Raw genomic sequence first — 124,252 nt, 5'->3', positions numbered from 1 at the left:
ATAATTGTTAGTTAATATAAGGCTTACAAATCAGAAAATGTCTATCAAGTGTATGGAATAAGCAGTTGAGACAAGCCAGCAGAGCTGTGATAGTGATGGGAAAGAAAAAACAAATATGCACAAAAGACAAAAAAAAAAAAATCAGAAGAGACTGCTACATAAGACAGTAAAAAAAATTCTGTGTTTTTTTTTCCTCATCTTGACACAAATTTTCTTTGTTGCCATGGCAATCATTTTAGTCTTTCTAGGCCTCCATTTGCCCTCTGTAACATGCAGATATTATGCATATGTTTCATTGATTCATTTCCAAACCACTTTTATGTCTGGGGATGAATGATGTCACATAACTCCAGCTTCCTGTTAATTAGTTGTGTTATTAGCTGTAACTGTTCTTTGACAGGTATTTCATCAGTCTTCCAATTTCCTTTTATAGCTGTATAAACTTAAACCATTGTAAATCTAAATAAATTTAATCTAACCAGAAAAAAACTTATGAAAACTGGTATCATTTCATTCCTTCAAAAAGTCAAATCCAGTTTTTTTTTTTTTTTATGAACTATTTTGGAGCTTCACATAGAGTTCACATCCAAATGTCTACATTTATCTAAGATGGAGCCGTATCACTGAGATCAAGATATCTGACTTCCAGAAGTTGGAAAAATTAGAGCTGGAAATCACCGGCTTGTATCACTGCTTCTCTCTTTATTAACAGAGGATGCTTTCGTGTTTCCTCTGTGTGATCTGAGTAGTTTTCAGACTCATCTCAATATTGGCTTCTTCAGCAAAGTGCTGGGTGGCCTAGAACTGGTCTAACAGCCACCTTATATTTTAAAATCCCAATAACAGATTGCTTATTTGGATGTTCCTGTTTATAGACCCTTCTTTTCTTGTGCTTAACCTTAACAGCTTCTGCAATTCCTACTGCTTTGCCTGCTGAGTGTTGGGTTTTTCTTAACCACAAATATGCTTGGTATTGCTGACTCCTCAATTTTTGGCAAGGCAAGTTTCAGCTGACTGACCTTCCAAAGTGAACCTTTGCTCCTCTTGTCAAGGAGTTGGTAAAACAGATTTTAGCCTTTTTGCTCATTGAAGAGGATACTGCAGTTCTGCTTTCACTCACTCCTCAACATGCTTTCAAGTTCCACTGAAGAGCAGGCAAGGTGCCTGAGTAGTAGTAGAACTGGGTTGAACTGAGGACTGATCTGATTTTTTTTTTCTTTTTTCCCCTTCATTATTTCACATATAGAGAGACATATCTGCTTCTCAGCCGTGCTTTCATCTCAGGGAACATTCATCTAAGTATTGACTTTCAGAAGGAATCTACATAATAATGGAAGATTCAAGTCTATGCAGATTACTTCACCAAGACTGATCTACAAGGCAGTGCTGTTGATCATGCACCCTTAGTATTCAGGAGGCTCCTTCTCCAGATACTCAGCTCTCGGAGGAAGGTCTGAAAAGAGCCAAGAAGCAGTACTTTTTTAGATGTTTCAAAGTTGTCAAGAGCCCCAGAAGAATAGACCAAGCCTTACACAAGGTGTTCCTTAACTGACTGCAGAGATACAACAGGAACACAGCTAATAACAAAATGTTTTCTTTCCTTGGAGACAAACAATAGGCAGGCAGATTTTCCAACAGATGTTAAAACTGAAATGGAGTGTTGATGGGAATAAACAGACTTTTGGCAAAAATGGAAATTATAAACAGGCTTCAGTGTTATGACTAACACTGTGGGATTTATTTACCAGGCATGTAACACCGTGCCAACCTCATGAAGTTCAACCAGACCAAGTGCAAGGTCCTGCACCTGGGTCATGTGTCGTGGTTTTGTTTAGTAGAGGGGGGCCTAAGGTGGTAGCTTCTGTAGGAAACTGCTAGAAGTCGCTCCCCTTTGTTCAGTGGACTCGGCCGGGCCTAGGGCAGACCTGCTGCTGGCCAAGGCTGAGCCGATTGGTAGCAGAATGTCCCGTGATAATGCCTCTGCGATAACGTATTTAAGAAGGGGAAAACAGGAAAAAAAAAAAAGAGAGAAGAGAAGATGTGAAGAAGCTGAGCGGGGGCAGAGGTGCAGAGGGGGAGGCGCAGGCCTCATGGGCCTTGCAGGCCTCACCCTCTGGCCTCTCGCCAGGCAGCCAACTGGGCCCGACTCAGCCCAGCCCAGCTACAAGAAGTGGAGAGGAGATGAGAAGTGAATAAGATGTAAAAAAGATCCTGAGAGACATCTACCAGCCTGTTGTGAGGAACGGCTGCAGATGCCAAGGTCAGTTCAGAAGGAGGGGGAGGAGTAATGCGGCTCCTGGCCAAGATTCCCCTGCAGCCTGTGGTGACGACCATGGTGGAGCAGGTTGTCCCCCTGCAGCCCATGGAGGTCCACGGAGGAGCAGAGATCCACTTGGAGCCCGTGAAGGACCCTGTACTGGGGGAGGTGGAGGCCTGAAGGAGGCTGTGGCCCGTGGAGGGCCCGCTGGGACAGCTGTTCTAGAGGGACTGCACCCGTGGAAGAGATGACCCACGCCGGAGCAGTTCCACGAAGGACTGTGGCCCGTGGGAGGGACCCCACGCTGGAGCAGGGGAGGAATGTGAGGAGTTCTTCCCACGACCATGAAGCAGCGGCGTAAAACAACGTATAATGAACTGACTGCAACCCCCATTCCCTCTTCCCCTCTGTGCCGCTCGGGGGGGGGAGGTAGTAGAGATAATGTTAAGCCCGGGAAGAGGGAGGGGTGGATGGAGGTTATCTTGTTCTCTGTCTCATTATCCTGCTGTTTGTAGCAATAAATGAATAGTTTTCCCCAAGAGGAGTCTGTTTTGCCCGTGACGGTAACTTTAAGGATTTCTCCCTGTCCTTATCTCAAACCTCGAGCCGTTTTCCTTATATTTTCTCTCCCTGTTCTCTCGGAGGGTGGGGGGAGTGAGAGACAGACTGCGTAGTCTGGTCCTGATCGGGGCTGAACTATGACAGTCATGGCAATCCCAGGCACAAATCCAGGCTCAGCAGAAAATGGATTGAGAGCAGCCCTGAGGAGAAGGACTTGGGAGTGCTGGTGGATGAGAAGCTTAACATGAGCAGGCAATGCTGGATGAGAATCTGAGCAACCTGATCTAGTCAGGGATGTCCCTGCTCTTTGCAGGGGGGTTGGACTAGATGACCTTTGAAGGTCCCTTCCAACCCTAACCATTCTATGGTTCTATATAACAGAGTGAAGGCTGTATTTTGCCTTGTTAGAATTTTCACTGGTGTTAGTAAGAATAGGCATCATTGCCATCACCGACACCTTAAACTTCTGCCCCTCTAGAGCTGCTGACCACGTCTTTGAAAGAATACTGAAGAGCAGTGATTAAAGATAAGGATTAAATCATGATTACTGCATATGCAGAATGCAACAAATCATTAGGCAGAATTCTGTCAGGAAGAAGGTGTGCTTGAAAAGAATGAAAAACGCTTGCACTAGTGATTTTACTAGTGATCAGTGCACCTCCTCCTTCACTGTAAGCAAAATAAAATTAAATTTACTAATGATGCAAAAGACTACAGCTGTTGGTGATGGGATATGTTGTTTTGATCAATGCTTCCTTTCGTTTCAGTTAAAATCTTGAATGTGGCTGTTTAAAAGCAATTCTCCTGTAATTAATTTTGTAGTACTTCAAGTACTTCAGGTTCCTTTTTCCAAAGGATTAGCTGACAACTAATGTGTAGTAATGATGGCTCTTGGGTCTTAAAAATTAGCTACTAAAGTGAGTCGGATAAGAGATCAATTAGCACAAAGTGATTTCTGACAAACACTTGTCAGTGAGCTTATGATTATGTCTTAGCAGAGGGTAGTTTGCAAGGCCGGAACTATCTGAAGTGTGCTGCTTCAGCGAATGGAATGGTGATAGGCAGCCAGTTCATTTTGGGCAATATAACCCGGAATAAAGTATGCACAGGCACATTGGACCTTTCTAGTTGCTTTTCTGTTGTTGACTTGGTTGTCTCTGCTCTGCAATCTGCTTAGCAATTTGTGCATAATCACAATAACTGTACTATGTACTACATAAATATGTATATATGATAATGATGCAACACATAACATATGCAAATGATAAAGTCAACTCTTTTTCTAATGGAGTTCTTATAATATTTCGCAATTTAAAAAATATGTTGGAGACTTTTCAGGAAAAAGTGTTTCAGAAAAAAAATACAGGTTCTCTACGTAATACAGCAAATACCGGAGTACATTCTAAGGTCCATAGTTTACAAAACAATAGAATATGTGACCCAGTGATCCCTAACGACTGCAGTCTGTTAATCTCAATAAAATTTGTATTAATCTTACTTTTTGTAGGTAGAATGGCATATATATTTACATTCATAGCTGTACACATTCCAGATCCCCCCAAAATGTTAGAAACAAATGACTGGGGTGAAAGTTATTGTTTTGTTTGGTTACCATAGTTTGTTGGGGTGAGATTGCTTGGGGTTTTTTTTAAGTAAGAAGAACATAATGTGGAGCTTTTGGGAGATCAAAGCCATTCATAAGTTGGATCAAATTCAGTTACAGAACAGCTTGTATCAAAAAAGGAGCTTTTTTTTTTCTAAAATACCAAGACATATTTTGGTTATTTAGTGAAATGTCTTAATTCAAATATGACAATGAAAAATATGCATTTCAACCTGTATATACTGTCTTTAAATTATACTCAATAAATAAAATAATCATTAAGTAGTGTAAAATAAAATATTATTTTTCTTTTGAATAAACTCTTTAGTTTTATCCCAACTAGTTTTCCCTCTGGTGGCCTTTTAAGTAGCTGCAAATCTTACCCTTCAAAAACAGGGCCTCCTTTATTTAGAAAATAAAAATGATACGTTCAAAAGTATTTGAAGCCACTGTATTTCTTTCCTTTGTATACATCAGCACTCTGGAATAGTGTCTATAATGTAGAAAAGATTTCCACTGAAATGGAAAATATATCTTGTCCAGCTAAAAAAAAAATTTAAAAATCTAAGTTTGCAATATTGCTTGTATGCTCTTTTTTTAGATATGCCTCTTTTGTTTGTAGCGAAGCAGAATGGTGTGCTGATGAGAATCCCTTGCTATGTCTGTACAGTCAGGCTTCTTCACAAAATAACTAAAGATTGTCCTTAAATTAAGACTACAGCTAATGAACTGTCCCCATTGCTAGCTTTCCTCCTAGCTTTCTGACACAGGGAAAAGTCATAGAAAATACCCATAATTGCAGGCAGACATGTATAAGTAAAAATCCCTAATGTGAAGAATAGTCAACTATTTCAAAGGTGTGCAAAGCCAGTAATTTTGCAAGTTCCCCTCAGATTTAACCCACAGTCCCACTGTACTGTGTAGCTGGATTTCCCTCGGCTCAGTCCACTTCACAACCTTACCAACCGTGTACACCCACTCTCACTATACAACACCACTCCCAGGAAATGCACAAGCCTCTCAAAACCATTTCCACACCCTTGTAAGGCCTAGAAAATCTTATTTGCACAGAGGATCTGGTTTTCCAGACCATCAGCCACTCATGCTCCACTGTCTCAACTAGCAGGGCTATGCTCAGGTAACCCCTTAGCACCATTACAAGAAAACCAAGTATTTTAAAATAGAGCATTAAAAGTTTACTCTTCAAGTTCTGTGTACTTTATGTGACTATTTGCAACTAACAAGAAGGCAGAGACATTGAAATTGAAACAGAGCCTGTTAATTCAAGCATTAAATTGGTTTTTAATGTTAAAATCAATAGCTTTTTCCACACACGTAATAGCCTACGCTGTTCTATGAGGAGCTGGTCCTCTCTTCTGAAAAATATATTGTGGAAGAATTTGGAGCCAGCTCCTGAGCTACAGAATATCACATTACTATTCTAATAGGAAGAGTTATCATTCAGAATGTTTGACTTTGTATTTCTTTTTCTATTATTATTGCACTTCCATTTAGGAACAGAGACTGATCACTAAGAAGAACTTACTCTCCCTGCTCTTTTCACTAGCATAAACCATAATTGCTAGCCTTCAACATCAGCTGCTTTTGCATATTCCTGCAGAAAATACTGCATTTGCTATTTCTCCACTGAGAAGAAAGATACGGAGAACAGCCAGGGTCACACCAATCTAACTCTCCAGCTGCTGGCTAGTGTCCTCAGTGTACCAGCTAGCACGTGCCAGCTGTGCTGCAGCGCCTGAATCACATCACAGCAGCTTACTAGTATGAAAGGAACATTAATAAATAATGACAGCACAGCAGGTTTGATAGAATAGCACTGAAGAAGTCAGTTTGGTTCAAATGCTTGTTATGCCATAAATCGATGTCCCCTCTGACAGTGTCACACACGCTTTGCATCAAGTGTCCAGTTCAGAGTACCTGTTAATAGAGTGAGTCAGGCCCCGTAATTAACTAATTCTTAGAGCTTTAAAGGAGGCACGTATTGAATATTTCTGTGAAGTGACAGAGCCTGCAGCAGACTCACCACAAGAGTCCTCACCCAGAGCTCCACAGCTCTTACCTGCAAAATGAATGGTCAAAAGGACACTCTCAATATCTTCTAATCTTTCAGAAAGTGAAAAGCAAAGCAGGAGTCACTGGGTTTTCTCCCATTCAGTCCCATTTTTGTAGCCAAATCAATATTACACAATATTCTTCTCGCTGAGTAAGGGATCCAATATTCAGCTGTTGTAAGCTACCACATCCCTTTTGACATTACTGAGACAATACTGCCATAAACAAGCTGAGCCCCTCTGTATCTGTCCAGCCTTCTAGGTCAGTATAAGGCCTCCCCTCCTGGTAAGAAACAAACATTTTATGGTCTTTATTATCTCTGTACTAAAAGTACTAAGCCTTTATGCAGCTTACACAGTGGAAAAGTGCAGAGAACACATAAGTATTGCATACCACCATTCAGTACTGTGACTTTCACAAGCTGGGTGATGACTGGGACACTGCTGTGACCTTTTAGTCATGAATTCTGGAGGTATGGCAGAAAAATAAAACACCAAAGTGAGTGACAGCATCCTTGCTGGCTGCTGCTCTAAGCTGTAGGAAGCCTGACAGTACAATTGGACCTTTGAGTTCTTGGCAAAGTTTGTCCAAAAGGAAACAAGTGACAGGACAGAGCTGGAGGTGTCTTTGGCCTGGTGACATCTAGAGACATCAGCAGCAAAGAACAGTTAACAACACAAAATAGTGGCACAAAGTAAATGGTAAATGCTATCACTGTTTTGCATAGTACTTTGAGACACCCAAACAACATTTCCATTGCTTGTTTTAAGATATTTCCCTTACCTTATTGTTGTAGTTTAGCCCCGCCCAGGACCAAGCTACACAGTGTGTCTCTCACTCCCTTGACCCTCTGAGGGAATGGGGAGAGATAACAACAAAGCTTGAGGTTGGAGATAAGGACAGGGAGAGATCCTTAAAGTTACCATTATGGGCAAAACAGACTCGACTTGGGGAAAACTATTCATTTCTTTATTAAAAACAAAGCAGATAATGAGAAAGAGAACAAGATAACTTCCCCCCCCACCCTCCCCCTTCCCAGGCTTAACTTCATTTCAATTATCTCTACCTCCTTACCCTCCGAGTGGCACAGGGGGGAAGAGGGAATAGGGGTCACGGTCAGTCCACCACATGTTGCTTTACGCTGCTGCTTCATCGTCGGGAAAGAACTCCTCACATTCCTCCCCAGCTCCAGCATGGGGTCCCTCCCACGGGCCACAGTCCTTCGTGAAACTGCTCCGGTGTGGGTCTGATGAAGTACAAATTAGATATGAGGAGTGATGGAACTGCCTGGGTCAAAGGGTTGCTGATAGTAGTATGAAGTCCAGCTGGAGGCAGACATGAGTGGTGTACTGCAGGGGTCCATAGTGGAGCTGACACTGTTTAACCTTTTCATTAGTGACCTGGATGATGGGACAGAGTGCACCCTCAGCAAGTTTGCAGATAATACAAAACCAGAAGTGGCTGATAGATGGAAATGCCCATCCCATTATGTGCTTTAAACAAAAATTCTTCTCTTGCTGATACAAAGGCAGCTCCATTTAAACTAATATCAATAAGAGAAAAAAATATTTGTTTTGTTAAAGTTCTATAAAAATAACAATATTAATAATTATTATTAGATAGCTAAAACTCTTAATTATTTTTTTTGTCTCTTTTTCTTTTACTACTTCCTTTCAGTCCCTCCTCCTCTGATATCAGTGTTCTCTGAATAGGATAGATGTCATGCTATTTAAAATAAAGAGTAACTGTGATGGTTTAGCCCGAATCACCACACAGTTTCTCGCTCACCCTCCCCCTCCCCAGGTGCATGGGGGAGAGAATTGGGAAGGAAGGAACTCGTGGGTTGAGATGAAGACAGTTTACTAAAATAAAAATGGAAAACTACAATAATAACAGAATATAAGGATATTAAAAATATACAAAGTGAACAATATGTGTTTTCTCACCACCTGATGTCCCAATGACCAATACAGCCCATCCCGAGCAGCGATCACGGAAACAAAACTGAGCAGCAAGCAAAGGAGCAAAAGGGAGCCAGCAAGGTAGGGGGAACGATGCCAGCAAAACGAGCAGGAAAGATGGATGCCAGGAAGGCAGATACCCAGCCTCGCCTGCCCCCACTTATATACTGAGCATGACATTTATGGCATGGAATACTCTTTTTGGCCAGTTTGGGTCAATTATTCTGTCTGTTTTTCTCCCAGCTTCCTGCATCTGCAAATTAGCGAGACTTGGAAAGCAGGATGGTGTCCTTGGTCTCATTCACAACAACTGGTATCATCCGGGTGTTTATCAACATTCTTCACACATGAAATCCAAAACATACCAGCTACTGAGAGGAAAAATTAACTCCATCCCTGCCAAAACCAGGACAGTAACTTAAAAGCAAAGCTTGTTCCTTAGATAGAAAGCTCAGCCCCATACATTGTAGGACAGTGGTCCCATCTGTTGTTGGAACAAAGCTTTGGGGAGGCAAACAATAAAAATCCAATTAAAGTTGCATTAAAACTCATGCAGTAGAGGGTGGTCTGATTCCCACAGCTCCCAGGCAGTATTGCTGTGGTGCACTCAGAACCTGTTCAAAGAACTGGTGTCACAGGGAAGCGTGGATGTGCTCAGCTGGGTGGGAAGTGGCTGGCAGCATAGTGTTCTCAGTGGCTGAAAAAAATTTCTTTGTGTTCATGATGGTACTGATGAATAAAGGCTGACTGGCTAACAGCATGCTCCTATCTCATCTTTAACCCACTAAATACAGAGCTTCATGCTAGACAGACAAAACTCCCAATCTTGTCTACAAAAACCATATTTTACCAACTTCCCTCTATTTGTATTGAGCATTCTGCAACACTCATAACTGCACCACTAGCATGTGCCTGTCACTGATGTTTTTATTCCCGTATTATCTAACTCAATTCAAAGTAATACAGAGGTTCATATGTTATCAGTGGCAACAGTATGGTAGTCACCAGTACCAAGGTGCCCTGCGTGGCACGCTGTCTTCTGTTTTCCTGCTGAAGTCTGGAGGAGTGAACTTCTTTCAGCAAGCACTGAAATACAGCAGATGACCTGAAAAGCCTTTGCAAGTATGTCATCAGTATACCTCTAACAAATGTGCTCAGTGAGAGATCACACTCTCTCACTGACAGGGCTGCAGACAGACTCCTCTCAAAGACTGCCAAGAAGTGGCACAGCCCTAATTACCCGTATGTGGCTTCATAAAAAGGTGGTGTTGTCCAGAGCTTAACACTGATACCTAGCCAAATCTTTCACCTCTGAGAAGACAAGGCAGAGAGAGGCAGAGCGAGAGAGACAATGCTTTTGTTCAGAGCTCTGTTACTGAGAACAGGAAGAGATTTTCTCTAACTGTATCAAACAAACCTGGTCCAAAATGGAATATCCAGTGTTTACATACATTTGCTTTCCTTATGTGTCATCCATTCTGATCTTCAGCTATTTCCTTGAGTCTGTCAAACATTATTGTGTATGCAACTCTGCATAATACCAACGTACAGCCAGGCTTTTCAAAATCTATATTAGGACAAAAAGAAATCTCCCAAATATTCCACAGGTAAGACTGAAGTAAGATACTATACTCATCACTTGCCAAATGCAAAAACAACTTGTCACAACCCTTTGCCAGAATTGATACATACTTGAGAATGATAAAAACCAGTAGCTCTTAATAAAAGGCCGTGACTGAATCTGGTTATTTTCAATGTTAATCACTCTGCAATGCCACGTACACTGAGCTGCTGTACTGCATGGTATTTTCTTTTGCTCTGCTCGTGATGTTATTCATCTAACCTTTCTGAGGCCCTGGACTTCTCCACAAATAACTTCCAAAGCAAGAATACTCAGTCTTGGCACCAGTTTTTTTCTTCTAAAGCACCTCCCTTCAAAATAGCTAGTTAGTATGGTTACTTGTTGTAAGTGTAACAAGCTTAAGAGTTATTTCAGAGCCATGAACTTTGCAGATAACTGAGAACTTAAAAGTACAAATACCTGCTCAGAAACAGAAACCCATGCCCAAATTATTGCTTTGCATAGTTTGGTTATCTCATTAGTTATAATCAACAGATAACCTCATTATTCAAATTTTTAAAGTCAGTCTAACACATCCTGTATGGTAACTCACTGGCTTCATCTGCAGTGATGTGTCATAACATTTTAAAACCTTATTAACTCACTAGTTAATATCGAGTGAAAATGCACTGCATCAGGTCATGTCTGAGATGTTATTACTATCTAAAACTGACTTAATATATAACTATAAATATATAACTTACCCAATTTCTATCCAATGACCTAAAGTAGCCAACAGCTCCACAGATTACACAGTGAATAATTCAACAACTGTTAGAATATACCACAAGTACTTCAGCACTAATTTATGATACATAGTTAATCACAAGAACACTAAGAAACAGAATTTAATGAAAGACACAATGAATGCAGTGTACTACAGAAGAACACCCAAGAAGTTATACTTCCAATACGGCCCAAGTTCTTTATCCCATATTACTTATATTATCAGTCACAGCAGGAGAAACTTTAAGTTACTACTTAGACTTCACCTTTTACTGTAGTGACAACTGAATCTCCTCTTGTTCATGATGTTCAAATACTATTTTTACATCTAGATATATATATAGAGAGAGATATAGATATATAAAATGCCAGCTGGTACTGTACCTTTGCTGGTAGCCTGTGCAGAAAGCAGCATGCCTGAACACTGCATTTAACACTTACTGCATTTTACAGTTGCCTGGCCACTTTCTATTCAGTTTTTTTACTACCCCATTACATACATAAAGTCCTGAAAAAACAACTGTATGATTTCCAGGTTTATTTGTATCACTTATTGTTGTCCAGCTTTTTTGGAAGTGACTGTGGCTGGGTTTTAGGTGATTGGTCCTGGAGTTCTTGGCACCATTTAGCTGGCAGATATCTTAAATCTTTAGACTTTGGCAATGCAAATTTCGGTCAGTGTTTCTGGCCTGCACTTTCGTTTGTACAAGATACTCCTGGGTAATGGTGCAAAATATTTCATGCAGTGAATCCGTGTCCAGCAGCGTGACTATTCCTGGAGTGAAGCAGCTTAAGATGCCAGACTGGAAGAGGCAACCCCTGCAGGAAGCAGCCATTTACTGAGAAATGAGACGTGGTTTATACTTTAAATAATTTATTATTAATATTAATACGATTATACTTTAAATAATAGATAAATTGTGGTCACATATAAATAAATACTAACAAGTTTTCTCCTCCACATCACTCAATGTGACAAAAAAGAGTAGCCAGGACAGAAATTCAGTAATGTCATACACCATGTCACACACAGCAGCTTCAGCTATGAGATGGAGGGTACGTCTGTGCTGCACATGACACTACATTGCTGAGACACCCAGTGTAGGTTGGTAGTCGGCTACTGGAAGCTGCACAGAAATGAAAGGATGTAACTCTATAGCTGAAGGCCATCACCATACGTAGACGGTTGTCATCATTTAGCCCCACTTGCGACCAAGCTACGCAGTCTCTCTCTCACTCCTGCCACCGTCCGAGGGAATGGGGGAGAGATAATATAAGGGAAAAACAGCTCGAGGCTTGAGATAAGGACAGGGAGAGATCCTTAAAGTTACCGTTATGGGCAAAACAGACTCAACTTGGGGAAAGCTATTCATTTATTGCTAAAAATAAAGCCGTATAATGAGACAGAGAACAAGGTAACTTCCCCCCAGGCCTCCCTCTTCCCGGGCTTAACATTATCTCTACCACCTTCCCCCCGAAGTGGCACAGGGGGGAAGAGGAAATGGGGGTTGCGGTCACTCCATTACACATTGTTTTACGCCGCTGTTTCATCCTCGGGGAAGAACTCCTCACATTCCTCCCCTGCTCCAGCATGGGGTCCCTCCCACGGGCTGCAGTCTTTCATGTCACTGCTCTGGTGTGGGTCATCTCTTCCACGGGGTGCAGTCCCTCCAGAACGGCTGCCCCAGCGGGGCCTCCACGGGGCACAGCCGCCTTCAGGCACCCACCTGCCCCGGCGTGGGGTCCTCCCCGGGCTGCAGGGGGATCTCTGCTCCTCCGTGGACCTCCATGGGCTGCAGGGGGACAACCTGCTCCACCATGGCCATCACCACAGGCTGCAGGGGAATTCTGCCCAGGAGCCGCATTACTGTTCCCCCGCCTTCTGCACTGCCCTTGGCGTCTGCAGCTGTTCCTCTCACCAGAAATCCTTCACAACAGGCTGGCAGATGCCTCTCAGGGTCTCTTCACATCTCATTCACATCTCTTCTCCTCTCCACTCCTTGCAGCCAGTCCGGGCCCAATCGGGCCCAGTCGCCGCCCAGCAGGAGGCCAGAGGGTGAGGGCTGCAAGGCCCACAAGGCTCGCGCCTCCACCTTTCTGCCCCCGCTCAGCTTCTTCACATATTCTCTTCACTCTTTTTTTTTTTTTTTTTTTTTTTTTTTTTTTTTTTTTTTTCTGTTTTCCCCTTCTTAAATACGTTACTGCAGAGGTGTTATCAGGGAACATTCTGCTACCAACTGGCTTGGCCTTGGCCAGCAGAAGCTCCGCCCCAGGCCCGGCCAAGTCCACTGGACAAAGGGGAAACAACTTCCAGCAGTTTCCCACAGAAGCTGCCACCGCAGCCCCCCGTCACTGAACAAAACCAGAACAGTTATTTACCGTAGTGTCACCTCTCAAAAAAAAAAAAAAAAAAAGCATGGTCTTAATCATGACCAGTGCAGGGACAAAAATCTTTGCATATTTTTTCTCAGGTTTGGTCCTCACCAAATTCACTGGTGAAAAGTTCACTAGTAAGACAGAGCAGACAAGGGCAATTGGAAATCGATAGTGGAATACTTAAAAACAGCATATTCTAATTGACAACTGAAGAGAGAAAAATAGAACATTTTAAAGAGAAAATTGTTATACTCTTTTCACCTTGAAATTTAAAAAAAAATTATTCACCCTGTCCATAGATTAAGTAAGGTTCTTGCTGTGTCAGATAAATGCTGCTGAAGCATTGCTGAGCCAATGGAAGAAAACCCAATAATCTCTATGATGAGATGACAAGTTCATCACATAGCTAGAAGTACAGCCAACACAAGAAGGACATGGACCAGTTGGAGAAGGTCCAGAGGAGGGCCACGAAGATGATAAAAGGGCTGGAGCACCTCTCTTATGAGGACAGGCTGAGAGGGTTGGGGCTGTTCAGCCTGGAGAGGAGGAGGCTCCGGGGAGACCTTAGAGCGGTCTTCCAGTACCTCAAGGGGGCCTACAAGAAAGATGGGGCGAGGCTGTTCAGTAGGGCCTGTTGCAATAGGACGAGAGGTAATGGTATTAAAATAGAGGCGGGTAGATTTAGATTAGAAATTAGGAAAAAATTTTTTACGATGCGAGTTATAGAACACTGGAACAGGTTGCCCAGAGAGGTGGTGGAGGCCCCATCCCTGGAAACATTCAAGGCCAGGCTGGATGAGGCTCTGAGCAACCTGATCTAGTCAGGGATGTCCCTGCTCCTTGCAGGGGGGGTTGGACTAGATGACCTTTGAAGGTCCCTTCCAACCCTAACCATTCTATGATTCTATGATTCTATGTATTTCCATTCCACTTCCATTTTATTCACAAAGAATAAAGTAAAAAAAAAAATTATTCACAAATAATAAAAGCTGAAGTCATCATCAAAGGAGAGTAGTAATACTTTCTTCGAGCCACTATAAAAGCTACTTTTCTTATATTGCTGTAAGAAGATTATTATAGAAATAGAGAAAATAAGGCAGATGTCTGAAAAAAATCAATCAAGACATGCATTATCTTCAGTGTGAAATTATCCCTCCAAACCCTGAAGTACTGAAGTTGATACTGAAGTATCAACTCAGCACAGTATGGGTGCATGGCTGATTGTTATTAAACGCCATTATCTCCGTGTAAATCAATGTATACCTGAAGTATTTGTCAAAGAGGGGCTAAACAATCCATTGAACTGGGACCTGAGTATGACTACAGGAAGTCAAGATAGGCTTCCACTCTAAATATTTCAATATGACATCACCTAGATTTTGCAGAGAAACAAGATACAGAAAATGTCATCCTATTACTGAAGGGATATCTGGAGTGGGGGGCGGGGGGGGGAAGTGTATAATGTCAGGAAATTAATTCAGGTGTTTTTTGAACAGAAGTGCAGGAGAGGTCAACCTGAATGTGGAATATTGGAAAAAAATAACTGGGAAAAGAATGGAGAAAATAACTGTGTCACAGTCCTCCTCCACTGTGCCAGGTCAGACATCTTTCCAGAATCTGAAAGAAGTCTTAGCTCTTTCCTTGCTGCTCACGTGTTTGGTTTCTGGAATAGATCTGCCTTCTGTGGTAAAACTGGTTCTCTGAAATAATTGTCACAATGCACTTTAACATACTGTCTAAATCTACTGCCAGCTGAAGAGGAGATTTAGAAGAATAAAGGACTAATCAGAATAATAAAATTATTAAATAATAAAAATCAAGTAGCTTTACAATAGAGCAGTAATTTCTACACAGCCTAGCAGGAACTGTAAAAGTGCTTACTACCCACATATGTGCATGCCAGAGAGGAACAAGAAAGATAAAGAACAAGAAAGATAAAGTCTACGTGTCTGAAGCCTTGAGCAGAAGCCATAAACCCATCGCAAGACTGATAGAGCGGAATAACCAAGGACATCAGGAACCAACAAAGACAAGTCAGCAAGAAACCGCCTTGGCAGCAAGAATAAAGTAGGACAAAGGTCTGAGTTCACGCAGCGAACACACTGATGAAGAGGAGGAAACCCACCACCGATGAAGTAAACGACCCCCAGAGGGACTGCGACTCCTGAGAACAGACACTGGATGGCAGCAAAGACCGGGAAATAACCTGTCCCGTGGGGGTGGAAACGTGTTATAATTTTTTTTTCTAGGAAAACTCATGAATATCATAGAATCATAGAATGGTTAGGGTTGGAAGAGACCTTCAAAGGTCATCTAGTCCAACCCCCCGCAAGGAGCAGGGACATCCCTGACTAGATCAGGTTGCTCAGAGCCTCATCCAGCCTGGCCTTGAACGTTTCCAGGGATGGGGCTTCCACCACCTCTCTGGGCAACCTGTTCCAGTGTTCTATAACTCGCATCGTAAATATGTAACCAAGTCCTGGGAAGTTCTAGGAATATGTATATCCGTGATGCATATATATTGTACCTGTCACTTAACTCCTCACACACGTTTGGAGGAGCGATCCCCCATGTGCCTGGCGCTGTAATAAAGAATACCTGCTTAATAGTTACCTGGACTATTAAATTTCTTTTATTATAGATTTATCGGCTTTACAGTTTTCACAGAGTCACAGAACGATTTCGGTTGGAAGGGACCTTAAAGATCATCCAGTCCAACCCCCCTGCAAGGAGCAGGGACATCTCCAACCAGAGCAGGTTGCTCAGAGCCCCGTCCAACCTGGCCTGGAATGTTTTGGAAAGAAAGTCTCAGAAATAGTGTGTTCCTGCAAGTTTTGTGAAAACGAGTGGCCAGGCAGAGCAGTGAGACCTTCTCAGTGCTCCCACAGAGGAAAAGGTTGAGGCCATGAGCTCGCCCAGAGGCAGAAGATGGCCGCCCAGCACCTCACCACACCACTGGCTCTGCCGGGCCAAACGCGCAGGGAAAAGGGGGCAGAAAGTCTCCTAGACACGGCAGAGAGCAAAGTTTACGAGGGCCTTATGGGCCATAGGAAAGAGCTGCTGCTGTGGTGCGGGTGACGAGCAGGCAGCTGGGGCTACCCCGCCCAGCAACAGCGTAGGAGTGAACCCGGGAAAGCCCGTGAGAGCCGGGGACGTTGGCAGCATTACTTCACGGCGCTGCACGGCAGGGGCTCGGCAGAGAGCCCGCCTGCGAACAGCGGGCACGGGGCTCTCCCGCCCGCAGCCCTGACACCGCCCCGCGAGGCGCAAACTCTGCCCATGCCAGTGCCGGGCGCGCTGCCGGCACCGCCCCCCGCCGGGAGGGGCCGGGCGCGGCGGGGCAGGGGCGGTGCCAAGAGCAGCGCGAGGCGGGAGTCGCCGGCGGGAGCCACGGGGCGGGGCTAGGCGTGGCTGAACCGCTCCGGCAGAGCGTGCGGGGCGGAGGGGCAGCGCGGCGGAGCGTTCGTCACCGCTACCGCCGCGCTGCTGGCAGCGCTCGTGGGGCTGCTGGTGCTGGCCGCGGTGTTGGGCAATGCCCTGGCCGTTCTGGCGTTCGTGGTGGACCGCAGCCTCCGCACGCAGGGCAACTTCTTCTTCCTCATCCTGGCCGTCGCCGACCTGCTGGTGGGTGAGTCGCGGGGAGGGGCAGAGGGTTGCGGTCCGCGGCACGCGTCGCTGCCGAGCTCTGTCCGCAGGAGGCTTCTGCATCCCCCTCTACATCCTCTGCGTGCTGACAGGCGAGTGGAGACTCGGCAGGGGCTTGTGTAAGCTGTGGCTGGTGGCGGACTACCTGGTGTGCACCGCCTCCGTCTTCAGCATCGTCCTGATCAGCTTCGACAGGTTCACCTCTGTCACCAAAGCCATAAGGGCTGGGGTGGGCTGCAGGGGCTCCAAGGCTGCCCTTTCAGACAGGATGGTTTGTAGGGCACCTGGCTCTCAACACCACTGCACCTCACTCAGACACCACAGGAGACAAGGGGTATCTGGGCAGTGCCCCCCAGTCCTCGAAATAGTCCTGGGAGCTTTGGCAGAAAAGACATTTACTTCTCACTTTTACGTTGAAAGAGGTACTCTGTTGTAGAAACAGGCAGTTTGTATATGCTACTGCTCCAGCTAGAAGGACAGAGGGAACAAGGTGTATTTATTTCCTCCCCAGCCACACCTTGAGTAAGCTTAAAGAGTATTACCCAGCAGAAACAGACCATCTCTCAGAACATGGCAGTGCACCTGACAAATGATAGCCCAAGCCAGCCTAGCCTCATCCCAGCTGCAGCAGGAGGCAGAGAATAGATCTTGCCACACATACCAAACTCTGAGGGGGAATTAGATGTATACAGCTGTCTATGGTTCAAAAGTGGCAGAATAGAAATTAACATCTTTCAAAGGATGCAAATGCTGTTTCCATGCAACAGCCACAGAATGGCTGGAGCCTTGCCTCAGCCATGCGGCATGTCAGTTATTGAAAAAGGAGTAGACTACACTTTGCAAATTCAAAAGCTAACTTTGTTTTCATGTAGACCATACTGCCTCGAACTATTTTGGATGGTGCCAAAATAATACATTTTACCTGCTAATAGGTTTCACTCTTCTACACGCACTTCTTGGTTATTCTTCAGCCCCCTGGTTCCACCCACATTTCGTTAAAACGTTAATTTAGCTTCACTGCTCTAAAGAAGCAATGATACTTTTTTAGCAAACAGTACAAAGAAGGGCTGCAAGATCACTTTAATAGTTCATACATAACAGCGTTTTAACAACTTCATTTCTTCCACTTCAAAAAGAACAGATTAATTCTTAAACAGTCAACACTTAGCAATTCCTTTCTTTTCTAGGTTCCGATTTGCTTTCATAAACCACACTCTCATGACTATACACATAGTATAAATATATAGACTGGATGGTTTCAGAAACAGAAACTGGTCATAATAAATGAAAAAAAAAATAGCCACTTCAAAATACTTGAAATTAATCTCCCATATAAAAATCCCTCCCCAAGCAGGAATACAGAAGCTGTCTGTTAGGTTAGGGCAACATAAGAACATATGAACAGGAATATATGAAGTTGTAAGTTATTCTCTCTCTGAATTAAAATGGTAATCTTCCTACAAGACTGCTCCTGAAATAATTAGTAGTTTTGTCAAGGACTGCCAAATCAGACCTGCTTCAGACAAATGTAGGATTCCTCAGCTGCATGGGTATTCTACCAGAACAACATTGGCTCTGGAGATCAAGATCCACAGATTGGGGCAATAAACATTAATCCTATACAGAATTCAAGCTTGAGGACTTCATATTCCAAAACACTGTGTGGCCACTGCAGAGATGTGAGGATTGAATTCTACTTCACTATATTAAATATTAATATTGTGCAGTACAACAGGGAATTAGAAAATTGAGATGATCATCTTGATCTTAAGATTCTACTGATTCTATTGCTGATATGGTTTATTGACTCAGTATTACTGACATCCATACTACTTTTTTTTTTTTTTTTTTTTTTTGCACCTTAGCGTCTCTATTTTCCAAGGGAAATCAGTTACTCTTCCTCTAAAGCACTTTCCAGACCACAGCACTCCATCTATACATCTTAATTACAGATAAAGAGTTCTGCAAGTACTTTGTAAAATAATGAAATTAAGGATATCAAACAGAAGTAAAAGCTATTACCCATTAATTTGTGTGTGTGTGTGATTTTTACATTAAGAAAAAAACGCTCTCTACAAAGCAGAAGAACGAACTTGCATGGGTGTTCTATGAATTCAGATCCTTTTGTGTATTTTATTTACAAATTCTAAATAAGTGAATTTTGAATGGTGATGTTTTTAGACATTCTATAAACTGCTGTCACAGCTAATGCAATTGAATATGTAAGCAGCTGGCAACAACCAATTCTAGAAATAGCAGTGGCTATTTGCTTTGGCAGAGCTGTGGTTTGCTAGCTCTTAAGAGCCAATGCACATTCTCAGAACATATCCAGTCACCTTGATATTGCTTATTGGAATGGATATTTTAGGAACAGCTTTTCTGTGGTACTGGTAAGCTTGGTATAGCTCTCATCCCTAAAGCAATGTCAACCCTCACAGGTGACAGAGGGCCATATTCCAAGATAACCACGTAACTGGTTGAGATACTAGTAATATATGGGACTTAACTTTTCTCTCTCTCAGGTCAGTTACAGGGCTCAGAAAGGGATGAGCAGAAATGCAATATTGAAGATGATCACTGTATGGACTGCTGCTTTTCTTCTCTATGGTCCAGCCATTCTCAGTTGGGAACACATTGCCCAAAAGAGCATCCTCCCTGAAGAAGAATGTCATGCAGAATTCTTCTACAACTTGTATTTCCTAATGATTGCCTCTACTATTGAGTTCTTTACACCTTTCATCACTGTTACATACTTCAACTTAATTATTTACCTCAACATCCAGAAACGCACATCCCTCAGAAATGAAAACCTATCACCTAGTCAAAAGGACTGTGAAAAAAAGTTTCCAGGGGGAAAAAAAGGAACATACTGTATTTTTTGTTAAACCTGCTAATGGACACAAACATAAAAAGAGAGCAAGCAGCCTTACACCCCATAAAAAAGGCTTCAAGGCTCAGCCTACATAAGCTTGACAATCAGTCATTAAATTCAACTGTCAATCAAGACCTTCCACCACTTCAGGTGGAAGTCAAGACCAAACCTCACAGGGATGGTTTCTACAAAACTACAGAAAGCACATGCAACACCACCAGTACAGTGGACATTACCAACACTATGGCAAATAGATTTAGACTTTCCCGGGATAAAAGAGCAGCAAAATCCTTAGCAATTATTGTCAGTGTGTTTGGTTTGTGCTGGGCTCCGTATACACTTCTGATGATCATCAGAGCAGCTTGCCACAGATCCTGTGTGCAGCATTCACTCTATGAGACGTCATTTTGGCTTCTGTAGGTGAATTCAGCCATGAACCCTGTTCTATATCCACTCTGTCACATGAGCTTTAGGAAAACCTTTATAAAACTCCTGTGTCCAGGAAAAGCCAAAATTCAGCCTCATTTTATGTGACAAAAAAAAAGTGTGAAGGCTGACAGTACATCTTGCTTAGTGGGAGCCTAAACTGGCTGATACTCACCTGCAAGTATTAAGTGCAATGTGCACTAGGTAGTTTATGGGATACTGCTAAGGAGGTACAAGTGTAGGTATTTATGAATGTATAGAAATACAGTGACACACGTAGCTGGAGAAACAACAGCAACTGAAAAGAAAGGCAATTTCTCAAAGCTCTTTGGGAAATGATGCAAACAGTTTATTTTCTGGTAATGGTGCACTAGCATTAAAGTGCTGAAAAGGGAATACAACATTCATGACCAATAATTAGAGTTCAGACTTTCTCACTTTTAATAACTAAATATTGCTGGTAAGGGAATTTCATGAAGTGTTAACCTTGGACCTGTTATACTTTATCCCCAAACACACTCCAAGATGCCAAAGGTCTCAGCTGTTAAGGGCAGTATGTTTTTTTCCCCACTTTAGCGGCAAGCCAGACAAGATCATGACCAATGCAAAAAACTAAATACTGGTGGTCCAGGTAAAGCATGGGACAAGAGGCACCAGAACAGTCAGGTGCCAGAGAACTGAGCAAATGTAGAAGGTAAGGAAGCACTGACTGGAGTGGAAAAAGCTATTGAGAAATAAGAGAGCAGAATTTTTAGTAGAACTGAGCTCAGGGACAGGAATATAAAAGGGTTCTGAGCTTTGTGACAGGAGATATGAGAACTGAGAGTCCATACACAGGAAGAGATTCACCATGAGTTTCCCCCCTCAGCTATGACTTCCCTGCCCCCTGCCAGGATCCTGCATGGGCACAGATCTACCCGAGTCAAACCTCTACGCCTTACAGGACCCGTGGGTAACACTCTTCCATCTTCTGCTGTAAGTATAGAGTAAGCATGTCTCATATGTCTATGAGATCTATGACAGACAGATCTTGCTATAGACAGAGACAGGTAAACTTCCCTTGGAGTAATTTTAAAAACTATTCTAATTAGACTTTTACTAGTTCTAGATAGTTCTAAAAGGAAAAAAAAAAATGTTGTTGAACTATCCCTCCATTAAGTCATGAGTGTTAAAAAAGTATTCCTTGAAGTGTTTCGACATTTTCCAAGTCATGCATCATGAGTAGCATGACTCAAAAGTCTGTTAAAATTCACAGTCTTGCTATTGACCACGAGTGTGAAAAAGAATGTAAACAACTATATACTGTTTCTGCCATTCTGCCTCTGGCACAAGAGAAGCTCACACAGCTAGATCCCTAGAGTTTTGACTAGATTTGTCCCACAAGAGGTATCAATTTGAACATCACTAGTGATACAAGTTTGTTTCCACCATCATAAGCATTTTCTACTTAGCTTGGCACACACTTCCCTTTGCTTTAATTAAATGAGTGATAGCTATTATAATATATAATAAGAGTGATGGCTATTGAACAGCCGTAGTTGTCCATTGCCACAACCAAAATGCATGTTAGTATGGTTGATCTTAAAGTTTACAGACAGTATTTTGAAATTATTTACTTTGTAAAATTTCAATAAAAGTAATTAAGAACTGTGGAAGAGTCCTAACTTTGTAGCCTTAACACGTGGCACATGGGAAAAAGCACTAGCCTACAACGTTTGGGTAACTGCAATTGAAATCATAAAAACACTGTTCAAAGACAGTTCCCAAGTTACAAGGACTGATCCTGTAAAACAAACATGGTTAACAAATATTATAAGCTAGGAGGGCATATCCCTACTATATGAATGTATCTACATGAGCATAATCATCATGTTCTGCTATGGATGTTTCGTAACAAAGCAATCACCGTAACAGTTCTCTTAAGAGGAACAGCATCAACAGATACACAGCAACATTAAGATTTTTGAATAGCATTATTTATACCACTAAGCAAGTAAGGCCATTGGATTATCTCCCCATTCCTCCTCCCCTCCAAGCCAGACTCGTACATCAGTAGATCAAGGATTTAGTTGTTGTCTACTCCATAATTCTTGTTCCCAGGATCATATTTGCCTTTTTCAGAAAACAGGTAGCACAAAGTTATTGGACACTCCCACCAAGGTCTCATTCACTATCCAATCAAGTCAGAACAATTTTCACTACAGCAGTCAAGTCAAGGTGTAAGCAAGTTCAGTTAATGTTAGACCATTATATTCAGTTAAGGTAAAACAGACATTTCAAAGTTTTCACCACCTAGCATTAACCTACAGCCTAGACCAGCCTTCACAGGAGTTGCCATTGCCAATTGCTCTACTGCTTCATTTCCTACAGCTTCATCATTTAATTGCCACTTGTCTCTCTAGCACAGACCTAGAATCCAGTAGGATTCTCCACCAGTCTCTCAAGATACATCATAAAAGCATTCTCAAATGTGAACATGCATCATGTCTGCATCATTTGGAAAAATAATGGTTTTGAATGATAAAATTCTACATTAGAAATGCTGGCAGCCTCCCAGCTTGTCCAGGTTAACCATGCCTTGGTTGTTCTGTCCCTACAAAGCAGAAGTTCCTTTGTTATGTCAGAAGGTGCAGTATTATCATTGGGTTCAACAGTGGGCTCTGAAGAGACATGAAGCAACAGGTGTTAATAGCAACTTTATTGTTTCACTGGTGCAAAATCATGATACTGAATAAACTTGTGTAATGCATTTTCCCCTAAATTTACAGTAATGAAGGTTATACATATCTATATAGATTGCAATTTCTGTGTTTTTATACTATTTGGAACAAAATTATCTTGATAAATAGGCCCTGTGCACAGTACTGGCCCTCACTGAATGTCAGAGCCTTAATATGCAAAATATAACTTCTGGTTTTGAACATGGTACTTTAAAACTCTCCAAACATGCATTAATATATTCTAGTTTTTAGGGAAAAATACTACACTTAGTCTTAACTTGCATTAAAAGAAAAGCACAAGCAGAATCTGACAATAATCCCAAAAATCTGATGCCCTGTAAAGATCAGACACAGCTTCAGATAACAGCCACTGCCTGTTTAAAAATCTAGTGCTACAGAAGCAACAGTGAACAGATAGAAGAGAAATCAGAACCGGAAGAGCTCTACCATGTCATATGGATTTCAAGTACGGTTTCAGCCATGCTAACTGATGAAACCTGTAGTTGCTGGTCCAACCTTTCAAATTTGTTAGAGTACTCAACACAAGTGTTTGAAGTGCCAGACTGAACACATCAATGTTAACTTAACTTGACATTTCTGAAAGGCACAACCTATGAAGCTATCTAAAAAAACCCATACGGTATGTAAATGAAAAGAGATAAGTACATGTGTATCTTCCTAAAGAACAAGACCTTCATAAATTGGCCCCTCAGATTCTGGTGATTCCCTCCGCAGACGCAAGTGCTCCAGTGTGTTGTGAAAGTGTTTGTTAATTTGTTCTGTTTCTTCAGTAGACTCAAGGTTTGGGAGATCTTCTCTTATCTTCTGTATAAGCTGATTCAAAACTTGAATTGTCACCTACAGGAGAACATAAACAGAAGTCATCAACAAGACCAGTATGTAAGTGTATAGACATTAGTTTTAACAGAGTTGTCTCTAAACTATTGGTATTTGGACAGTTCTTAGAAATATTGATAAGACTGTAGGCAGACATACTGTTGGAGACTGCATTTTCTTGCTCCTCATAGGACCATCCTGATTTCAGATTTTTGTGGAAGTTATCCTCATCCCAGCAAATGTCAAGAACTTTTAAAATCATTAACCCGACAGCTTTGTAACTTTTACCACAGCATTTTTCTCCAGTTTATTCTAAAAAGCTTTAATCAAATAAAGCACATGATCAGGTTGTCTACGCACTCTAACATAAGTTGTTCTTGTAGAAGTCAGTCAGGATGGTAATATCAGATTTAAAGTTATTCTGAGTGACCAAGTAATTACCTAGGAAAGTACGGCTGCCTATGGTGCTAAGCCCAGTGCTACACAGAACACCACTGTATCCAGGGACTATTTCTACACGTGCCAAGTGCTTTGAATTTCAAAGTTTATTTTCATCTCCACCAGATACAGCATCTCCTATACTAGAACACTACTGTAGCAGAAAGCCACTTCAGTTGCTGGAAAGTCAGCAAATCCCCAAAATCTCTTTAGACGTTGTCTGAGAACTACAGGGTTTTCATTAATGTCTGCTCGTGATGAGATGATGACATCAGATGGGATGTTGATCTCTACTTGACCAAGCAGCTTTTTCAAACTGGGTAAGTTTACTAGTTATCTGCTAAAAGAAAATGTATGAGGTAACTATCTCAGATTTCAGGTGCAGGATTTAAACTGGTACATGAGATATCATATCTATTTCTTAAAATTAAAACTTACAACAACGATTTGTGACACACTCAGCAGTGACCTTGAAGAGCTGTAAGAATTTTCTTTTCCTTATGTACTGTCGTAGTTCAGCCCCGATCAGGACCAGACTACGCAGTCTGTCTCTCACTCCCCCCACCCTCTGAGAGAACGGGGGAGAGATAATATAAGAAAAAGGCTTGCGGTTTGAGATAAGGACAGGGAGTTATCCTTAAAGTTATCAAGAATTGACTACTCTGTTGTTATTACCAGAACTTGAGTCTCTCGGGAAAGACTACAAAGCAAGTTGAAGAGGCATGATTTAGGGTATAAGCATGAATGAAGAGCTTAAATAAATGCTCTTTATAAAAGAAGCAACAGAAAGAATGCATTTCCACTCACCGCCTCATTTTCCTTTTCATAAAAATAGATATATCTATTCAGAATTTCTATGAAAAGTTGCACTTGCAGAGAAGGGTCCATGCACTGATTTGCTATCTTCAGAGCCTTCTTTAGGCACTCCATCACTCTTTTTCCTCCATGAAGCTAGAAGGAAAAAACCAAAAGTTACAACAAATAAAAGAACCTTAGAGAGTTCCAGAATCTTTCCTTCACACATTTCCTGCTGGTCTACCACAGAAACACAAAACTACACAAACTGTGCAGAACAAGCTGTCATTGAAAACTTACCTTTCCTGACTGTGCCCAATTTTAAATTTTGTTAAATCAGGCAGTAACATGAGCAGTTGTTGAAAGCATTCAGTTATGACATCAATCAAGTCAGTTTTGTAATATGTACAGCAAAGCATACTTTGAGAAAGAGATATCAAACACTGCTCTTTATAATTACAACAGCTTATGTGACAAGCCCTAAAGACCACATCTTTTTTTTTTTTTTTAACCTTTAACTTCAACAACTTGTACCTTTAGTTTGGAAGTTTAGTAGTGCATGTGCAAACAGAACTACTATAATAAAAACATGCAAAATACAGACTGTGCTTTGAAAGCCGTTCTTAAACTAGTTGACACTTGTAGTTCAGCCCCACTCAGGACCAAGCTACACAGTCTGTCTCTCACTCCCCCCACCCTCCGAGGGAATGGGAAAGAGATGATACAAGAAAAACAGCTCGAGGTTTGAGATAAGGACAGGGAGAAATCCTTGAAGTTACCATTACGGCCAAAACAGACTCGATGTGGGGAAAACCATTTATTATTAAAACCAAAGTAGGATAATGAGAAAGAGAACAAGATAACCTCCCCCGCCCCTCCCTCTGCCTGGGCTTAACATTATCTCTACCACCTTCCCCCCCGAGCGGCACAGGGGGGAAGAGGGAATGGGGGTCACGGTCAGTCCATCACACGTCGCTTTACGCTGCTGCTTCATGGTTGGGGGAAGAACTCCTCACATTCCTCCCCTGCTCCTTCGTGGGGTCCCTTCCACGGGCTGCAGTTCTTCGTGACGCTGCTCCGGCATGGGTCATCTCTTCCACGGGGTGCAGTCCCTCCAGAACGGCTGCCCCAGTGGGGCCTCCACGGGCCACAGTCTCTTCCAGGCAGGGGGATCTCTGCTCCTCCGTGGCCTCCCCGGGCTGCAGGGGGATCTCTGCTCCTCCATGGGCCTCCCCGGGCTGCAGGGGCACAGCCGGCCTCACCATGGCCATCACCACGGGCTACAGGGGAATTCTGCCCAGGAGCTGCATTACTGCTCCCCCTCCTTCTGCACTGCCCTTGGTGTCTGCAGCCGTTCCTCTCACCAGAAATCCTTCACAACTGGCAGGGAGACGCCTCTCAGGGTCTCTTCACATCTCATTCACATCTCCTCTCCTCTCCAGTCCTTGAAGCTGGGCCGGGCCAACTCAGGCCCAGTTGCCGCCCAGTGGGAGGCCAGAGGGTGAGGGCTGCAAGGCTCACGCCTCCCCCTCTCTGCTCTCGCTCAGCATTTTCACATCTTCTCTCTAATTTTTTTTTTTTTTTTCCCCCATCTTAAATAAATTACCGCAGAGGAGTTATCAGGGAACATTCTGTCACCAACTGGCTCAGCCCTGGCCAGCAGCAGGTCCACCCCAGGCCCAGCCGAGTCCATTGGACAAAGGGGAAACTTCCAGCAGCTTCTTGCAGGAGCTGCCACAGTAGCTCCCCCTCACTAAATCAAACCAGGACAATACTCAAAAGCTTCCATGGTACTACTACCCTTAAATTTGAGTTTTCTCCATTTTTGTATTTATGCAGCTTACACTGCAGTGAGATTTAGAAGTTTCATATATCAGAACACATTCCAACCAAATCTACATCAGTAAGTGATAGATCTTCCTTTAGAAGTAAGTGTCTTCAGAAGAAAGGCGGAACTGTGTTACTGAGACCTATCTCAGTGTGACACTGCTGCTGCTTTATTCTTACCTCCTCTCCATTCTTGTCAGTATTTCGGCCAGACCAAAACAGATGGGCACAAGTGCTCACAGCCCGGCATTGGTCTGGCTTCTTAAGGAGCTTAGAGGCTGCCAGTGCACACTGAGTCCTCAAAGGCTCATGGTTCTCCTCACTGAAGCACTTCATCCTCTCAAAGGTCCCAATTATCAAGGTGATTGCAGCCAGCTGTGCTTTTGAATCACTGATTTCATCTTCATATAGAGAGAAGGCCTAGGCAAGGGAGAAAGCAAGACTCAATCACTGCTTTAGAACACATCAGAAAGACCACAAATCACACCTGCTAATGACATGGCAGGAAAGGGCCTGGTTTTACATTTGTTAAAAGCTTCGGGCAGGAAAAAAAAGAAGATCTTTCATTAAGTGTCAAAATCAATTTAAATCCACAGACAGGAAATAATTAAGAAATATTTATTGCAAGACTTAAGTGGTCATAGTAAACAAATGTGATCGTACATATAATCTGAAGATTGAGTTTTTCTTCATTTGAAGCATCTGTTCAAATACAGAACTTCAGTAGCAGACATAGTCCCTGAAGAGGATTTGGTTCCTTGAAACACACAAAACAGTACAGCAGAAGTTGAGTGGCAGGTCAGCGACCACAGAAAAGGGAAGAAAAGCATTTGCACTGCTGCTACATGGATGAAGAGCCTTGAGAGAACACAAGACTAGAATTCTTGAATGATATCTCTAACAGAAGGTACATAATTGTCATGCTGCTCTCATCTTTAGAATTGTGCTACAAAGGGAAGTGACACAAGACAGTGAGGAAAGATTAGAACAAAGCTTGCAACACAGATAACATTAGAGATGTTGGTTCTTCATCTGATGGGCAGGTTTTCGGAACAAATAAGGCTTAAGACCAAGTTACAGGTTAAAGTGGATTTTCAGAGTAGTTTATAATAGGTTTCAATACAAGGATTCTAATGAGCAGAGCCCAGCATGGCAGTTGTGAACACTGCAAATTTTAGAGAACTTCCAAAGAGTGCTTGTGGCCAGGGCACTACCAGTTAGATAACAGGAGCCGGGAGACAATCTCAGAAGCAGTGAAGGAGCATTTTATGTTGAGAAAGCTACAGTCCTCCAGTGAATCAACTATCTGAGTAGGTGGCAGCATACCACATGTTGTCAGACCGAGTATTCAAATGAGTAGCAATGGAGCTATTCCACAGCACCCTGGGAAGCAAGAATGAAGATGAGGAATTTCTACTAGCATTAGCTGTCAATCATTTCAGATGTTTTAATCACATTGGATGGTTCAGTGTTCAGGAAACCTACTCAAGCCAAATTTAAGGTAGCACAGGACAGTGACTGTAACAGTTGGACACTCACCTGGGACATGAATTCATAGGCCACAGTTTCATGATTCTCAAAGCCAATCTCTCCTGCAGCCAGTGCACCTTGTAGGAAGAGACGGAGAGGCAGCTCTGCCAGTTCTGCTTTGATCAGAGCACTGATGGTCTGATGAGCAAACGAAAAGATCTTCTGGCACTTCTTTTCCCATTTATCATCCTAGAGAAGTCAAACAAGTCAAAGTTTGAACAAGACTAATTGCTATAAGGAAAAGAGAATCTAAATTGTAGTAAGATCTGTTAAGCGCTCCAGCCTGTTATCTTCTGTGTGCTACTGCAGCTACTGATTTACTGAATAGTAGCGAGTGCCCTAGCAGTACTGTGTTGACTTAAGTGGGTCTTCTCAAAGTATTTCTTCCATTTACAAAAAGTTCACACCCATTTTTCTTACCAGCTCATAAAAAAACCTTCCTGAGAATTCTACACTAAATTGCAGTTACCACAGCTATGCTTAGAACATAACAGAGCAAAAGCCTAATTGGCTAAGTGGAGAAAAACTCTATTCAGTCTGGAGCAATCAGAAGTGGAAGAGAATTTTAAAACATTTGTTTGAGGAGTGTTAGAACAAACAGCATTTTAGCTTATTTCCCCACAATAAAGGAAAATGCATATTGAAGCTAACTATCTCAATCAGAAAGCATTAAAGGGCCAAAATGGATCAGTGATTGTTTTAGTGTGCACTTTTGCAACTACTGTATAATTTAACCTACAAAGAAGCACTTGCTACATAGTATAAATATATTTATATATAATATAAATATTATATTTTATATATAAAATATTTTCTATTTATATATATTTATATTTTATATATAAATATGTAAATAGTATAGCTACAGATTTAGAAGTTGATAAATTTCAATATCCAGATTTAAATCAAATCTCTTGCCATTACTTGCAGTGTCCTAGTTCTCTGGTCTCCATGTAAAAAACACATAGTCACCTTCATGAATAAATGCAACTAGCCAATTTCTGCTTCACCATTCTTCAAGTGCTGAGGTAATTTAATATGAATTGATAAAAATCCTCCTTAAATTAGAAAGTATTCACACCTCAAGTAAAAATCTCCCTTGAGAAAAGAAAAAACCACTAGCATTCTGTATCAAGTCTTACCATACTATAGCCACATAAAATGCATTTTTAAGAAATGCATTTTTAAGAAAGCCAATGCATTTTTAAGAAAGCCAAAAAGAAGCAAGTATACAAATGTTACCCAGAGATCAACTTACCACTCTGGAGTTCTCTTTGTAGCGAAAAGCAAGCTGGTATGCAGCAAAAACCAGTGGTGGCAGTGTAAAACGAATCCGTTGGTTCCCACCTGCACCAAAGTGTTTCCGGGCAGTATTTAGGATCTAAAACAAAAAACAGGTAAGCTTAAAGAGTTCTTTTAAGTTACAGTGCAAATAATGCACCTCTTTAATCTGCACTCTAAGGAACAAGAGCATCAGAAAGACATGGTGTTAGCATCAGAGAAATTACAGTACTTGGAGGGGACTACATACAAGTTGCTTTACTCAAATTAAATTCATGTAGTCTCTGTAGCTTAAAATGTGTTATCTGCCCAAACTTTTCCCACAGCTGCTTGAAAAGTGTTAGGCGACACTTGTTGCACTATATTAACTGCAGATACATTTTTTGGATTGCACAGCAACATGGAAGTTGCCTGAGCTTGCATTTAATAATGACATTGGATACGTTCTGTCCTCAACTCCGAGGAAGTTACAAAAAGGACTGTTCTTTACAGTAACCTGTAAGAAAGTAAAAGAAACAAACTAAGTTTCATGAATGTAAGCACTTAACTCAATAAGGCTTCTCATACTCAGAGAAAGACTATAGTGCCACATTCTGGTAGCCACCTGCAACTTTTGCCATTTTTCCCTGGTTTTAATTTTCCATTATGCTCATTAGAGACAGCTCCTTTTGCCTTTCTCAATTGTGAGCACAAGCTGCACACGCAACATAAATGTGATACTTGGCTGCCTATCGCCCTTCTTCTAAACCTGTGGAGAGGGACTAAAGACCTTTATTTGTATTGTTAGCTTCTCCCCTTCCCCTTATTTGGGAATTATTTCTATCTATTGATATAGTTAATAATGTATTCTCATAACCAGAATTCTTGGGAGTAGCAAGAATTCCAGGTATCAGAAAAGAAATTAATCAATCTGTTCCAAGCTAAACATTACATCACATTTGTTGTTTGTAATAACCTGGCTCCCTCTCAACTGGGACAAAAAACTCACACATACCATATTTTACACTAAAACTTCTTTAACAAAATTTCAGAAAATTTCTACTAGAGATCAGAGTTTAAAAGTGGGTGGTTTTTTGGTTTTGTTTGGTTTTGTTTGTTGTGGCTTTTTGTTTTGGGGTTTTTGTTTTTGGTTTTTTTTTTGTTTTGGTTTGTTTTTTTTGTTTAAGTGTCAGAACAAAGATGTCCAGTTACTATGGCCAGGTATTATCTTGCTTTCTGGTCACAGCAGTCCCATTACCACTTTGAAACAAGCACTAGAAGTGAAGCTCAGTATCAACCCTACATACATTTTTAGATTGCATCTAAATTCACGTAAATCACATGAATAAATCAAAATCTGTCATCACTCATAATATTAATTACTTTAGCTTGCAATGCACTAAGGTATTTGAATTTGCATTTTGGATCTCTTCCATACAGAATGCATAATTTCAAGTGAGATACTGTGGAAGAGCTGTGAAAATCCTGTAGTCTTGGATTTTTTTTCTACTACTCCTGCAATATATGAAAATTTGATACAAGCATTTATGATGTTCCTTAAGAAGCTATTAAGCATTTTTACTGAAAGGTGTAAAGTAGCTTACAGAATTCTCTCCAAAAGGTAATTTGACAAGTCCCATGATGGCACCTAAAGGTGGTCAACCTGATTAAAACTAAGCATTGCTAGATGAGAAAGATGACAGCCTGACATTTAGAAGCTTTTTAAAGCCAGCTTCAACATCTCTAGCTATACAAAGTCTTTTGGGGTAAAAATACATCAGCTCCTTAGTGCCAGTATCCCTTTGAGGGAAGCTTTGTTCTGTAGCAAAAAACCCACATAGTTTTCTTGGCTTTTCCCATATGAATATGGTACTTGCTAGTTGTAACCAACCCATATAATTCTTGAAATGAATGAGGACCTAGTTGACCTTCCTGCCCTACTTCAGCAATATTCCCAAATAATGCAGTCAATGAAGTTCTGAATCACAACTGTCTCCAATCCTTGTACAGGCCTTAAAGCTGTGCTTCTCCCTGTTACAGAAGTTGCAGCAAAGCTCTACATTTCAAGCAAGAAATTTTTATACGTTTTAAACCCAAGCTAAATGAATGCTAGTAATGTTATGCATAGCTTCTATTGGGTTATGCTGGTCTATTTTCACTGCTTATACAGTATATTGCTGCAACTTTACAACAGAGTCAGCCCATTGATGGGTCAACTCAAACTGTTCCGAGTAACATAATGCCTAAGTTTCAAGGCCATACTAAATCTGCTATAAAGATAGACCAAGCAGAAAAGAAAAAAACATTTGTAACCACTAAGCAGCACTATACTACATGCTATATGAAGACCATATACTTACACTAATTAAAATCCCTGAGGCTAAACATACTGGCTGTATTTTCTGAGCTCTGTTGTGTATTTTGATACCAAGAGAATGCAAATGGCACAGTGCTCCAAATTTTGCTTGCTGCTTTTTTGATAGACTGTTATCTGAGGTTGTCAGAATGTTAACTAAGAGTTACCACAAACTAATATAACTACATCCAAACTGCCACCTCGTGGGATGAAAATCCATAAATGCATTTAAGTCCTCATCTGTTTTTCTCCAAATAAACATTGCATACTACTATTAAAGGTGTAATACATAATGTTCTCTACTGCCAGAGCAGTGATGTCCCAGCTCCCAGCTGCACTAAATTCTTCTATAGCAAATAATGCAAGAACTGACAGTGCAGAGAGCACAAGCATTCAGAAGCACCAGCCACCATACCAGATACTGTTGGTCAGGGTCATCTGAACGCAAAAGATGAATAAATCTTCCCACAAGACTCTGCTCATCAGCAAAGTCCTCAGGGTCAGGATCTTCAGCAGGCTGATCCGGTTGATCCTGGATCAGCGTGGATACCAAATTCATGATAGCATCTACCTGTTAAAGGCAACATAAGCTCTGTTTAAACTGGAGTAACCTATAAGCGTAAGTTGACAGCAACTGGCAACATCTTTGCAGCCATTCATAGTGCTGACAAAGCACTAGGAAAGTCTATTAGTTGGTAATACTTGCAGGAGCATGAAGACTAGGAAACAAAGCATGCCCTGCATGAAGTCCCTTAGTATGTGTTTTCAAGTCTTCAAACAGTCATTTAAATATCTATAATTTCAAGTTAACTTATGTCATACCTGTTCTTGGGACACAATTTCTGTGTTATAATCCAATACATTGCTAAGCACGTAACAACTCATGCTCTTCCTGGACTCGTAATCAAAGTATTCAAAGAGTGGGTGAAAATGTTTTAGTTTCAGAACTGTCAGGACATTGTTGTAAGTATCAACAGGGATTTTCAAAAGTCTAGTCAGCTCCTTTGAAACAGCACTGCTTGTTGCAATACTAAAAGAAAATACATGCAAAACACACAATTAATCAATAGCTCACACATGTAGATAGATTTAAAGACTGCCTCAACACCATTTCTGATGTGTACCACAACATCAGAGCAACTTGTTGCTAGGGAGAGAGGAAATAAAGTATTAAAACAAGTCATATCCTGCTCTTTAGGATGTACAGTGGAAACTGAACATTTTAAGTTGCTGATAGCAGAAGCAGAGACTGTGGCCGCAAATTAAGCAAGAGAACTCTAGAGTGCTGAAAGGGATGAAGACATGATGACTACAGACAGCTTGGCATACACACTGTGTCGCTGAACAGCTGCACAGTAGGATTTATGCACAGGTGAGAAAGTTCTGGTTACTCAGGAGTTTATCATGATCCTCTACAGCTTGGCCCACAGGCAGTAACCTTACACAGCCAAAGAATGTTGTCTTTGCTATCTTGCCAAATGTGGTGAAATTTAGAAGTCAAGATTTTAGAATATTAATTGCCAGACCAGAAAGAATGCAAGAGACATTTACTTACTGTTCCAGATTAAGTTTATTGAATATTTCCACAGTTGTCTCCAACACCTTATCAACATAGTCAACACGGTCCGGGTAGCATTTCATAGCCAAGTTAATGAGAGAAACTTGCAAAGATACCACATCCTCTGAGGGCATGTCCTGGCGAGACTGAAATTTAAGACAACAGTGAGTTGATTAAAAAAACATGTAACTTAGGAAAAAAAAAAAAAATTCCCCAAAACTGCACGGAAGAATACCCAGCATACCTGTATAACAGTAGCAACCTGCTGTGAAAAGATGTCAAACAGTTTGATATCTGCTGGAATACCAGGCCCATCTTCACGATGTGCAAATAAAGCTAACCTGACAATACATAAAGGAAAGCAGCTTGGTCAGCATAGCTTTTTCACTCCTCAGATACAGGCCAGAAAGACATACTGGCAGAAAAGGCAAGTCCTTTAGGTACATTTGCAAGCTTTATGACAAGCAAAAAGGAAATTAATGGAAGTCCGGAGCCTTAAGAGCAACTGAGCCCGGTAAACATCAGTCCCAGAAAAGAGTGCTGACAGAGATGGAAAGATCAAGAAAGAGTAGGAAGGACATTTCATAACTCATGTTCTACTAGCAGCAAGTGTTCTGTTCTTTCCACCAAAGAAAGAGGGATACAATAGGCTGATGGAAGTGCAAATATTCTGCATCAGTCCAGTGGTACTACTGAAGTTAAATATCCAGTAGTATTCTCTGCAAGACAGTTTCCAGAGGGAAAAAAAAAAAAAAAAAAAAAAAAAAAAAAGAAGAAACATGCTGACTTAACTATGCTACTATGCTTTGTCTCCAAAGACAGACCAACATGTTTGGGACTTACACTGTTTGCAAAGAGCAAAATACAAATTAAATTTGGATTGGAGAAGAATACTTTTTTTTTTTTTAAAAAAAAACACAAAACAAGATATTGCTATCCAGCAAGCACCCAGAAGATATTGTAGAGCTATCTCTATCTGCAACAGGAGAAAGTCATGCCAGCCACCATTTCTGCAGAAATCAAACACAAGATAAGAAGAATCACTAAAGGAAGGCCAGCACCTTACCAAAGCTGCAGCTTAAAAAGCTCAGCATTGCTATCTTTGCTTTCTAATTCTTAAGGGATTATTCTATTCCGAATTAGAGAAAGACCTGCAAAACTATTTAGAAAAGAGGCACCTGATTAAAATTTTAAGTTATTTCTTACAAAGTTTCTAAATTTTGATTTTGAATGAACTTTGGGTCTGAAACAAAGAGGCAAGTAAGAAAAGGTTGAGATGCCAAGAAACTATGAGAAAAAAAGTTAGACATTTAACTACTCTTGTATTTCATTAGGGTAGTAACAAGCAAACTTTCTAAAGCCAGGAACAACCACTGCCTCTTCTCAAAGGGACAAGGCAGCTTTTCTTGGCAACAGCTCAGAGGGTAAGACCAGCATAGAATCATAGAATGGTTTGGGTGGGAAGGGACCTTCAAACGTCATCCAGTCCAACCCCCCTGTAAGAAGCAGGGACATCTCCAACCAGAGCAGGGTGCTCAGAGCCTCATCCAGCCTGGCCTTGAACGTTTCCAGGGATGGGGCATCCACCACCTCTCTGGGCAACCTGGGACAGTGCTCCACCACCCTCAGCGTAAAAAATTTCTTTCTAATATCAAATCTGAATCTACCTCCCTCTATTTTGAAACCATCACCCCTCGTCCTGTCACACCAGGCCCTACTGAACAGCCTCTCCCCATCTTTCTTGTAGGCCCCTTTGGGCACTGGGAGGCCGCTCTAACGTCTCCCCGGAGCCTCCTCTTCTGCAGGCTGAACAGCCCCAACTCTCTCAGCCTGGCCTCACAGGAGAGGTGCTCCAGCCCTCTCATCATCTTCGTGGCTTCCTCTGGACCCTCTCCAACTGGTCCCTGTCCTTCTGATGTTGGGGGCTCCAGAACTGGACACAGTACTGCAGGTGGGGTCTCACCAGGGCAGAGTAGAGGAGCAGAATCCCCTCCCTCGACCTGCTGGCCACGCTCCTCTTGATGCAGCCCAGGAAGCCGTTGGCCTTCTGGGCCGCAAGGGCGCATTGCCTGCTCATGTTGAGCTTCTCGTCCACCATCACTCCCAAGTCCCTCTCCTCAGGGCTGGTCTTGATCCATTCTCCGCCCAGCCTGTATTTGTGCCTGGGATTGCCACAACCCACATACAGGACCTTGCACTTGGCCTGGTTGAACTTCATGGGGTTTGCACGGGCCCACCTCTCCAGCCTGTCAAGGTCCCTCTGGATGGCATCTCTCCCCTCCAGTGTGTCCTGGCTTAATCTGTTTACAAGTTTTAATCAGTCCTAAAAGCAGGTTTCATTCAAAGCTGTAAAAGCAGAGTCCAGAGAGTAGAAGCTATAGAAATAATATTCATCGCATCCTTAATAACAGCTAATAATAGAAAAACACAGAAACAGTGAAGTGATATCAAAAGTTGAAAGCTTTCAAATGCTGTTGTGCACAACACAAACTTAATTTTGAGCCAATTTCCACCCCCTTGGTCACTCACCTGTCAATTAAAGCAATAATTATATTTTTCACATTCACATTTTGGTGCAGCTCAGCACAGGCTCTGAGAAATGGGTTCAGGGTTTGGAGGTGAAATTCATCTGGGAAAACCTGAAGTTTTAGATCAATAGTCATCACGTTATAAACTGAATTAGCCCATTGTTACACAGCAGTAAAATGCAACAGAGTAATTCTAAAGCAGAGAGCCATGTAGTAAATATGGTCTGGCCTACAAATGCTTGGGTTCCCCAAGCTGACCTCAACTGAGTAAATGCATGAAGCGAGAGATACAAGACAGGTGGGTAACTTGAGGGCCCAGCTATCTATTACAATTCATACCGCAAGCACTGCTACTCAAATGCTTACAAGCTTCTGCAACAGAAGGAGCCCAAAACGGATTCATCTCCACACTGCTCATCTGGTAAAAAATATGGGACAACCCAATATGTAAACAGTCCCAGTGACAAAGTTTTCCAGTTCACGAGAAAGACTTGAGAGTAGCCTGAACCTGACTAAAAGTATAGGAGTAAGTGTCCCTGTCTCCCATCACTAGAACTAAATTTAAGCTGCTCACCTGTATGATGCACTCCATGAGGTACTCCTGAGCTAAAGCATCTCTACAGTTTACAACTTGCTCCAATATTCCAGGCAGAACAATCTGGAATAGGAAAAAAGTCTTGCCATGACTTAACAATTACTGTCTAAGTTTGTATTCACATATATGCATTTAATCCAAGCAGAGCAGCATTTCTAACATTTCTCAGCTTATTCTTTACATAAAGGCTTTCTGATAAAATGTCCCAGTGTTCAGCAGTTCCACCATTCAGAGAGGGGGAAGAAAAAAAAAAAAATCTACTGGTCTCAGATATCTGTCCTTTTTGTACATTATACTAAATCAAAGCCTGCAGGTTGTAAGTCAGTGCTACTAGCTTTGCTGGCAGATACCACTACTCAGGGTCTCAGCAGTACCACTCGAAATAGTTCTCAGTGGCTATATGGCAGAACTTACAAGGGAAAGACTTTTAAATAATACATTTGCTTGACTATAATTCCATGCAGTAACAATTCTCTTGAATGTTTTGGGAAGAATAGCTTCATTTAACTTGTAAAGTCTATCACAGAACGTTGTATGTGTACACATCCCTTAAACCAACACATCATTCTATAAGTAAAATAGGAATCAGGAAGGAAAGTTTTAAAATTTCTTGTCAACATTACAGTCTAGCTTATAGGAAAAATGCACAAGTCATGTCCTTAGCCCCACAACACTTTATATAGTTTCATTAGCATTCAGAACTTTTCCTCAGGTGACAGGATTACTGAACTTCTAGCACAGCTGTAACACTTCAAACTGCTCATCTGAAAGTCCAAACTGGTTACATTTGGAAAAAGTAACAGAAGTCAGAAAGGATGGACAGACATCCCACCTGCTTATATCGCTCCACATTAACACCTTCCAACTGACTGAGGCGAACCAGGTTTGTTCCTACTAGGATCCTCAGTTCCTGCCTTTCTCGCTCCCTTTTCTCTCTGTCCCGACTATGGCCCTGGTGTTGCATTCGCACCCAAAGTTTGTTCATCTCAGCAAAGTTCAGCAACACAAAATCCATCGAATCACTGATGTCTCCAGTGGTTTCTTCACTGCAATTGAGAACAGGTTAGGAACAGGAAAAGCTTGTCAGAGGTATTCATCCTTCCATCCACTGGTGAACATTCAACTTTTAAGAAAGTAGGAGGGCGGAGAAGTGTGTGGTAGGATATCTGGGTTCATAAAGCCTACAAGAAAACTGAGGAGGGACTTTTCACAAGGGCAGGTAGTGATAGGACCAGGGGTAATGGCTCTTAACTGGAAGAGGGTAGGTTTAGATTAGACATAAGGAAGAAGATTTTACTGTGAGGGTGCTGAGGCACTGGCCCAGGTTGCCCAGAGAAGCTGTGGATGCCTCGTCCCCGGAAGTGTTTAAGGCCAGGTTGGACACAGCTTTGAGAAACCTGGTCTAGTGGAAGATGTCCCTGCCCAGGGCACGGGGTTGGAACTGGATGGTCTTGAAGGTCCCTTCCAACCCAAACCATTCTATGACAAGAAAGGTTCATATCCTCACTTGTGAGAAACCTTAGGTGTGGAATTCTTAATGGATAAAACACCTGTCAAGTCTATAGAGTTCTAATATATCTACTTCTCTCAAATCTGAAGAAAGTCATACAGAAAATTGAAATACATTATGTTAAAATCAGGCTTGGGTTTGTTTTTTGTTTGTTTGGTTGGGGGTTTTTTTGGGTTTTTTTTTTTTGTTTTTTTTTTTAAAGTTATAGCCCATCTTTCTTACTCTGCTTGCTCGCCTTCATCCGGCAAGATATTCCTCGTACACTGCAGGAGATAGTTTCTAAGAAAGAGGCCTCTAAGAGGATGCTGTACTCCACGGCACATCTCCACCAGGTCTTTCAAAATATCTTTCCTGGACTGTGGAAATGACTTGACATAGACAACACCTACTGTTATCAGGAGATACCTGCAGAAAGGCACAGAATCAAACAATAAATTGTAAAGTAACAATATCACACTTAAAGGCAACAGTTCCTTTCTTCCACCCTGGCAGTATTACCAAAGCACGGATAGCAATATAGCATCATCACGGTCTCATAATTTCAGTCAGCTTTCAACCCATATTCTCCTCTGCTACGGAGCACAGCAAGTCTGAATAGCCACTGGCCCTCATTACAGTGCTTTACACCTTGAATGTGTAAGCGCTTAGCACGCATGAAGTTCTGAATGCTCTCAGCCTGTCTATACTTCCAGCACCTGGGAAGCTGGGAAATAGCTCTGGCACACATAGATAAGTAATTATTATGGTGAAGCAGTTAAGCCTCTTTCACACTGTAGTCTAGCAGGATGTTACGCTCTTCAGAAAGCTCCAAGCCTGTACTCATTCCTTCAGCATCTCTACACTAAGCAAAAGGCGGAAGGAACAGGCAAGATGCAAAGGACTGGTATCTTAAGATTCTATGATTCTAATGCACTTGGACTCCCTTCCAGCTTAAGAGAGAAAACATACGGTGCTCAGAACCTTCATATGTTTAGTTTAGGGGCCTCAATCCTCTCTGCACGCTTCTCTGCCTCATGCATGGATGCACACAGAACCAGAAGTGTTTATCAGGCAGAAGTAGCGTCTACATCAAGCAGGGAGGAAGACAATTCAAATGATTATGCAGAGGGGTAAAGCCATTGTGGTAGTCATCAGCCAAACTCCAGAAACTGTATGAGGATGCAGCCTGGTGTCTCCAAAGCCTCTTCCTGGCATGAGCATACTGTCAGGAATTAAAAACCACAGTACCAAGCAAAATCAGAGTCCTAAGTCTGAATATCTGGAAGATCTACTCCAGCCCAACAGTCACATATCTGAAGATAAGCCTTCCAGTATAATCTCTAGCATATTAACATATAGCCAAAAAAGCATATTCAGAAACACAAGGCTTTTAAGAATTAAGTTACAGACATTTTCAGCTTCCTTCTCATACTTCCTACTCTCCAAAGACAGATGGTTATAAAGCATCTACTGTGCGTGAGGATCTAAAACCTAGATGCTCAGGTACAAGTTCATTAACAGATAAGAGAAAAAGTTAATAAACATGTAGCCACTCTCACCTATTAGAGTGTGGTTCTTGGTTAATCTTCCACTGACCAGCTCTTTACCCAAAAGCCAACTTTATTCCAAGATCGAAGTGCTTCCATCTTGGTCACGTGCAAAACCAAAACATTGGCAGGAGGAACTGACCTTCTGCAGCTGCACTCTTGGACTAAATCTCAGAAGTCTCATAGCAATTGACTCTTAAGATACGCAGAAATACAGTTCCCCATTGCAAACTGTATTCTTGCTATCAAGCAAGAATGCAGAATCAATCATTACCTGAACTCAGAGTCTGACCACTGTTCACCCACCAAACAAACACTAACATATATACACTTACAGTCTCGGAATAATATTTCCAGCATACTGTACTAGCTCATAAAGGTCTGCCACTTTCCTTCCTTTGGCAAATTCATCTGTCAGGTAGACTTCCAAGTAGTGCAGCTCATCAGAAATCGCCATGTCTTTATCTCTTAGTTAAGGATTTTAAGTTAGAATGTCTACAACACATTTACACAGTAATTTGCTCATTCACGCCAAGGAGGAAAGACGCTATACCAAATGCTCAAGTAGGTAGTACTTCTGAAACAATAATCACTATTGGGATATACATGCAAAATTAACCCCAACCCTTCAACTGTCATTTTTAGCATATTAGAAAAGAGAAAAAACCCTCTAAATCAAAACAGTGAGCAAATGAATGTGATAAAACAGAGTATCTAAAGCAAAGGCACACTGTGTGTCACAGAAGAACACAATCCACACATGAAAAAAGTAGTAGTTGAAAATAGTCATGCTATTCCCAAGTTTCATGAAAACGTTCCCCTACCTCAGATACCACAGTATCCACTGACTTACAGTTAGAAGCTAATATAATAACAAAGGGCAAAAAATAAGTTGGTTTTACAGATTTTAGGGTAGCATACTGCAAGCAGAGTTGTTTTACAGAGCTGATATTTTTAATGGAACAAGACTCCTGAAACCTCCCAAAGGAAGACACAAAAGACATTAAAGACCTGTTTTATACCAAAGGGAAAAGATGAACTTACACAGTGAGCAAATAAGTGTATATTCTCCTACAATATATCCAGATAACTAAATACTGAGGAGAAAAGTGCCACTAAATATCTGAGACTGACGAGATGCCATTGCACCAAAAAGAGCAGATGAGCATTTCATTCCAAATTCAGTGTTTCAAGTATTCATTTCCTCTTCAAAGGATACAGAGCTCATAATAGCTCTTTGGAGACAACATTGAAGTCCGCAGTTCACCAAGCATGTTGGAAGCATGTTTCAGAGCATCCATGAGCTTGTTTTTGTCCTTTAGAGGAAGAAAGAGAGAATAGTCTCTAAGAAATAATACTAGCCAACTGCAATACTTTAGAAAGCTACATTTTTAGTTTTTTAAAAAAAAGCATGCACAGATTAAGTAAACATCAGGAAAGTGATAATTCTAATTAAATAAAGTATCTAGCTTGTACTACATTGCCCATCCAAATTCAGTGGAACATTATACCTGAAGGTGGTAAGGTGATGTATCTGAAGACAGAGCTACAGTAATAAATTGTAACACTAATGGTACAAAAAACTAAAAGAAAATTTTGCTTATGCAGAAGTCTCCACCCAAGCAAAAACAGAGTGGATTCCCCAAACCCCAATCTGTTTTTCTGCTCAGGTTTCATGGAAGAAACCTCTAGCAGACAGAGGATATGCACTGCCAGCAGACCCCTGTTGGAATTAGATTCCTCTTCCCCTACTTCTCACCCAAGAACACCACCTTACTAAAAGCCACAGTTTATCAGGCTGCATGTAACTCACATTTATTATGCAGATAATCACCTGGCATCACAGGATGCAGGTCAAATTTCTAATCTACCACCTACGCGTACTTGTTCAACTCATCATAAGAAGCAGCATTAATTTTGGGGGGAGAATGGAAGGAACTGCTAGTGTGAATGACTTAGTATACTGTCACTCAGTCACAGACAGTGAAGAGCTCAGCTGCAGCTACTTAAACATTTCAAAAGCATTCCACAGAGTATAAAACTGTAATAAGTGTTGCCTTTCTTGCTACTGTCATTTGGCTGCAGACAAAGTTAGCTTGGCTAACCATGTGAAAAATATATGGGGATATTTAAGTTTTCACCACAACTTTAAGTAGTTTCTCCAAATAAAAATAGGCTTCTCAAACTGAAGAAAACTACACATGATGACATCATCTGTCTGCACTGGCTACAGTTTCAAGGTAAATATCTCAGCACCACCCTATCCAATGGTGGTCTTCCGGTCACAAAAGAATTCATGAAACAGTCTACAGTCACTACAGGTAATTCATTATTAGCCTTGTGGTCTGTGGCTTATGCAAAAAAAAAAAAAAGACTACAAGGAAAAAACAGTCTATTGAACATAAACGAGAATAGTTTCTCATCATATAGTTCCATATAAAATTAATTTGAATAACCTTCTGATGTCAAATGGCAGGCTCATTCTCAGTTTACGTTTACTTAAATGCAAGCATATAAATTATAAAGGCGAATCTTTATAATTTATCTTGTCACATACCGGAGCAAACTCAGGAAGACACATTCAAAGAATACTCAAGGCTCACTTTGAGTAGCTGCTTCATCTATTTGCAAAGTCTCTCCCAGGAAGATGTAGAAAGGGTTAATTTTCCTCAAAGCACTAGAGATTAGTACTGATTTACTGTTTTACTCCTAGCAGATAAGAAGCTTCATTGCATTTTAAAGTCACATTCTTACCAAGCATCTCTTCATCTGGAAAGACTGCACCTTCACAGCCTGAATGGCTTCATCCAGGAGTTTTTCCTGTTCATCCTGAGGAGACTGCTGTGTTGTCGGCTGGAAAAAAAAAAAAAAAACAACAGAACTCTACTTCTGTGAAGCTGTCTATGACTTGGTCCAAACTGAGTTCCCATCGCTCAGAACAGAGTGCAAGTGACACTGCAGTGTGACCACTCAAGAGTCGTCAAATAGTGCGTGATACGTGAGGGAAAACGTTCCCAAAACGTACTCTGCAAAAATCTGAAGGAAGGGAGGAGGATAGCCTGCGAGCACCAGTGCTACTTGGAGTGCAAAGCCATAGGGTTAGAACAGGGTCAACTTTTCCCTTCTAACATTTAGAGGTTAAGAATCCAGTGCAATGAAAGCTTCAAGAGAATACAAACACATCACTACGCTGAGAGGAAGCATTCATAGAACCATAGAATGGTTTGGGCTGGAAGGGACCTTCACAGCCCATCCAGTCCAACCCCCCTGCAAGGAGCACATCCCTGACTAGATCAGGGTGCTCAGAGCCTCATCCAACCTGGCCTTGAACGTTTCCAGGGATGGGGCATCCACCACCTCTCTCTACAGATCTTCAGAGCAATGCCCAGACCACACACATTACAACTGTACAGATGCGTTCCTGTACTCACAAGTTCTCAGTTAACTGCTATCTGAGCCACACAACTCTATTAAGGACAAGTTTCAGATAAGCAAAGGATAAAGTACAGTTAGTGATTTCTGGAAGGTAGAAGGAACTTGCAGAAGTCAATAGAAAATTGAAGAGAAGCAACAACTCTTCATGTCCCCTACTTGTCCCAGTGACCCTCTTCCTCTTACCTTTCCTCAAAGAGTCACATTCCAGGCCTTCAACTTAAACTTTCAACATCTTTCATCTTTTCAACTTCTTGTAATATTAATTAAATCCATTGCTTAGATCCTCAGATTTCCCCTCAACCCAGCTGTAATAGGCCTTCTCCTACTGCAGCTGCTCCCTGCCCTCTACTAGATTGATTAGTTTTTATGAGCATCTTTAAGTCATCCTCCAAGATGTCCAAATTTATTTAGACCAGAACCCCTAATGCTCTCCCCACCTCCAACCAGCCTTCCTCCTAACACCTTACAAGGGAACACCACCATCCCCCTGTTGTTTAGGTTCAGTCTTTAACATCTCATTAGAGCCTTTCCTAATTTTCCACTTTGTTTTCAGATGGCCTCTATGAAATATTGACAGATATAAAAGCACTGATGTTGTGTCACAATTACATTTTCTCTAGTCTTGACAAATACCATGTACACAGTGATTCGCACAGCAGGTTCTCTGAGTCTGCAGCTTCAGTAATTTCTCAACTATTTATACTTGTTCTCTTCATCCACTGTGTTCAGAAGGTTCCTGGTCTCCTCTTTGAAATTACATGTCAGTAACAAGCTAGCACTTACATCATCTTAATGTTCTTAAAAACAGTATCTTCAGTATCAACTCCTTCCACACACTCCATGCTTGGAGTCCCTGTAAGTATCTTTTGAAGACAGATCAAAATGGAGGTCTTCATTATAACACAGGTTTTCGTTTAACAGCAGCTTAATGGTTACAGGGCATTGCAGCCTTAGCACACTCCTGTTTTCTCTATATTTAATTGGGCTCTCATTCTGCAATTGCAATTTCCATAGTAAGAGTCACAGACACTATCTTCCCACTATCCTTTTCCACATACAGAAAACAGACAGACCTACACAATGCTGTTCTTGCCTTGATCATGCCCAAACAGGCAGTGAATCTCTGCCCTTGAAGGTTTTCAATCATACAGCTAGACAAAATCAAGGCTGATCTGATCAGTGACAATCCTGCTTCAAGCAAGGTTATACGAAATAAAGGCTTCTTACAATCGACACTTACATGACTTCATGTGCCTCAGTAATATTCAAACCATGCACGATAACTAATTAACAAGTCTATTTTGTCAAGTGAAAAAAAAACACCTCTTCCAATTATAGAATCACAGGATGGTTTGGGTTGGAAGGGATCTTCAAAGCCCATCCAGTCCACCCCTCCTGCCAGAAGCAGTGACATCTCCAACCAGATCAGGGTGCTCAGAGCCCAGGCCAACCTGGCCTGGAATGTTTCCAGGGATGGGGCTTCCACCGCCTCTCTGGGCAACCTAGGCCACTGTTCTACCACCCTCAGCATAAAAGAATTCTTCCTTATGTCCAATCTGAATCTACCTCCCTCTGTTTTAAAACCATTACCCCTTGTCCTGTCACAACAGGCCCTGCTGAAGAGTTTCTCCCCATCTTTCCTATCAGCCCCCTTTAGGTACTGGAATTAGAGTAATTAGAGAAACTGCACCTCTTATAGATTACTTTATAATTAATCACATAAAGCACGTTTTCCAAAAAACAACTCAAGCAAAAAGCAGAAGTGGTATCCATGGCTAGATGATCCTATTTCCCAGGCAATTCAATAGCTACAAGCTCTAGAAAAGCCTCCAACTGTGAAGCAAGTATGTTCTGCCAACAGAACTTTGCTGCTAATTGCTAAGCTTTATTTATTCCATGACAGATCAAAGTTTCAAGGAACAGAAAATAACAGTGCTGGGACTAGTGTGCAACAATTAACACCAAAACACCATGTGACAGACTTGGTGAATTACGTCTATACCAGCACGTTTGTCACACCCTACAGTCCTCTGAACCCATATTAGTGCTTCAGAGACAATACATCACTACTGAGCTGAATGCCATTATGCTCTAATATAAAGATACCTGGTGTGGTTGAAATATAGCTAGAACGAGCAGAGTAAGGTTAACACTAACCACAACTTCCTAAGCCCCCTTCTAATGGGCATTAAGCTTACAGAGTTACCATGCCTGCTCTTCCATCCCCAGTTGCTCACGGGATCATGTAGTGCTAGGAGAGCTGTTTAAAGCATCAAATAAGCTAGAAGACTAGCCCAGCTGATTAACAGTTTACCATTCACCTAGCTCACCCTACTACCACATAAAACCTTGCAGGCAGGGGTGTGGAAAGAAGGCCTTTGACAGCAAAACCAAGTTAAAGCATTTATTGAAACACAATATTTCCTACAGCCCCAAATAGCGTTTGGCAGAGTGCACATGCATCAGCTCCCTTACTTTTGAAGTGAAAACCACTTGTTAAAGCATAAGGGACCACTCGTTAAAGCATAAAGCAGAAGGGACCTTAAAGATCATCTTGTTACAATCCCCCTGCCCTGGGCAGGGACATCTTCCACTAGACCAGGTTTCTCAAAGCTGTGTCCAACCTGGCCTTGAACACTTCCAGGGATGAGGCATCCACAGCTTCTCTGGGCAACCTGGGCCAGTGCCTCAGCACCCTCACAGTAAAAGTTTCTTCCTTATGTCTAATCTAAACCTACCCTCTTCCAGTTAAGAGCCATTACCCCTGGTCCTATCACTACCTGCCCTTGTGAAAAGTCCCTCCCCGTCTTCCTTATCAGCCCCCTTTACATATTGAAAGGCCACAATAAGGTCTCCCCGGAGCCTTTTCTTTTCCAAGCTGAACAACCCCAACTCTCACAATAACCTCATCAGAAATATCTCACTGAAGGTATATACTTTCTTATGTACCCTTAACCACCGTCTTTTAAATAACAGTTGCCAAAATAACAGAATATCAGGGCCTTGCTCTGTCAGACCTAGCTTTCCCATTTATAATGAACCACAGTCAGCTTTACAGCAGATTCTGTCTGCATCAACAGGAGACATTGACAGTATTTCCATTTCCACTCTAAATTTGAGCACCAAGGCCCCATGCTGTATTCAACATCAGGACTGTAATAAGTATGCAACTGAATTCACTGACAGAAGGATTTCCATGTTACCACAAGATATTAACTTTTTTCTTATCTTTTCAAGATTAAGAGTAAAATTACACTAATGTCTGTTCTGACTTAAGTCTGAGAAGGTGATTGGTCTAAACAAAGATGTCTTTACTACAAGGGTACTGCACTTCACATCTAAAGAAAAGACAATCTCAGCATTTTACAGTTGCACAGGCAGTGAGATAACCTACCACTGATTGTAACAAGCATACAACCAAAGCAGTCTGAGGTCTTGTTTGTAGCAGCTTTACTTCTACATGAAGAGAAAACATATTAGCAGCAGCCCCACTGAACAAGCTCTGACTCTTTCTCACTTCTCCATTTTCAAAGTCTGAATATTTATCAGCTTACCCTTTTCTTTCTACTTCAGAAAGCAAGCTACTTTCAGCTTCAGAACTGTAGAGTATTTCTGCACATAAGCTGGTTATTATCAAGTGACACACAAGATCACATCTAGATATATATATATATATCCTGATACATATGCTTGAAGTTTGAGGAAATTGTAGCAAAAAGCAACTGAAATAAAGAGAATGTACAGCAAAAGCCTACTAATGACAGTTAGCAGGGCACACACCAAACCAGAAACCAGTTCTTCTGTCAGACACAATGCGGAATAAAGCTGTTTATTTTCTCTATCTTCTACTTCAAATTAGGAACCTAATAACAGAAGACGGTATTTCAAGTGTTATTTAAAGCAAAACAAAAACAAACACACACAACTGCACTGTGGAGTCCTATGCCAATCTACAAACAAGGATCCTGAACATAAGCTTTTGAAGATACTTTGACACCAGAGAAAGACAGCAGTACTCGACAATCAAGGTACAGAATGTCCTGTTGACAAAACAGCACATACAATAAGGTATAAACTCCTGCATGAATGCAAGATAAGCAATTATGCAGCCATTTAGACTGTAGAAATGCTCAAGCCTTATCCCCATTAGATACACTGCAAATGTTGGAAAAAAAAAAAAAAAAAAGAGTTGATGTGAACACAGTTTTCTGCTTTACTTGTTCCCTAACCTTTTTTCCTCTGAAACCACAAGGAAGCAAGTGAGCAGTGGAGAACAGACAGAGAACTGTCTCTTTCAGCTGCACTATCAGTTTCTGTACAAGAGACCACAGCGTTTTTCTAGCTTTGAAGAAAGGATTATCACAGTTACACATGCAAGTAACGGAAGTCACAACACACAGCAGTTGAACTCGGCAGGGGAGCTGGTGTGAGTTCTTTGGTGCGTGGTTTTTTTTCTTTGTTTGCTTCAGGTTTTGGGGATTTTTTTTTTTTTTAATAAAGGCTAATGAAATTTAAGTTGCCTTGGAAAACAAGAATTCGTTAAAATTCCAAACTAGCTTGGAAGAAGTCTACTGCCTAGCTGATCAGAGTGGGCAATGCAAGTTATCCTGCAGGTAACAATTAGAAAAGTGTATTGTCGCACCACTGAATATTGTTCTGGACCATGCCTATGCTCATAGTAGCAACTACTCTCGAACACACAAAATGAATATTACACATGTGTATGATTTACTTATTTGGCAACACTCATTTACACAAAAAGACTTTAGAAGATTCATACTGAGGTTCATATTTGAGACTCATCTGCACTCTGGAGATGGTTATTACTTTGGGTAAATGTGTTGACTAGTTAAGATACTCATTCCACCTAAAAAACTGGTAAATTGCAGTACTCGAAAGAATTACAACAGAACTAAACACAAGCTTGTGGAGCTTATCAAATAGCTTCTACTTTGGCAATATATGGATCTTAAGCTGGATGCAGAGTATAAATAATACAAAATAGAAGGTTTTGCTTCTGCTCCATTCTAAAGTGCATTTTCATCTAATTTCCAAATGATTAAGTACTTTTCTTTAGATAACTGATGTGCTTACAGTCTATTCCACACGTGACTTTTCCTTCTCTTTGCTCACATGCTTGTGTTTAGTACCCCAATGAATGAGATTTACCGAAAAGAGGTTTTTCTGCCTTCTCCTAGTTGGATTTTATTAGGACTACCTACCAACAGCCACCATTGAGATTGGTTGGCCCAGAAGGCCAACCGCATCCTGGGCTGCATCAAGAGGAGCGTGGCCAGCAGGTCGAGGGAGGGGATTCTACCCCTCTACTCTGCCCTGGTGAGACCCCACCTGGAGTACTGTGTCCAGTTCTGGAGCCCCCAACATAGGAAGGACATGGACCAGTTGGAGAGGGTCCAGAGGAGGCCACGAAGATGATCGGAGGGCTGGAGCAGCTCTCCTGTGAGGCCAGACTGAGAGAGCTGGGGCTGTTCAGCCTGGAGAAGAGAAGGCTCTGAGGAGACCTGAGAGTGGCCTGCCGGTACCTCAAGGGGGCTGCAGGAAAGATGGGGACTCTTCAGTAGGGCCTGTTGTGACACGAAGAGGGGTACTGGTTTTAAAATAGAGAGAGGCAGATTCAGATTTGATATAAGGAAGAAATTTTTTACACTGAGGGTGGTAGGGCACTGTCCCAGGTTGCCCAGAGAGGTGGTGGAAGCCCTATCCCTGGAAACATTCCAGGCCAGGTTGGCCTGGGCTCTGAGCAACCTGATCTGGTTGGAGATGTCACTGCTTCTGGCAGGGGGGGTGGACTGGATGGGCTTTGAAGGTCCCTTCCAACCCAAACCATTCTTTGATTCTATGATTTAAAAATGAATGCTGCCCAAGACAGAAGACAGGTCAGCCTCAGAAGCAGATCAGGACAACTGCCAGCCTACAGACGAAGCCTGGGTACACACAATGTATTGCTGTAAAAATCATTGAGCTGCCTGAAATTTAGAAAAAAAAAAAAAAATGCATAAGCATTTTACTCTGCAAGACTGAAGGCGACTCCAGAACTTCTGTCTCACAGCACAGGAGCTCAAAGACGAACCAGAGAGAAGAAAACATTTTTCACATGTTTAAACTGGTACTTACTGCCACAGGAAGCCACAAGACATTAGAAAGAATCAAGCAGCTGGACTTTTTATTCAGGGGATGATCAAGAATAGTCAGAGCTCTCTTAAAAATCAGTATTGTTAAAGGTACTTAAACATTCAGCTTCAAGGTTTAAACTAAGCTCAGCCATATGAAAAGGCAGTGGAGCCTAATTTGACAGAGGGGATTATCTCATGTTTAATACCTATAAGTTTGTTTTTTCTGAATCATCTGATATCAGCTATTCTTAGAAGAGGACATAAGAGCAGACAAGTCTCAGCCCAGTTCTCATGGAAGTGACAAGCAGAGGAAAGTTGTGTTATTCTTGAGTTAATGACTACCAGAAAGTACTTATGTGGGGGACAGAGACTGCTACATATGTAGTTCTATCATTTTTCATTACTCAATTAAGTATTTTCCATTAACCTTTCAAGTAACATTACAGGTTTTGCTGCCACACACACTGCTAGAGAATACAGTATTAAACCGATACCAATATACACACACCTTCAAAAAGAAAGTCTGTCCCAAAAGCCCAAGAACTATGCAATCTTTGCTTTATAAAGCATTAAGTTAGTTTTGATACTGTTAGTATCATTTATACTCCACACTTAGGCTAATTAACATGCCTTGATGGTTACAGTAAGTGCTGCTTACAATTTTATTGAATATTAAGTACCACTGAAGACACAGTAAACAGGTGGACTTTTCAGTTTTACTAGGAAACTTGATTGTCCCGTTATTTTAACTGAAAATTGAAAAGCATTTCTCACTAAGAGCTACCTCCCTGCTGAAGTTTCAGGTTCGCATCTCTAATAAACACTAATATTCATTCCAAAACAGCTCTATTGAGCTGGGTCCACCAACGGCAAACCCACTTCTTCTGCAGGAAGAGAAAGGAGGTTCCCCGGGAAAGTCCGCAACGGCAGTCCCGGGAAATCAGGAACAGCTAGCTGAACTGCAGACTGCAATGTGGGCAGCAAGAGCACACATGCACAGCACTAGGAATGACATAACCTCGGGTTTATGACAGGAGCAAGACGCTAAAATACACTTAAACTCTGACCACAAATGCAGCAGCGGTTCCCTAATAAAACACCTACTTCCCTTGCGCCTCTATAAACCGGGCTGAACCCAGCAAAGCAGCGCTCCCCACAGCGCGAGGCGTTACCGCGGACACAGCGGGCCCAGTTCCCCCCGCAGCCGGGCGTCGGCTTCCAGGCCCGGCTCCAGCCCCAAACCTGGCCAGGCCAGGCCCCGAGCGCAGCCGCTGACGGCGCTCCCGAGCGGTAGCGAGCAGGAGCCCTCGGCCCAGGCCCAGGCCTATCCCGCGGGAACGGGCCGCGGCCGCCACCCAACCCCCCCGGCAGCCGCGTCCCGTGGGGCCCAGCAAAGCCCCCCCCAGCCCACCGCCGCGCCTCACCATGGTCGCGCCGCCGCTGCAGACCGTCCCCACCAGCAACGCCCCCCAGCCCCGCGCACTATCATGTGACTGTGACTGTGACTGTGACTGTAGCTGCGCTGCTCCGCCCCGCCGCCTTCCCATTGGCGCCTTTCGAGGAAGCGGTCCGCTGCAGGCCGATTGGCGCAGAGGGCGGTGATTGGCGACGGGGCCGGCCAGTCCGCTGAGGAGCGGCGCGGGGAGAGCGCGCGGGAGCAGCGGCGGGATGGAGCGCGGGGCAGTGCGGCGCCTCGCGGGCCGGCTGGGCCTCGCCGAGCCCGCCGCCATCAGGTACCGCGGGCAGGCGGCCCCCCCCATCCGGCGGCCCCCCCATCCGGCGGCCCGGCTGCGGTGGAGCCGCGGGAGCTGTGTCTTCCTCTGGGGGCCGTTGTGGCGGGGCGGGAGCGCGTAGCCGCTGGCGGTCGGTGCCGGCCCCTCGCGCTGTGGAGGCGGCTGCGGTTTCTGCACGCCAGTTCCGGCCGGCTGCCCCCGGCTCTTAGGAGCGTTATTCCTGTCCGCAGAAGCGGGTCCAGCCGTGCGGTGGGGGCCCGGCCCGCTCCCTTCCAGCCTCCCGACTGCGCGGTGCCGCCGGAGCGGCCGAGGCTGCTCCCTGGGGGCACTGCCGGCGCCAGGCCTGCCTCCCCTCCTTGCGGGGCCGGCCTGCCGTCGGTTTCCTTTGGTTCTGCACCACGTGAAAAAAGTCGCAGACGCTAAGGTATATGCGGTTAATGAAAGAGCCATTTCAGGCGGTGGAATGCAAAGCTCCTGTCACAAATTATTAGCAAAAGGGCGGTACTATCTTGTGTTAGCTGTCCTGTTCAGCACCTGTCTCCCTAAGCCGCTGCTGGGTCGGGGTGCTGGCCTAGGTAGACCTTGGATCTGTTCCTGTCCTGCCGTTCTTACTGCCCTGTAACTATGCGTTTGCTAACGAGGGCTTTGTATGCTGGGTGTTTTGCAGAAAAGCTGAAGAGTATCTGCGGCTGTCCCAGGTGAAATGTGCAGGATTAATGGCTCAAATGACAGCAACAAGCAGTGCTGTGATATGCCTGGACCTAGCAGCTAGTTTCATGAAACAACCGGTTGACAAAGTAAGATACAGCATATGACTTGGCTGGCTGGTGCATTCTCCATAAGTCCCTTAAAATAACTGTTCTGTGTAGTGTACATTGGGAGGAGGCAAGGGACAGTAGTAACTGACATAACCCTAGACTCAGTGTGCTGCTGAACACAGAGTTAGAACTTTCACTACTTGGAGTTTGAAAGAGGGCAAATTTGAGATCAATGTTGTAATCACTTCCCAAGTTGAGCTTGCTCTGTTATAATTTCAGGTCTTTTAGTAATAAATAAACTACCAGCAAGGATTTTAAATTTAAGACCTTTAAGGTCCTTTTTACTGTGGGAGGGGAGCAGTGGCTCCATGGAATTTCTCTCTATAAACCTCCATCTGCACACCTGACATGTAAGTCTTACAGAGGTGCCAAAATAATGTCTGGTACAAGATGTTTGTGGTTGTCCATTCACAGACAGAGGAGAATTTAATTGGACCTCAGCCCATGAGGAGCAGCATGAGAGTATTGCTTGACAAGGACCTGCTGGAGCAGGTCCAGAGGAGAGCAATGAAAATGACCAGAGGGCTGGAGCACCTCTCCTGTGAGGCCAGGCTGAGAGAGCTGGGGCTGTTCAGCCTGGAGAAGAGGAGGCTCCGGGGAGACATTAGAGCGGCCTCCCAGTGCCTAAAGGGGGCTGCAGGAAAGATGGGGAGAGGCTGTTCAGCAGGGCCTGGTGTGACAGGATGAGGGGTACTGGTTTTAAAATAGAAGGAGGCAGATTCAGACTGGACATAAGGAAGACATTTTTCACGCTGAGGGTGGTGGAGCACTGTCCCAGGTTGCCCAGGGAGGTGGTGGATGCCCCATCCCAGGAAACGTTCAAGGCCAGGTTGGCTGGGGCTCTGAGCAACCTGATCTGGTTGGAGATGTCCCTGCTCCTTGCAGGGGGGTTGGACTGGATGACGTTTGAAGGTCCCTTCCCACCCAAACCATTCTATGATTCTTCAAGTTGCCTAGGTCTTGGTTACCTTTGTTTTTAACCACCTTGACTGCAGTCAAAACTTACATCATTTATTGCACAAATTTGTTTAATATAGGAATTTTATGGTGTTATGTAGTTTCTCCCTAATGCATTTTGGTTGCCTGAATAAGATGTCAGGAAGGAATCTTGCTAATTCTTGGGGTTTGTCTTTGTTTTCTTGAAAGAGCTATTTTGTTAAGCTCTCTGGTTTGAACAAGACGACCTACCAGAGCTCCATTAAGTCTTTGGAGTGTTTGCTAGAGATGAACTCCAGACTGGGAATGCGAGACTTGGCTGTACAATTCTGCTGCACAGAGGCAGTGAGCACAGCTTCAAAAATACTACAGAGGTGAGGAAGCTCTCATGAGCACACTGATAATGAGTAGTAAGATTCTTTGCTTGTTAGATCTGTAAAGAGCTTGATGGTTTGAAGGGCCAGGTATCACCCACTGACTGGAGTGGTGAGGCGAGTTCTTCCCACTGACACTCCAAGCCATTTATCTAGGCCACTTTTTAGAACACATATTAGAAAGACTTAGTCTATGAATCTCAGTAAGTCGTTGTCTGAGTCCCAGTTCTTCAAGTGGGAATAGTATTAAAAATATAGGATTCTCAGTCCATGTATTTGTCCATAGCATCAGACTGTCTTCCATTTAACTGATCATGTCACTGTTTAGAAGTAATGCTTAGTAGAAACAAATCCTCTCTTCTGGAGAAGCAGATCTCTTACGGTGCACAGTACTCTACCTATAAAAAACAATAGGTAAAACACGTCAGTGGAGATTGAACAGATTTAAATAAAATTTTGCACTCTGTAACATCCACTTTAATAAGAGAAATCAATGAAGAGTTCCGTTTTGGAGTGCTGTCACCTTGATGGCACATGTTTAAATGATTTAGAATATTCTGAGTTACAGGTCAGTGAACAAAGGCTGCGTAATCCCTAATTTAAAAAACCTTTAATTAAAAAAGAGGAGGTGGTCCTAATTTCCTTCTTTCCTAGCCTCTTTTGCTCTTATCAGCCAGTAGCAGGTGTTTCTGCTTGACTGGGTTGCAAAGGACCAAGTGATCCAACAGCAGACCTGTTTAACTACTGAGTACCATGTGATAAATTCATTTCAACAGCTTCATTTGAGGCAAATGCACTATACAATTATCTCTTATTGTTCTTTAGGTATGAATCCAGCCTCTCTGAAGCACAGCAAATGGACCTTGATTTCTCAAAACCACTTTTTATAACAGCTGCACTATTCACTGCATGCAGGTGAGTATAGCTTGGGGGATCTTTTATGGGCTTAAATGCCTAGTGAGACACTGAACAGACACAGCGCAAGCAGCTGATTAATTCAGCATGTCTGAATAGTCTGAAGGGTCTTGCTTAGTGCATTCTGCTGCCTTACTCCTGGAACTGGAGACAGCTGTAGCAAACCAGGCCTTTCCTTACAGTGAAGTCTCCAACCTATAGTGCATTTGCCTTCAGGAGAAAGCAGAAATATTATGTCAAATATGCAGAAAAGGATCTTGAGTTACTTATCCTAAAATAAATGAAATCTGTCTTCCCTGCTGTGTAAGTGGATGCTGAGGGGAGTGAAGAACAACTGTGAGTGTTTTGCACTTCACCCTCCTTCCTCTCCACCTCACCAGCGTAACATAATTGCTTGTAAGGTTTTCAGATTTAGCAGATGTCATAGTTTAGCCCCACTTGGGACCAAGCTACACAGTCTCTCTTTCACTCCCTTGACCCTCTGAGGGAATGGAGGAGAGATAATATAACAACAAGGCTTGAGGTTTGAGATAAGGACAGGGAGAGATCATTCAAGTTACCATTACAGGCAAAACAGACTTGACTCAGGGAAAACTATTTATTTATTATTATTAATAAAACCAAAGCAGGATAATGAGACAGAACAAAAACAACTTCTCCACATTCCTCCTTCTTCCCAGGCTTAACTTCATTTCAAATTATCTCTACCTCCTTCCCGCACCTCCCCAGCCGCTACAGGAGGAAGAGGGAACGGAGGTTATGGTCAGTTCATCACATGTCATTTTCTGCCACTCCTTCCTCCTCAGGGGAAGAACTCCTCACATTCCTCCCCTGCTCCAGCGTGGGGTCCCTCCCATGGGCCACAGTCCTCCGTGAAACTGCTCCGGCGTGGGTCATCTCTTCCACGGGGTGCAGTCCCTCCAGAACAGCTGCCCCAGCGGGCCCTCCACGGGCCACAGCCTCCTTCAGGCATCCGCCTGCCCCGGCGTGGGGTCCTCGCCGGGCTGCAGGGGGATCTCTGCTCCTCCGTGGCCTCCCCGGGCTGCAGGGGGATCTCTGCTCCTCCGTGGCCTCCCCGGGCTGCAGGGGCACAGCCGGCCTCACCACGGGCTGCAGGGGAATCCTGGCCAGGAGCCGCATTACTGCTCCCCCTCCTCCTGCACTGCCCTTGGTGTCTGCAGCTGTTCCTCTCACCAGAAATCCTTCACAACAGGCAGGCAGATGCCTCTCAGGGTCTCTTCACATCTCATTCACATCTCTTGTCCTCTCAGCCAGGCTGGGCCAACTCAGGCCCAGTCACTGCCCGGCGGGAGGCCAGAGGGTGAGAGGTGCAAGGCCCACAAGGCTGCACTTCCTCCCTCTCTGCCCCAGCTTCTGCTTCTTCATTTAAAAATTTTTTTTAATTTTTCCCCTTTTTAAATATGTTATCGCAGAGGCGTTATCGGGGACATTCCATCACCAATTGGCTCAGCCCTGGGCAGCAGCGGGTCTGCCCTAGACCTGGCCAAGTCCACTGAACAAAGGGGAAACTTCCAGCAACTTCTTGCAGAAGCTGCCACCACAGCCCCCTCCACTAAACAAAACCAGCCTAGCGGGAAATTTTCTCCCTTGTCAGGATAGATTTGAGCTGGGTACAAAGCAAAAAGTAGCTTTTGGCGAGATACTGCTCAATATGCAAGAATGGCTGCTAGCTTACTTCTGAACACCAAGAAGCAGCCGTTCTGAGGAAGTAAAAACTGTTAGGAGCTGGATCCAGTAGCTCTAGGCCTGCATCAGCTTGGAAGATAGATGTCAGGAGCACCTGACTCAGCCAGCTCTGTGGTGGCTTGCATGCAAATATCTTCCCTGTCAGTATTATGTCTTGGAACAATGAAGTGATTCAGGTGCTGTGTAGTTGCACAGCTCCTGAGAAATGTTCTCTGGGGCACGGGGGTATCCCATTCAGCTTTTTGCAGCAGTGGGATTATGGCCTGGTTCCCTCAAAAATATGAGAAGGACCTTTTCCTAACAGAATTTCCTTATCTAACTTGAACTAACCGTGGGTCTCAATTTCTGTGCTGGATTGACTGACTAGTGTAGGGGTCTGTTTTTTAAAGCAATTTTGTTTCTTGAGTGAGACAGGGATTAGATAGGCCTACCTTCCTCATTTTCACAGGCAGTGTTGATACAGTGTTGTGGTTTTGTCACCTGACCTGAGTGACAGTTACTGGAGTGTTGCTTTGTACAGAGATAACTTAACATTCTGTTGTAGGTGTTTGAAGCTAAAAGTGGACAAAACTAAAATGCTGGCTACATCTGGGGTGAAAAAACCAATATTTGACCGGCTGTGCAATCAGCTGGAGAAGATAAGCCAGCAAATCAGCAGTAAGTTTTTTGGCTTTATCCCTCTAAGACAGTATACCCAGTGCCTGGCCTCACAGTGCCTCATCCTTTTCCACTAATAATTTCATTTTCATCACTTCCAGCTGTTCCCTTTCAGCCAAACCTGCCCATTTATTCTGACATGTTTCCTGCAGCCCAGTTGCCAGTCACAGTAATTGCTTCTGGGGAAGTCACAATAGCTTAGCATGTGGCAAAGCCAAAAATAAATATTTTCCTCTCTTCTCAAATGCTCACTGCTTCTTACATCCTCTGCTGCTGTAATTTATTTCCTGCTTCTCCCATACTACCTGACCTATCTTGAATTCCTCCTTGCTTGCTTTCTGCATCCTGTTAATATAGCAACATGACACACAAATGAACATAAACATCTTGCTACCCCTGTTGCTTTGACTGACTCACTACTGTGTTTTCCTGTGTTAATGGACTGCAGGATGAACAAGTCTAAGCCTTGCTCTTCTAGTAGTAATTCAGCCATTACCTGACACTATCCCTCCACATACAGTGGGCAGACATGAGGAATCTTTCTCGCCCCTTGTTGAATCTGCAGCTCTCTCCACTCCTTTTTGTGTAAGAGGAAGATTGAAATACAACACACATCTCCCTGTCCTTGTATCTCTGCTCCTTCCTACTTATCTCCTTTTTCCTTTCCAAGGCTTTCATTCTTACTCTCCCACTGACAGTAACCCCTGCTTCACCCTGTCTTCATGCTTCATATCATGAAGTTTTCTGGAACATGGTGCCTGAATCCAAACCAAAAGCTGCTGCACTCTTCGCTAGCCATGGACCTTCCCATAGGTCCTTCCCTTTTTCCCATAAAAAAAAAAAAACAAAAAAAAAACCAACCCAAAACCTTACCCCACCACTGAAGGCAGCTGGGAGTTTCTGTATCAGTTCAGGGAAGAATGTACATCTGTATACATGGACAGCCCCCCCCCACATCCCCCCACCTGTTGTGGACATCTATAATAGGAAGTGTGGAAATGACATAGAAGGGGAAGCAATAACTGATAATCCTGCCTGAGTAATCAAGAAGAGGAACAGGGTGTTTTGGGGGTATTAACATGGATCATTGTGGTTACAAATGCAGCCAGCCAGTCCATGCAACCCTTGAAGTGCGCTGGCACCTCTGCATGTACAGCTTGAGCATCAGTCTGGACCAGGGAACTGCTCTGACTGAGAGACAATACTTTTGGAAGGTAGCGGTGCTGTCAAATTGCATGTAGAAGAACACCCTCTGGGGCCCCAGATGCTATTCAGAAGTAAAGCGACTTATTTTTTTTAGAAGAAGATGTTCCACTGGCTGCAGAGACAGCTGAAAGCTTGAACACCAACCTGGAGCACTGTGAGGAGGAAGATGGTAAGTTGTATTTAGCTATGAACTAAAATCAGCTCACCAGAGCAGTCCTGAGCTTTATTGCTGCTTAATGATATTGTATTACAGAATCATAGAATATCTCAAGTTGGAAGAGACCCCATAAGTATTATTGAGTCTAACTCCCTGCCCCTTGCAGAACTACCTAAAACTAAACTGTATGACTAAGAGCATTGTCCAGACGCGCCTTGAACTCTTGACAGTCTTGGCACCATGACCACTTCTCTGGGAAGCCTGTTCCAGTGACCTACCACCCTCTCAGTGAAGAACCTTGCCCTAATGTCCGATCTGAACTTCCCCGATGCAGCTTCATTCCCTTTCCTCGTGCCCTGTATTTTAGTTGTGTAATGCCATAATACTCAGTTCACAGCAGCTTACTCCATTCTGCAAAACACTGGCTAGTGAAAGGACAAAGAGAACCTAGCAGAAGGACAATGGTGTTTATATTGAGTAGTCCTAGTGGAATTAAGGACAACTCTTCCATTCAGACACAAAGGTGAAGAGGTGGCTGTTCCAGCCAGGTGAGGGGGCAGCAAACCCCAGGATTAGATAATACAGTGAGAGACCCTGTGCTTGTGTCCATATATTTGCTCACTGCCATGGTTATTGCCAGTAACATATTGCCCATCATGGCCTGTCATGGATTTCTTCTCTCACAGGATCAGAGGATGATGAGGAGATGCCATGTAAACGGTCAAAGACTGAAACAAAGCAAGACTATGAAGAATGGAAAAAGAAAATTCTGGAAAACGCTGCTAAGGCACAAGAGACAAGTAGGAGTACTGTCTCTGTAGTGCCGCCTAGTAATATCACTGCTCCTTGTTTGTAATTTTAACTCTCGCTTTGCTCTAACAAGAATTCCAGTAGTATATGAGTGATGGCTGCCTGGTAGCTAGCTGATTTTATTGATAAGCTGGTGTTTAAGTATTTAAGAATGTTATTTTTAGTAAGTGACACCAGAATTGAGGCGATTTTACAAGAATCCTGTCTGACTACTCGCCAGGCTGGTACCTGAGCAGCTATGGCATTAGGTGGGAGAATAGCTTCGTTTCTCTTGCTGCAAGATGGGCAATATTCTAATGCTGTGTTAAGTGTAAATAAGTTACATTGTCCTCCTGGCTCAAAGTACTCAGTGAACAATGTGTGTGTGCAGTGCCTTGATAAACTGCAAAACCAGCAGAGCAATTAAAAGATGGAATTTTTTTTTTAATTTTTATTTTTTACTGTTGATGAAATATTGTTTAGTCACTGAATTTGACTTATTTTTATGACCTGGATGTGACTGAAGTCTCTTGTGCCCAAATATTCCAAGAAACAATAAAGATAGTGGAAGGAAAAACTTTGTGTTATGCCGGCAGGTTCTTGGCACTTGTTATTTATAAAACCCTTAGAGCACAAAATAAAAGACATACAGGAGATGTCTGCGCTTTAAGGAGGAAGATATGCAGGGGACAAGGATCTTGGCCGGGTAATAAAGCTGCTTTGCATCTCGCAGTCGTAAACTTAGTGAAGAGGAGAGAGTGCCCTGCCCTGTAGTTCTTAGATGCAACTTCTGTGGTCATACACTTCCATCCCAGCTACTCAAACTACAAATTGTGTTAAGTACTTCATGAAGGAAAAAAATCACAACTTTTAGCAGTACAGAGCTGGTGTAACTATAATAAAACCAATCCAAATCTTCTGCACATTTCTCTTGCATGTTTTCTGCCTGGGATGTGCAGAGAAGTTAACTTTCAAAAACCCTTGTTTCAAATCAACCTAGAAAACCCCAAGTGTCCATATGAAGCAAGGTAAATTATCTCATGTCTGAGCATTTAGATTTGAAACACTGCCCCCATCCAAGCTTCTTAACAGTATTTTAATGGTTTGCCAACTGCCTCCCTGCCATGCATGCTCCCCACTTACCTGGGTAATACTGATGGCATGAGGATTACAACACTTGATATCATTAACTGCTTTAGATACCAGTATATGGGGCCAGTTCTCTGTGTCACACTGCTCCAGTGACTCACAGCGTCACCTGTGGTTCACCGTTTTAGCTCTTTGTAAAGCAAGATGCACAGGACCATGTCCCATAACGCTGCAGAGGTGGATTTCATTGTACTTCAGAAGCACATAGTGGCTGCTGAATCTAAAGGGATTTCTTCCTATTGGGAAATAAATGGTAATCCTGCTGGCCAGACGCGCTTTCTCTTTGTAGAAAGTGGAGAGGAAATATATACAAGACAGTAGAGAGCATCCATGTGTTACACTCTTACAAAAAGCACAAAGCACACGGTAATTGTTATGTTAAAACTTGCTGGCCATTTTCCTTTCACTTCTCCTCCTCCCAGTGCACAAAAAAAGGAAATAACTTGAAGCCAACATTAATTAGCAAGAGCTAAGTTCATTCCAGATGAGAGTTCTGAAATGTAACAGTAACTGTCAGGGAATGGACTCCAAACAAATGCCTGATGTGCAGAGAAAATATTGGATAGTCAACCCACGACAAAACATCTGCTGTTTAAAGTCTGATCTAATACATAACACAGGGCCCCCAGAACGGGAGAGAATCCAAACTTGTACATTAGCATTCTTTTGTCAAGACCTACTCAAATACGCTTTCAGGTTTGATTGGTGGGGACGTTTAAACCAAAACTGAGGAATAGGCTTGTTCTACTTTAATGGAATTTATTATTATTATTCAGAAATATACAGACCAATGAATATAATCACATTTAGTGTGCAGAACTACTGTGGAAGGAAAACATGAGGAAAAGTGGGCCTTCACAGAAGGTGATACATTGTCAAGATTATTTCACTTTATTTTAGTAATTATCCTCTGTCTCAATTCTGGAAATGCTGCAGAAGTCCAGAATTCAGGACCGTGCAAAGTGAGAAGCACTAGAGTAGAAAAGGTAACTAGGGTAAGCCAGTCTTACAAACCTTTTTATTAGCAACCAACGCTTTTGCTAATTCAAGGGATGTGAACGTCCATAAAGTTAAAAGGAGCTTTACAGGGTTTGACTCCTTTGCCAAAGAGCTAGTTTTAGTAGTATTAATTTTTTTCCTAAGAGCCCAACCAGCTCACATTGAGTTTTGCAGAATCTAGAACAGGAATAAAGGAAACCACAGGTTTAATAAATAATGTATACTTTTGGCTGAGAGATAGTAAGTGGCTCCAACTCTTTATATATCAGGAAAAACTTTAAACTTCAAAATAAGTTAGTATTGTTAAGAAAACATTTAATAGTCAAGAACAAAGTGGGTGAAAAAAGGGTGTCAACCTTCTAATTTGGGCTAAAGGCAAAGTCTGGCAATACACTGTTTCCCTGATGCTGAGCAGCAATAAAACCAATTTTGCATATCACACCATACCAACTTCTCAGACTTCATTAAAATTGTCAGAAAGGAGAAAAAAAAAATCCTCAATCTAAAACTTAGAACATTAAGGGCTGCAGTTACAGCCAATGAAACACGCTTACAAATTTTAAATACATAAAAAACAAAAATCTCTTTTTTTCTAGACAACATGAGATCTTTTTGCATAGACCCAACAGTCATTAGGCAATTTTTATTTGCGGCAGTTTCACCTATCATCTTCTGAAAGTTCAGTCAATTCAACTCACCGTAAGAAAAAGCTGGAATGGAGCAACTGACTTCAGTTGCTTCAAACCAGGATTCCTCATATTTCCTAACTATGCAGTGACTATTTTTTAAAGGAGAGAGTAGAATAAAAAAAAAAAACAAACAAACCAAAACCATTGCAACTACTCTGAGTAGTTGCACTGAATCATCATCATGCTTTGGGGTAAATAATTAATCTTTTTGGAAAAATTATAGAAGAAAAGGACATAGCCAATGTCTTTTGTTCTAAGTAACAAACACTTGAGGGAAAAATTGTGCCACTGTTGTGGCAGTGCTCTAAAATTGATGAAATAGATCAATTGTGAAAGTCTCTAGAGATCCCAGTGCTTGGTGTGAGAAACCAGAGCACTGACAAGATGTTTTCTGGTGTAAACACACCAGCAATACTCTGCAGAATCAAAACCTTCAGCAAGAAGCCAGCCCCAATAATGTTTTTCCATTACTATGGAAAACAACTAAGAACATGTTAAAACAAACAAGGTATCTTGTGCTTTTAGAAATTATTTCAGTGCCTCTGCCTTGAGGCCCTTCTGGAACCTTAGCACTAACACGCATAATATTTGAGGATGACAGATGCAAAACCTTATGTTATAAAACAAAGGGGTAGAAATTATTGAAGATACTGGATCCTCCTTCCATGGCTTGATGTCCATCTCAAAGAACAGTAGGTGCTTCATACAAGCTTATGTGAGCTTGACAGACATACTCTGAAATCTCTTCAGCCTGTTAGCAGCAGCCACCACATAAAAATGTTTCTGTGAAGAAAACAACAGTCCAAGTGTGAGTGCAACTAAGGTGGCTGACATGGATTTTCTTCTTGGAAAATGCATTTGCCTCTAGTGACCCACACCTTGTGTGGATTGCTGTGCCAAACAGCTTTGTACTGGGGAATCGCCAATGACTGCAGAACAGACTGCCGGTACTGTGAGCTTCTGTGGCGTTATTACAAATTGTGTAGTGACACGTGTTTAGACATTTTTAAAACACAATTCTGCGACCAAATAGCTGGAGTGCAGGAGTGGAAAAAGTGTAAGCCTCTGGTTTAACTCATTGGAAAGGAATTACAGCATTCCAGATACAAAAGAGAAGGAAATAGTCCTCACTGAGTTTTCCTCGAAGTTCAACAGGCTTATTTGTAACAAGATCACTGTGTTCACCTTTCAGGATTGATTATCTAGAATCCAATAGAGACTCCCATAAAAAATTTTTATCTATCACTTCTTCATAGAAAATTTAGTTCCAAAGGAGAGCATGGGGTTATCAGAAAGGTCCTGAAGAGTTGTCTGGATGGGCTTAAAGCTGATTTTTTTTTTTCTCTCTCCCACACTTCTACTCTCTGCAGTGGGAGGCACAAAACTGCCTTATGTTCTATCCCTACTCCATAGTGACAACAGAACAATGCAACTGTTGTCAGTGGAAGAAATCTCCCCAATATCAAGAGAAAGAACATTTAATATAAGCTAAGTAGCATCTGAAGTCTCTGAACTTGTAAAGAAAAAAAAAAAAGTAAAACTTTGAAACACCAATCAGGAGTAAAAATTGAAACCAAACTTGCTAAAAGTAGAAGCGATATCATTCTGCAGGAGAAAAAACTTAATTTACAACTGAAAATACACTTCCCAAACTCACATTTACAAGAAAGAAGCCTGTGGGCAAAAGTGAGCCAGCATACAAAAAAGGAGGGAATGGGTCTGCCTGTGTTGAGCTTATCTTCCCTCTGGAAGTAGATTTGCCAGACTTTGTCTATTTACCTTCCATTTTCTCTGAGCCATGTAACTCTGCAGCAACAACTGGGACTTCAGACGAAGCTTGGACTTCTTGGCTTTGGCGGGCAGATTGTTTAACCACTCGTGCTTCAGACACTGTGTTGCACTCATCCGGCAGCTGTGGGAGAGGAAATCTGTCACATAAATCCATCTACTGACAGGGTCATTTTCTCAGTGCCCTGTGCTCCTCGATTATTGATAAGGAAACTGCCTTAAATGAACAAACGAGTGAAGATGCTTCCTGAGATGCTCCTCATCCCCGTTCATAGCACCTGAATGACATCCTGCACTGCCCAGTGTCAGTGGTGAGTGCTGGTGGGTCTGCAGTTGGTTGATTGAGCTGTGGTTAAATACTGTATTTTGCCTTTTTAGGGTTTAGGTTTGGGTGTGTTTTGTATGGGTTAATCAGTATTAGTATCATTTTGTTACCTGAATGCAGAACTTTGCTAAGAGAATCAGTGCATACAGAAAAATAATATTTGTAATGTTATTTGTCTGTCCTAAGTGCAGGCTTATTGTGTGCCTCATATTTTAAAAGCACAACAGTCAATTCACCTTAAACTCAGATCAAGCTAAGCATACATTATATCCTGACATTCAGTCATGGGCCCAAATGTGAAGGCCTATCCAAAAAGCTTTGGGAAATATGTGGTAATAGAGGAAATCTTGGGGGAGATGTGTTGAGGGAAAAAAAAAAAGTTTAACTTGCTTTTTTTCGAAACAAAAGCCTATGCCTAACTCCTGAGCTTTGTCTGAGCTGTCACTGAGAAGATGATGAAGATGACTCCTGCCTGCTCATGCCTAATTTCAGTAGTCCGGGGAGGAAGGTACAGGCCTTGCACAAGGCCAGACCTACTGTCCCAGCATGCAAAGGTGCCTTGTCTGTAGGAGAGTGCGGGCTGTCCATGTACCCCGTGAACAAGTGGGCCAACTGATTGTTGCTCTTTGCATCTCGCTGGCAATACTCTTCTCTCGCACATTCACATTCGCATTCACTTCATTCACAGCTTCTAACCGCACTTTGCACAGTGTCCCTCTGAGTCCCTGTTCCCACTGCTCAGAAAATTGGAAGACTCCAAAGCAAAGTTTACAGTGACATAACAAATCATCATCCCAGCCTGAGAAAAAGCCCCTTTGTTGTCCCTGCTGGCAGTATGCTAGAGCTCAGTTTATTCTCAGCTTTCCATATGACTTGTTGCTCAAAATGTAATTAGTATTTGAATGGATTTGTCTGATGTAGGTAATGATCTGCAAGCTGTTAATATTCTAAGCGCTACTTTGAATTCTCCTCCAACACACAATCTGTTTTACTGTATGCATAATTTCCTGTTTTGATTGGTTTTGGTCACTACTCAGCAAAAGAAAAAGTTCTCTGTTTACTTACCCAACCCCATAGCCATCGTCTGACATCAATACCATCCTCATTCTCTCCTGATATTTCCTATGTTCAATCACTTTTTATTTCAGTAGAGCCAAGACTGAGAAGCTACACACAGAGTTAAGTCACAAATGTTCCTTAATATCTACCAAATGCATATAGAGCACTTTATAAGAGAACAATGCACAAAGCAGCAGCTTCCATTTATCCTCCACGGCATTCAATAGACATTTTTGCAATTTGTGCCAGGGCTTGTGAGAATGTAAAGTAACAAAAGAAATAGCTTTTGCTCAGAGAAGGAATACTAAAGACAGATTCTACACAGCAAATCCTTCCAGATTTCCTCTGTTCTCCCTGTATTGATGCTAAGGTGAAAAGCAACTTTCTGCAGTCAAGGTACACAGATGTTTTCCTTTTAAATATGGGCTTCTGAACCACTGAGGAACTGCCCAGCAAGCACAGATACAACATACAAAAATGTAAGGTAGTAAGTTCTCATTGTTGGCTGCAATCCAGACAGTTGGCTAGGAGGAATTTAATGTCATTAGGTGCTACTGTCCTCACGATCAGACAAAGAGGTACCTTTTCTCCTTCACAAGTAATCTGGAAATAAAGTCTTTTGCTTCCTCCGATAGCTGTTCAAATGCTTCTGCATCAAAATCCCAGTTGCAATTGACCACATAATTCATTGTCTCTGCATCAGTTTCTCCCAGGAACGGGGACAGGCCACTAAGCCTTAAAAAAAAAAAAAGAATGGGAGGGAGATGAGTAGTTATTATATGCAAGCTGCATTTTTCATAGAATCATAGAATGGTTTGGATTGGAAGGGACCTTCAAAGGTCATCCAGTCCAACCCCCCTGCAAGGAGCAGGGACATCCCCAACCAGATCAGGTTGCTCAGAGCCCCGGCCAACCTGGCCTGGAATGTTTCCAGGGATGGAGCATCCACCACCTCTCTGGGCAACCTGGGCCAGTGCTCTACAACTCGCATTGTAAAAAATTTTTTCCTAATATCCAATCTGAATCTACCTCTCTCTATTTTAAAACCATTACACCTCGTCCTATTATACCAGCCTCTCCCCATCTTTCTTGTAGCCCCCTTTAGGCACTGGAAGGCCGCTCTAAGGTCTCCCTGGAGTCTCCTCTTCTCCAGGCTGAACAGCCCCAACTCTCTCAGCCTGGCCTCACAGCAGAGCTGCTCCAACCCTCTCATCATCTTCATGGCCTCCTCTGGACCTGCTCCAACTGGTCCATGTCCTTCTGATGTTGGGGGCTCCAGAGCTGGACACAGCGCTGCAGGTGGGGTCTCACCAGGGCAGAGTAGAGGGGGAGAATCCCCTCCCTCGACCTGCTGGCTACGCTTCTCTTGATGCAGCCCAGGATGCGGCTGGCCTTCTGGGCCGCAAGGGCGCGCTGCCGGCTCATGTTGAGCTTCTCATCCACCATCACTCCCAAGTCCCTCTCCTCAGGGCTGCTCTCAATCCATTCCCCGCCCAGCCTCTATTTGTGCCTGGGATTGCCATGACCCACGTGCAGGACCTTGCACTTGGCCTGCTTGAACTTCATGAGGCTGCACGGGCCCACCTCTCCAGCCTGTCAAGGTCCCTCTGATGGCATCCCTCCCCTCCAGCGTGTCAATGGCACCACACAGCTTGGTGTCATCGGCAAACTTGCTGAGGGTGCACTCTATCCCACTGTCCATGTCACCAACAAAGATGTTGAACAGGGCCAGGCCCAACACAGACCCCTGAGGAACGCCACTCGTGACCGGTCTCCACATGGACATTGAGCCGTTGACCACCACTCTCTGAGTGCGGCCATCCAGCCAACTCCCTATCCACCGAGTGGTCCGTCCATCAAACCCATGTCTCTCCAGTTTAGAGAGAAGGATGTTGTGCGGGACAGTGTCAAGTGCCTTGCACAAGTCCAGGTAGATGACATCAGTTGCTCGTCCCTTGTCCACTGATGCTGTAACCCCGTCATAGAAGGCCACCAAATTGGTCAGGCACGATCTGCCCTTGGTGAAGCCATGTTGGCTGTCACCAACCACCTCCTTGCTCTCCATGTGCCTTAGCATGGTTTCCAGGAGAATCTGCTCCATGACCTTGCCAGGCACAGAGCTGAGGCTGACCGGCCTGTAGTTGCCCCAGTCCTCCTCGTTCCCCTTTTTAAAAATGGGGGTTGCGTTCCCTCTCTTCCAGTCATCCAGGACCTCACCAGACCGCCACGATTTCTCAAATACGATAGACAGTGGCTTGGCAACTTCATCCGCCAGTTCCCTCAGGACCGCAGATCTCATCAGGTCCCATGGACTTGTGCACCTTTAAGTTCCTCCGATGATCCCGAACCTGCTCTTCCAGCACAGTGAGTGGTTCTTCATCCTCGCAGTCCCTGCTTGTGCCTTCCACAGCTTGGGTGGCGGGACAAGAGCCCTTATCGGTGAAGACTGAGGCAACAAAGTCATTGAGTACCTCAGCCTTCTCCATGTCCCGGGTAACCAGGACACCAGTTTCCTTCTGGAGGGGGCCTACATTCTCCTTGGACTTTCTTTTGTCCCCTACGTACCTATAGAAACTTTTCTTGCTTTTTTATATCCCTGGCCAGGTTCAATTCTGTCAGGTCTTTATCCTTCCTCACCTGATCCCTAGCCATTCGCATGCCCTCTTTGTAGTCCTCCCAGGCTACCTGTCTCTGCTTCCACCCTCTGTAGGCCTTCCTTTTCACTTTCAATTGGTCCAGGAGCTCCTTGCTCATCCACGGGGGCCTCCTGGCCTTTTTGCCCGACTTGTTCTTCGTTGGGATGCACCTCTGCTGAGCTTGGAGGAGGTGCTCCTTGAATGTGGACCAACTTTCCTGGGCCCCTCTTCCCTCCAGGGCTGCCTCCCATGGCACTTTGCCCATCAGGTCCCTGAAAAGGCCGAAGTCCGCCTTCCTGAAGTCTAGGGCAGAGAGCTTGCCATGTAGTTTCCTCGCTGCCCCGTGGATCTTGAACTCCACCGTGTTGTGGTCGCTGCAGCCAAGGCTGCCCTTCAGTTTCACATCCCCCACCAGCCCCTCCCTGTTGGTGAGCACAAGGTCGAGCATGGCACCCCTCCTTGTCGGCTCCTCTATCGCCTGCAGGAGGAAGTTGTCATCCACGCATTCTAGGAACCTTCTGGACTGCCTGTGCCCTGCCGTGTTGTCTCTCCAACAGATGTCAGGGTGGTTGAAGTCCCCCATGAGGACCAGGGCCCGTGACCGTGAGGCTGCTCCTATCTGGCTATAGAGTGCTTCGTTACAGGTGGCCTGTAACAGACCCCCACCGTAATGTCCCCTGTCCGTCCCCGTCCTCTAATCTTGACCCATAAGCTCTCTGTCAGCTCCTCCTCCATCCCCAGGCGGAGCTCCACACACTCCAGCCGGTTGCTGACGTAGAGAGTGACACTCCCTCCTCGTCTCCCCTTCCTGTCCTGTTTAAAAAGCCTATGCCCCTCCATGCTGATGCTCCAGTCGTAGGAGTCGTCCCACCACGTCTCTGTGATGCCAACAAGGTATCCCTTTTTCCTTCTATGAATGCTCTGGTTTGTAATTGTTTGTTGTTAGCTATGGAAGGGAAAGACTCAGCTATGGGGAGTTCCACTTCTTCATCCCTGCCAGGATAAGCCAACAGTTTGGAGCAATAAAGCATTGTAATGTTAGTATTACTCTAGCAGTTCACTCAGGGAGCACTGTTACTAGATCCCCAAAGAAATTAATTCAGCGGGGATCTAGGTACATACTTCAGTGCTTTCCCAGTTAGGAAAGCTAGGGGGACTCAAGAGCTTTCCAAAATCAAGGCCCGCATCCGTATTTGGCTTGAATTAAAACTGAAATCTGAACAATGGCATACTTGTTTCCGTCAGTCTCGAAGCCCAGATTTATTGCTTGAGTTGTTTATTACTTCATTCAGTTGGGTTTCGGCTAACATACAAATTTAAACCAGAAATGTATCCAGTTCACAGAAAGGATCCATGAAAGATTCTGGGATGCAAAGTCAGCTCATCAGAAGGCAGAGACTTTGGACAGACAAGCCGTCCATGGCCATGATTCAGATATCAGAGAAAAGTTCTAGCCCTGTTTGTGACATGACACTTTTTAGACCCATGGCCTAACACCCAACATTAATTCCTCTGTGCAGGTGCACACAAGTGCAAGCTACTCAAATGATCAGATTGCAAATTTGAAAATCAAATCAAACCTGCTCCTTGCTAAATAAGGTGGTAAGGGAGAAGAACATTTACATCTTTATCAAAAGGATTATTTGTTGTTTAGAGACTTTTAAGCACAGCAAGGTGCCTTTGCACAAAAGGCTGGCTTTTTGAACAGAATGAACCAGGAGTCACAGCCAGATGGGCTCAGTGGCTGCTGCATTCTTGCTCTGCGGGCACCCGCCACTGGAGCACTCCTGCAGAGCCTCTTGGTGCCATCACCACCGCCTCTCCCAGGGTTACTCACAACATATACGTGATGACGCCTACGCTCCACATGTCTGTTGGGAAGGAAACAAAGTCATAGTTCACCACTTCAGGAGCCAAGAACTCTGGAGTTCCAAAATTAACCTTCAGTTTCTCACGAGGTTTGTACCTTTACCGGAAAGAGACAGACATCACTGCTGATGACAGGCTGGGGAACACATCACACATCAGTAAAAATCAAGGCAGAGCGAGCATAGCAGACTCACGCAGGCAATCAGGACAGCATTAAGGTCTTTAAAAAAAATAATAATAAATAGGTGAATTTTGCTGTGCCTTCAGGTGAATACACCAGAAGGAAGCCCAAGGCCAATAAAACCTGCAAAGGCCTCCCTCACAGTGTGACAGCAGGTTTACTCTCTGCCAGGCTTCACAGGCTGCTTTCCAGCAGATGTTGTGCAACATAAAAGAAATAAAGCAGCTTCCATTAAAACAGATTTGGAGAGCATTTGATGCCCCATCCTTGGAAACATTAAAGGCCAGGTTGGATGGGACTCTGAGCAACCTGATCTGGTTGGAGATGTCCCTGCTCCTGGCAGGGGGGGTTGGACTGGATGGGCTTTAAAAGTCCCTTCCACCCAAACCCTTCAGTGATTCTGTGATTTGCTTGGTGGGATGTAGCCAGCTACAGCCCAGGGTAAATAAAGGTCTGTGTCACAGACACAAGCACAATACAACTGCTAAGGTGGGACTCCAAAGAGGATTATTTGGGCTTATTAGCAAGTTAAACAGTGATCCAAATAGGGAGAAAATTATTCTGGTTTATCACTTAAAAGGGAAAGGTTATGAAACTGAACCAGTAATAATTGTCACTGATGGCAGCTGAGGTTACATCAGTGTATGGACAGAATGAACCATTACAGCACGCCTTTTACATTTCTATTTCCTGGAATAACCTGTTTGCAAAATTACTTTAGTAGAAGTTTGCATCTTTTCTCTCCCAATTTAAAAAAAAAAAAAATAAAATCTCAATGTATGTGTTTCTATTTTCATGAAATACTTCTAAAAGAAAAAAGTCCTTGGACTGATAATTACATATACACACATAGGTACATATGCACCATAGGTATATATATATGTACCAGATTTTGGCTTAACAAAAACCACAAAGGGTTTAGAAAAGAAATACAAGAAATGTTGGTGTTTTACTATTATACTAATAGGAGTAATTTCTTTTTATTCCAGGGGAATTCACTCATACTACCACAGCTTGCTTTTTTAACAAACCCATGCGAGCAAAGTAAAAGAATGGATAAAAGTCCGCATTTCTCTGAGGGTTTCCTGTTTTAGTGGGATGGCTCAAACATGTTCGGGTTTGTTGTTTGGTTTTTGGTTTTTTTTTCCCTCTTCAATTAGCTTATCTATGTTAAGAGTTTAGCAGATAGTTGCCACAACTTGAACCTGCACAATAACAGCCAGCAGTCAAGAAGTCTGAGAGCCTTGAAAGTCCCTACAGTAAAAGCTCTACATGGGGAAAATTTTTGAGATAATTAGAACAGCAATATAGCTTTATCCAACAGAAATGTTATTTGGAAAAAGTAATTAGATCATTAATGCACAGAGCAGAAAACTCATGCCTGCAGTAGCATACCACTTAGCTCATTCAACACAGCAGAATTACTTTAGAGCCAACAAAACACATTAAAAAACCCAAGAACCACCAAAAATACGTCAGAGGGTTGTGATTTTGTTTTTTAAAATAAATTTGTAACTGAACCTCTTACCTCCTTGCTAATCCAAAATCAATAATTTTAATCTGGTTTCCCGTGTGATTTACACATAATATGTTTTCAGGCTACAAAAAGAGAAGAGGGTATTTTGAGTTAAACATATGACTGTTTGAGAGAGAGATCTAGCAGAAGAGTATAAAAATCTCAGAGATTTTAACCATAATTTTTAGTATAATACTTTTCCTTCTATTTTTATCATGAGAGAGAAGGATTTGAATGCCATACCGAGTTAGTGAAAGAAGTTCCTACAAAGAAGTTTAACTTCTGTAGGAAGTTTAACTGTTCATGTGTAACAATATTCCTATTATTTCACCACAGATGACAGATTTTGAAACGGAGAGGCCTCCCTGTGGAAAACTGTAGAGTCAGTCCAATGGTTGAGGCTTACCCACCGGATTTACTCATTAAGTCTAAAAGTAACTCTGTAAAAAGTCACAAGAAACATGTCAAATGCATCCTTTGGTTTGCCCATAAAGGCAAAAATCTGTTTGGTTGGGGTTTTTTTCCAATGTGAATATTTTTCAAGGTGGGGACAGGGAAGATAATGGTGTCCAAAATTATTATAACTGCAGAACTATGGACAGGCAAGTCGGGTCTACTATCTGTGTAAGGCGCTATATAAACAAACAGAAAAAGAAAGATCCGTGGTTTTTTTCTGGAAAAGAACAGTTGTTAAGGGGCCACTACAAAACATTGTAATTTTACTGCAGTTCAGTTTCAGGCAGGAAAATGTACTAACAACAGGAAGGAGATTGAATAGGTATTTGAACACTATTACAAGGGGGTAGGGGGGTGCAGGCATTTCTAGCTGTGCTGGTTTTGTTCAGTGAGGGGGGGCTGCGGTGGCAGCTTCTGTAGGAAACTGCTGGAAGTTGTTTCCCCTTTGTTCAGTGGACTTGGCCGGGCCTAGGGCGGACCGGCTGCTGGCCAAGGCCGAGCCAATTGGTAGCAGAATGTTCCCTGATAACACCTCTGCGATAACGTATTTAAGAAGGGGAAAACAGAAAAAAAAAAGATGTGAAGAAGCTGAGCGGGGACAGAGAGGGGGAGGCACGAGCCTTGTGGGCCTGGCGCCTCTCACTCTCTGGCCTCCTACCAGGTGGTGACTAGGCCCGGCCTGGCCCGGCCTGGCTGAGAGAAGTGGAGAGGAGATGAGATGTGAATGAGATGTGGAGAGACCCTGAGAGGCGTCTGCCAGCCTGTTGTGAAGGATTTCTGGTGAGAGAAACAGCTGCAGACACCAAGGGCAGTGCAGAAGGAGGGGGAGCAGTAATGCGGCTCCTGGGCAGAATTCCCCTGCAGCCCGTGGTGATGGCCATGGTAAGGCCGGCTGTGCCCCTGCAGCCCGGGGGGCCCACGGAGGAGCAGAGATCCCCCTGCAGCCCAGGGAGGACCCCACGCCGGAGCAGGTGGAGGCCTGAAGGAGGCTGTGGCCCGTGGAGGCCCCACTGGGGCAGCCGTTCTGGAGGGACTGCACCCCGTGGAAGAGATGACCCACGCCGGAGCAGTTTCACAAAGGACTGTGGCCCGTGGGAGGGACCCCACGCTGGAGCAGGGGAGGAATGCGAGGAGTTCTTCCCCCGAGGAGGAAGCAGCGGCGTAAAACAACGCGTGATGAACTGACCGTGACCCCCATTTCCTCTTCCCCCCTGTGCTGCTCGGGGGGGAGGTAGTATAGATAATATTAAGCCCGGGAAGAGGGAGGGGTGGGAGAGGTTATCTCATTCTCTGTCTCATTATCCTGCTGGTTTTAGCAATAAATGAATAGCTTTCCCCAAGTTGAGTCTGTTTTGCCCGTAACAGTAACTTTAAGGATCTCTCCCGGTCCTTATCTCAAACCTTGAGCCGTTTTCCTTATGTCATCTCTCCCTGTTCTCTCGGAGGGTGGGGGGAGTGAGAGAGAGACTGTGTAGCTTGGTCCCAATCGGAGCTGAGCTAAGACACTAGCCAAAGAGGGGGTTGGCTGTGTTTTTTTTGTTACTGACAAAAGAGCATTGTTTAACTCCACACAGAATGAAAACCTTCTAATGTAAAGAGAGGCAAAAGCCCAGAACCCCATTCACTTCACTGTTCTAAGCCAGCTACCAAATAGACATGGGGGGAGGGGGAGGGGGGCAGAGAATCTCCAGAGCTCTATTCATTGTGGCTATTGAATTAAGTAAGTCTATTCCTTTATGACGTAAGTCCATGAAATGAGAAATTACTCTTGTAATTAGAGACTCTCTGGTGGTCCAAACCATAGCATCACTAAAGAGCAAAGAGTTATGAACTACTGACCTTCAGATCTAAGTGGAGAATGTAATGCTGGTGCAAGTAGTGGACTCCTTCACAAATCTGTCTGGTAAAGAGGATTGCATCCAACTCAGTTAGATTGTAGTTTTCGTCTGTGATCCGGTCAAATAATTCACCACCATCAAGACTAAAATTGTGACATAGAAAATTATTTAAAACCCTAAAGTTCCTCATTAGCTCAACTTATTTGTAAGTTGGGAACTTAGGCTCTCTAATGTAGCAAGGGTCCTAACGACACATCCCATATAAAGCATATCAGTAGTCTCAATGACTTCAAGCAACTTATTTCTGAGTGTGAAACTGTCAATCTAAATTAAAAAATTGAAAAGTTGTTGCTAACATTTGGGGGGGATATATGTCAAACCCAAACCCACATGAACTGGTGATCTGGTGGGGACCTGGAGAACCTACAGAGGATACCAAAGTATGTATCACTCATTCATCTTAATAGATTAGAGAAAAAAAGCCTTCAACCTATAAGATTTACTAAATGAAACTTCTCAAACTGGAAGTTATTTTACATGCGCTGACAATTGAACTTAATTCTGCACAACAATTTAGAGAAAATTATATCAGACATATAGCTCTGACAAGGCTCTGCAAGGTAAAAACTTCAGGTATTAATTTCAATATACACATTTTAAATGTCTTACCATATTTATATTTGATATTTCAGTTTATATTCTTTTTTCCTCCACATAATTGACAACTAGTTCTGTAGTAGAAACTCATTTTCTTAAGTTACAAAATTTTGTAAAGCAATATGCCACTACACAGAAAAGGCAGCAGGTGTACATCTGCTCTTTTGTGAATTCTATATTTGATATAGACCAAAATTCTTACTTACTAGCTTCAAATGGGGAGGCATTTCTATTAATCCTAAAATTGTTCAAAGGAGGCAGACCATGCATATAATTAATCATTTTCTTACCTTCTCCATGTCTTTTCTAATTCTACTTAAAACACCTCATTCCTCCTCTTGTCGAGGTCTCTCACCTTCACTCATTCCCTAGTATGAGATTTTATTTGTCCACAACATTTTTAAGGAATTTGGTATCTAGGGACAATGTTGGGGCCTGTGAGTTAGGCTTAAATGGAAAATGAACCACAGTGAAGTTCTGTTTGTTAACAGTCTTGTAATTTATTTCATACTCTTGAAGATAGCTGCCTTTCTTAACATTTGTTTAAACTGTAATCTTGCCAAAAATACTATTTTTAACTTGAAGAAATTACCTTTAAAACTTTTTTTTTTTTTTTAACTTCTGAAAGTGAAATCAACTCTCTCTTAGGCTGGGAAACCACACCAGTCTTCTTCACACCTCAGAATTATCATTCCCTATTTCCTTTGTGACGTGAGAAAACCTTAACATCTGATAATTCCTGAGCTCATTTAAACTTACTATTCCATGATCAGAGTGATATTATTTTTGGCTTCAAAAGCATCATAAAGCTGGATCAGATTCACATGATTTAATTGGTTCATGACGTTGATTTCATTTTTTACTTCCTCCTGAAAAAATAACAAATTAACAAAAAATGAGCAAAATATGCTCCTTAAATCCCAATATATTCAAATATAATTATTTGTAAAACCCAGTAACAGCCACACCACAGGTCTCACAGGGACAGAAGATTTAATCACAAACATGGGAGATGCCAAACAGCCACATGAAGTCCAAGCTGCTACTTTCTAAGACAGATTTCACGGTATTTCCTACCACCCAACACCACGTGGCCTCTTAGGGGCTGACTGAGGGAAGCAGCGTTAAAGCGCCTGCGGTAAAGCCAGGTTTAGAGTGTGCTCACTTGGGTTCACAAAAACATAGTTACCCTTTCTTTTGCTCCTTTCACTTTTATGATTTTGGCTGCCAGGCTGAGACCGGTGGAGACTTCCGTGCACTTGTGAACTTGCCCAAAACGCCCCCTGTTGATACCAAACAAAAGATGGGAAGCTGGCTCAACACAGCTCACTGCAGAAACTTCTCATACGACTATTCTTATCCGTGATTAAAAATAGTACAGTACAAAGCGAACAGAATCAGGTGGCCAGCCGCATGAACCTCCTCTTTTCCCTGAGCTTACGAAGGATTAGTTTTATCTTTCCAGCCAGTTGTTCAATGCGTACATTAAAATATTATGCCCCCTTCATATTACTACATTTCGCTGTGGTATGATGCCCTGATGGTATTCTTTTTTGACTCTGTAACTGTACCCGCTTGCTGTCCTTCAGTGGTGTGTTTGTGGGTATATTTACAAGGATATTTCTGTCCTGATCTCATAACTTTTTAAGTGACTGCAAGGCCAGTAACTGTAGTCAATCCACAGACTGCGTTTCTCGCGTGTTGTAAATACTCCCCTGTGTCACCCAGATACGTTAATGCCCCTTGGGATGGTTTCTAAACACCATCTTCTCTGCTGTTGCATCACCAAGCTTATACTCATTAAGCCATGTGTGTACTTGGATCAGCCTGTAAACCAAGCCTTCGTGTCAGATAAGTAAGTGTACAAAGGCTGAAGCAGCTGCAGACTTCCTATGAGTGAAAACAAAACATAAGGTCAAAATAATTATAACTTCTCCCTTAGTTTTCTTTACTGTGCAGTTCAGCACGGACAAAAGATTTTGCAAGCTGCCTGCCTGACCTAATGGGCTTTGCTGACTTCAGATACTCTGAATCTGTCTGCCCGAAGGGTTCGGGTTTTTCTCACACCACCAGCTGAGGCCAGGATTGTGACAACAAATGCAAAAACCAGTCATCCAAGATCACAGTCAGGTGTCTGAAAATGGAACTGGGGCAGAAACTAACCATCTATGGGACACCTCCCACACACACCCACCTCACAATCCAACAGAAGGCCAGTACAAGGAACCCAGTGCCTGTGACAGCACCAAAGGTCTCAGGGATGAACCTGCTCACAGCGGCTGTGGTGAGCTCGTCCATGCCTTGCCCACGCACACCTTGGGGCTGTCTGAAGGAAATGGCTCTGGCTCTCCAGCGAACTGCACTTCCCCATGCTTTAGCTACTAACAGCAGCACAGCATTGAGATACTCACCCTCCCAGCACTTCGTGACGACACACTGAGTAACACGTTGTCACCTCGGTTTGCTTGACACTCACTATGCGATGTTCGAAAGGAGCCGGAGGAGAAGGGCTGTCATCTAAAGAGGAGACAGGGCAGTCACTGCGGTGTTTCTGCACACACCACTGCACCCCATTTCACCTCCCTCATGGCAGTGATTTCAATCCACAGGACATGCACATCCCCTTGCTGTGTTTGCTAAGTGTAACAAGATGTCTCGGCTGCCTTCTATGCTCCTGGTATCCACAGCTCCACAAAACCACACTCTTGGGCTGCCCCCACCTTCAGCATCGCCATTCCTCAAGGGATAGAATCATAGAATCACAGGATGGTTTGGGTTGGAAGAGACCTTCAAAGCCCATCCAGTCCAACCCCCCTGCAGGGAGCAGGGACATCTCCAACCACGTCAGGTTGCTCAGAGCCTCAGCCAACCTGGCCTTGAACTTTTCCAGGGATGGGGCATCCACCACCTCTCTGGGCAACCTGTTCCATTGCTCCACCACCCTCAGTGTAAAAATTTTTTTCCTAATATCCAATCTGAATCTACCTGTCTCTATTTTAAAACCATTACCCCTCGTCCTGTCACAACAGGCCCTGCTGAAGAGTTTCTCCCAGTCTTTCCTGTAGGCCCCCTTTAGGCACTGGAAGGATGAACCCAGTTTCTCAGGTGTTGCTGATGCAGGGCCAAAACCAGACATGCGTCCACATGGTTCGTCCTCTGCCACAGCCCATATTTCAGTGGCTGCGGGCCTCTAAGGGGGAAATGCCGAGGCCCAACACACACATCCACCCAAGCCAGCCTCTCGCTGCTGACCAGCTGCTCACACAGACGCTCACACCAGAACTTCAGCATGAAGCGTGCTGCTTTTTTCTTCTACTGGAATTCAGACAAGCACTGAAGTATCTGGATAACATTAAGTATGCAATTCCTTCACTATTTTTAGAGCGGCGTGCAAGTAAAACAATTATTGCATTTGCAGCTAGCTGTAAGAAGGGAGGTGCTAAAAGTACCCAAAATCTTTCTGTGACTTCAAGTGAGGGACTTTTACAGCTAACACCCTTTTACAGGCCCAGAACTGAGAGCAGGATCCCACCTCCTGAATCTCAACCCTGTTTTTTGTAACACCATAAACTCACTGGACACCTTTAGAAGATCAACGTCTTAGTTCATGCATTAACAGAAGAGGTCGCTTGAAAAAAATATCTGGAAGTTTGAAGAAATTACACTTGATCTTCTTTTAATTGTTATATGGCAGCTGGAAGGACCAGCACAAATACACAGGACTGATAAATGACGACAGTTATTAGTAAAAGCAGGAAGTTTCTCCTAGCAGCGAGACTTTTGCAGACGATGTCCAAGTTAAAGCTGCAAACATTGATACTACAACTATTAAGTTTATTTAGTTCTTGAGAAACTAAATCAGTTAACCGTGACACACTTAACAGCCAAGTTTTTCTAGGGTAAAGCTTCCATAAAGCCACTTCTGGTGTGGGGATTGGGGATTCCAAGCAGATATCAGGCTGCAATTTTACATGTGTTCAGCTCCTCTCCAGCCACCACTGAGGACGCCAGATCCAAGCGAGGATGCACGTGTATGTACATTCTCGGACACACACATATCTGCACTGCCAGGAGAGATTGTTCCCTGAAAAGATGCAATCAGCTGCTCACGCTGTAACCAAGAACAGATCCAATGGCAAATAACACAGAGACCACAGTAAGATACTCTTCCTGAAATATCTGCTGCTCTCTGGACTCATAGCTGCCAAAGTATACCTGGTTTGCATACTCCATCTTAAGGAATAAGTGCTTAATGCTAAAGAAAACAGATATTTTTCAAGGTTACTCATACTTCTGGTCACATATATACTTCACCCAATTTTATTTTAAAGGAACTTTTTCCCAAAATGCACTTCAAAAGGAAAATTACTACTAAAAGTATTTGTACAAATGCTAATTCACCTGTTGTTTACATATCAAAAGGGCCCATGGCATTTATGTAAATGCTCCTGAACTGTAAAAGTGGGCTACTGAGCACTGCAACTATTATTGCATATATTGTATATATAACATATAGAGGGCATACGCGCACAGGTAGCGCAAAAATCTCAATGTGAAAGTTTCCAAGAGTAACTTCCAGCAACCTACCGATGATCATTTCATCCTGCGTGGAAAGCTCTTTGCTGGCTTCCAACGCCTTCGTCTTCTCTGGTGCCAGTCCTGTAGGTTGCCAGGCACCACTTCCACTTCCCATTGAAGGTGTGGGCTTGGATTCTCTCCCCTCAGAACTGGTACCTGTTGAGGATTCTTCTGCTTTTGCTGTTTCTTGATGGATTTTCACTTCTACTCCCACATCTTCTGTAGGCTTCTTTGCAGAGGTGTTCTGTGAGGTTACGGGCTTGCACTTTAATTCTGATTTCTCTTCAGCCTTTTTACCTGGTTTGGGCTTGCTCAGTAATGGCTGTTGCTTCCCTGTTTGAGGTGCAAGTTTGTTTTGCTTATTGTCCCCTTTCACTTCTTGATTTGGCTCAGTACTGACATTTTTAGGACTCGGTGGAAGTTTTATTTTGTCAGGCAGCTGTTTGACTCCTTCCACTTCTACTGGTGTGGAGGATGGTGATTCTACCTTGGGACTTTTACCTCTATGATCATTTAAGTTTCCTTCCTTGGTCATTTCAGTTTTTCCTTTCGTTTCAGTTGTACGCGCACCGATGGATACCCTGCAGAGCAAACAGTTGACATTTTATGCAGATGACTAGCCTCGCATTTGTGACTTTGTGGGAGAAGAGAAATCTACAAGCTTCTGAAACTCCAGATTTCTACAGTATTAAAGAAATCTAACTGTATCGATCCTCTTAGCAAATACTCAGAACACCAATGGAAGAGCGTGCTGATGCTTTTTCTGTGTATATGCCTGCCTTCTGCTGAACACAAAGCGTCTCATGCCACAGAGCGCTAATCCCACATTTGAAAGCTTACCCACTTGGTGCGACTGTTACAGTTGGTCTAATGAAACACCTCTTACCTAGGCAGAGAGGGGGTAGCGATTGCCTTCACGAATTACAGGCTGATTATCTCAAATGGCTGACTGCTCATACAGCTCTACACGCCCAAAGGTTTGCATCCATCCCAGTCCTCTTCCAGATGCCTGATTGGCGCACTCAAACATCTGTGTTTGTGTCTTCTGATGGATAGCATTCTTTCCACAGCTTTCCTTTAAAAATGTAACTTTCAAACTCCCTCACTCCATCAATACTATTTTCCTTGTCATTCTAGCTACTGGAAAAATGTAACAACTTTTTTCCTCTTGTGTTGCCTAGAAGGAATATGAGTTAAAGGCAATTCTCTGTGCTCCTAAAATCCATCAAAGACATTTGTGTGATAAGTTTTGAGTTGGCTGTTACTGCTCCAGCTGTCATGAGCACACAAGTCTGATTTCAGTGAGGCTGAATTGAAACTTGTGAAGTTGTAGATTATATACAACAGCAAGTCAAGAAAATTTCTGATGTCTAGGAGAGAATGTACCTCATTTTCACAAAAGTTATCATCTCTTCAGTGGAGGGACTTTATTACAAAAGTTGTTATAAAATAAAATGTTTCTGCTTTTACATAACAAGAGTGCAAATTTTCTCATTTTCAGCACCTTTGATACCCATGTGCTGTGCTACGAATCTGAGCTACACCTCCACTGCGCTCTGGACAAGCCTGAATGTGGCAGGGCTCTCAGGCATTTCTCCAAGCAGGGTAACGCAATGTTCTTTTGATGCGTCTGTGTAGGCTTACAGACTTCATTAAAAGTTGCATTCACTTCAGAGGTGCATTTACCGCCCACACACAAAAGCATAGCAGGTACCCTGTGCAGGAAGGCTGCAGCTTCCCCTGGAGTTTACTCCAGGTTCTGCCTTCCAGTTGTCTGTCAGCCTCCCTCCTCCCCAAATCAAAGCCTTCGGGGCTCAGACCGTCCTGACCAACTAGCTGCTTCAGGGGCTGCTGCCTCTCTCCAGGTTCAACCGCCTGGCATACTGTGATCAAGCAGCACTGGCTTCCAAGTACCCAGCGTTGTTCCTGATCTGAAGAGAGGCCACAGGAGTGACAGCTCCTACTTTCTCCTGCCACATCCTTACACTCAGCCTCTTGGGAGAAAAATATCCCAGTTTGCCAGTCTTCACAATGAATCCTTTCTGTCGTGAAGCCTATGTGCTGACATCAGGATAACATTCATTCATTTTGGTAATTTATTCTTAATTAACTTTTTTTTTTAAAAAACATCCTGTAATCCCTGTAAGACACCCATTGCACAGGAAGATTTACATGTCCACCCTATACTCACAAGTACCACTACAAACTCAAATTTTCAAGTTAAAGTAGACATACACAAAAGTCGTGTCGTGTTCTCGTCTGGGCTTCAGACATTGGTTTGTACATGAGCAATGGGGAAATCCTACACACGAAGTAACACATATGTGTGAGTGTGTTTATCACCCATACATACACACATACACAAAGAGCTGTGGCTACCAAGGAGGCCATTACCTGGTATGTGTCACTTCACACCCTGTGTCAGATAGAGCCCGGGATGCGGAGGGCACAGCTTCCCAGGATGCCGCGCTTGATGATGGAGGTTTGTTTTCATTCTCTCGGAGTTTCTGGTGAACAAGCTGCCTGTGGCACTCGTCTAGGTGTGGGGCTCTGTCCATATCATGTGCTTTAGCAGGAACATTTTGGTTGTCTACACGATCTTGATTTACGAAGGGAAGCCCGTTGTGTTGATTCAAAGCTTTGACACCAGCGTCCTTTTGCTGTTGACAACTCTTAGAGCTGTGTGTTTTGCCAGCACCTTCTGCTGCTTGCTGCTGCGTTGTCCTCTCTTTAACCTGGGGTTTGAAGTCAGCTTTGTGGGCTACAGTACTGGAAGAGTTCACCTTCTCACACACTCCCTTGTTTTCCTCCAGCTTTTTCCCACTTTTTGTCTCTGAATAAAATAAGCCATTAATAAATCATCCTTGACAAAAGTGACAGCAAACCAGAGAGGGAATAAAGCAACCCACCTTTGAAAATAACCATTGCAGTTACATACATCTGAAAAGGTAGCAAGAAACACCCGAAAGGTTTAAAATCCTTACATTAGCAGGCTTGGGTAGTCACTATTAACGCTCATGGCTTAACCAGAGGTTTAACAGCTTTCCAGCAGTGTTACAGATTGAACCTGGATTTCCGTAAAGCAAAGAAAAAAAAAAGCCTGCAAGGCTCAAGCTGGCTACATCTGAGGTGTGCAACCACCCTGCAGGCAAAGGCAAGAGGCAGTTCAGGCACTGCAGACCCACCCAGGATCCTCCTGGACCCGACACACTCTTCACACCATCACAAGGGCAGAGACACCACGCCAGACTGTGCGGACACTGGGGCTGGAGATGGCACCTTTTTCATTCTCCACAGAAGGACAAGAAGGTTCTTCAGCACCTTCTCATGACAATGGTTGTGAACATTAACAGTGGAAAGTCTACAGTAACTTCTTCTAGGACTCAGCACGCACAGGTCACTGGCAACCAAGGTTAGTTCACAACCCTGTGCAGCATTTCAGGCAGAATGGTGACCGGCTGCTTTATTTTTGTCCTAAACAATGAAGCTGAAAAGGAGATCGGCTGTAATTTAAAGGATTCACTGACAATTTGTGAAGATGACAGTATGACGGGGCCTGCTCAGTATCACGCTCGCCCCTGCTGCAACTCCGCCAGCATTAATAACGGATGCAATGGGGCGAGGCCCTGACAGACACATCCTAAATAGGAATCTAGCCCTGGCATGGAAATGAAACCTGCTGATCAAAAAAAAGATATTCCCAATGTCAACATGCCCCTTTTTGGAGGGGAGGAGGGAGGGGTGGTTCAGATAAGTTAAGGGAAAAGAACTTATTAGGTTTGCTATGTGATATTGCCAGCAGCTTCGTGGTATCTTGGAATAAGTACTGCTCACCAAAGCAAAAAAAAAAAACAAAAACAAAAACAAAAACAAAAACAAACAAAACCTGTGCAGACAAGCAAAAGGTGCTGCTTTTAGTTTCTTGATCTTCTCGTGTTTTCTGGGGTTTGATCCAGGGGACAGATCATCTTGTGGAGGCGGCGAGAACAACTGTTTTCCCAGTTCAGGTGGACAAAGTTACCAATTTGAGCAATTCAGGTAGTGGGAAATAGCAGGCTATTGATGTCCAGTTTGCCTGCTGCACACTCTGGAGTCAGAGCTTGCAGCACCCCCACAGCGATACGTACCTTCCAGGGATTTCATGCTTTCAGTTTGGGTTCCTCTGTTACTAAGCACATGCTTAGGTTTTGCACCACTCTCCTCAGGTTTATCTTTGGCCTAAAAATGACAGGGGAACACAAAAACAGCAGTCACAGCCAAGAGTGTTTATTTCCCAGTAGGTTCCTCCAAGCACATAGCTATTCAGGCTCTGTCAAAGGGACACCAACACCTCTGACCTGCTGAATTTTTAGTTACTGCTGTATTTACTCCCCTCTTCCAATCTCTCCCCGCTTTTGTGGGCAGGCATACTTCTTAAAACAAGATGACACAGAATAATAATACATTAGCTTCCTGCTTTCAAAAATTTTGACTGTCAGGGATTTTGCCTCCTGTCGTCTTTACTCATATTGATGAAAAACCATGACATGTGAAACATGAGAGAGATTAGCAAAATAAACGATTGTGTATTTTCGTTGCTTTTTGGCTGGTGTCTGAGAGATAAGCAAGGTCTCTGAAGATATTGCTAAGATAGCACCTGAGCTATGTGATACCAAAACAGGGCCTCTAGCTCGTACGGTAACTCTTGCATGTGCATGTGACATTACACATAGAATCACAGAATCACAGAAAGGTTAGAGTTGGAAGGGACCTTCAATGGTCATCTAGTCCAACCCCCCTGCAAGGAGCAGGGACATCTCCAACCAGATCAGGTTGCGCACAGCCCCGGCCAACCTGGCCTTGAATGTTTCCAGGGATGGAAACAGGGTGGCTTCCACCACCTCTCTGGGCAACCTGTTCCAGTGTTCCACCACCCTCAGTGTAAAAAATTTTTTCCTAATATCCAATCTAAATCTACCGCTCTCTATTTTAAAACCATTACCCCTCGTCCTGTCACAACAGGCCCTGCTGAACAGCCTCTCCCCATCTTTCTTGTAGGCCCCCTTGAGGTACTGGAAGGCCACTATCAGGTCTCCCCAGAGCCTCCTCTTCTCCAGGCTGAACAGCCCCAACTCTCTCAGCCTGGCCTCACAGCAGAGCTGCTCCAGCCCTCCGATCATCTTCGTGGCTTCCTCTGGACCCTCTCCAACTGGTCCATGTCCTTCCTATGTTGGGGGCTCCAGAACTGGACACAGTACTCCAGGTGGGGTCTCAACAGGGCAGAGTAGAGGGGCAGAATCCCCTCCCTCAACCTGCTGGCCACGCTCCTCTTGATGCAGCCCAGGATGCCATTGGCCTTCTGGGCCGCAAGGGTGCATTGCCTGCGCCCTTGTCATCTTTGACATGGTTTAAAAACAGACTTACCGGCTTTTAGAAGCAGATCTTTTTTTTAAGCAAATTTCTTCCTCCAATTAAGAAAGGACAGAGGAGGGGTATTTTGTAACAGCACCACTATGCACTTCAAACAGCAATACATTTGAAACAAAATTAAAAGGAAATAAGTAACATTTAGCAAAAAGCATTACACAAAAATAGGAAAAGTCATAACATATTTCTTGGTTGACATATAGTTAACATCTAGTGATGAGTGGCCTCCTGTCCTTGTTTGTACAGGCAAATAGGCAACATTTAAAATATTTCTGCAGGTAACACCAATTACAAGATTGCTGCAAACCAGCCTCTTCATCTGTTAGTAAAAGCAGTTAAGATATGTTAAGGGAAAAGAATTGCTCCAACCATATAGGTTCCACCACAGAGATCCCCAACCCTCTTCCCAAAACCCCTGAAGAGCAACAGTAGTTAAAAAAATCATTACCATTTTTACTACAGCTCTAAGCAAACCCGCAACAATGACCAGGGGGAACATTATTTTTGCGAAGTCCTACATGCAAAGAAAGCCTTGGATAAGTGACAGGACAAGTGACAGTTTAACGCTGGTGGGTTTTTCTGCGTGTTTGTTTTTTAAATAAGAAGCTAGAGGTTCAGATCTTATGAAGCTCAGTTCATAGTTTTTTACTAATTTGACTCCAATCTCACAAAACTTCTTCCATAAATCTTCCCATGGCATCCCTGGAATGCTGTCATACCATCGACCAGCTTCACTCAGGAATGAGAACAGGAGCTCCCCCTCCCAGCCCCATGCCATGTAACCTTGTGCTAAGCCAGCTCCACGATAAGCCTCTCACTGTTACAAAACAGCAAAGGATGGAAAATGGAAACAAGCTGGTAGCAAATTATTTTTGTGTGCAACTGTGGAGTTCTTTGGACATGTCCATACTGCTATCGCAACACAGGCTGCAAAAACAAGACCAAAGTTAGCACATGGCTCAGCGCAAGCTGATTTGTTTTTAAATTCAGCCGTGCATGGCTCCACATTACCCCAGCTAGGTCACGGACATACGCTACCTCATTAATTCAAGCCTAGTTCAAATATCACTCAGCAGCCTGGATCAAAGTCCACACGTCTTAAGGTCTTACAACTGACCTTACGCTCTAATTTCAGAACCTGTTCATGGCCAGAAACGAAAAAGGAGAACAATGATGGTGATATTGCAAAGCTGGAGTTAGTCACGAAACTCTCTGCTTGGCCAATGCACATTGCCTGTTCTACAAGCGAGGCAGCGGCTAGTGCCTGGGACAGAGACCTCCATCCCGTCCTGGTGCATTAGGTTACCGCTGGCAGTCCTCTCACCTCTCAGTCTCCACCCGCCTATCCATAAAACCAATCCAGGAGCCCTGAGCTCCTTCAGTCTCCCCTTTTGCAAACACTGATGTGCAGGGCATAGTGGCTAGTTGACAGCTAATCCTGATAGCATGCTAGAGGTCCATGTGAAACATTGATACAAGGATATTCTTTGAATGAACCAATCTATTCCAACGCTTGCAGTTTCCCACCCTCCTTCTTCCCCAAGGTAGGATACAAGCCATAGTGAAAACTGAAGACTCCGGTTAGCTAAAACTAATTCCAGATGCCTGTAACTTAAAAAAGGTTAATCAAATCCAAAGCACGCTATCAACTATGTACTGGTCTTGCCTGTTCCTCCCTTGCTGTCCTCAATAATTAAAAAATGCACAGGAATTTATGTCTACGAACTATTTGATTTGACAAGGGGACAATGTCAATGCAGTTGATAAAGCCACAGGTTCATCACAAAGATGTAGCTAAAGACAACTTAGATGTCTACTGACATCTGCTCGGTATGCTCGGTAACATGACCATAAGTCAGCACAGGTTTTAGTAAGTGGCATTGTATTTAGAATTCATGATCAATCAAGAAAACAGAAGCTTCTTCCAACAAAAAACGCTTCCAGTATGTTACTCATACTTTTCACTGGGGCCTCAATTGAGTCACTAGTCTGAATGACTTTGCTGATCTTTGAGCACAGGTAGAAGCTGAATTTTCCTTTACAGTATTAACTTGCTCCTTGTACTTGCTACAGGATTGTCTGGCACGCTCTGGGAACCTCAGGCACAGGACTGCAAGGCGTGTTTTGAGCCTTGGTCTCTGCCCTAAGAGGCTTGCAATTCAAAGGTCACAGCAGTAACCTGTAACAGCAGCACTGGAAGGAAAATCTGAATTACACGTTATGCAATAAATCAGAAGGAGAGCTTAAAGCCCTGCTATATCATAAAGACAAACACGAAGAACAGCAAAACAAACCAACCTCAACCAGGATTTCCAGCAGACTCCCTTTCTTCCAGGGCACAATGCCTTTGAGAATAAAATCCACTACTTTAGAATTTTTTAATACTTCTCCCACAAATGTAACAACTTTATCCAGTGTATCGACCCTTTTCTCTATCTTTGACAGCTTCTCCTTATGCCTCAAGGCATCGAGCTGGGCAGCTTTCATCAGTTTCAACACTTCGGCACAGAGGCTCTGGATATCAGCCTGGTGAGTACTGTCCGACAACTTCAGGCTCTTTTTCATTACACCAGCCTCCTCCGGAGCTGCTCGGGATACTGTCAGCTTGTTAATGCCTTTTTCTGTATCATCAATGCCTTTGTTAACTCGCTGCAGTTTGCCTGTCAGATCTTCTTGGAAATGCAACAGTTTGTCCATCTTTTCATTCAAGATATTCAGTTTTTTGTCCATCATAATTAAATTGTTCACTTTTGTAGGCTGTAACTTGGTCAGGGCATTTCCCTCTGCAAGGTCCAAGCTACCTGCAGACATTCTGTCCAGACAGCAGGATGTCAGGTAGATTAGGCTGGCTTTTCATTAATCATAAATCAGAAAACAAGGGCCTGAAAGTTCATCTTCTTTGGCTATTCCTATCCCAGACAACCTCACTTGTTGGAGCCGCTAGAGCATATAATGAGATAGCTACCACACAAAAGATTTATTTCTGTGTTATCTATTTCTTACTGCATGCTTTCAATGATGGAGGTAATTTGGCACCAGACTATATTTTCTTGGGCTTCCTTGACGTCACAAAACCATTTAAAATTCTTTCTCAAGTGGCTGTTGATAGGCAAGCATCTTAACAATTGCCAGTGCCTGCACAGACCTCCGGAGGGAGAAGGATTGTTTTTACAACCAGTTTTAGTTCTGTGATAAAGAGAAGAACTTGCTGGAGCATTTATCTTCATTAAATAAGAAAAATATAAAAGTAAATTTGATAGCTTGGCTTGGAAGGATTCAGCTGCGTAGCACGGCTGTGGACCACCCAGCACAGACACAGGGTGTGCTCTTTAGGTTGGCCGGCACTTGAATTTAAAAATAGAGTACAATGACAAGGATCTGAAATACCTATCTAGCACCAGCACGTCTTTGTCAACTGAGATGTCTAAAATTAAATCTTTCTCCCAGGCTATAAATGTGAACTGTGTAAAAAAGAAAAAAATCTTCATGAAGGCACAGCAGAACTAGTAAAAAATCTTCTTTAAAGGATTTTTTACTGACTTGCTTTCACTTATGAATGTCTACTACAAAAATGATAGCCAGTCACTAGGGAACAGAAAGGAAGTCACTTTGTACTCGCACAGCCCCCACTGCGACAGTTCTGAATGCTTCAGAAATGTTAATGAAAGTGTCCTCACAAGACAACCCAGGAGAGTCGGTCCTCTTCCGCAGGGGATGTGCTGTGGCACCAAGAGATAAAGCTGTTTGTCCCACACCAGACATGAGACCGTGTCAGATGATTGCAGCTGGCTCTCCCAGGCCCCTTTTCACTGCTCTGCGTGCACAGGGCAGGAGGACAAAGCAGTGAGGGAACCCTGCTGCCGCAGGAGCCCTGGTGCAACAGAACACTGAAACTGCATCAAAGCCATGGGCTGTGCAGTACCGAGCAAGTCCTTCACCTTCAACTCCTTCTTCACTTTTTGGAAGAGGCATATGGGAAGAAAGTGTAATTCTTAAAGTGAGTTTGCTGTATGAGAGAAGATATTCTAGAAGGTAAAATCCTTCCTCTACACACTGCAGAGTAGTAGCGACATGAAAATTACTGTCTCAGGAATATGTTAGCTCCTTGCCGTTTCTGTAAGACAAGGTTTTTTACCTTTACAATAAAAAAAAAATTATTTTGTTATGTCTGCAAAGGCCACCAAATAATTATAGGTGGCCTGGTGGTTCTGTGACATTTAGAGGCCAAGAACTGGCTTTACAAAAGATACCTAAAGCTTTAAGGCTTTGACTCTTCGTCACCCTCGAGGGAGAGTTTGACTACCAACCAATGACTTTAGAAGAAAACTTAGGCTGTGAAAGATTATGGAAGTCGGCATTTCATGCCATGTCACTTCTCCTGATCAAAAAAAATACTTTCAAGTCACTGGTATTTTTCACAGCGGTCTGGGATAGTACGGCATAAGTTTTACGATACTCCATATAATCTTATTTCAATAATCAAGCATACAACGTAGTAAAATATACAGCTCTATCCTGAAAGTATAGGATATTGGCAATAAAGGCTTCACAAATCTACTACTGCATTTAAATAATCAGAGTTTTCAGCTAAATGACTCTAAGTAATTAATTCTTTCAAGCACACAAACATGCTTGATGACAAATAACCAAAACAGTCAACATTTTTACAAAACCAAGAGTACCAGCTGAATGTTAGACTCCTAGGGATAAAAAGAAAAAGGTAGAGTAATTTGATTGTTATATTTAAAGTCAGACAACTTGTAGCAAATATTTCAGCAAGGAAACCCAGCCACAGAAAGCCACCCACAGTTGCATACTCAAAACGTAAGCTGCCACCAGCTATTACAGGCACAGCACGCACGGTCGTGAAACAATGCAAATACAACAGCAGTGCACAACTGGCCTCTGCGTGTGTTTGTGGGCAAGTGAGAGTGTTTTGAAATCTTGAACCTTTTAAATTATTTAGCAATTGAGAGCCAAAAGCATGAATGCTGCCCCATTGTTATTTACTAGCATTATTATTCATAGAATTCTGATTACTTAATCCTCCTCACATCAATGGACTCTAATGGTAAATGCTGTGTAAAACAAAAGAGGGGTCTTGAAAAACAAACAAACAAACAAACAACAACAACAACAAAAAACACCAAAAAGGAAATCTCTGAATTTATATTAGTTTATTTTATTAGTTTACACAAGCAGACTTACCCGACTGCAACTCAAGTGGCACAAACCACCTCTTCCTCCTCCGGATTCATCCCCATGCACCGTGTATTCCAGCCACATGGAACAGATTTCACCACCTCACACCTACTCACACAGTGCACCAAGAGATGTACAAGATAATGCACTATGAAGAATTCTCACTACATGCAGCAAATATTCCTGAGGTTGTCTCAGGTATGTTACTAAGGTCAGCTTTTTTTTTAATTTCCTTCTCCCTTCTCTCCCTTTTTGAACTGCTGGCAAACATACAGAAAGAAAAAATGGCTCCAACAGATCTAAGTGATTGTTTTGTCTTCAGGACGATAACAGGCTCAAATATTGGCAAAAAAAAAAAAATCTTTTATTCCTTTTGCGTTGAATTACAATAGAAGGCAATTTTTGTTCAGAACACTGAGTTGGTGCCCAATGTTTGCATCTGGCTTGAGCAGCCTGAAGAGAGCATTCATCCCATCGACAGTCTCAACCCTTTCAATACTTACCAACCAAGAAGAGAAAAATCCTAAATTGCTGGTCCTTGTATTACAGACCATACTATACCCATACTTGGACATCACAAGAACGTACAGTTATTGTAACAAACGCATAGCCTATTTTTCTGGTTTTGTTCAGTGAGGGGGGGCTGCGGTGGCAGCTTCTGTAGGAAACTGCTGGAAGTTGTTTCCCCTTTGTTCAGTGGACTCGGCCGGGCCTAGGGCGGACCCGCTGCTGGCCAAGGCTGAGCCGATTGGTAGCAGAATGTTCCCTGATAACGCCTCTGCGATAACGTGTTTAAGAAGGGGAACAATAAAAAAAAAAAAAAAAAAAAGGGAAGAGAAGATGTCAAGGAGCTGAGTGGGGACAGAACGGGGGAGGCGCGAGCCTTGTGGGCCTTGCGGCCCTCACTCTCTGGCCTCCTGCCGGGCGGCGACTGGGCCCGACCCGGCCTGGCCCGGCTGAGAGAAGTGGAGAGGAGATGTGAATGAGATGTGAAGAGACCCTGAGAGGCGTCCGCCAGCCTGTTGTGAAGGATTTCTGGTGAGAGGAACAGCTGCAGACACCAAGGGCAATGCAGAAGGAGGGGGAGCAGTAATGCAGCTCCTGGGCAGAATTCCCCTGCAGCCTGTGGTGATGGCCATGGTGAGGCCGGCTGTGCCCCGCAGCCCGGGGAGCCCACGGAGGGGCAGAGATCCCCCTGCAGCCCGGGGAGGCCCATGGAGGAGCAGAGATCCCCCTGCAGCCCGGGGAGGACCCCACGCCGGGACAGGTGGGTGCCTGAAGGTGGCTGTGGCCCATGGAGGGCCCGCTGGGGCAGCCGTTCTGGAGGGAGTGCACCCCGTGGAAGAGATAGAATCATAGAATCATAGAATCACATGGTTGGATGGGACCTATAAGATCATCTAGTCCAACCGTCTTCCCACTACCATTGCTGCCACAGCTACTAAACCATATCCTGTACCTTCTCATCAAGCCGCCTCTTGAACACTGCCAGGCACGGAGACTCCACCACCTCCCTGGGCAGGCCGTTCCAGTGCCTTACCACTCTTTGAGAGAAAAAGTTTTTCCTTAAGTCCAATCTAAACCTCCTCTGGTACAACTTGTGGCCATTTCCTCGGGTCCTGCTTGTTGCCTGGAAGAAGAGGCCAAACCCATGTTCATCACAACCTGCCTTCAGGAAGCTATAGAGTGCAATGAGGTCTCCCCTGAGCCTCCTCTTCTCCAGACTAAACAATCCCAACTCTCTCAGCCGCTCCTCATAAGACTTGTGCTCCAGACCCCTCACCAGCTTTGTTGCCCTTCTCTGGACACGTTCCAGGGCTTCAATGTCTTTCTTGTAGTGAGGGGCCCAAAACTGAACACAATACTCAAGGTGCGGCCTCACCAGTGCCGAATACAGATGACCCATGCCGGAGCAGTTTCATGAAGGACTGTGGCCCATGGGAGGGACCCCATGCTGGAGCAGGGGAGAAATGTGAGGAATTCTTCCCCCGAGGATGAAACAGCTGTGTGAAACAACGCATAATGGACTGACCATGAGCCCCATTCCTCTTGCCCCCTGTGCCGCTCGGGGGGGAAGGTGGTAGAGATAATGTTAAGCCCGGGAAGAGAGAAGGGTGGGGGAGGTTATGTTGTTCCTTGTCTCATTATCTGCTTTATTTTTAGCAATAAATGAATAGTTTTCCCCAAGTTGAGTCTGTTTTGCCCATAACGGTAACTTTAAGGATCTCTCCCTGTTCTTATCTCAAACCTCGAGCCGTTTTCCTTATATCATCTCCCCCTGTTCTCTTGGAGGGTGGGGGGAGTGAGAGGCTGCGTAGTCTGGCCCTGACTGAGGAGGAACTACGATACCTATTAAACTCACTTTTGCTTTGTGAGGAGCTATTGCTGACATTTTGTATTTACGTATTGCAACGTATGTTGCTTCATCTTCAATACCCTCCAAATGACATCGGAAGAGCTTGAGGTGTTGCACGAGCAACGAACAGCAGTGAATCTTGCAGGACCGTGGCAAATTGCAGAGCTGTGCTCGGTCACCTCTTGTTGTCATTTGCAAAAACTGGAGAGCCTCAAGGCTTCATCATAGTCTGGATGTAACTTGGATAAAGCTTCTGATGATAATTGGTCTCCTGTGGATTTCTGCTTGTTTCTTCCAGCTTACAAAAAAATGAGCACTGTGATTTGAAGCATGTAGGTAACTGCCTCCATTCCCTGAAGAGCTGAACTGAAACTTATTTCTAGGATATCTTTAAAATATCTCCAAGGTATCAAGTATCTCAGGAATGTCAGAGAAAAGGAACACAAATGCTGGAAAACCAGAACTGCAAGTGACCTTGAACTGATTATGCCAAAGACATTTCTGTTCTTAAGGGGGAAATGAGAGTTTATTCTTCTTTGGCTTCAACTCCACGTACACTCTTGCGGTTGTGAAAGAGATGTCAGAAAACAAGAGGAAAAATGCCCATTCAGCACAGAGTATCTATGACATGGCAGTTCAATTACGATCCCTCCTTGCTAGGTCTGACCCAAAGAAAGGAAAAAACGACAAAAATAGGACGAAGAGAAGAAAAAAAAAAGAAATAAAAAATAAATCTACAGCATATACTAAAGTGACAGCAGAGGCTTATATCCCAAACAAGAAATGTCACAGAGGTTAAAACCAGCTGCTCAAACAGATCATCTCATTAGATTACTGCATTTCTTTCTTACAACGCAGTAAAACTGGAGATGGCTGAAAATATGTAGGTAAATTAAAAAATAACCTTTTAAAAGGCCAAAACAAAGCCAAAGTTTTATAGGGGGCTTCAGGAGAAGTTTGCAATGGTTGCAATGCAACTGAGTTCTAAGGAGAGTAAGAACTCAATATGGTAAAACATCAGCAGTTTACAAAAAGAAAAAAAAACAAAGAGCAGATAAGCTCAGAACAATCTGGCTACATCTGCTAAACACTGATTAGGCAAAAAACACTAATAAATGTCCCTTACATATTTCGAAACCAGCTATCAACTTTTTCAAGTGACAGTGAAAATCTACTTAATCTACATCTAGTTGCTGCAGCTCGTTAACACACACTTCTTAGTCTTCCCCCCAGCAAATGAAAGGGTAACTGAATTTTTTTTGAGTACCTAAGCTGTATTTCTCATGAACAGCCAGTTTCTTAGACACATGGAAGGTAATAAATCACGTGCACAGAGTAACGGTGCACCAAGAGACAAATTTCCAGGTAAAATGGCAAGCACTGAAATGGGCACTGGCTCTAACTTAGAGGAATAATTTCCAAGGGCAAGATGCACCGTACAGCCTGGGTAAGTTTGTCTAGTCCAACAGCCGGGTTTCCTGCTCAGATCAGACAGAAGACGTGCATCTGCCCTGCCTGGTGGTGTACTACTGGCACTGGCCCACACCTGCTTCAGAAGGCCGAGAACCTGACCTTTAAGACATTGCTAACGTTAGCTGTTGGTTGAAATCCACCTGCACAGTGAAAGAGTCTAAAAGCACTGTCAGTCTCCCCAGGCGACCCTGGCATGATACATTTCAGTATGACTTTGCTCACAAGAGTACTACATCAACTAATTCCTAACAATTGCTATATAAACTCTTTTTTTTTCTTTTTCTATGTATTTAGTGACAGAAGACTGTTAACAAGTTGTGAAACACTTTCTTGCAAGTCCTGACTTCTCCCCTCTGCTGCTACTTTATTCTTTTTCAAAGAACTGTGTCCTAGTATCACACTGGCAGCAGCAGCATGGCCGAGGATAGGCTAACAAATCCGAGATCGCGGGTAGTATTGTAATGCATCTCTGTCAAGCAGCTGACAGCAGAGAGCTGAACAGATCAATTATAACATTTCATTTACATCAAAGCGATGAGATTTCTAGATAGTGCTGTTTACCACTTGCCCACACAGCTTAACAAGAACTTTTAAGTCCTTCCTCCAGGTTACTTTGCCTCCCAGGAGGCCAAGAGAGCACCTGTCGCCAACAACATTCACTCACTTGACCCCAGAGCTTATTCTCACCACAGAACACAGCTGCTTCTGTTACCCACAGAAACTACTTAAAGAAGCCATCTCATCAGATGACACCAAACTGGGCAGGAGTGTTGATCTACTGGAGGGCAGGAAGGCTCTGCAGAGGGATCTGGACAGGCTGGACCAATGGGCCGAGGTGGACTGTGTGAGGTTCAACAAGGCCAAGTGCCAGGTCCTGCGCTTCGGTCACAACAACCCCACGCAATGCTACAGGCTTGGGGAAGAGTGGCTGGAAAGTGACCTCGGGGTGCTGATTGACAGCCGGCTGAACATGAGCCAGCAGTGTGCCCAGGTGGCCAAGAAGGCCAACAGCATTCTGGCTTGCATCAGGAACAGTGTGGCCAGCGGGAGCAGGGAAGTGACTATGCCCCTGTGCTTGGCACTGGTGAGGCCGCACCTCCAATACTGTGTGCAGTTTTGGGCCCCTCAGTACAAGAAAAACATTGAGTTGCTGCAGTGCATCCAGAGAAGGGCAACGAAGCTGGTGAGGGCTCTGGAGCACCAGTCTTATAAGGAGCAGCTGAGGGAACTGGGATTGTTTAGTCTGGAGAAAAGGAGGCTGAGGGGACACCTCATCACTCTCTACAACTGCCTGAAAGGAGGCTGTAGGGAGGTGGGTGTTGGTCTCTTCTTCCAAATAACTTGTGAAAGGACAAGGAAATGGCCTCAAGTTGAGGCAGGGGAGGTTTAAGTTGGATATTAGGAAACGCTTCTTTACTGAAAGAGTGGCCAAGCACTGGAACAGGCTGCCCAGGGAAGCAGTGGAGTCACCATCCCTGGAGGTGTTCAAAGAACGTGTAGATGTGGCACTTCAAGACATGGCTTATTGGACATCGTGGAGTTAGGTTGACAGTTGGACTTGATGATCTTGGAGGTCTCTTCCGACCTTAAGATTCTATGATCAGCCTGCTGATTTTAATGGTCAGCCACAAAAGCTGCCCTTGGATTCAAGCAACCTCTTATTTGCAAGACACTCTCTCAGCACTACCAGGAGCTTGGCAGAGAACCCTACGGCACCTTTTACACCTCTCAAAGGCTCTTCATGTCTACAGCAGTTTGCTCAGGTACGGGCAATAGTAAGTCAGGAGGGATCTAATGTCGTGTAGAAGAGTAGCCTTGGTTGTGTAGTAATGCCAACAGGAATAAAATCAGTAAAAGCAAATTCTTGTCACTGAAGTGATGTGATAAGCCCTCAGTATAAATATATAGGGAATAGATCTGTTGCATAAGAAAGGTTATTTCTAAGCGGTCAACTTTTTGGAAAAAAAACCCCCACACTTACATAATCCAGAGTTCACTCCAAAACACACTGAAACCAGCACAATTGTTCTCGCTGACTTGAAATTTGACTGGCTTCAAATCAAATCCCTACAAAAAGTCTCTGCTTCACCACCGACACGCTTTTGTTTGAGAAGATGAAAAAAATCACCGAAGTGCACTGTGCTTTGTGCTGTCTTCTGTTCCCTTCCTACTTCAGAAGATCTCAGCCTCCCCTCTCCTTCACACTTCCATCTGACAGTTGTCATTGCGGTACAACAAACACCAAGTACTGTGCTCAGTGTTGCTCGCTAATAATGGTCTTTACAGGAACCTAACAATGGGGGGATATTTTTTTTATTTTTTTTTAAGTAAGAATGCTCCTTGGCATTGCTCTTCCCCACTAATAACCGGAACGTCACGTTAAGGAAATTTTAGATTAAGTAAATAGTCATCCATCCTGTAATGAAGTCTGTTACCTGCTATATTCACCTGCTGATTTAGATCTCTCTGACATTTTGCTTTGATGTCATTCACAAACACAGGAATAACTTCCTTAGTTCAGGCTTAGTTTCAACACAAACTCTCCTTTGAAAAGGATTCAGAGCAAGAGAGTTTGGGTACAAAAGCTTGTGGTTTTGCAAACTCTTCTCAGTAACCAAACACTCGGAGAAGCCACTTGCACTCCTTTAGATGAATTGTCTGGCAAAAAACACATAAAATGCTGCATCCATTTCAGATGTACAAAAGAGCTCCGGCTAAATTTATAATCTTTTTCAGCAAGTTGGAAGAAAGATGCACAAAATAAACAAAAGAATGTCATCCACACAAAAGCTTTTCTAAAAGAAAGTTATACCACGTGTCATTGGAATTGCAGAAAGCAGCTAACAAGACACATCAAGCTTTCCAGAGCAAGGAATGAGAAAGCAATTTTTTAAGCTTCTCTCTCTAAAGCAGATAGATTAAGAACAGCTGGATGTTAATTGAAAGCCTTGAGTTAGAGCCCCAGTGGTATGACTAAGCACAGCAACTCATTTTTCTACCTGAAGTTAGTATCTCAGCACAAATATCTATTAAAAACAGAAATCTGGAGGACATTTGGTGCAGCCATTTCCAGTCCCATAACAGTAAATACCCCCTTGTGCTCCTCCACAAGGCTTATATCAGAGCTCAGGATATTTCACTTCTGAATGACCCTGCACCTTAAATCAACAGCTGACAGACTCCAGAGCATTCATTTTAAGCAACCACATAGAAGGTTCTCGGCACTCATAAGCAGCTCCTGAATTCAAGCTACCAAACCATCAATTTTGCAATTCGGCTATTAGATCAGTGACAAACTGGTCTCCAGATGCATTTCAGAGATGGCTGGAGTGTAAACCCAGGTACACCAATTATCAGCAATAGACTAAAAATCAGCACCAAGTCCCGGCACCGCAAAGTAGAATCACTCAGAGGAAAGCAAGCAAATAGCACTGTCGATAAAAGATCCAGGATATAAGCAGTTTGGATTTCACATTAGTTGATATCAGGCATATTCGTCACCAAGGGGCGGCAGGGCAGTGCCAGTCGCAGATCTAGCGACCGTACATCCAGAGCTCCTCAGTGTGCGAAACTAGGAGAGCAGTTAGAACGCTCAGCTGGATGCTGGAAAAGTCTGCAGCGACACTCTGCAGAGAGGCAAGCAAGTCACACCTGGCAAGAGTCTACACGCTGTCCATGAAGAGGGTGGGATACAGAGCTCCCTGAATCTCCTTCAGCCACAAAAGGAAGGACACAGAAATTTTGCAACAGTTTCTCTAAACTGAGTCTAGTGAGGAGTGGATCTTACTAAATTCTGCATTGAGCGTAACCCAGGGAAAAGTGTGCTGAAACAAGCCCAGTGCCTCCCAGCAGCGACCAGCAGCTTTCTGGCTGGCTTATCAAGATGAACTGTGCCTGACGGCCATGGTCAGAACTGCCTCAGAGCAGGATGGGCCACTCAGCCGTCTGAGAAGCTGTGCCGATGTTTTCTGGCCCTATGACTGATAATTCTGTATAAGGGAAAGCCAGAAACAAGAAGGTCAATGAAAAAATTTGCAGCAAGCTGTTTTGTTTTTAGAGCAAAAGGGGTCAAGGAAGATTCAATTCAAGTTGTGCCAGTTCCTAAAGAGGTGCTGAGAATTAACCAGGACCCTGAAGGTGAAGCTCCCTGCACTGGGCTTCTGGGGGACTTCGGCTGAAACTGGGAACAAGGAACTCACTAAGAAAATATCCAGAACAGCGCTACTTACAAAAAAAGGGCATTTCTTTTTAATTCCACCCAGCCCCATACAATACCAGTGAGTGTGCAATGACAGTGCTGGAAGGAATCAGGTCTCTGAAAAAAAAAAGCATTTGGGACAGCACATACCTGAAGTCAGAGGCATGTGTAAATAAGTTGGATGAGCCAGAAAGCACATGCACTGCTCAAGTATGAACACCAAAACGAGGACACAAATGAGACGGTGAAAGGTGAGCCACAAATACAGAAGACAACAGCAAGAGGACCTGCTAGCTCCTACTATCTCAATTCAGCCATGGAAGAAGGTAAAAACAAACCTGGTTTGTAATGTCAGAGACTATATATAGTTTACTACTCTAGTTTCTGGGATGTGAACTGTCTGAAAGGATACTCAAGAGAATATATTTAGACTGCAAACCTGGTGCAAAATTTAAATTGGAGCATATGATATCTTTCTCTTGAGTTCCCACAAAGCCTGGGAAGACAGCCTTAACAACCGGGATGCTCAGAAATTTTCCAACCATGTATTTTTCTTAAAATCCCAATGCTTCAGAATGGCTTACTACTTCCATCGATTACTTTTTTCAGTCTGTCTGCCTTTCTGCTAGCTCTCCGTAGCAGCCTGCATGTAGCCTGCCGAGACTCTTCACCCAAAGACGGTAGTTTAGGCCTCTGAAGCACACAGACTGCCCCAGAGCCCAAGAAGTAGGAGAGGAGCATCAAGATTAGCTCCTGTGGAGGACTAAGTGGCTTCAGATATCTCATTAAGTAGTCATGTCCCAAAATAAGTCAGCAAGTCAGCAGCACCACCAAGGCTAAAAGGATCGATGTAGCTGAATATCAAAGCTGTGCAGCTCATGGGAAGGAAAAGCTTGATAGAAATATGGGCAACCTGGTCTTCAGGTACACATAAGAACACTCCTATCACTGCCTCTCCTAACAAAGAGTCCAATTAATTCTGGAAACACAAAATGCCTCATCTTATTGCTTGAGCATGAACTACACTCTCCACTGTACATCTGAGCAATAACACACATTTCCAAGCAACCTGTAAACATGCTCAGGCCACTGTTTACAGAGCTGCCTAGCATTAGGAGTCCTTCCACAACACCAGGATCAGCTGAGCCAGCCACACACTTGAGTACAAGCAGGCAGATCACCAAGCACCACGCCAGAAAGAGACAACAGTCAGACACACAAACAGCGTTCCACGCTGCAACCGCTGAAAGAACTGCAGGCATGGTCCAAGACACCATTTATCCTTATATGCTTCTCTGCTGGTCATGGCCTCCAAAAGCATTCCCTTTGTAATGTTCCATGAATTGAGTGCTAGCTTTGTGAAAAGAACAAAGAATTATTTTCTAAGAGATAAACACAATTATTTTGGTAAACTGGTCGGAGTGATGTAATCCAACACAAGACATCCAAAACAAAGTTATTTTTGATTCTTAGCTCACTGAGGACTAGGAAAACCAATAAACGAAACTAAATCTAAGATAGCTTTTACCTGTGGACCTTAACGTGTTTTCAGAATAGAAGTATCATTATCACTAGTTTTACAGAAATGGAAATTGAAGCAATGAATATGAAAGAATTACTCAGTCACTCAACAGATCAATTACATAGAAACAAGATATTCTGAATCTCATTATAGCCTTTGTATTATTGCAAAATACTAACTCCAATCTGCACAGAGCCAAGCCACGCAGACAGATAACTGCAGTACTGACTTTTTCCCCCCCCGAGATATGACTAGTCCAAAAAAAAAAACCTCTGTATCATTTGCTTTGATGGTTCTAAAGCCACCTTCTGTAGTCCTTCCTGAAATATCTTTCATTTGCACTCCTCCAGCAACCAGCAAAAGAGAATTTTACATATTTCAGGCCTTTTAATCTCTTTCCTTAACAAAAAGCTGAACATCAACAATTTTAACACATCATTATCTGTTCAGGATGAAGAACAGTTGATTAGTATATTAAAACTGATAGACCAAAATGCTTTTCTGCTATGTTGCCATAAATAGACAATAAATCATGTGGCCACAGGGGTATGAAACGGATCTAGTGTTCTGAGCCATTCTGTTTCTTATGTAATAAATTATAACAAGAAAAAAAATCATATTGTACTTTTGGCTATATTAAATCCACTATATGACATTACATTAGATGAATTTAAGGCTTTGGAACAATATCCTACTTGTTGAAACTAGTAGAAACTTTGTCCTTTTCTTCAGCTGGGCCAGAATTTGGTTTATTACTGTTTATTTAGTTCATTTACTCCATTGGCTCTTTAAAGAACAAAGATGATTACAAATATAAACTCTTTAAGAAAGCCTGTTAGAGTTGCTATTGAACAAAATACATGAGGAAATTCTTTCTTCAAAATTTTGAAAAAGAATGGTCTTTAAAAACGCCACAACAATCTGATCCATTCCAATTTAAAATGCAACTCCTACAACTTTTCTTTTTTTTTTAATTATTTGAACATTATTACATGTACATGTCATTCTTTTTAAGGTTGCTTAAGTCCATTTTTCCACTTCTGTCTGGATGGTAATGGTCTTTTCAGCAAGTTAAAAATTAGGCAAATACAAACAAACCAAAGAAAGCAACAGTAATGTTTCCCTGGACTTCCTGTCACTTTCCCAACGAAACCAAACTCCACAGCCAGCTTTAAAACATCATGTGGTTTGATGAAAAGCTTACAACGGTAGAAAAGCAGATCCCTATTCTCTCTTCCAGCAGCAACATCTCTCTGTATCTCTCCTCTGGTGAGATGTGTGGTCTGTCAATTGGTGGTTAAGCTCTCAGAGATGGACTCTCTCACTTTGTTTCCTCACACCATTGCACGATGGGGTTCTGATCTGACAACTTTTAAGAACTGTCACAGAGCACACGTTTCAAGTGTTGAGTGCCAGGTGTTCAAGTTTTTTACTTTTTTACTAAAGACTTTTTACCACAAGTCCATGCAAATTTGGCTCCTCACTAAATCACCTCAGTGTGAGCTGGCCTGACAGATTCATTGCCTTAAAGCTCTCAGACATATGAGAGCTAAACCAAAAAGCTGCAACAACCAACCTCCACATAATCCAGATGGCAGCCTGGCATCCTATACTACAAAAACACTGCTGAGAATAAAAGTTTTAATATGCCACAGCTCTCATGAAAAACAAATTTATTTACAAAGGCAAAGCCCGCACTCATCATTTCAGAAACGCCTCCTTGAGATCAGCAGGTGTTTTGCAAGCCAGCCGACTGCACAACCGGGCCAAGAATGTCTGACACACAGAGCACTGCAGAAAAGTCACAGAAACTGCACCATCTGGAAAGTTTTTTCTTTCAAACGAGGCTCACAGTATAGCACTAAGGAGTGCCTTACCGTAAATCTCTTTATGTAATCAGAAACACAAAATCCTCCCATGCTCAAACGAAGGGATCTGTGCAGGGATGGCTTCTGGTACAAAGTTCCCATTCTCTTTGGCTTGCTTGCATGGTGCTCATCCAGGTAGCCCTCAGCCTTTTACTGAATAAAGCTGCACGGCCTCCCTGGATCTTGCTAGAATTCCGCTTGTGTGATAAACCAGGCATTTCATCTTATCTAACACTACAGCAGGCATTTCAATCATTTCACCTCCTTAGCAGCAGCACCAAGTTCTGTCCGTATCCCAGCAGCTCACTTCCTGAATTACTGATAACAGATACTGTAAGGCACAGAAACAACAGGCGACTGAAATCTCTTGAGTCATTGAAGAGTTCCTTCTTTGCATTCTTTGTTCCTTACCTTATTTTTACCCAATTTACCTTTGCTTTAGCTGTAACTTAAGGATAGCATGTTTGCTTCAGCCAAGCAGTGACAAGATTGTCATTTATCTGCCCACTGTTCTTTCAGTGACACTGATTACTGCTGCAGGGCATTTGCTTTAATGTGATTATTATACATGTTGGCATTTCCTTTATTTCCAATTTCTTAAGTGATCACATAGGAACAGAGGGAACAAAAGAATGGACAGAAAAGGACAAATATTCATCCTTCATCAGAATTCACACACCTCTTTATGCCTTCAAGCACTGTTTCTACAGTCTGATACTAGGGACACAGACCCATTCACTTCAGTCTGTAAAATACAAAATGGTCAAACAAAAGTACTCATGCAAGTGTATGTTACCATAAAGTCCACGTAGGCATATTTGTGAACCTCTAGATTTAGAATCTTTTAAATTTTTTTCTACCTACACAGTCAGATTAATAAGCAGCCGTAATGCACCCAAATTATGTTCCTCCTCACACATTTGATCCTCAATTAATGAATTCCTTTTTATTTTGCCCTGTGTAAAATACACAGGGCAAAATAATTAATTAAGAATTAATTTTTTTTTAATTTAGTTCTTACCTATAAGGTTGTGTCAGTGGAGTGAAAATGTAAAGATACCAAGATGCTGGATGACCTATGAAGGAAAGCAAATTCTGGAGAAGTAGAAGCAAATCTACTTAAAATTTTCATCTGTGCTGTGCCTTCCTTTCCCACTCTGCCAACAAGCTGAAGTAGAATTAGTTCTGATTGATTAGATCCCTACAAGTGACCTAACATTAACACGAATCACATCAGGCATGGGTACACAAAACGACAGCCACTCGCTACGAACCAGCAGCCTCTAAGCAGAGGGACGAGCGTCTCAGACAGCAGTTCTGGGCCTCACACAGGCCATGTCTTCACCGCTTAAATCAACAGAAGTGTGTTCTACCACAGGATCAGCACACATGCCCTATCCTCTGAAATAACCAAGAAAGCAATGGAGACAAGGCACTGTACCTTTATCATTCCGATCTAAGAGATGTCAGGACCAGGAGCGTGGGTACAGGTCTGGCTGCCCCTCTCACAGTAAAAACAAGTGTTTCATTTCCACCTGGGCTTGTACAGCAAGATAAGCAATGCACTGTTAGAAAACAAAATAAAACCAATGTGAATACAGACAAAACCAGTGAATTAAGTTGAATGAGGAACTCTTGCAAGGCAAAAGCCAGGGAGGAGACAACCGTGCTTGCTGTGCTGCAGCATTTTTTGCTGCCTGGCAGGGAACGTTTTGCAGGCCATTGAACAAACAAGCAAAAAGGCCAGGGGTTGCCTGGGGTACAGGACGATTTGACCACAGCTCATAGAAGACTACAAACCTGTTGGTAGCACTAACATCCCTGTAAACGGACATCGGCAACCGGAGGCTGCCTGAGATGCTGGACTCAGACCTCCAGAGACGGCAGGCCAGCCTCAGCCGCCAGACTCCTGCATGATTTGCAGCTCAGTCTCTGTGCCTTGCTTTCTCTACCTGTAAAACCAAGTTAAACTCTTCCTAGCTCACTAAATATTTTCAGAGCTTTAGAATCTATTTTTACTATTCCTCCTTTAAAAAGGCAAAACCAATCCATAAATCCTAGGTCAAAACTGCCCCCAAAATTTTAAGACACATCAGCCAGGTCCATACAGAGGTACAGGAAAACAGGGGTTTTCCGAGCCCTCTTGCCTGAACAGGGTAAGGCAGCACCACGAGCACTATTCTTGGGGTTTGCACAGGGAACACCACCCAGCCACTCTCAGTGGGCGAGGACACTGTCCACATGGGCATCAAGCTCTTGAACGTGGCCTTAAGTCTTTTTAATTAACATGAACTGATTTTATGAATTAAGGACCCCTATTCCAGATGCTAAGAAAACAACAAATACTACAGCTATTCAAAAGGCATAGTGCTTAATAGATGAGTCAGGAGATCCCTAGATCCAAGGGAGAGAAAAAAAAAGTGTATACATTTGTGAGTTATTCCAATAGCACAAATAATCATGTTGTTACCCCAGATTTAATAAAAAGACACTATTACTTAATGGGCCAGCAGAGGCATGTACAGCATGTAAATGCCATGCCACAGGGGAAAGCTTGCATGACAAAGAGAATCCTTTAGGAAATTTGGCAAGCGCTCTGGAACAAGCAATGCTCAGCCTGCGACCTTCCATTAGCAGATCTAATTACAGAACTGTAGCGTAAAACAACACCTTCCTGCAGTATTTGCATTAATACCAAGAATATAATTATTATAATGAAGAGCTTCACTGACTTTGCTTTTTCTCCATTTTAGCTTCTGAAAAAAAAATAAATTAGGAGCTTTTCTCTCCCCCATTTTCATTTCAGATCTTACAATGTAGATTCTGGACTGTGTTTTCAGAAAAGTATTAAAAGCAACAAATCAGTAGCAACTATAGAACATTCTATCCACAACAAGGAAATAGTCCACTTTTCCTAAAGTTAAATGGATTGCTGTCGCTAGAAAACGGGCAATGGACACAGGACTACGTTTCCCTTAGTATCAGGGAAAAGTCTCGTGGATCTTACATACAAGGAAAAACAGAGTTTGGTGCCTTGCTCTAAAATACTAAGAACTAGAAACAAGGAAAGTGCTCACTCTGAGTATAGGTATTCCAGTACAGGCTTTGTGGGTCACGAGACATGATTTACTTACAGAATTATTGCACAGCTTTTAAAAAAAAAAAGCAAGTAACACCCAAGTGAAATCAAGATCGAGGTTAGTACTTTAGCTTTTAGAGCAGCTCTTCAGATCTGCTCTACTAGACTCCAAAACTCCTCTTTCAAACTGAGAGAGGTGTTTGAACAGCTAGATCAGTGCATTTGGTGTGAAGGCCAAGAAAAGGAAAAAGGTAATGTTAAGTGGTTATCAATTATTACCAGCTTTCCCAGCCAGCTGCTGACAGATACGCCAATTTCTGCACTAACTACAGAGTAAAATGAAGGGGCTCAGCATTTTTTTGAGGTGACCTCTCCCATCTCCCAACATCAGCCTCTGTGAATTAGGAGGAGGTGCATTGCTCCACAAACACATTCTATTTTCATGGAATTTAGAATCTAAATGACATTCCTTATCTGAAACTGTTAACATGGCAGTTAATACACAATATCTTCCTTCCTGAAAATAAATAAGGAGAAGCCCCTTGACACATTTATTTCACACACACTTACAAGTTACTAAATTACTTAAGTACTTTAGAGTATTTTTGTTATTAATAATCAGGAGCAGGGAGCTACTAACACTGATGTCACCCAATTTAACCCATCTATGCCGAAAACATCTGATCAAAGGTTAACAGTTCTCTTCCAAAAGGGATTTCCAAACTTCACCAATAACTTACCCTTTCATTACGCTTCCATCCATGCAACAAGCTAGACCTGAATGCCAGCATACAGGAGTTCCCAGGGAAATGCAGGCAGAATAAGCAGGCAGGGTACTGATACCAGAAATGTTCGACTCCCCTTCTGTATCTGATCAGGACAAGTATTCAAGAGTCTGAAGACTTTGATGCACAAGGCATTTGCTAACAGCACTCAATTCCTGGTTGTCTCTGTGCCAGTATCAGCACATTTCTAGAGCTGCTCCACTCACAATGGATTAGTATTAAAGGCCAGGTCGGAAAGCCTCCCCACCTCATTAATATTCATTTTATATTTTAAATCGCATTTACATAAGGACTCATCCCAAGGCTAGAAGCCTCATAAATTCTATTCCATTTTTAAACCTGCGCTATTCCCTGTCATTGTTTCAGAAGGAAAACACTAGCAGGCACGGTATTTAGGCAGGCTGCTTTTATTTAAAAGAACAGTATCTACAGCCCTGCTTTAACTTCATTAGCCTACAAAGATTTGCCTGCAAAGCACAAACACAAGTACAACCACCAGCAGATTTTCATTCTTTGATTATTCTGCTTTTGTTCCAGCTGCCAAAGCGGGTGGGTATAACACCTGCAGCTGAATAAACTCACAAAAGGCAACTTACCTAGTGAACAATGTGAAAATATCTACAATCACCATAAAAACAAATTAAAGAGACAAAGTGACTCAGTATCTACTTTGTCTCCTGGCAAGCGCGGGTAGATGATTTTGCATTCAAAGCATACCACAGTACGCAGCAAACTCGCCTCTGATAGTCATAAAAAAAGGCCAAAGGAGAACAGGTTCAAGCCTTCTCTGTCAGGATGGGGGCCAATGTTGGGGCAGTCATCTTTTACTTCTATAAAGCACAGAGCCTTCTGACACCCATCAACCCTACCGGCAGCAAACAAGTTTGGGATGCCAAGGCAGACAGCATCTACGCCCTTCTAGTCTCCACTGGTGAAGGAATGAACAGCAAAAGAAAAAAGTGGGATTCATTTTTCTCATTTTAACTTATTCTCCTTTGCAAAGCATTTGTTGTAACACAGATTTACTGTTCAACAGCCAGTTAGTTTTTAACATGGAGAGGTAACCTTTTGCAAAAACCTGAAACCAAAAGAACTTGACATCATTCCTCCACTTGCCCTCAAAAAAGCCTACAGTAATGAGGAGAGCAGATCAAATATGTTTCCCAGAAGACAGGATGAGTAGCCTGTCACTAACATTGGACAACAGATTTTTATCAAGCTCCTACTTTGCACACACACAATTCTGTACTTTTTGTAAAGAATTAACTCATACCCTCTTGCCCCCTGAGGCAACCACAAAGCATAGCTGGTCATTACAATCTCTCATTTCAATGGTCCATAAACTAGAGAAGACATAATTTCTGTGAGTAAGCCCCATAAAGTACACACGCAACACCAAAATTATATGCCCAATGAACACACATGTGGAAATCAGATTTATAGGATCCTTTACGTTTGAGTTTGAAATTCATAGGTAAGTATTTTAGATGTATTTTAACTTTGGCAGTCTGGATTTTTTTTTTTTTTTTCCAACATTGTATCTTACAGAAAGTCTCCACGCCTCTCTCCCAACAGCCTTAACATACTCATCTTTACTTCTCATCATTATAGCTTTCTCCATTCTCTAGCTAAGAAGTCTAGCTTTTCTATTTTCTACCCTCACCACTCCTAGCTTGGTCACTCTGGTCCCTGCCGCCGCCTCCCGTCTGGAGTAAGCCACAACTGCCTGTACTGTATAAGGAAACCACTGCAGCTGTAATACTGGCCAACAATGAGAACTGCATGCCTGAAATCACAGAGATTGAGATTAATGTAATCATCACACAATAACAGCCTGCCAGTGGCCTTTTACATCATTGTGTTTTTGAGCATTACTGCAGTCATAAAGAGCTCAAGCTTTCAAAAACCCCTTCAGACATCACAGCTTGCAGCAAAGAAGTAGTAGTAAATTGACAAACAGCAAACAATCTCAGAATTAATCTAATATAATCTCAACCCACCTGTTAGTCTTACAAAATATCTATATATCATTTTTGTGACTTTCTCAGATTCCCCATGTTCAAATAATTAATTTTCTTGCTTCTCAGGAATGCATTTGAACATATACATTCCAAACAGAATGTGTCCCCTGATCTTCGCTGTTTACTGTATTTTTATTTTTTATCTTTCTGTAGTTGGTAGGAGTAAGGTTCTGTCATTTGGTTTTCAAGTTCTTGTAATATATTAACAATCTAATAAAGATTTTAAAAGACAAAACATTTTGAGACATTTTCCTACATACTATTGCCATCAGTCTCAAAATCAAAATTGCTGAACAACAGAAGTTGTTAAAGTGTGTTTCCTCTTCCAGACTCTGTACTCCTTTAACCTTTTTTTCCTAGAACTACACTTAGATGCGTACACGAGCTGTACATAAACGGCAGCTCCACTGCTGCTCAGTACCTGTGTGCCAGTAGACAGCACTGGGAATGCTGTAAGCAACACCATACAAGTTGCCAAGTTAGTAATTTGGTCAGCAACGAGAAATGTAAGCTAAATATTTTGGACAAGACTCTCAATCTTTTTAACATACACATGAGCAACAATGAAAGAAAAATACATTGGAAAGCAACTAGACTCGTGAGTAATCCTACGTGCTGTGGGACACTTTTTCCCTATGAGGACAGTTAGGCTGTTCTTCAGAATGGAGCTATTAGTATTAATCTAAATTAGGCTTCTTTCTCAATTTCCATTCAGCCCATTATTCACTGCTTTGAGGTAGTATTTTCAAAACACTCATCTATGTAAGTGTTAGAAAGACATTACATAATTTTAATTATTCAGTTAAATAAACAGCTTGTTTTAAAAATACCTTCTAGAAAACCTTTCGTTGGATGTCAAGATCTGGCACTGTAAAAAAAAAAAATAAAATCCTAAGAGTAAATTCTAATGCTCATCTTCAAATCTCAGGATGTATTTGCCTGCTCAGTTTGGGAGGGAATTCTACTTGTACAATTTATTTTTTTTTAAGTTTGTTATTTAGTTTCTTCTTTTTCAATAGAATTAAGAGGTAAAACTACAAGATCAGGCTCTGAATCAGTACTTGGTAAAGACTCAATGTATCTCAATGCCTTGAGTATGTAAAAACTTACTGTATCATTTTTCATTCTTTGGAATTGATGTCTTAAAGAACAGAGAGATTTACTTTTTCAAGATGATGGGAAGTAATCATCCTCCACTGTTTCAAAAAGCTAAAGTAAAAAGCAGCTATACCTTAACCTTCATTCTACACAAGACATCTCTTATGCATGCTATGACAACACTAGATCTAAAGAGTCACTAACTATGCTGTGAATAAACTGTATCCCTTTACTTCAATGTGTCTTTTAATACATCAGCATTATTTTAATTTATTTGCCAAAGATGTAAACATCAATAGACATTACTTTCACATTACAGACTACTGTGCAGCACCAGTAAAATCAGTGTTAGGACTTAGTATCATTTATTCATTTTGCTGAGAAACAGAATTCCTGGTTCATCTCTTGCTCTAGCTAGTTCAACGACCTCAGACAAAACACTTCTTTGCTGTTGTTGAGATTCAGGACCTGGGGCGCAGACCCACCTACGCAGCACACTCCAGCCATGCATCTCACCCTTACCCATGTTCACATGTGCATGTACGCACACAAACACACACACAAACACATTCTGCTCCACAACTTCTCCAAATAAAGCAACTCAGATCTTAAGCTGAAAATGTCTCTATTAGCAAGAGGGCTTTAAACTAGCGTTGCTGGGGGAGGGGGAGCACAGTCCAGCCCACTGCTGTCAGCATGGCGCCAGTGCCAGCACGGAGGGTCCGGAAGCTGAGGAAGGATCACAGGTACGTGCAAATGAACTTAAACTGCGGTCCAAAAGAACCTCTGTCGCTCCAGGCAGCAAGTCAGCTTTGTCGGGGGCCCAGCTGAGGTGTCTCTATACCAACGCACGCAGCATGGGGAATAAACAGGAAGAGCTGGAGATGTGTGCACATGAGCAGGGCTACCACCTTGTCAGCATCATGGAGACGTGGTGGGATGACACATACAACTGGAGTGTCAACATGGAGGCTTTTTAGAAAGGACAGGAAGGGGAAACAAGGAGGGGGTGTCGCTCTCTACATCAGCAACCGGCTGGAGTGCGGACAGACAGGGGACGTTAGGGTGGGGGTCTGTTACAGGCCGCCTGGCCAGGAAGACAGAGCAGACGAAGCGCTCTATAGCCAGACAGAAGCAGCCTCGCGGTCACAGGCCGTGATCCTCATGGGGGGCTTCAACCACCCTGACATCTGTTGGAGAGACAACACGGCAGGGCACAGGCAGTCCAGGAGGTTCCTGGACTGCATGGATGACAACTTCCTCCTGCAGGCGATAGAGGAGCCGACGAGGAGGGGTGCCATGCTCGACCTTGTGCTCACCAACTGGTGGGGGATGTGAAACTGAAGGGCAGCCTTGGCTGCAGTGACCACGACACGGTGGAGTTCAAGATCCACGGGGCAGCGAGGAAACTACATGGCAAGCTCTCTGCCCTAGACTTCAGGAAGGCGGACTTCGGCCTTTTCAGGGACCTGATGGGCAAAGTGCCATGGGAGGCAGCCCTGGAGGGAAGAGGGGCCCAGGAAAGTTGGTCCACATTCAAGGAGCACCTCCTCCAAGCTCAGCAGAGGTGCATCCCAACGAAGAACAAGTCCGGCAAAAAGGCCAGGAGGCCCCCGTGGATGAGCAAGGAGCTCCTGGACCAATTGAAAGTGAAAAGGAAGGCCTACAGAGGGTGGAAGCAGAGACAGGTAGCCTGGGAGGACTACAAAGAGGGCATGCGAATGGCTAGGGATCAGGTGAGGAAGGATAAAGACCTGACAGAATTGAACCTGGCCAGGGATATAAAAAAGCAAGAAAAGTTTCTATAGGTACGTAGGGGACAAAAGAAAGTCCAAGGAGAATGTAGGCCCCCTCCAGAAGGAAACTGGTGTCCTGGTTACCCGGGACATGGAGAAGGCTGAGGTACTCAATGACTTTGTTGCCTCAGTCTTCACCGATAAGGGCTCTTGTCCCGCCACCCAAGCTGTAGAAGTCGCAAACAGGGACTGCGAGAATGAAGAGCCGCCCACTGTACTTGAAGAGCAGCTTCGGGATCATCTGAGGAACTTAAAGTTGCGCAAGTCCATGGGACCTGATGAGATCCATCCGCGGGTCCTGAGGGAACTGGCGGATGAGGTTGCCAAGCCACTTTCCATCGTATTTGAGAAATCGTGGCGGTCTGGTGAGGTCCCCGATGACTGGAAGAGAGGGCACACAACCCCCTCATGACAATTCATAAGCCTGCAACTTGCAGGAGGCTATAGCTGGGTTTGGAGTGCCATCGGATGGAAGGTAGAGGATTACAGGGAAAAACTGAGGGTACTGCAATGAAGTGGCAACCTCAGTTGCATCCTCTTTCCATAAAAATTTTGACCATCAGACAGAGGAAGCTGTTAGAACAAACTTGCTTTGATTTACTACATATGGAGAGCAAGGAGGTGGTTGGTTGTTGGATACCTGGAGAGCCAGGGGCACTTAGTGAACAATCCAGACCGAATGGAATTGTTGTGTTTTTGAGTAGCAGGCCTCAAGGACATCGACAAGACCGCTTGTGAGAAAGTACTGAAGCTGCCTGTAAGAAAAATACTGAAGCCACCTGTGAGAAAATAATGAGGCCGTCTGTGAGAAAGTAATGAAGCTTCCTGTGAGAAAGTAAACGAAGCAACCTTGAGAAGAAGGAAAACAGCTGGCATACGTGACTGGGGGCTGAACGTGATACAGGGTGCAGGTGGAGAGAGCCGTGCGCGTGAACATAGAGACTTAACGAATCATATTTTAGCTAGGAGCGCGTGCATGATATAGTTAACCAATTAGTAGAGAGCTTGCGCATGATACGGAATTAGAAGGGCTATATTAACCGGGATGTATCAACAATAAATTGGCATTTGCTTGATCATATTGGTCGTCAGCAGCGTCCGTTTCTTCCGCGTCAACAGTTGGTGACAGCCAACATGGCTTCACCAAGGGCAGATCGTGCCTGACCAATTTGGTGGCCTTCTATGATGGGGTTACAGCATCGGTGGACAAGGGATGAGCAACTGATGTCATCTACCTGGACTTGTGCAAGGCACTTGACACTGTCCCGCACAACATCCTTCTCTCTAAGCTGGAGAGACATGGGTTTGATGGACGGACCACTCGGTGGATAAGGAGTTGGCTGGATGGCTGCACTCAGAGAGTGGTGGTCAACGGCTCAATATCCAAGTGGAGACCGGTCACGAGTGGCGTTCCTCAGGGGTCTGTGTTGGGCCCGGCCCTGTTCAACATCTCTGTCAGCGACATGGACAGTGGGACAGAGTGCACCCTCAGCAAGTTCGCCGATGACACCAAGCCCTGTGGTGCCATTGACACGCTGGAAGGAAGGGCTGCCATCCAGAGGGACCTTGACAGGCTGGAGAGGTGGGCCCGTGCCAACCTCATGGAGTTCAACCAGGCCAAGTGCAAGGTCCTGCACCTGGGTCATGGCAATCCCAGGCACCAATCCAGGCTGGGCAGAGAATGGATTGAGAGCAGCCCTGAGGAGAAGGACTTGGGAGTGATGGTGGACGAGAAGCTCAGCATGAGCAGGCAATGCGCCCTTGTGGCCCAGAAGGCCAACCGCATCCTGGGCTGCATCAAGAGGAGCGTGGCCAGCAAGTCGAGGGAGGGGATTCTGCCCCTCTACTCTGCCCTGGTGAGACCCCTCCTGGAGTACTGTGTCCAGTTCTGGAGCCCCCAACATAGGAAGGACATGGACCAGTTGGAGAAGGTCCAGAGGAGGGCCACTAAGACGATAAAAGGGCTGCAGCACCTCTCCTGTGAGGCCAGGCGGAGAGAGTTGGGGCTGTTCAGCCTGGAGAAGAGGAGGCTCTGGGGAGACCTGATAGTGGTCTTCCAGTACCTCAAGGGGGCCTACAAGAAAGATGGGGAGAGGCTGTTCAGCAGGGCCTGTTGCAATAGGACGAGGGGTAATGGTTTTAAAATAGAGGGGGGTAGATTTAGATTGGAAATTAGGAAAAAATTTTTTACAATGAGGGTTGTAGAACGCTGGAACAGGTTGCCCAGAGAGGTGGTGGATGCCCCATCCCTGGAAACGTTCAAGGCCAGGCTGGATGAGGCTCTGAGCAACCTGATCTGGTTGGGGATGTCCCTGCTCCTTGCAGGGGGGTTGGACTAGATGACCTTTGAAGGTCCCTTCCAACTCTACCATTCTATGATTCTATGATTCTGTATTTTCAATAAAATATTCAAAAGCTGTTTATTCCAACATAAAACAAAAACCACTGAAACTTGGAGAATTGTCAGAGTATTAATGTTTTACTCCTGGCCTCTGGAACACTCACTGTTCTTAAGAGCATTTTATGGTCTTCAACATTGTCCAGGATGAAAAATAGTATTTATTTCTTAACTGTAATCAGAAAGTTAAAGACTAGTTATGATTGAGAGAAATAAGTGCACAGTAGGAGACCAAAGACAGTAAACTAGCTTTTATAAGACGGAGTTCAGGTTCTATGTACAAAGCTAAGAAGCACCAAGAAAAGTAGCTGGTGGGAGCTGGGGGGTAAGATGAAGGAGAGGTACCTGACTTTTTCCTGGGGGATGCGCTGCGTGACGACACCAAATGATTCATGAGAACCATGTTTTGAGCTTGAAATTAAACAACTTTGGTGAAAGCAGGTTTAGGTTTTCTTCTGGAGAAAAAAAGAAATATGCAGTTTTATTCATTTCCACTGCCTTCTATCTAATCAATTCCTTGGTTTTTACTTAGATTGTATATCCCATTCAATAGCTAGCAGGTACAAGCAGCCTTTTTAAAAGAAAGAGCAGAAAAACCACACTCTAATACTTTAATTTACAGATACTTTCAGTTAACTACGAGTTCACAATACCTACTGAAGTCATGCAGTGTATTTCTGTGGCATCTGATCAACCATAAGGCAGTAAAATTTATCCTCTTCATCTCAACAGAAAAACTGCTTAATCAGATTTAACTTTGGGGCAGTCAGACTTTCTGTACATACTAGTGAGTTTTGAAAGTGACAGCCTAAAGGAGAAGAAAAAAACAAATTATTTTACTACTTTTTAGAGCTGTCTTACCATCACTGCTACCTAAGTGGCAACCTCCAAAAAAGGTAGGCAAACACCTGGGGAAAGCAACATCTTGAAATGCTAGTTAGATTCACTAGAGGATATTTGTAAGGATCTACAGTGAAATAAAAGAATCCTACTACAAAACACTGATGACATCATTAATACTTTGAAGGATAATAACTCACTTGAAAGCACTGGTTAAATTTGTTAATGTTTGCTCTGCTGTATTTTCATAAACAAGAAGTAAGGCGCACAACAGGAAATTTGTAGAGTGAAACAGTTGGTACTGACAGCCCAACACCTGCCACAGGCAGACCTGGTCCTGCAGACCAAGCACCCACTTGGGTGACATCTTCAAGGTCAGTTTTTTGTAAAAGGAATCTACTTCCTCCTCCCCAAGAACATTCCATGATGCAAACACAAGAACTGGAAGTAGAGAGTATCTTGAGAATTGCTTCAAACACACACTCCTAATCCAAACAAAACAAATTGCATAGATGCACCTAGCGATACAAAACGGGACACTAGCTATATCTGTATGTGCTGATGCATGCAGAGGAATCATATTCTGGAGAACAACCACTCAGAAAGACTTAAACTAAACAGTGGTTTAAGACAGTTTCCTGGTTATGCTGTTTAATCACAGGTTATCAGTAGGTTAAAGAACGTAAGTCAAGCACCGTGTCCTGTTATGCAATAAGATATTAAGCATCCTTGATACTACAATCCAGGATACAAGGAAGATATGGTGCTGCTAGCAGCCTGAATGAATCACTGTTTCACTCTAGAAAAAAAAAAAAAAAAACTAGAAAAACTTTTTAAAAATATTTAAAAGCACTAAGGAAAACCAACCTAAAGACCTTGTTTATGACCTGGTATTTTAAGTAAATGTCTCCATTCTAGTCTCCCTCTCCGTAAATCCTGCTGCCCAGATGATAATCTGCAAAGTACTCCCCAATACCTGGCTCCATTTTCAACTTTTTTAATCAATCATAACATTATTAGATTGAAAATAACAGGAAAATTAGAGATTTTTTTGCAAATTTGACCAAAGAAAACTTGCATATATAGGACTTCCAGGGGAGGTGAAGTTTCCTTAACCCATTTTTTATTAAACTGCCACTTGAAAGTTCAGACTTCTTTAGTCTTGACAAATTATTCATCTCTACCAGTTTTCACAGCTCAAGAGCTAACATCCTACAAAACTGAGGAAGCCATCTACTTTCAAGCAGATAGGAGCTTAAAATCTTGCTAATGAATGTTACTAAGTTAGATATGAGTTCGTGATGTTCTAAATAAAAATAATCTTGCAGTGTACTTTCACCAAAAACTGAATACTATGCTCTTCCTAGTAGTGACAGTAAGAATGTCTGAATAGACCGTAATTGTCTTTAGAATAAGCCTGCCATCTAGTAGCAGAATAGAGTAAATACAGAGAAAATTCAAGCCAGAACTTGAACTGTCAATCTGCGTGATGATCTGACATGCTATTACACAGAAATCTAAACACTGGGAGCATAGTTCTTCAGAACACAAAGGGAAAAGTGGCAGAAAGCAGGGCTTACTAGAAGGTGGTTTATAAACAGGCAGTTCTCCAGTAAAATCCTAAACTATTCAGTTCAGAAGATCAAGTCATCTAGTCAGGTAAGTCAACACAAAGGCGGTATAGAGGTGAGCGGTATTTTTGTGGTTGTGATGTATTTGGTCTTCTTTTGAGTGAATTAAAAAAAGGCAGCCTAATTAAATTCTTCTGAAATAAAATTATTCTTCTGTTTGAGGTCTCATGCTACAAAATGCAGTGAAACAAATTAAGTTAGACTGAACCATAAAAATGTGCACTGAACCATACAGACATTCAAGGCCTAAAACCTTATACTGGAACTAAAGAATCAGCAAGAAAAATTGCACAAGCAACTTCCTGAAGTGTTACATATTTATTCTTGCTTCTTGGAAACTATGTTGTTTCCAAGTAAATCAAAGCTGCAGTACATCGAATTTTACTCTCTCATCATTTCGCTGTCACTGGTTTTATTTTAGTTTCCAATACATTTTATAGCTCTGAAGCCCCCAACATCAGAAGGGCATGGAGCTCTTGGAGAGGGTCCAGAGGAGGCCACGAAGATGATAAAAGGGCTGGAGCAGCTCTGCTGTGAGGCCAGGCTGAGAGAGCTGGGGCTGTTCAGCCTGGAGAAGAGGAGGCTCCAGGGAGACCTGATAGTGGTCTTCCAATGCCTAAAGGGGGCTTCAGGAAAGATGGGGAGAGACTGTTCAGCAGGGCCTGGTGTGACAGGACAAGGGGCAATGGTTTTAAAACAGAGACAGGTAGATTCAGACTGGACATCAGGAAGACATTTTTTTTACACCGAGGGTGGTGGAGCGCTGGCCCAGGTTGCCCAGAGAGGCCGTGGATGCCCCATCCCTGGAAACATTCAAGGCCAGGTTGGCCAGGGATGTGAGCAACCTGATCTGGTTGGGGATGTCCCTGCTCCTTGCAAGGGGGGCTGACTAGATGGCCTTTAAAGGTCCTTTCCAACCCAAACTATTCTACGATTCTCTAATCTACAATGACTTGCCACAGCGTTTCATCCATTGATCATCCCTAACAGACAAAAACAGAGCTCTTGAGATGCCATTGTGCTGATGCCTACTTCATACAATGCAGAAACTTTCCAGTTCAGACACTGAACATGTTCCAAGAAATCTGTCTTTGCATACCACAGCCACAGAGTTACAACAGCTTTTGCAAGACGCTGAAGTGTCCTGTCTACAAAGCAAATAATCATAGAATCATAGAATGGTTAGGGTTGGAAGGGACCTTCAAAGGTCACCTAGTCCAACACCCCTGCAAGGAGCAGGGACATGCCCAACCAGATCAGGGTGCTCAGAGCCTCATCCAGCCTGGCCTTGAACGATTCCAGGGATGGGGCATCCACCACCTCTCTGGGCAACCTGTTCCAGTGTTCTATAACTCGCATCGTAAAAAATTTTTTCCTAATATCTAATCTAAATCTACCCCCCTCTATTTTAAAACCATTACCTCTCGTCCTCTTGCAACAGGCCCTACTGAACAGCCTCTCCCCATCTTTCTTGTAGGCCCCCTTGAGGTACTGGAAGACCACTATCAGGTCTCCCCGGAGCCTCCTCTTCTCCAGGCTGAACAGCCCCAACTCTCTCCGCCTGTCCTCATAAGAGAGGTGCTCCAGCCCTCTCATCATCTTCGTGGCCCTCCTCTGGACCTTCTCCAACTGGTCCATGTCCTTCTTGTGTTGGGGGTTCCAGAACTGGACACAGTACTCCAGGTGGGGTCTCAACAGGGCAGAGTAGAGGGGGAGAATCCCCTCCCTCGACCTGCTGGCCACGCTCCTCTTGATGCAGCCCAGGATGCGGTTGGCCTTCTGGGCCACAAGGGCGCATTGCCTGCTCATGCTGAGCTTCTCGTCCACCATCACTCCCAAGTCCTTCTCCTCAGGGCTGCTCTCAATCCATTCTCTGCCCAGCCTGGATTGGTGCCTGGGATTGCCATGACCCACGTGCAGGACCTTGCACTTGGCCTGGTTGAACTTCATGAGGTTGGCACGGGCCCACCTCTCCAGCCTGTCAAGGTCCCTCTGGATGGCATCCCTCCCTTCCAGCGTGTCGACAGCACCACAGAGCTTGGTGTCATCGGCAAAACTTGCTGAGGGTGCACTCTATCCCACCGTCCATGTCGCCGACAGAGATGTTGAACAGGGCCGGGCCCAGCTCGGACCCCTGAGGGACGCCACTCGTGACCGGTCTCCACTTGGATATTGAGCCGTTGACCACCACTCTCTGAGTGCAGCCATCCAGCCAACTCCTTATCCACCGAGTGGTCCGTCCATCAAACCCATGTCTCTCCAGCTTAGAGAGAAGGATGTTGTGCGGGACAGTGTCAAATGCCTTGCACAAGTCCAGGTAGATGATATCTGTTGCTCATCCCTTATCCACCGATGCTGTAATCCCGTCATAGAAGGCCACCAAATTGGTCAGGCAAGATCTGCCCTTGGTGAAGCCATGTTGGCTGTCACCAACCACCTCCTTGCTCTCCATGTGCCTTAGCATGGTTTCCAGGAGAATCTGGTTTGTTCCTGGTTGTTGAGAAAAGAAAATCAGGACTCTAGCTTTGCGAGCTCCACTGGCAAAGAACCACCCTCTCCCTAGAATATTTTCAAGGCCATCTGCTTCCATCACAGCTTTCTCAAAGAAACTGGAAGCCAGCAGAGGAAGAAAAATAGCACGACCACAAGTGAGAAAGAGCTAACAGCAGAGACCCAGGGAAGACAAAGGGAAGAAGTACAGAAATAGAACTCAACTATCGTTTCAAGAGAGTCTCCGCCAATGAAGGAGAAAAAACAGCCTTTCACTTCTGAGAGGCATGCATGCATTTTTCAGTACTTATCAGAGAAGGCACCAATCTAATGTAAAAGTCGTAAGTTAAGTTTTGTCACATCTGACAATAACTTCAGCCCTCTAAAGATAACTTTAATTCCATGTACAGCAGCAGAAGTAAATCAATGTCTGTAGGAACGCAGGTTAGAGTGCTGAACCAACTGTGCTAGTAGTTCCCTTTGTCCCTCCTTAGCACAGTAGGTCTTATTCCAGCAAGAGAAGCAACACAAGCCTTGATCATATCTTAAGTTTTCAAAATTAGAACTTCCTTTTTGTCATTCTGACTTTATTAACTTACCACGCAAACGCATGCTCTATCCTACCACTATCTGTGACAGGCTACAGTTCTGGAAAGCAGAAGTCTACACGATGTAGGGAAGTAGGTCTTGTGTTTGCAATTCCTCATTTACTGGAATAAAGACAAACATAGATTAGTGGTTTAAGTGCATTTCCACACCCAACCCTCTTGTCCAGTGTTAAAATGGACCCAAATTACTCCTTAGAAGTTCAGAAATAAAAAAAAAATCACTTTCCATATTTCCTGCTTTTGCTTTTTTTGATCAGTCCCTTGTGGCTTAACTCAAAACTACCGCAGCTCCTTTCCTTAACCAATAAACAGTCAGTATTTGATAGCCTAGCTGTATTCATAATAATCTCTCTCTCCATCCAGAGATCAGCTCTGTAGCAGAACCTCATTCTCACTAATAAAGCAATGTGATACTGAAAAGCATGAGTGATACTGAAGACATTTAGTTGCATTCCCTTTCTCAGAAAAGAGGGAATGAAAGGTGACAAACAGCTAGTATGTCAGATTTTATGAATGTAATAGCCTCCTGCATCTCCTCCCCCTCGATTTTATAGGGCTTGACTCCCCTCCCCACCATAAGACAAAATCCCCCTATATTTACTAATGTAAGAGTTTTGTCTCAAATTGTACTATATTACTTTATTAAAGACTACTCTGACCTGTTTTGGTAGAAATGGGTTTGGGGAAAACATTCAACATTTTCAGACACTCAGGTATTTCCTTTGGTATTTACTGTCAACAGTCCGACAACAATATTGCTAAGAGTTACACTTTTATAAGACAGACCAAAAAAAAAGCTGATGCGAGTAAAAGGAACTAGGATACCCTCATCTTTTGGAAATACCAGTAAGAAAATGGCAGCTGCACATCTACATCTGACGCCAACTTCTCCCCCTCTCCAACAAATGATGGGACAAGAAAGAGTATGGCAGAAGTACTTACCGTCTGGGCAAGGCAGACACCCAGCAAGCAGTGGTTACAGAACAAGTGCTTAGCACTCAAACTTCAGGAGTCTGACCCCAAAAAGTACACGTGATTTTTAAAAAACAACTCTGTGTAACAGGGAATAATTTTATAGAGATAATTCATAAACAATACAATCCTGTTGTATTTAATTTTGTTCCTATATGAATTATATCGCACCTATTAGAAAAAAGCAAATCTAAAGTCATGCCTAGGATGAATACCAGATTTCTAAGAGAATTAAAACCATACATCCTAAGTATCACAAATGTACTTAATTTCCAGTTAAATAAAATATTGGAATATCAATTTATTAAAAAGTTATGTGAACTGTACATACGTAAATGGAAATATAGCTGAAAAATCTGAAATATATAATTTTAAAAGGAAAATCATTTATTTCTGAAAATATTTAAAATATTGCATTTCTGGCAGCAAATTTAAAAGAAGTGCTCTGGAATGGGTGCAGTCTCTCTGTGCATTTGTCTAGCCTTTGTCTTCAAGGTGTAAAACATATCTGCTTTCTGATTTCTCACAGCACAATTGTGTGAACACTTTCTTTCTGACTTGTAGAGACAGAATTCGATTTCCAAGAACAGCAGCAGAATTTTAACAGGAAATACTACAGTCCTTGTTGGTGCAGATAACACACTTTCCCAGAGTCCACGACACCTTGGAAATACGCTAGCCATTCCGCATATAAATGCATCAGATTGTGCTTACAATCTACAGAATAAGTCTTTGATTGATAATTTTTCTGTTTATTTCCGCCAAGGCCACTGAAAATACGAAGGCCTTTTCATCTGAAAGGTTAGCATACATGTCAACTTCTTTTTCTTGTTTCTCTGTAGAAGAAAAAAAAGTCACTATTAGAAGCTTTTTCCATTATCCAAAGTTAATGCAAGTTACAAAGTAGTTAATGAATTATGTGGAATGGAGTACTGGAATTGAAAAGAAGTTAGACAATCAACTCCTATGCAGGGAGGGATTAAGAGAGAGGAGAAAGGAATGGAGGCACACAAAGGTGCTAGAATAGTCACAGAGTTAGTCATCCAAAATCATGACTGAATATCTGTTCTTTAATGACAAAGAAAGAACGAATCACTAACCATTATATTGATTCCTGACAGAAAAGCATATTCAAGTGTTCCTCCTGTTTTGGGCTTTTTTGGGGTGGGTGGTTTTTTTTTTTGTTTGTTTGATTTTTTTTTTGCTTTTACATAAACACCTCCTATCCTAGAAAACAAAGATATTTCACCATATCCTCAACCAAGAGTTTAATTACAGTGTCCAAGACCAAAGAGCAAATACATGTCAGAAGTCAGTTTCCCAATTTATCCCCATGAACATTTCTAGACTTTCTACACTGCAGATTTTCAACCTTATCCTAGATATTGAACAATGCCAACACCTCAGTGAGCGAGGGAAAGCCTCTGAATTCCCTCTGGAAGTTGGCTTCTTTTGAGGCTACAGATACACACCAGCAAGCCATCAAGAAGTTTCCATACTGCAGCGCTCAGGTACACTAAAGCATATGACAAAATTAATAGAATAGTATTTTCACAAATAACACTTATGCCAGATTGTGACAATTTCTGTCCCAGTTTAGCCAGTCACGGTACCTGATGCAACTCATTAAGGAGAAAAAACAAAAAAAACCAAAACACCAAAAACACCACACAACAAATTCAAGTTCCACAGCAGCCTGGACTAATTTACAATCACAAGACAACGCTCACCTGACAGACCCCTCTGTCGCATTAACACACACACATGGTTTTTCTGACCACAGCATGCTCTGGCAAACTGCTCCACCAAGACACCTAAATTAGCAGTAGGCAAGTGAAAGACAAAGCAGCATTGGAAAATAATGGAAAGCACCATGTGGAGAAAAGATCCCAGTATCTCCTATCTCTGCCTGCTCACATGGTTATTCCTTCAATGCGTCCACATTCATAACAATTTTAGATGTGGCTTCACATCTGATTGTCTGTGTAACAGCTACGGATGTCACTCAGCAGACTACCTTCACTGTGAAGTTAAGTGCTGGTGTTAAACAACTAAGCAGGAGAAACTGAAAAAGCCTTTACCACTGTGTTCTGATTTAATACTGATAGAGACACACAGCAACTAAATCCTCTATTTAAAGATTTCTAGACAACTTAAATCACACATAAGCTCACCTTTCCTTGCAAGTAAAATTGCTTAGTGAGGAGCCTGCACACACAAAGATGCATTGGTTTTTAGTCTGAAAATGAGAAACTTGCCTTAGCAAAGTATAATAAATCAAAGCATATTGATATTTGAAATGTGAATTGTTCTCTGGCTACAGAAGGCAATATTCACTAGTGTATTGAGTTTGAAATGAAGCAGCAAAACTCAGTTTCTCAATTAAGGCCTACCCTGTAGTTTAAGACAAATCAGTTTATGTACTCTCGGTCTCAGTTGCTCCACTTCCTCCCTCCCACCATTTACAAATTAACTATGCTGGGAGTTGTTCTGAGCACAGATACTATGCACACTGGTTATTCCACACTAACCTTTTCTAGTTTCATATCTAAACCCCTCTCTTTATTTCATACCTCCTGATCCAAACAGATCCAACTACCACCTGAATATGTCAGCACTCAGCAAAACTGAAAATACTTATTTTTATTTTTTTCACCCCTCTGGTTACTGTTAACACATTGTAGGCTGCTTAGCTAAAAAACTTTCTCAAGCTTCCCATCTCCCCTGTCCTCTCAAGGTACTGGCTTGTTCTGAGAGACTTCAGCTTTAAAGAACTGAAATCTTGATATCAGGTAGTATCAGGGATTAACACAGGTCTTCAAGTTTTATGCATTCTCAGGACAACTCCACTTCTCATCAGTAACTAGCAAAGTGCTTGCACTTCCGTAACGTTTTATCACATGCTACTCATAGGATGCTGTGGTTTCTACAGACGCTATTAAAACTTTCTGCTTCACAGTACTACCTGAAAGTAGTTTTGACTCACTTCTCTATTATTAGCAAAAGACTGTCTTACAGATTCACAATAACATTTTTGTAAGACATTAAAAATACAAAGTCTTTTGATAGAAAACTAAGAGGCTATTTAGGTAAAAATATTCAGCATGTAGCATGTCTCACATCCCCAGATCTCCTGCAACCCACTAGACCCACAGCCCTTAAAATTGTGATCTATGTATAAATCAAATATGGACCCTCTCCCCTCATAAATTTTGTATGGATTCAAAATCCAAAGTTCTGAGATTCACTATGCAAGATAGTAAATGTGCACATTAGGCAAGCAAATGTATGAGTAATACAATCGGAAATTACTGGAAACGGAAAACTTGAGTCAAGAAGTTTAATTCAGCTTAAGTTTTATCAGGATACTGAAATGTATATATATTTATAAAGATTCACCCTTTGTCAAGTACCAAGTATGCTTTAGTAAGACTCTAGCCCACTCTTACTGAGTCTCATTCAATGGTAACCTCTTGCAGGAGCAGAATAACCAATACCACTTCCTCCAGCATACAAGAGGTTTTTTTTGTTTGTTTTAATATAACCAAACTTGTTACCTAGACAACAAGGTAGCTTGGGAACCTGTCTAGCTGCGTATCACAGTCCCACACAGTAAAATAAAAACCATACCACCACCACAACAAAAAACCCCACAGATTATTATTAAGTCTATATTTTCAAAATACATTGTAGCATTTCTGACAAAGAAATGAAGTGGCAATTTTGACATGCCACACCTGCAGTGAGAAGTTCCTATTTTCCAGGGTCATCGCATGTCCCTGAAACACATGATAAGAATATTCTCTGGGTCCCAACTCTGCCATATCCCCTCAACCTACATCAGCTTCCTCTTTCCTCCCCCTCCACTCCTTCTTACTAAATCTGCCTGAAAAAATAGCTTATTTTAGAAGGCCACTTTGCTTTTCCTATTCTTCTTAATTGCAGTTGAATCCTGCGGCTCTTTGCTCTAACGTGAACCAGTCAGAAAGGATACAAGAGAACTAGTCAAAAGGCACAGACATAACTGGGAACAAGCCCGTCATGTACAAAAAGAGCATGACACAAGCAAGGAAGCAAAGGTACAGATGTCATGGGTGTCTTTAGGAAGAAAATTTTCACAGCTGAGAGGTCTTCAAATAGACAGATTATCTGCTCTTGCATGTTATCGTGATTGAGGTGCTCCTGTCCTCCTGTTTTTCATCTACAAATTAATTAGGTATTGCAGAAGCCTAAGAGGCACCAAATATTTAACAGCTTTGCAAGCAGTGGCCACTTTTCAAGTCTTTTGGGGGAAACGAGAACAGCACAATCTCTAGCGGCAAGTAATATGCATCCAAAATATCCTAGAAATACACAATAGGCAAAGCAATAATATACTTAAAATCTAACACTAAGCTAATGTCTGGGACTCCAGAGCTGACTTTCAACAATACACAGACTGATAAAAGGACTAGCAATGAGTCAGATAAAAATCATCTTAATTGGAGGAAGAAGAATTAAAGTTGCTTAACATGCTTTTACACAAACAACACTATCAAGCAGCAGGTTTGGTAAAGGAAGAATATTTCTAAAATTCCCCACTAATTGCTCCACACATAGCAGTTAGGTCAATTTTATAACCCACTTGAAAAGGTATAAGTCAATGTTAACTTGTTTTATTGTAATTACTTACCAAATGACGGGTTCTCTCCGGAATTTATTTTTATAGCCGTGATAGGCATATACATCAACTTTTTTTGGGTTTTTTTTGTTGATGTTGTTTTGGGTTTTTTTTCAAATCTGCCCAATAATCACCACAGTGGTCCACACACATTACAGTCTGACATAACCAGAAATAAGTCAGAAGTAAGAAAACATTCTAAACCCACTTATTCCTAACCAATAAGGTGTGCTATACTGGTGAGAAGCAAAGATAATTACAAATGGGTGTGAACCCAAGCTCTGCACCAGCCCTGCAGAAAAAGTCAAGGATAAAATAGTAGCAGTAGTCACAGTACCAAGTAAAGGGGATGGCAGGACAGGACAAAATGAAGACAATCTTCTCAAGTGAGATTCAACTTTAAAAAAAAAAATAAACACACCACCAAACACCAAGAAAACAACACACAACACACATTTATACAAAGATGTCACCACATGCATATTTCTAGTTTTCTACCTCAGAGCACTGTCACACTTTGGAGTACGCAGCAAGAGGTTAAAAACATTCAGCCTAGATTTGGATAGGAAAACAGGTTTTCTAAATATCCCTCATGGTTTCAAATTTGTGCTTTTTGGAGACTACAAAAAGATCCATTCTCTTAATGCAAAGAATGGATCTTTTCTTTTGATTGTTTAGATTGCTTTCCTCTTTTTGAGGCAACAGGAAAGATTTACTTTTACAGGGCAACACAACAAGCCTGCACGAATTTTCAAACTAAAGCTGTCTCTGAACTAGACCGGCAGTAAAATGCCTAGAAATGATCGTATAGGTGCTAGACAAAATCTAGCTTGGATCAGTGACAAACAGGGAAGCTCTGTATTCTGTGAAGCTGCATACAGCAGTAAGCCATATGCAACAGTGAAGAGATCAGTGTATTCCTATTACAAAGCAAAGCAATTGCCTCCCAGAAAACATAGAGAAATCAAATTCAGTTCCTCTTTCCACAGCCAAAGCACTGAAACAACAACCAAAAAAATCCCAATTTATACTTTGTTTTTACAGGAAAGGAACTTTAAAAATTAATATTTACATTAAACAACAGAGAAAACAAAATTGGTTCTGAAAAGGCGAAGTAAAGACAACTCAGTCTGCAAAACAGATAAACACCCATTTTAGTTAACAAGTAAGTGGTCAGGGGACAAAAACAATTGCATTTCTGAGTTACGCCATAAGGCATGCTTGATGGTTTCAGTAGTTTTAAGAACAAGATCTTCTGAATATTTATATAAAGTCTTGTTCTTCCCCGCTAATCTGCCTTTCAGACTTTTTAAGTCTATGCTAAGTTCCAGACTAATTATTCAGGCCTAAAATTAAGATCTCCAAAACTACAGATAGCAAATACAGTGTCAATAGGCACTGCATTAAAAAAAAAAGAGGAATCCTAAGTGATAGTCACATACTTCAAGGGCTCCAAAATTACTGTAGTGCATGTAATAGCCTCTTTATTGTACAAAGATTAAGAACAGCAGGTCACCAAGGAACCTTAATAAGCAAAGAGATATTCTTTTCTCTAGAGTATTATTCTGTAGAAACATGGGACAAGTGGTGACTCAGGATGCCTTTTCTACTTTAGCCGTCCAAAAGGTTTCAAGAAACTTTTAAAGC

General features: G+C 42.9%; 5 protein-coding genes and 1 long non-coding RNA gene across 14 annotated transcripts in view; 2 read left to right on the top strand and 4 right to left on the bottom strand.

The window, feature by feature from the left end:
- Window positions 1-6,498: 6,498 nt before the first annotated feature.
- On the bottom strand, window positions 6,499-54,852 carry LOC147599160 (uncharacterized). Of its 2 annotated transcripts, none has more exons than XR_015260011.1 (3): window positions 54,769-54,852; window positions 7,278-7,344; window positions 6,499-6,545 (listed from the first exon to the last, which is right to left on the bottom strand). It is a non-coding gene; the product is annotated as an uncharacterized LOC147599160 (long non-coding RNA). The 2 variants fall into 2 exon arrangements; XR_015260010.1 differs by lacking the exon at window positions 54,769-54,852 and adding an exon at window positions 12,375-12,872.
- On the top strand, window positions 16,107-20,388 carry LOC104475603 (histamine H3 receptor-like). The gene is made up of 4 exons (XM_086757986.1): window positions 16,107-16,252; window positions 16,607-16,806; window positions 16,874-17,052; window positions 19,346-20,388. Exons 1-4 carry the CDS (start codon window positions 16,107-16,109, stop codon window positions 19,706-19,708), a joined length of 888 nt encoding a protein of 295 aa, XP_086614112.1. The 3' UTR covers window positions 19,709-20,388.
- Window positions 22,805-50,637, bottom strand: VPS35 (VPS35 retromer complex component). Its single transcript, XM_086757816.1, has 17 exons — window positions 50,595-50,637; window positions 42,356-42,454; window positions 40,821-40,917; window positions 39,937-40,060; window positions 38,298-38,480; window positions 37,398-37,611; window positions 36,545-36,628; window positions 35,972-36,081; window positions 33,687-33,783; window positions 33,440-33,588; window positions 32,707-32,914; window positions 32,300-32,455; window positions 29,527-29,649; window positions 28,278-28,457; window positions 26,919-27,158; window positions 24,924-25,067; window positions 22,805-23,699 (listed from the first exon to the last, which is right to left on the bottom strand). Exons 1-17 carry the CDS (start codon window positions 50,595-50,597, stop codon window positions 23,520-23,522), a joined length of 2,391 nt encoding a protein of 796 aa, XP_086613942.1. The 5' UTR covers window positions 50,598-50,637; the 3' UTR covers window positions 22,805-23,519.
- Window positions 50,828-61,104, top strand: ORC6 (origin recognition complex subunit 6). Of its 3 annotated transcripts, none has more exons than XM_086758103.1 (7): window positions 50,828-50,903; window positions 51,571-51,700; window positions 52,868-53,031; window positions 53,857-53,946; window positions 56,198-56,310; window positions 57,614-57,685; window positions 58,360-61,104. In XM_086758103.1, the coding sequence occupies exons 1-7, from the start codon at window positions 50,839-50,841 to the stop codon at window positions 58,527-58,529; spliced, it is 804 nt and encodes a 267-aa protein (XP_086614229.1). In that variant the 5' UTR covers window positions 50,828-50,838; the 3' UTR covers window positions 58,530-61,104. The 3 variants fall into 3 exon arrangements, with proteins under 3 accessions (XP_086614229.1, XP_086614228.1, XP_086614230.1); XM_086758102.1 differs by having other exon boundaries at window positions 57,611-57,685; XM_086758104.1 differs by lacking the exon at window positions 50,828-50,903 and adding an exon at window positions 51,159-51,327 and having other exon boundaries at window positions 57,611-57,685.
- MYLK3 (myosin light chain kinase 3) lies at window positions 60,611-101,791 on the bottom strand. Of its 6 annotated transcripts, XM_086758097.1 has the most exons (14): window positions 100,237-100,568; window positions 88,817-88,918; window positions 82,330-82,420; window positions 80,597-81,035; window positions 78,212-78,783; window positions 76,036-76,141; window positions 74,814-74,907; window positions 74,384-74,493; window positions 72,969-73,110; window positions 70,686-70,756; window positions 68,945-69,073; window positions 65,054-65,206; window positions 63,079-63,211; window positions 60,611-62,082 (listed from the first exon to the last, which is right to left on the bottom strand). In XM_086758097.1, the coding sequence occupies exons 2-14, from the start codon at window positions 88,892-88,894 to the stop codon at window positions 62,011-62,013; spliced, it is 2,190 nt and encodes a 729-aa protein (XP_086614223.1). In that variant the 5' UTR covers window positions 88,895-88,918; window positions 100,237-100,568; the 3' UTR covers window positions 60,611-62,010. The 6 variants fall into 6 exon arrangements, with proteins under 6 accessions (XP_086614223.1, XP_086614226.1, XP_086614221.1 ...); XM_086758100.1 differs by lacking the exons at window positions 88,817-88,918; window positions 100,237-100,568 and adding an exon at window positions 101,669-101,791; XM_086758095.1 differs by lacking the exon at window positions 88,817-88,918 and having other exon boundaries at window positions 100,237-100,567.
- A 16,430-nt stretch (window positions 101,792-118,221) lies between these two features.
- HDIP1 (HDAC and MIER1 interacting protein 1) overlaps window positions 118,222-124,252 on the bottom strand; it is a 14,036-nt gene continuing 8,005 nt past the window's right edge. The window contains exon 4 of the mRNA XM_086758399.1: window positions 118,222-118,781. Within this exon, the coding sequence (XP_086614525.1) occupies window positions 118,663-118,781 (119 nt within the window). The 3' untranslated portion in view covers window positions 118,222-118,662. The remainder of the gene's footprint in view (window positions 118,782-124,252) is intronic.

This window comes from Chlamydotis macqueenii, chromosome 13 (assembly GCF_036417535.1).
Source record: "Chlamydotis macqueenii isolate bChlMac1 chromosome 13, bChlMac1.mat, whole genome shotgun sequence".
NCBI classification, from domain to species: Eukaryota; Metazoa; Chordata; class Aves; order Otidiformes; family Otididae; genus Chlamydotis; species Chlamydotis macqueenii.
This window is presented reverse-complemented; position numbering and strand designations above follow the sequence as displayed.

Excerpts from the sequence above, each read along its gene's own strand:
- LOC104475603 (XM_086757986.1), top strand. The coding sequence starts at position 16,107 with ATGGCCGCCCAGCACCTCACCACACCACTGGCTCTGCCGGGCCAAACG. Across the intron at positions 16,253-16,606 it reads GAGCTGCTGCTGTGGTGCGG|AGCGTGCGGGGCGGAGGGGC; the intron begins GTGACGAGCAGG and ends CCGCTCCGGCAG. Across the intron at positions 17,053-19,345 it reads CCAAAGCCATAAGGGCTGGG|GTCAGTTACAGGGCTCAGAA; the intron begins GTGGGCTGCAGG and ends TCTCTCTCTCAG.
- VPS35 (XM_086757816.1), bottom strand. Across the intron at positions 40,061-40,820 it reads AAAGAGCTATTATGAGCTCT|ACATGGCGATTTCTGATGAG; the intron begins GTATCCTTTGAA and ends TAAGAGATAAAG. Across the intron at positions 32,915-33,439 it reads AATAAACTTAATCTGGAACA|TATTGCAACAAGCAGTGCTG; the intron begins GTAAGTAAATGT and ends ATTTTCTTTTAG.
- ORC6 (XM_086758102.1), top strand. The coding sequence starts at position 50,839 with ATGGAGCGCGGGGCAGTGCGGCGCCTCGCGGGCCGGCTGGGCCTCGCC. Across the intron at positions 53,032-53,856 it reads GCTTCAAAAATACTACAGAG|GTATGAATCCAGCCTCTCTG; the intron begins GTGAGGAAGCTC and ends ATTGTTCTTTAG. Across the intron at positions 56,311-57,610 it reads GATAAGCCAGCAAATCAGCA|AAGAAGATGTTCCACTGGCT; the intron begins GTAAGTTTTTTG and ends TATTTTTTTTAG.
- MYLK3 (XM_086758094.1), bottom strand. The coding sequence starts at position 86,419 with ATGTCTGCAGGTAGCTTGGACCTTGCAGAGGGAAATGCCCTGACCAAG. Across the intron at positions 76,142-78,211 it reads GCAGGATGAAATGATCATCG|ATGACAGCCCTTCTCCTCCG; the intron begins GTAGGTTGCTGG and ends TCTCCTCTTTAG. Across the intron at positions 69,074-70,685 it reads GATTTTGGATTAGCAAGGAG|GTACAAACCTCGTGAGAAAC; the intron begins GTAAGAGGTTCA and ends TTTCCGGTAAAG.